At 38.8% G+C, this 120,149-nt stretch overlaps 3 protein-coding genes across 6 annotated transcripts; 2 read left to right on the forward strand and 1 right to left on the reverse strand.

Annotated features, from left to right (window-relative positions):
• Positions 1-4,000: 4,000 nt before the first annotated feature.
• On the reverse strand, positions 4,001-47,490 carry PCMT1 (protein-L-isoaspartate (D-aspartate) O-methyltransferase). 3 transcript variants are annotated; one of them, XM_088023841.1, is made up of 9 exons: positions 47,262-47,490; positions 32,292-32,396; positions 31,027-31,058; positions 22,031-22,135; positions 19,599-19,719; positions 16,906-16,991; positions 11,958-12,127; positions 6,314-6,457; positions 4,001-4,798 (listed from the first exon to the last, which is right to left on the reverse strand). In XM_088023841.1, the coding sequence occupies exons 1-9, from the start codon at positions 47,488-47,490 to the stop codon at positions 4,786-4,788; spliced, it is 1,005 nt and encodes a 334-aa protein (XP_087879967.1). In that variant the 3' UTR covers positions 4,001-4,785. The 3 variants fall into 3 exon arrangements, with proteins under 3 accessions (XP_087879967.1, XP_027959170.1, XP_027959171.1); XM_028103369.2 differs by lacking the exon at positions 6,314-6,457; XM_028103370.2 differs by lacking the exon at positions 6,314-6,457 and having other exon boundaries at positions 11,911-12,127.
• Positions 47,491-50,043: 2,553 nt separating this feature from the next.
• On the forward strand, positions 50,044-62,281 carry NUP43 (nucleoporin 43). Of its 2 annotated transcripts, none has more exons than XM_028103402.2 (8): positions 50,044-50,202; positions 50,519-50,641; positions 51,478-51,555; positions 53,390-53,570; positions 55,444-55,579; positions 56,525-56,676; positions 58,666-58,788; positions 59,322-62,281. In XM_028103402.2, the coding sequence occupies exons 1-8, from the start codon at positions 50,083-50,085 to the stop codon at positions 59,549-59,551; spliced, it is 1,143 nt and encodes a 380-aa protein (XP_027959203.2). In that variant the 5' UTR covers positions 50,044-50,082; the 3' UTR covers positions 59,552-62,281. The 2 variants fall into 2 exon arrangements, with proteins under 2 accessions (XP_027959203.2, XP_027959205.2); XM_028103404.2 differs by having other exon boundaries at positions 56,561-56,676.
• A 4,578-nt stretch (positions 62,282-66,859) lies between these two features.
• LATS1 (large tumor suppressor kinase 1) lies at positions 66,860-116,841 on the forward strand. Its single transcript, XM_028103390.2, has 8 exons — positions 66,860-67,058; positions 87,325-87,813; positions 93,095-93,242; positions 99,845-101,355; positions 103,361-103,943; positions 107,408-107,590; positions 107,794-107,900; positions 113,172-116,841. The coding sequence occupies exons 2-8, from the start codon at positions 87,454-87,456 to the stop codon at positions 113,679-113,681; spliced, it is 3,402 nt and encodes a 1,133-aa protein (XP_027959191.1). The 5' UTR covers positions 66,860-67,058; positions 87,325-87,453; the 3' UTR covers positions 113,682-116,841.
• Positions 116,842-120,149: the final 3,308 nt, after the last annotated feature.

Genomic DNA, 120,149 nt, shown 5'->3' on the forward strand with positions numbered 1-120,149 from the left:
TGCTTTTCTGACTGAGCCAGCTAGGCACCCCTCAAAACACATTTTAAAATTATTTTAACTTGTACCAAAAAGCTAGGGGAAATTGTATTGAGTATATGGACTTAAAAAAAAAGTTTATTATTTTCATTCATTTCATATGACTGAAGACCCAAAATTCCAAATAAATCAAAAAGCTATGTTCTCGTATTTAATAACAAAGCAGTTTCACAGATGAAAAGAGATTTAGAAATATCTGTGTAATCTAGAGATATGTGTGTAGAACGAAGAAATCAGAACAATGAACTGTGCAATCTGAGATCATGCCTTCAATGTTGTTTGCTGTTGAGGGGCGATGGTCTGACACTCCTTGACACCCCCACTTGTAACTTCCAGCCTGCTTGATCCAACGCTGTTCCCTACAAGCTAATCGCATAAAGGAGCCAAGATCCTAAAGGCAGGTATTTTTCCCCAGAAAATATCTTTTATAAATTATTTACAACTGACACAGTCATGTTAACATGGAAATGCTACTTTCATCTTTCATCTACAGGCTCTTTCATCTACAATGTAATTTCTAAGCTAAATCTTGACAGGATTATCACCAAAAACCTAAATAAATAGGGCTGGTAAAAAAAAAAAAAAAAAGACTCCTTGTGATGTGATCCTATGGAGTGGGGCACAGTGATGTGTTTGGGGAGTGGAAATTCAAATATAAATGTCCTCAGCTGCCCCAGGCCCCTGGGTTGCTGCCCTTTCATATTTAAAATGTCTTCAGTGTTGCGATCACCTGCCCTTGGGACAAAAAGTATTCTTCTTGTGATGCCCATCCTATTAGGACACTCCCACTGAGTAAAAATGAGTTCTTCAGCTCCAGCAGCCCTCTGGACATCATGTCAGGAAAGGAAGGGAGGGGAAAGGAAAAGACAGAGGAAGTGAGGGATTCCCCGGCTGTGGGTAGCATCTATGGGAACTAAAAGATATTTTCTCTTCCACCAAGCAAGGGAACGCTCCATAGAGTCCTGGCTCAGACATCACAGTTAGATACAAAGGTGAAGTCTGAGGAGGGGAAGTAACACCTACTATTAGAGCAATAGTAGAAGGATTAAAGATAAGGAAACTGTTGGACTTGTTTCATTTTTATGATATTACAGGACACAGACGCAAATTTCTGCGGGCCACGTGGGCCAGCCAGTTTTCTTCACGCAGGATTTTCTTACCGGCCATCTATTTGAGCCACCGTTTTAAGTACAATGGGGACAAAACACGGTCATCTTCCTGAAAAATGGTAGGAGAAATCAAGGGACATGAAACTGAAATCTGATCAGAACACTTTGGTTTGCTAGTGCTTTAAGTAACTCAGTAAAATTTGTAGGAAGTGATGATTTATACCCTCAAAGACTTTTAGCACTTACTGAAGTTATTGGCCTTTTGAACCCCATTTAGAACATTTAAAAAATTACCGGTTTGATATTTCATTTACAACATTAGTATTCAATTACCATTGTCATATGAGCTCTTTTCGTGCCATACCAAACTACTGGAAAATTTGTTAACATTTAGCTGAAAACTAGAAACACCTTCTCTAATGAGCGAGAAGCTCTATTTCTTGGCTGACAATCTGATGCTAAGAATGGTTTCAAAAAATTCATGAGCGTTACATTATTTATCTTATTTTAAAATACATTGATTTTTGGGCGCCTGGGTGGCTCAGTTGGTTAAGCAACTGCCTTCGGCTCAGGTCATGATCCCGGAGTTCTGGGATCGAGTCCCACATCAGGCTCCCGGCTCAGCGGGGAGCCTGCTTCTCCCTCTGACCTTCTCCCCTCTCATACTGTTTGTCTCTCTCTCTCTCTCAAATAAATAAAATCTTTAAAAAAATAAAAAATAAAATACATTGATTTTTTAAGATGCTTTAGGATAGATACATTATAGTCAACTTAAAAAGTGTAATTGACTTTTTTTTTAGCAATGGCAGTTTTTAAAAATTAGGGCAATGGGATTTTAAATATTTGCACAATGTATTATCTTCCTAAAATGTCATTTTTTCCCCTAATGTTACTGATTGGGAAAGAGTTAAAACCCTCATTAGAAACTTAATTCTTGGGACGCCTGGGTGGCTCAGTCGTTAAGCATCTGCCTGCCTTCGGCTCAGGTCATGATCCTAGGGTCCTGGGATCAAGCCCCACATCGGGCTCCCTGCTCAGTGGGGAGTCTGCTTCTCCCTCTCCCACTCCCCCCCTCTCATGCCCTCTCTCACTCTCTCTGAAATAAAATAAATAAAATCTTAAAAAATATATTATCTGACAAAGAATTAAAAAAATAGAAACTGGAATTCTTAATTTTAATTTTTTTAAAGATTTATTTATTTGAGAGAGAGAGAATGAGAGATAGAGAGCACGAGAGGGAAGAGGGTCAGGGGGAGAAGCAGACTCCCCGTCGAGCAGGGAGCCTGGCGTGGGACTCGATCCCGGGACTCCAGGATCATGACCTGAGCCGAAGGCAGTCGCTCAACCGACTGAGGCACCCAGGCGCCCTTAATTTTAATTCTTAACTAGGAGCTAGATCTGTCCTTTAACAAAGTCAAATCTGTAAAAACACCTGTTTCAATAGGATCTCACAAGACTGGAACTTTTAAAAATATTTTCATTGTCTTCCTTATACTGTATGAAGGAATCACTTCTATTAAGAAAAAATGGAATGCTAAAATATTTTAGAGATTGTGAATCCTAAAGATTAAAGAGACATTTCTTATCTCTGACCAGCACATATGTAAATTTAGCTCTGAAAAGGAAAGCTCTTAGACCTAGTTAAAATCCACTGTTGCTCTATCTCTGCCACTTCACCGATGCTCCCTTAAAATAAACTCCTGTTTATTCAACATTTAAAAATTTTAATTCACAAAAGTGGAAAATCCAAAAGTAATGCGTGACATGGCATTTGTCTATACCAGTGAGGTGGCACTTGGTCCTACTGTATTTATAAACTGTCCCCTCGGCCAGATTGTAAACTCCTTGAGAGTTAAGCGCCTTTTTCTAGCCCCAAGACCTAACATAAGGGATTTACATATAATAAAATGCCGGCCATGGCTATGAAGGATACAGGCTAGTGGATAAGTTTAAGAATCAATTCAGTTTTAAGACCTAAAGAAAACCTTTGAAGCTACCTCAAATGACACTGAGTCCTGCCCCCAAAGGGTCCATGGCCTGGGTCCAGAAGCAGTACCAACAGCAGCAGACTGAAGCCGGCAAGGACCTGAAACACAAGTTTTAGGTGCCAACGGATGCTAGTTTCTCAGGTCTGAGATCTTGCCCAAGAAGACACCAGCGAAAAGATGTGTGCGTAATTTAAAAAAAAAACCAAACCCCGTTTTTAAACAAATAAAACTTAAGACTTTAAGAGGTGGGGAAGAGGAGCCTCACACTCCAAGGATCGACTTGGCAGAATCCTACACATGTGCACACCGGAGGGGGTTGCTCTGCTGGGAGTACGAGTTCTGCTAGATCTAGTTTACATTTTTCTCAAGTTCTAGAACTCCTAGAAAAACTAAGATCCTTTTATAAAAGGCTTAAGACCACAGTATTTAAACAAGATCCCAAAGTGCTACTGCCCTCATAGAAACTCATTTTCCAGTCATTATATTAATAAGCCTATGTATAGATGAGAAGTGTGTTTTGGTACATGTATCCCTGACCCTGTTCTTCCCCGACACGAAGTCAACTCGTTCACTCACTCATTCAGCATTTACTGTTCCTGTACAAGAGGGCAAGCCCCGTGTCAGGCAGAGAAAAATGATGTAGCCCTTGCGTAGTCATATTCTACAAATGTAGTGTAGTCCCCGTGGGCCGGAAACGTCGTCATATTCTCCAAATGCACGGCTGGATTAATGCTATCCATCTATGCTACTCAGATTTCATAAAACAGAGCATCAGAGACACAATTCTACCTCTGTGATCTCAGTCAGCATTCCCTATCTGGTGGACATGTGGTTCTTTCTTTTGTATTCAAACACCACCAATGCCTCTTTTACTTTTAACTTTATTTGGCAAAGCAGCACTGCATAAACTGTTCAGTGACTAGGACCCAGCTTACACAGCACGGTAAATTCATATACATTATCAGCAGCAAATTAGAAACAGAAAAAACAATACTGAGCTACAAGTCTCCTATAATTTTAAAGAGGGAAAGGAAGAACTATATCAGTTATGTCCAATCTGAACAGCTAAGTGTTGTGAAGGACATCACCTGCCATCTTCTTAAGTTTTAATATTTACAAATGCTTAGTTTTAAGGTAACAAAGCAGCTGATTGTACCTACAACATGCTACTCTAGGACACCACATCAAAAGCTTTAAAAAGGAAGCTCATCTCTATTTTCTTAGTGGCATCTAACAGACATCCAAAAACCAAGAATCTTAACTTGTGAATGGCGTTATCTGATGCACAAGAGCAATCTGATAAATTAATATTGAAACAGAATTAAGTGTCTAGGAAAAACCACTCCTCGAAATCAATTCACAAACTAAGTCTTCCATTTTGTGGAACCCCGTCTTTTAATATTTTAAAGTAAAATGTGGGCGTGTTAAAGGAATAATACACAAATTTATACTTTGCATCGTTCTTTCACCAATTCAGCTTCTGTGCCTCTTTGAAGAACTAGAAACCCTACAAAACCACACATTTTCATGCTGAAAATAATAGTGTAACAAAGTCCAAAACAAGCTGTGATGCTGTTGGTTTTCAAAAAGCTTTGAGGACTGAGATGAGCAATCCACTGTAATATTATATACGGGTCAAGCTGATGGTGCTTTTACAGTTCATCCCTGGGGGTAAAAAAGAGAAATACGTAAGTAGGCGTTACATACTACAAAACTTGGCTAATAATTTAGATACAATTAGTAAATAAGTAAAAATACACCCATCCCCAAGCAATAAAAAGGAAAAAGAAAAAAAAAAGCAAACAGCCCCAAGTCAAAGCAAAAATGGAAGTCAGCCATCCAAACATCACTCGTGCTACTGCAGAATGAAATATGAGACCTGAAGGCCCTGGATTCCTTATTTTTCATTCTAAAAGTGCCTTTCTTCCTTCCAGACCAAAAATTCAGAGAAATTTTAACTTTTAGATCTAGGATCTTGCTAACACTATCATAAAATGGCGATGGGTATTTCAAGTTGGAATAATTTTTTACAGTTACATTGACAAAACTAGACAAAAATGTGGCCTTTTGCTTAGACTATCTGCTAGCAAATGCTGAGTGGGTCAGTCTCGACCCAAACTCTGGGAGAAAAAGCATCCTGTGTAGGTGTATCTGTCAGCTGATTTCAGAAGGCAGCTTCGGCAGCTTCTCAGCTCCAAAGGACACTCGCTCAGCCGGGTGCAGCATTGTACCAGCCTCTGCCAGCAGGGAAGGAAGGAAGGAAGGAAGGAAGGAAGGAAGAAGAATGCAGCCTAAAGCAAACTGTGTGGCGTATAAATTATACCTCAAGAAAGCTGTTAAAAGTGAAAAAATAAAGCTACCCAAAAACCTTCATATTTGAGGATAATCTGAGTGATAAAAACATTGTTCAACACTCAAGAATTTTAGGGGTGAAGAAGTATGGTGTTTGCAACTAAATCTCAAATGATTTCAAGAAAAAATATGACCTGTGTATATATAGAGAGAGAAAGAGGGAGCGAGAAAGCGGATGTGGAAAAATGTTAACAATTGGTAACGCTGGATGAAGAGATTCAGGAAGTCTTCATACTATTCTTACAATGTGTAATAAAAGTTAAAAAGTTTTTTAAAAGTTAAAATAAATTTGGAGGGCAAGTAAATAAAGAGCTGAAGTTTCCCAGGTATGTGGTGAATTAAGGGACTATCAGATAATATGCTTCTTTTTAAAACTGAATTTTGTAAATCGTGTGAGAAATTATTTTAAAGATTACTTCTCCCATAAGCTGCCATTGTCATAGAGTACTGGATTATCTGTTAAATGACAAATTATCAGTTCTGGTTCCTCTTAATATATTCTTCTAAATAATTTAAGCACTATAATTCTCATAGAATAGATTTCACTTAAATTCATGTAAGCATTAAAATATTTAATTTACAAAGAGTTCACTTGCAAAGCGCTCTATTCATAAATTCACTTGTGCTTTTTAAAATGTGAATTGAAGATACTGTTTTTGTAAAATAATTTACCATATTTGACTTGCCTGTTGCAAAGCATTAAGGATATTATAAATATCCTTATTGCCCAACAACACAGTACAAACATTTCCAAATATCCTCTTCAATTAAAAAAATTTTTTTAAAAGGATAAAAACTCTCAATAAACTGGGTATAGAGGAAACGTACCTCAACATAATAAAGGCCATATATGACAAGCCCACAGCTAACATCATACTCAGTGGTGAAAAGCTGAAAGCTTTTCCTCTAAGATCAGGAACAAGACAAGGATGCCCACTCTCGCCACTTTTATTCAACATAGCACTGGAAATCCTAGCCAGAGCAATTAGGCAAGAAAAAGAAATAAAAGGCATCAAAATCGGAAAGAAAGAAGTAAAACTGTCTCTTTTTGCAGACAACATATCATATTTAGAAAACCCTAAAAACCACCAAAAAAATGTCAAAACTAATAAACTAATTCAATAAAGTTGCAGGAAACAAAATCAGTATACAGAAATCAGTTGTGTTTCTATACACCAATAATGAACTATCAGAGAAATTAAGAAAACAATCCCATTTATAATTGCATCAAAAAAGAATACAATACCTAAAACAAATTTAAACAAGGTGAAAGATCTGTACACTGAAAAGTATAAGACATTAATGAAAGACATTGAAGAAGACACAATGCTCATGGATTGGAAGAATGAATACTGTTAAAATATCCATACTACCCAAAGCAATCTACTGATTCAATGTAATCCATATCAAAATCCCAACAGCATTTTTCACAGAAACAGAACAACCCTTAAATTTGTATAGAACCATAAAAGGACCCAAATATCCAAAGCAATCTTTAGAAAGAACAAAGCTGGAGGTATCACACTTCCTGATTTCAAACTATATTACAAAGCTATAATAATCAAAATAGTATGGTAGTACCATAAAAAGAGACACATGGGTCAATGACACAGAATAGAGCGCCCAGAAATAAACCCACACATATATGGTCATTTAATTAAGGAGCCAAGAACATACAGTGGGGAAAAGGTAATGTCTTTAGTAAATGGTGCTGGGAAAACTAGACAGCCACATGGAAAAGAATGAAACTGGACCACCATCTTATACCACACACAAATAATCTACTCAAAATGGATTAAAGACTTGAATGTAAGACCTCAAACCATAAAATGAAATTTAATGTGGTAATCATCTTGTTGTATATACATGTATCAGATCACTATGCTGTACACATAAAAGTAATATAATGCTATGTCAATTATATCTCACTAAAACGGGGGGAAAATCGTGTTTTTAAAAAGCTAACAATGTGGGACAATGTTGATGACATTATTAAATGGAAAAAGGAAATTACAAGATAATGCTACTATATGATCTCAGGATTACAAAAAGATGTATACAGAACTATGGATAAGAGTTAAAAAAAAAAAAAATCTACCAAAATGTTAATAGTGGTTATCTCTAGGTTCTGGGACTGTGGATGATTTTTATTTCATCCTTTGTACTTCTAAAAATTTTTACATTACATATGTATTATTTTGGTAGTCAGAAATAGTATTATTAAAAACAAAAGGAAATGTATAGCACTAAAAAAAAGGAAAAGAAATTAAGTCTCTAGATCTGAATTTTAACATTGAGGATGCCAAAGAAAACCAAAAGTTTGCTGTCAGAGCATGTATAAATGTCACATCCTAATACACCAAAATCAATGTAACTTTCAAGTTATTTTTCCACTTAATGTTCCAAATTCTACATAACTATCTTTATCTGACTTACATGTGTAGAAAACATATTCATTATGTTAATAACTATATATATATGTTATTTCATTATATAATGTATAATTACGTATAACTTATTAGGTTAATAACTCTAACCTACTAACATTAGTATTATATATTTTTTATCAAGAACAAATGAAAAGATGTATTACCAAGAAACAACAATCAAAATCCACGAATGGTTTCTACTTAATGGGTTTTCTGAGATAATAAATTATACAAAGCAATATGAGAGACATGAAAATAATTCCAAAAACAACAAAATATATCCCTGCCTTTAAGAATGCAAAAGATGTCATAATGCTGTGATGTATGTAAAGAAATTAAAAAGGGACAATATAGAACCATATGAACACAGGATAACTGGATACCCTAGGACCTATACTATCAATCTTAGGAATGCCCAAGCAATTCATAACATGTTTTTCATGTGTGCATGGCACTTTGAGGTGACATTGGTGAGCAAAGCGCTTACAGAATGAGAATCCTGAAACATTCTTCAGTTTCACAAACCAGAGATGGGCTTATTCCATTGACTCTTGTGATCATTAAAAACAAAAATAAAACTTACCAGATGATTAACAAAATATTGATTTCTACATGTAATACGTCAAATAAAATACAAATTTAAAAAGTATAGAGTTTATGAAGCAACTAACACAACTACTACACATTCACAGTCATGAACATAATACCCCAGGTTCTAGGTCTATGGCTCATACGTCTGGCATTGTCTCCCCTTTTATTACTTCACCAAAATTAGAAGTGGTATTTTTCCAAGTATAAAGGAAACGTAAGTCTACATCCAGGCTCTGGGCTTTATCTGGCATGAGAATTCAGCATGCACACGAGGGCTCTTTCTTCCCATATAGTTTCTACCACACCTCCTCAGCAAAGATTGGATCTCACCCTCACGGAGCACTGCAACTAGCTCTGGACTCCTCAGGAAGAAAAGGATGGAAGGCTGGTGAGAAGCTAGAGAACATCCAGAAGAAAGCATGGAGAGGAGCTGTTAAATTAATCCTGAAGGACATCTGAAAGAACAAAGATCACCTAACCTGGCAACAGAACTGACTAGGAGCTTCTGAGATGATAAATCCCAAATGTGGGCTGGGCACTCAGAAAATGGTAAATGACTCTTTTCAACCACATTCTATCAACTGCCTTAACTCAGGCCACCACCATTTCACCCCTAACTTGCTACAACCACATTCTGTTTCTGTCATTCTGTCCCTTTCCAATCTACTCTCTACACCACAGCCAGAGTCATCTTTCTGAAATGTAATTCTGATTACTTCACTGTCTGGCTTCAACACAACTGCTCCCTACTAAACACACTATACTCTAATTGCCTGTTTGTCTTCTTCAGATTTTTTTGGATCTCCCATGTGACTGTAAGTTCCATGAGAATGGTCAGTTTCAAATTCTCAGCTATGTTTCCATGGCCCTAGTACAGTCCCTGCTCTCAGTGGGTTCCAGTAAAACTGTTTCCTCCCCTTATGGCCTATCATGGTAGGACACTGGTACCTGGGTATGTCAACGTCTTTTCCGGATTTCCATAACCATTCCCATATTTCTTTGAAGAGCCCTTTCACTAAAATCCCTTTAAAATCCTAGCTGAGCATACTTTCTCTTCTGGACCCTGACTGAGAGTTTAAGAATACAAATAGAAATAGCAGATTTAATGGTCTCTTTAGATTTTTAAGTTAACTGTTGTTTTCAAACATCCTATTTTCTAGTAATTTCTTTCAGTACAAAAACAATTTAATATGGCAGTTGTTTTTTCCAATTTTGTTTTCAGATTTTGTTTCACCTTTACATTCTTTAAACCTATATTCTTTAAACTTAAAGATTTACATCTGAGTAACTATCTCTGGGGGCACCTGGCTGGCTCAGCTGGTAGAGCATGCAACTCTTGATCTCAGGGTCATGAGTCCAAGCCCCACACTGGGCATAGAGCTTACTTAAAATAAAACAAAACAAAACAAAAAAGACCCACTACATCTTTGGATGTAGGAAAATGTGTTTGAACAAACAGAAAATTGACAACAGGAAGAATTAGGAAGTCCTCCTGGTACAACTAGAGAAAAGTTTCCAGTGATACGCATGTGTAAAATTGTAAAAAGTTGAAAACCAAAAAGAAAAACAAGTATATATATTTAAATATTTGGTAAATGACTAAATATATTTGGTAAATGACTTGTCCATAAATTTAAAAAGTATTCTAAATTTAATACAAATAATTTTGTTTTACAAGGGGTGAATATAGGTGTTGTGGAAACATAGAGCTTGTATGACCTGGTAAGCGGGGAGAACCTCTTCATGAAGGGAAAAAAAAGAGGACTGAAAACAAGACTGCATATAATATTAGGTGTAAGGCCAGGAAGGCCCCCAAACATGTGAAGGCCGTGAGGCTTAGGTTTCGTTTGCTTCATGCTAAATCCACCTCTGGTTATAAAAACAAAATACCTTTTTGTAATTCCTTCATCATCAAACTACAGTGGAATGTTCAATACTAATATTTATTGTATATAAAAAGAAAAGTTTTAAACTTACTAATGAAAATCTGAACTCTTACTTGATACCAAATTTCGGTAAGTTCAGTGTATGTTTGCCCCTTTTATACAACAGCAACTATACAATTACATAACAACAGAACCATACTAGAAGCAAAGTCAAGGAAGATTGTAATTAGTTGTTAATAACTATATGATTTTAACTGACAGGACTCATAGCTTTTTAATTTTTTTTTTAAGTGGCTGTGCTCCAGGTTAGAATTCAAAGAAAATAGCTATGTCCACATTAAGTGAAGAATAAAGCAATTCCTAATAACATATCTCAGAAATGGACAATCAGAATAAAAAGAAAAACTGAGATTCATTACCATTTTTGCAATTAAACATTCATTCAAATGGTATCTTTCCTCCTTCCAAAAAAACAAAATTAAGGGGTCTATTAAACTTATAATCACCACTTTACTTATTAAAAAAATAATCATCTTAAAATAAGTACCTCTGTCAAATAAAAAAAGATTCTAAAACAAGGAAACTTGTATAGTCTTTCTTATTTTGACATTTAATTTTAAGTCATCTTAGCTAGTGTCATTCTTACTTCTTGATCTCACTCCTTCCCACTGAAGGACATGGGGAGGGAAAGGGAGAAGGAGAGAGGAAGAAGAGAAACCTTGGCTTCAGACAAAATACTCGGATTATGCTGAGACATAAAACACAAGTAGGCATTATAATGAGCCATGCTGTACTGAGGATTATGCTGCATGCTGTTGGCCCTTTGGGCGGGTTTGTGAGACCTGGGCACTGCATTCACTTTGAGCTCACAGAATCCACTCCCCTCCCCAGGAACTTAGGGTGGCTTCAACATGGGCTGGCCAGTTCTACAGACTGGTGAGAAGTTTATTTCTTATAGTGGTTCTGAAACAGTAGCTGAATATAAGTAAAACAGGCCCAGGTTGTTAGAATGTCAGTGAACCTGACTGAAAGACAGAAAGCAAGCTGAGAGGAAAAATGTCCTCTCTGGGATTCTGACACCTTTGAAAACTGGGGCAAGAGTAACTTTTCCCTTCTTTCTCTTTGTAACAATGGTACACACAGGGTGTGAACGGGGCAAAGGATGGCCCCTTCTCTTTGGACCAAAGTCTTTCTTTCCATGACCATAAAGCAGCTACAAAAATGATTTGTGAATACAGAAACAGAATGGCTGATAATAAGTATCCTTAGAAAGTTCTGAACTGTGGCTAAAAGCCTCTTTTAAAAAAAAGGAAGAAAAAACAAAACCACCTTTGTGCCAACCAAGTCTCACCCCCCTTTCCCAAAGATATGAGTTAAACCAAAAGAAGGGCAGACTCATGCAAAATTTTTCTAGATTTTTAATGTAGTGAATTTCTGATGTTAAAATGGAGTAGCATAAAGGTGACAACCAAAAAAAGCAGCTCTTGTGGTCTAATGTCTTAGAATCCACACCCTTCACCTTGCATGTGTGGAAGAAGAAAGAGCAGAAGATAAAATCACTTCCACCTGGACCACTGCTTCTCTTTATCTGTTAAAGGCACGTATATCACTCCCATCAGGGGTTTCATCTTGACACTGCCATCCTGTAGCTTGTCATACTGCTCCAACATCTGGTTTCCACCTGCGGGACCAACTGGCAATATCAATCTCCCACCAGGCTTTAACTGGTCTATCAGCTAAAAAGAAAAAGAAAAAGACATACACACCAAGTTACAGATTTTATATTAAGAGTCATTTTACATCACCACAACTTGCAGTGTCCATGGGCAGAAAGCAGAAATGCACTTTATTTAGTATATACATACTTTGATTGTTAAACTTATTACTCAATCACCACTTAACCATTTACCGATCGACCTCCTCTACTAAACTACAAGTTCTTTGATGAGAGGGACTGTGATCTTATTCATCTTTGTGCGCTGGGCACCTAACATAGTACCCATATGGTACAACTGCAGGGCTCAAAATGAACTGAACCACATAATGTAGAGCTATCCTCTTGGGAAGACCAAAGGCAAAGCAGAACATTTCAATGCCTGTATACTGTTCTAAATCTGTGTGGTTTGGAGCAGAGAAGGGAGCAGGGGAGTGCAGAAAATCAGTAAGGAGTCCCTACCCTGTCACTGTAGAATTTAGGGCATCACTGAGCCAAAAAAATAAGGGAACCTCAGTTTTATGACTGAATTTAGGATTGCTCGCACCATGACAAAGGAAGGTAGGGCTGGAGTCCTGCAGCATTAGAATGTAAGACACCCTTATCAATGAAAAACCAAGACTACTCAGTGAAAGCCCTTCCAGTCAGAAAACTTTTAAGTCACATGTTACCATTTGAATGTGGCCTTACAAATGACTACTAATCAAAAACTGTAAGGGAGAAACTTTACTTTGGATAGATTATCCCAGAAAAGTGGGTCCTCAAAATTGCAGTTGTCAGCAAGCCTATCTTATTTTTCCCACTTTAATCTTTATTCAAGTAATTCTTGCAAGTATTCTTTGAGTTGTTTCTCTAAATGTTAAGGTTTATGATAAAATGAAGCAGACTTGCCCCTACTCCAATCTTGCTCCCTAAATCCAGTCATTTTAAGTATTTTAAGTGCTCTTAGCTGTGTTGTCTAGTATTTACTTTTTTGGTAGTGATTATTTCTAAAGCATGTCTTTTATGCTTTTCGTTAAAATGTAATTGACATATAACATTATATTAGTTTTAGGTGTACAACATAGTAGTTTGATAATATGTATATACTGCAAAACGATTACCACAAGTTTAATTAACTTCCATCACCACACAGTTACAATTTTTTCTTTGTGATGAAGAGCACTTTTAAGACCTACTCACTCAGCAACTGTCAAATATACAATACAGTGTCGTTAACTACAGTGACTATGCTGTAGCGTCTTTACGGTTCTTATTTCAAATTATATGCTAGATGGGGCCTGATCTCTTATTCTCCTCCTTTCCCCTCTTCTTCAATCCAACCAATATAATTTTTTAAAACCATTTTCAGTTATGACTGTAAACATAATTTGCAGCTGAGCCAAGAGGTAGCCAATGCTTGTTTCCTTTCTTATACAACAGTTGTTTATCCTGCACTTAGAAACTGAAGCTCTTTCAGGGCACCTGGCTGGCTCAGTTAGAAGAGCACGACTCTTGATCTTGGAGCTGTGAGTTCGAGCCCCATATTGCATGTAGAGATTCTTAATTAAAAAAAAAATAAATAAAAAATAAAAAAAAAAAGAACCTTAAGCTTTCTTTCTTCATTCACTTAATTTTCTTTGCAACTGTTTTCTAAATATTCGTACCCTCCAACAACCTCTCAATAAGATCTTCAGTCAAACCTATCTAATTAGTGTTCTGTTTTTGTTTGGTAGCCTCCCTTTGAGTGCCTTCCTCCTCCTGCCCCAAATCTGGACTGCTTAATCCCCAGGCCGGCTGCACAGCTCTCGTCAGGGGAGTTCCCTGGGAATATTGGGGACTCTCATCATCTCTCTCCTGAACCAGCTGTTCTACCTGCCTAGATCTCAGGGCTTCCTCTTTCTGGTTCTTCCTACCATCTATCTCCTCCCTCATTTTTTGACATTAAAGCAATTCCTCTAGAAGTATTCTGTGAAACAGTGCATGGAGTATTTTAAAAGAGAGAGACTAAAATTTGCAAGTCTAAAACTATTTTACATACTTGACAATATGTGTGGGTACAGAATTCAAGGTTGGAAATCATTTTCAGTTCAGAACTGTGAGGGTTTGTTACTCTGACTTGTTGATTCTAATGCTGCTATTCTGCAGTCTGATGCCTTTCTGATTACCAATCCTTAACAGATTATGATTTGTTGTTCTGGAAGCTTCTAGAATCTTCTCTTTATCCCTAATATTCTACAATTTTATGGTGATATTATGTTTCCTTTTTTTTTTCCTCTCTTTTTAGAAAAAATTCATCATACTGGGCACTCAATAGATCTTTTCAAACTATAGAATCATGTCCTTTGGTTCTTGGAAATTTTCTTGCCTAAGGCTTAGCACTAATTGTTCCTCATACAGAATTTCAAGCATCAGCCCCTCTTGTCAGACCTATGCTTCATCTCTGACTTCCAAGATCCTCATGCCTCCGATTTCTAAGCCCTTTCCAAGTTGTGCCAAGCAAACTGCTTCTGCAATGATCCCCTCTGCAATGAATGTTCACATATAGACACATGGTTCAACTCTTTGGTTCAACTTCCTACGCCGTCTGAAGTCAGTTATTATTCCATCCACTTTCCATCTGCATATACCACAGGGTTCAGGAGCGCTGGTATAATCTCCAAGATAAAGAAATATGGAGTCTGTGTTTCTGTTTCCTGCTTTTCTAGCTGTTTGGGGGTGATATACAAAAGGAGGCATAAACATCTTTTCTGTTATCTTAAAACTGGAAGGCCCCTCCCTTCAGCATGTCTCTCTTCAATCACATGTAAATTCCTACTGAGCTAGGGATGCCTGGGTAGCCCAGTCAGTTAGGCATCTGACTCTTGATTTCAGCTCAGGTTGTGATCTCAGGGTCGTGAGCTTGAGCCCTGTGTTGGGCTCCATGCTCAGCAGGTCAGTGGGGTCAGTGGGGAGTTTGCTTCTCTCCCTCTGCCCCACCCCCTGTGTGCATGCTCTTTCTCTAAAATAAATAATTTTTAAATTCATACTGAGCTAAAGCCAGAAATTCCCTTCAAGATCATCTCAGAGACTTAGTGGGGGAAGATAAGCCCTGCACCCCAGACCCTTCATTTAAACACAGTTCTATTTCACATTTTAATTGTTCCTACTAGGCTGCATTAAAAAAAAAAAAAAAAGTTAAAAACCTATGGATCATGTGTCTATATGTGAACATTCATTGAGCTATTCATTTATGACTTGTACATCTTTCTACAGCATATGTTTTTAGTTTTTATTTTTTTAAAGATTTTATTTATTTATTTGACAGAGAGACGGCGAGAGAGGGAACACAAGCAGGGGAAGTGGGAGAGGGAGAAGCAGGCTTCCTGCTGAGCAGGAGCCGGATGCGGGGCTTGATCCCAGGACCCCAGGATCATGACCCGAGCCGAAGGCAGACGCTTAATGACTGAGCCACCCAGGTGCCCGCATATATGTTTTTAATTTGAAGTAAACTCTACTCCACACATGGGGTTCAAACTCATGACCCCAAGATCAAGATTTGCATGCTTTACTGAGCCAGTTAGGCATCCCCTCTACAGCATATCAACGCTTCAATTAAAATGTGTTAAAGCCACTGGTTTAGTTTAAAAAAACAAACAACAACAACAAAAACAGGTAACAGCACCAGAGAAAATAAGTAATTTTCTCAAAGTCATTCAGTCAATAAACAGGAAGTCAATGACCAGAACAAGTTCCCTAACTTTCAGCCTCTCATTAACTGATCTAAACATACAAAACAGAACCCTTCCAGACTGGGGAGTGGCTGAGACTGGGCAGAAGTGTCACTCTCAGCCCCTAGTCATCTAGTCCAGACTGTGGAAAACTCAGACACCATAGAAACCTAACATCTCAGTGAACTTAACCGAGGATTATTAAGGGCTGACAGAAGCTCATCAGTCTTACTGAAATAGAAAACCAATATTGGGGGTACCTGGGTGACTTAGTTAAGCATTCGACTCTTGACTTTGGCTCAGGTCATGATCTCAGGATCTTGGGATCAAGCCCAAGTCGGGCTCTGCACTCAGCTCAGAGTCGGCTTGAGTTTCTCCCTCTGCCCCTCCCCCTACTTGTAGCGCTCTCTCTCTAAAATAAAAAAAATTTTTTTTAAAAACAAAAAACCAATTTTGTACTTAAGTATTTCCTTGATTATGTACTATACAATACTGGAATATCCTTCCATCTCGCTATAACTATGCAAACCCTACTGTTGTTTCAGATTCAGTTCCAATTCCATTCCTGTATGTAGTCTCCTTAACTGTTCCACATAAAGTTCTCTCCCTCCCTTGAACTCTTACAGTAGTACATGTTTTCTTTTTCCTTCAATATATATTATATGCTAATGATATGCTATCATAGCATTAATTTCCCTGTTATATGTAGGACACATTTCTTCCAGAATATAAGCTTTGTGAGGGTAAAATGTATGACAAATACCTCCTTGGTCTCACCCATGCACTTAGCAATCTTGCACATTCTGGTATTTAGTAAAACACCAAGTGATTATCAGCTCATGAACTCCAGACAGATTTTCCTAATTCTACTGGCATACTCGTTCTTAGATGGATCAAATGCAGTTTCAAATAAGACAGCCACGAACTATTAGTAATTTTCCAAGTCATTTATATAACTCATTTATATGAAAAAAATGCCTACTAAGTGTAATTAAAATGCATGACACAAAAGTCTAATTATGTTTTGATGATCCAGAAGTCATTTCTCTATAAATCTTTTACAGCTTTAGTTGACTAAAGCACAAAAACACAGGAAAAAAACCCAACTCACTGCCTGGGGCACAACTGGGGCTGCAGCTCCTACGTGAATAGCATCATAAGGGGCTTCTTCGGCATATCCCATTCTTCCATCCCCCACTGAAAGAAAAAAAAATTATGCCTTAAAAATCTGCTCAGATAGAATTACCGAGTGTAAAGAATTATAGGAGGTTTAAAACAAAGCAAAGAGAGACTTTTAATAAATGATGCTGGGACAACTGGATATTCATATGGAAAAAATATACACTTGAATCTATCTCTTACACACACAAGAATCAATGTCAGATCAAAGATCTAAGTGAAAAGCTAAAATAATGCTTCTGAGAAATAACACAGGGATATATCTTCATGATTTTAGAGTAGTCTTTTTTTTTTTTTTAAGATTTTTATTCATTTTTTTGTCAGAAAGAGAGAGAGCACATAAGCAGGGGTAGCGGCAGGCAGGGGGAGAAGCAGGTTTCCTGCTGAGCAGGGAGCCCGATGAGGAACTCAATCCCAGGACCTGGAGATCGTGACCTGAGCCGAAGGCAGACACTTAACCCACTGAGCCACCCAGGCATCCCAATTTTAAAGTAGTCTTAAAGAAGATACAGAAGAAGGGGAGCCTGGGTGGCATAGTCAGTTGAGCATCCGACTCGGTTTCGGGTCAGGTCGTGATCTTAGGGTTGTGATCTTGGGGTCATGAGGTGGGGCCCTGCATTGGGCTCTGCACTCAACAGGAGTCTGCTTCAGATTCTGTTTCCCTCTCCTTCCGCCCCTCCCACTCGTGCTCACTCTCTCTCTAGGAGAAATAAATTAAAAAAAAAAAAAAAGACACAGAAAACACTGGAAAAAGCTACTAAGTCTGACACATTAAAATTAAATATTTCTGGGGCACCTGGGTGGCTCAGTTGGTTAAGTGACTGCCTTCGACTCTGGTCATGATCCCAGAGTCCTGGGATCAAGCCCCGTATCAGGCTCCTTCCTCAGTGGGAGCCTGCTTCTCCCTTTCCCTCTGCCTGCTATTTCCCCTGCTTGTACTCTCTCTCTCTCTATCAAATAAATAAATAAAATCTTTTAAAATAAATAAATAGATAAATAAAATTAAGTATTTCTATTGGGGTGCCTAGGTGGCTCAGCCAATTAAGCATCTGCCTTCAGCTCAAGTCATGATTCCAGAGTCCTGGGATGGAGCCCCACATCGGGCTCCCTGCTCATTGGCGAGTCTGCTTCTCCCTCTGTCCCTCCCCCTGCTCGCGCTCTCTCTCTCATGTAAAAAAATAAATAAAATCTTAAAAAAAATAAAATTAAGTATTTCTATTAATCAAGAAAGCACCAATATGAGTGAAAAAGCATGCCAAAGAGCAGGAGAAAAGATTTCTAATATGTATAAATAGACAGGCTAATCTATAGAGGTCCTACGTATCAAAGAAAAATATAAACAACTACTATCTTAACAAGACATTTCACAAAGGAAGACATCCAAATGGTCAAACATATGAAACAGTGTTCGACCTCATCGGTTAGGAGGAAAATACAAAATTAAAATTACAAAGACTTACTGCTATACACTAAGTGGGTAAAAAGAAAAATCTAACAATACCAAGTGTTGATAAGACATAGAGCACTAAGAACACTGATACATTGCTGATGGGAATGTAAACTGGTTCAATCACTTTTAAAAAGTTTTGGATATCTATGATTACCCTATGAACCTGTAATAATACTCTACATAAATGAATGCTTGTATGATGAGTGTATATATGCATTTGGACCTTTGTACACATATGTTCACGGCAGCATTGTGAACATCCCCAAATTAGAAACAACCCAAAATATCCACCTACAGTAGAATAAACAAATTTTGGCAATGTCCTTACAGTACAATGTTATACAGCAAGCAATAAAAGTTATATATAAAAGATGGGTGACTCTTACAAACATAATATTGAATGAAAGAAATAAATCATCACAGAATATATACTGTATGATTCTGTTTATCTAAAGTTCAAAATTAAATTGAGCATCGTTTATGGAAGTGCAGCTAAGTAGTAAATGCATAAAAGTAATGATGTTGGTCAGGACTAAGGAGAAGGGAAAGAGTTCTGAGGAGGGAAAAGCAAGCAGAAGACATCCAAGCTACCAATGTTGTTCCCTTTCTAGATCAGTGTGATGATGAAGCAGGTTATTTTTGCTAATCCCAGTTATGCTTTATGCATGTTTTAATGTTTGTTACTTCTCATAATAGTACAGTGTGCTCACAAAGAAATATGTTCACTATATACTGCTGAAAAAAGCAAACTAAATGACAGAATATATGAGTCAATTAAAAAAATGTGTGTATATGTATATTTATTCATATATATAAATTTATATGTCTAGAAAACTTAAGACAGAAAAGGAGGGGTTTCTTTTTTATCTTACACATTTCTGCACTTTAAATTTTTCATAATGGACACTTGCTACTTTGCTATTAGTAGTAAAAGTAATGAAGAAAGAATTTACAACATGAGCATTTTCTGAAATAGTTAACAGTCATGTATCACCACCATGGTCAAGGTAGAACCAGCATAACATTTTACAGTAACTGTTTTCCTTACCTAGTATTTAAAAGCGAATGTTTTTTAAAAAAGCAAAAATTAGCTTGAGTATTATTTAGCTTGCATGGGATCTTCTGAAAATAAAAATTCTCCAAAGAGGAAATTTTTAAAGTTTTCTGATACTCACCAACCAGTTGCACTCTTCCTGAAGACAAAAGCACTGGATCGTCCTTTTTGACATTATTTATTGAGTCATCTACTAGCTCTTTAATATGGTCAATTCCTATAACTTTTCCACTAGAGCCAACCTGGAAATAAGGGAATAATTCAATAGCTCACTGCCCTAAATTTGTCTTTCTGAAGTGTCATTAAAGTGTTTCCTCACCTAAAGTCATATATTTTGCAATGTGAAATGAAGACAAACAGCTCAAGCCTCCAATTTGATTGTTATTCAGTTTACTATAAAATATTTACCAAATACAACTTTTTCAGCTATAATCCTCAAAAGGATAATTACGTTTCAGGAATTAAGAAGCTAAAATTACAGAAACTTGCAATACTAAAAAAAAAATCCTTTTTCTTCAATTTCTAATTTTTAAACCCCAAACCCTGAAATAAGACTTAACTGCTTAACTAATATTAAATGCTTAATATTAATATTAAATACTTTATAATAAAAATGTTTAATAAATTAATATTAAATACTTAAACTGCACTTAATATTAAATGGTAGTTGGTGCAATCATTTTTAATTTAAATTCCACCAGAAGTGTGACTTTAAACATTAAAATGTTACATAAAAAATTCTATAGGGATTTCTACACCTGATTCTACTGCCACATGCGGAAAATATAAAATACATAAAAGTATAAAAAGGCCCCAAGTATAAATACTAATTGTAAAATAAATTTAGCAAAATAAAGACTGAAGTCAGACAACCTGGGTTCACATCTAGCCTTCATCACTTACTTACAACTGTACAACCCTGGCAAGTTATTCTATGAATTAGGTTCAACTGTAAAATGATGAGGAAAAGGGTACGTACCTCATAAATGATGTGAGAATTAAATAAAAGAACACACGAAAAGCACTTAGAACACTAACTAGCACATGGTAAATATGTGAAAGACATTAAATTAACACTACTTTTAAAAAGATAATTCAGAAATCTAATAATTTTTTAAAAAATGTATTTTTCTCTAAAACCATAAATACGTCAAATATCAAGAACATGTCATTAAGTAAATACTGTGTCTAAACTTAAAAAAAAAAAAATCCTAGGGTGTGTGGGTGGCTCAGTTGGTTAAATGTCTGCCTTTGGCTCAAGTCATGATCCCTGGGTCCAGGGGTGTCCCTCTCTCTGCCCCTCCCCCTGCTCATACTCTCTCTCTCTCTCTCTCTATCTCGTGTTCTTTCTTTCTAGCACATGCTCTCTCTCAAATAAATAAAATCTTAAAAAAAAAATCCTGACATTCCATTAGGGAGGGCTTAACTTCTACAAAACAAGTAAAACAACTGAAAAGAAATACCTGAGTCCTTATTATTTCACAAGCACTGTTGTGGATGCTTAGGATACATCAAAGGAAAAAAAAATTAAATAAAATTCCCGCCTCTCTGGAGCTTACAAGCTAGTGGTCTGCCACTTACATATTTACAGCAAGTTAGATGGATTCTAGTCCAAGATGCATCATCCATGAATCCTAACCTAACTAGACCAGAACCTTCCTATCTGGCCCTCAGGGACAAGATTTTTCAGAATAATCAAATTGATTTGATTATCTGAGCACAGATAAACCTTTACTCAAAGTGCCTGAGTAGGCCTCCAGCCAGACTCTGGATAGTCACTAACCAAGATAAGCCTCTGGTGATAAAACCTGAAGTATAATAAACAAGGTATTTTTCTAAGAGTTTTTCTTAATATAAAAGATGCTCTACTCTTATTTCTTTTTTTTTTTTAAGATTTTTTTTTTATTTATTTGACAGAGACAGAGACAGCGAGAGCAGGAACACAAGCAGGGTGAGTGGGAGAGGGAGAGGCAGGCTTCCCCCCAAGGAGGGAGCCCGATGCGGGGCTTGATCCCAGGACCCCGGAATCATGAGCCGAGCCAAAGGCAGATGCTTAACGACTAAGCCACCCAGGCGCCCTATTCTCATTTCTAATAACCCTGGAGTAGTGTTTGGAAATCAGATTCTCTATATCATTTTCTACCAGCTGCAAATGTGAAAGAATGCAGTCTGGAAGCTAGTGGTTGCCATCTTGCAATCACAAAGGAAGAGCCTGACTGAAGCCAACATTTGGAGGAAAGCAAAACCAAACCAAGAACCAAAGAGAAACCCATTGTCAATAACAACATCTGATCTTCTTTTGAATCCAGCCACACAAAAAGCCAGATATACTTTAGACTTTTCCATTATATAAGCCAAATAAATTCCCTTTTACTCTGCCAATTTGGACCAAATCTTCTATTATTTGCAACAACAAAAAAAACCTAAGTGATACATATTCCAACTGCTATATTAGAATTAAAAACAAAAACCTCAAAAACTGCTAGTAAAAAAATGTACAGCCAAATATATAATATGCTGCTGCTGGAACAGAATGAAAAAGAAAGCTCTTACCATACGTGCAAAACATGCAGTAAGGATTCCACTTCCAGATCCTACGTCGAGAGCTTTAGCTCCTTCATGCAATTGATCAAATAGAAGTTCTAGTGCGTATGCATGCTGCCAAAAGAAAACAAAGCAAATATTAATTTTTTTCAAGACTATAAAGTATATATACCATGGCATACAAATAAAGTTGCCAACTTCCTACCAATTTTTCTTTTTTTTTAAGATTTTTATTTATTTATTTGACAGAGAAAGACACAGCGAGAGAGGGAACACAAGCAGGGGGAGTGGGGGAGGGAGAAGCAGGCTTCCTGTGGAGCAAGGAGCCCAATGCGGGACTCAACCCCAGGATCATGACCTGAGCCGAAGACAGATGCTTAACGACTAAGCCACCCAGGCATCCCCCAATTTTTCTACAATTGTCATCTACCAACATAATGAAAACACAACATATTATATACTTACATTTACAGAATTATGTAAGAAAATTTCAGACTAAATTCTTATATTTATATAAAATGTTTAGTAATTTTAGATCTCCAGTGTGTGAATTTTTTATTTTTAATTATTTCAAAGTCAAAAGCTACAGAAGGATTTACAGTGAAGTCTCTACCCCACCCGTCTGTAACCTTCCCCATCCCCAACCAATTTCACTCCCTAAAGGCAATCTATGTTGTCAGTTTCTTGTGATTCTTTTCAAACATATCCATTCTATGCATATACAAGCAAATATGTATCTATTTTTTCATTTATTATATCTTGAAGAACCTTTTTTTTTTTAATTTGACAGAGAGAGACACAGCAAGAGGGAACACAAGCAGGGGGAGTGGGAGAAGGAGAAGCAGGCTTCCCACGGAGCACGGTGCCTGATGCTGGGCTCGATCCCAGGACCCTGGGATCAAGACCTGAGCCGAAGGCAGACGCTTAACGACTGAGCCACCCAGGCGCCCCTTGAAGAACCTTTCTTATCAATACTTAAATAGCCTGTTCATTCCTTTTTATCGCTGAGAAGTATATTCTTATATGTATATTATAATAACAAAAATTCCCCCCCAAAAAAATCCCTAATGAGGGATTTTTAAGTTAGCTCCAATCTTCTATAACAGAAGATATGAAATAATCTTAAAAGGTGTATGTGTAGGATAATATAATAATCTTTATAAAAATCTTTTAAAGTGGGGCACCTTGGGTAGCTCAGTCAGTTAAGCATCTGACTTTTGGTTTTGGCTCAGGTCCTGATCTCATGGGTCATGAAATCGAGCCCCACATCCAGCTCCACACTCAGCGGAGTCGGCTTGGATATTCTCTCCCTCTGCCCCTTCCCCCACTAATGCTCTCTCTCTCTAAAATAAAAAAATAAATGAAATCTTGAAAAAAAAATCTTATAAAGTGTACCTATAGGATAAATTCCTAGAAGTAGAATTGGGGGGGGCAAAGGATATATAGTTTTATGTTTACAGTATATATAAATTAATCAAATAAAATTATATTGGATACACTATGGACCAAACCAAGAAATAAAGCCTTTTCTACTCCCTCTTTATAAACTTATGTTTCCATGCTTTTCCAAAATATGTGATTAGAACTAATAAATGTTATCTCAAAAGCTGTCCTTAAATGCCTGCTATGTTCATTATTAAAAATCATCAGAGGGGGGCACCTGGGTGGCTCAGTTAGTTAAGTGACTGCCTTCAGCTCAGTTCATGATCCTGGAGTCCCAGGATTGAGTCCTACATGGGCTCCTTGCTCAGCAGGGAGTCTGCTTCTCCCTCTTCCCCTCCCCCCTCTGATGCTCCCTCTCTATCTCATTCTCTCTCTTTCAAATAAATAAATAAAATCTTAAAAAAAAAATCATCAGAGGGGCGCCTGGATGGCTCAGTCTGTTAAATGTCTGACTCTAGGTTTTGACTCAGGTCATGATCTCAGGGTCATGGGATCGGCCCCACATGGGGCTCCACGCTCAGCATGGAGTCTGTTTGTCCCTCCCCCCCATTCTCTCTCTAGAATAAATAAAATCTTTAAAAAGAAAAAAAAATTTAAGCATCAGAAACAGGTAATGTTCAAAATGGAGGATATATTGGAAACTCCCTATTTAGAAAACTAATTTAGGTGACCAAAGCCAAAATACTGGTTACATAGAGGGTAAAGGCTAAGAAACTGGCATGAGAGAGCCTGCTAGGACATAGGAAACATTCTGATCTTCATCTAGGTGGTGGTTACACGTATACATATGTGAACATTCATTACGCTATACACTTAAGATTTGTGTACCTTACCAAGTGTGTATAATATTATTGAGTTTTATATGGTACAGTTGGTTAAGCGTCCAATTCTTGGATTCAGCTCAAGTCATGATCTCAGGGTCCTGGGATTGAGGCCCACGTCAGGCTCCACACTCAGCGTGGAGTCTGCTTGTCTCTCTCCCTCTGTTCCTCCCCCTGCTCTCACTCTCTCTCTTTCAAATGGATAAATAAAATCTTTAAAAAAAGTTATTGAAAAGACTATGTATTCCAATCACTAAAAGTGCATGATCAGATTTCATGTACCCCTGATGTGACAGAACAGAAAAAATCATTGGGCAGTGTTCTTGAAAAGGAAAAGGGCGGGGGAAAGGTGTGTGTGTGTCGGGGTGGGGGGAATAGGTTAAATACCACTAGGAAACAATTAACCAAATTTAGAATATGGGAAATTCTACAGGACAAATGGATAGGGTTTTTTTTTTTTTTAAGAACTTATTGAGAGAGGGAGAGGGAGAGGGAGGGATAGAGCAGAGGGGAGGGGCAGAGGGAGAGGGAAAGAGAAACTTAAGCAGACTCTGCACTGAATGTGGAGCCCAACGCAGGGCTCAATCTCACAACCCTGAGATCAGGACCTGAGCCAAAACCAAGAGTTGGACACTCGACTGAGCCACCCAAGCGCCCCCAAATGGATGAGTTTTGTCAATAAATAAGTGGTATTTAAAAAAAGAAAGAGGTCTTTTAAAATTAAAAGGTACTAAAAAGACTGAAAAAGACTAAAAAAGATGCAATGTCTGGACCTTGTTTGGATCCTGATTTAAGCAAACAACCATAATACAATTTTTTTGAAACACCTGGTATAGGCTGAGCATGGACTATGTGTAAGGTAATAACATACTAAGGAACATTGTTAGGTATGATACAGTATTGTAGTCATGTTTTTAAAGTCATCAGATTTATACTTAAATATTTAGGGGTGAATAATATTATGTTTGAGATTTGTTTTTAAATAGTTCAGCAAGAGGAAGACAAAGATAAAACAAGATTAACAAACTGGGTAATTATTAAAGGTGATGATGGCTACACGAGGGTTCATTATATTATCCTATTTGTATATGTGGTGTTGGAAACTTTCCATATTAAAAAGTTAAAAAAGAAAAAGCTAAGGCTACTATTCCACAACTAATGTAATAAAGGCCTTTAAGAGATAAAACCACACAATCCAAGGGTTTTCAAACAGTGTTCCAGAAAGTCATTAAGGTTCCACAAAAGCCCATTAGGGATAACACACAAATATACACTGAGGATGGGTGTGTTCTGGGAAAAGAGTAATAGAAAACTAACTTTATCAATTTTTCATATAGATTGCTTTTCAAAAGAGGCTCTTGCCTAAAGAGTGAAAAACATTCATGCCATGAAAAAGAGTTCTGGATTAAACATCAGAAGTAGCTTTCATCAGACTCTTACAACAATCAGTTATGAGGTTTAATGATTTCTACTAATAAGGTAACAAGCATGGGACTAGAAGAATACGGAAGTAATCAAAGAAACAAAGTAACTTCTGCAATATCTGGATCTCCAGACCCAGAAATCAAAGGACAAAAAGGACTTCTTTAAGGTACCAATCCCCAATCTACAGGCAGTTCTGGACCATCTTAATTCCAAAACAAACCCCAGGAATATTTTTTTCAGTACTATGTTTGCATAAGATTTAGTTTTTTAAAAAGGGGAGCATGGTGAGTTATTATTAAAGTCCCATTCAGATTTAAAATGTCAAGGCCTTCAATCACAATCATTAGCTTTTTTTAATGCTTTTATCACCCTAGCTAATATTTTTTTGGATAACCCATGTTTATCTCTAAATCCTCAAACTAAGTTTTTTAAAAGTTCTTTTTCATAATTATAAAAAATTTTAAACCCACAAATATATTGAATACCATTTTTTTCCTTATATACAGTCACCCACTTTATATATTGTGCCAACTGTTTTACCAAACCATCTGAAAATAGGTTGTAGACATCACAATACTTCACCCCCAAATACTTCAGCATGAATCTGCTAAAAAAACTAGGACATCTCCCTTTGCAACCACATCACCATTAACACACTCAAGAAAATAATCAATTTAGTATCATCTAACATATGCATCATACTCAAATTTCAACCGTCCCCAAAATGTCCTTTACAGCTGTTTTTTCTCCAGTCCATTCAAGGTTCATGCACTGCATTTATCAATATAAAATATTCTCCCCTCAATTCTCCTCTACCTACCACTTCCCATTCTTCAGAACACTGACTCCTTTAATGAGTCCTCTCTGGCTGTCCCACATAATTCCCCATATTCTAGATGTGTGAATTTCCTCAAGGTTAGACTCAGATCCAAGACTTAGCAAGAACAGCACACATGGCTTGCTAGGCACCTCCCATTGCATCACATCAGGAAGCACATAATATCGGGTCACCTTACCTCTGGACTTGCCAAGCTCAACCACTCAGTAAATATGGTTAACGACTAGATCACTCTTTTTCAAAGACATAATTTTCTCTTAGTAATTAATAAGTAATATGTGGAGTAAGAATTTGAGACTACATGAACATTTTTGTTCCCCAATAACCTTTCTCTAAATTGTTTTAGATTAATTGATGATCTCTGCCCAATTCAATCATATTGATGATTACAGAACAGTGATTTTTTTTAAAGTTCTATTTTTCCCTCCAAATGTATTAATTGGCATTCTTCTGTTTTTCTTTTTTTTTCCGTCTTGCTTTTTTTTAATCTCTATGAACTCATAGATTTTTGTTTCTTTTCTTTTCTTTTTTTAAAGATTTTACTTATTTACTGACAGAGAGAGAGAGAGCATAAGCAAGGGGAGCGGCAGGCAGAGGGAGAAGGAGAAGCAGGCTCCCCGCAGAGCAGGGAGAGCCCAATGTGGGACTTGATCCCAGGACCCCGGGATCATGACCTGAGCTGAAGGCAGTCGCTTACAACTGAGCCACACAGGCACCCTGGATTTTTGTTTCTTAATTCACAGTGTTACAATCCATTACCTTCATTATCTATCATTTTTCCATTTTCAAATTGTCTATAATTTGGCCTCTGGGAATCTCTTCAAACCTGCTCATATGTCCTTCCAGCATCACCCCATCAACCTTTGAGCACTTCCTCACTTTCTAATATTCAGTCACTTTTCTAAGGAGCTCTAGTCTCATTTAGTGAGAAATGGTATTTAGGATTCAATATCTGCATACTATGTGTACTCACGGCTACCAGGATGCCATTTTAACAGGTTGCTTTTAATCTCTTACCCAATGCATATATCACATTTTCAATTAAGACTTTGGAAAATATTCCAGGATTGTAGATACTTCCAAGCAAGTCTGTGATTTTAAAGTTCATTAAACAGAGATGTCATTTATCTTTGCTCCTCACTTTGTTTCTCTTTTAATACTTCTAAGATCTATGCAATAAATGATACTAAATCACAAATGCTTGTTTGTATAATACAATTAATACTATTTTATTCTACTCACATCCTGGTTCAGCAAGCATCAAAGGACACTGTATTATCACTGTATTATTACTGTTTGTACATACAGGCATACATATAGATGTACTGTGTGACTATATACATACACATAAATACACACATTTTCCTTATTAAGAGACAGAGGTAAGGATATATAAGTGATTAAAAACACATCCGCCTGGATGGCTCAGTCGTTAAGCGTCTGCCTTCAGCTCAGGTCGTGATCCCAGGGTCCTGGGATCGAGCCCCGCGTCAGGCTCCCTGCTCAGCAGGAGGCCTGCTTCTCCCTCTCCCACTCCCCCTGCTTCTGTTTCCTCTCTCACTGTGTCTCTCTCTGTCAAATAAATTACAAAAATCTTAAAAAAAAAAATGCATCCTTTTTGGGTGCCTGGGTGGCTCAGTCAGTTAAGTGTCTGCCTTCGGCTCAAGTCATAAGATCGAGCCCCACATCTGGCTCCCTGCTCAGGGGGGAGTCTGCTTCTCCCTCTCCCTCTGCCTCTCCCCTGGCTTGTGCTAGCTCGTGCACTCTCTCTCAAATAAATAAAATCTCTAAAAATAAATAAATTAAATTAAATAAATAAATATTAAAAAAAACACAAGAAACCATTCCTATTCCATGGTTAAAAAAAACAAAGAAGGGGGCATCTGGCTGGCTCAGTTGGAGAAGCATGCAGCTCTTGATTTTGGGGTTGGGAGTTCAAGCCTCACATTGGGTGTAGAGATTACTTAAATAAATAAACTTTAAAAAAAAAAAGAAGAAGAAAACAGAAAGAAATTGGTAACATGTAAAGGGTACAGAGTGAAAAGCAGATCTCACTTTCATTCCCATCCCTCCAATCATCTACTTCTGACCTCGGAAGAAATCATTTTTAGTTTTCATGCCTAGAGGAAGACGTGTCTATGTATACATGCAGATTTGATTTTTGTATATTGCAGAATACTCTAAATACTCTTCTGTACTCTGCTTTTATACTTAATGCTTCCTGAACATCTTGCTATACTGGTACTTACAGAAATTCCTCATTTAACAGCTTCCCAGTATCTCACTGTATGGATATACTATAATTATTAACCATCCACTATTAGTGGACTATCACTGATCACTTTTTTTTTGCTATTATAAATAATGTGACAATGAACATCTTTAGTCATTTTGTACCTACAAAAATGTACCATAGGATAAATACCTTGAAATAAAACTGAAGACTGTAAGGTATATTTATTTCACATTTTATAAATTTGCCAAATTGCCTTCCAATACTATCAATTTATTCTCAGCAAAAAAGTATGTAACTGTTTCCCCTTTCCAATACAAAGTATTAAACTTTTTCACCTCTGACAATCTGATAGGTGAAAAATGGTACTTTACTACAGTGCTAATGTATAATTTACTAACTATATAAATATAAATGAAAATGACATCTTTTCATTTGTTTAAGTGCTAATGTCATCTCTATTTCTTTTTCTATGAACTATCATTCTGGTACTTTAACTATATTCTTTTGGGTTCACCAGTCTTTTACTTCTTAATTTACAGGATACACACCCACATTTGTATATGGAAATTTGACCTAGATTGTTGTATGTATTCTAAATATTTCCCTCAGTTTTTCTTCTTTTAATTTTGCTTATAACATTTTTTTCTCTGCAGAAATCCAAAATTTTTATGTTGCAAAATATATGTTTTTTAATGGCTCATCTGTTGTCATGTTTTAAAAAGTCATTTCTAGGGGCACCTGGGTGGTTGGTAAGTTGGTAAGGATCTGACTCTTGATTTCAGTTCATGTCATGATCTTAGGGTCATGAGATCGAGCCCCACATCCATCTCCACACTCAGTGGGGAGTCTGCCCCCCGCCCCTCCTCCAGCTTGTGTTCTCTCACCCTAAAATAAATAAATCTTTTGAAAATAAATTTAAAAATTAAAAAATAAAGTATTTTTTTTAAAGATTTTATTTATTTATTTGACAGAGAGAGAGAGAGACAGCAAGAGAGGGAACACAAGCAGGGGGAGTGGGAGAGGGAGAAGCAGGCTTCCTGCTGAGCAGGGAGCCCAATGCAGGGCTCGATCCCAGGACCCTGGGATCATGACCTGAGCCGACTGAGCCACCCAGGCGCCTCAAGTCATTTCTATTTAATGTTTATAAATAATAATTTTCCTATATTTTCATCTAGTATAACAGTTCATCATAAATATATGTAAATTTATTTTAACATACAGAAGGCTTTACATTTAAATAAGAGCTTCTCTAATCCCAAATACTTTCAGAGAATCAGAAAAGCTATTGTTCTTCTCCCCAAAAACCAACAGAGTACTCATTCAAATAACTGACATTTAAAACCCAAGAAAATTCCCAACAGATTAAAAGTGCTAGATAACTTAGAATAGGTCCTTCTCAGTTATACAGCTTCATAGCTGCTATACTTGACCAATCCGTAATGAATTTTCCAAATAAGATATGAAATAAAAGAAATAATATTCAACTTGAGATTTCTACAATATATCCATTATATTATTTAAAATATTCTCTTCCTGGGGCCCCTGGGTGGCTCAGTCGGTTAAGCGGCTACCTTCGGCTCAGGCCATGATCCCAGGGTCCTGGGATCAAGCCCCACATCGGGCTCCTTGCTCGGCGGAGAGTCTGCTTCTCCCTCTGCCTGCCGCTCCCCCTGCTTGTGCTCTCTCTCTGTCTCTCTCTCTGTGTCTAACAAATAAAAATAAATAAAATCTTTAAAAAATAAAATAAAATATTCTCTTCCTTGGGGCGCCTGGGTGGCTCAGTCGTTAAGCGTCTGCCTTCTGCTCAGGTCATGATCCCAGGATCCTGGGATCGAGCCCCGCATCGGGCTCCCTGTTCAGTGGGAAGCCTGCTTCTCTCTCTCTGTCTGCCGCTCCCCCTGCTTGTGCTTTCTCTTACTCTAATAAATAAATAAAATCTTAAAAAAATAAAATATTCTCTTCCTTAATTTGCTCATTACTAAATAACCTTTTATATCCAATTTTTACAGGATTAGATATTAATGACAACCAACAAAAACTTTAATGACAGTTTCTACCAAGAAGACTTCTCTCTATATATCATGTATAAAGAATAAGAGGTTCATTACCAATCTACAAAACTCATACATGATAAAACTGATCTAATTAAAAGCTCAACTTTTGTAAACCTTTTTTACTAAAGAAAATGATCTTAGAGGAAAAATGTGATCCATTTATATCCAAATGACCAAAGTTAACTTACCATGTGTGGAGCACTGATTGTTGCTTGGAAACCTGTAAAAGAAGAAGAGAACTACTGACACATTCAGCTGCAAAAACATACCAGATGCTCCATGTAACTCCTTTCCTAACAGCCACAAATTCTTTTTCATAATAATATTTCTCGTTCTTATGATCTCAAGAAAATAAAACTTTTATTTTGCTTTTTAGAGTACTGTCAAGTAGCAGTTATAATGAGAAAATACAATCATGCCAAAGGCTAATATGCTCATCTAGTACAACGCTCCCACTATTTCTAAAAATTTCTTCTCCCATATAGTTAGCTAAGAAAGAATGTCAAGAAGTTGAGTTCATAAGTTTATGACTTGTTTTCTCTCCAGGTTTATAAAAAGAAAATAAACTTCCATATATAATAGGTATGTAAAATTTCTGAAAATTAAATTGCCTCCTATTTCTGGCAACTTATTGAGCAACTGGCAATCAAAGTAGCTTAAGAAACTAAAAAACTACCTCAGTTTACTCTTTATACTATCGCCTGATGGTAATTCACAATCTTTTCTTAGTTTCTAAGCTTTCAAGTTTTTTCTTCCAGTGTTGTTTTCTCAAAACTTATTTACCTGCTTCTGCATCTGAAGCAATTTTCACTGAGCGGTGGTAGCAGGTGCCTTCGGGGTTCAGAAGCTCCCCAGGATCTTCTCTGCTGACTGTTATAGTGCTTCAAAAGAAGAAAGCATGGCAGCTGGCTGACAGAATCCTGTGGCCCTTCTAAGCCTCAAAGGCGCCCACTGCCAAGGCTCAGCAGTTCAGCAAAACCTGCTTCAGGAGAAGGAATTAAATACCAAACTTTCTAAAACCAAGCACAAACCAAAAAATTCAGGGCAAGTGAAGCAGAGAGGTCAGTAACCACTTAATTACACTTATTTCCTTTAATATTGATTTAAAAAACTAATGTTAATATGAAAAACAACTTCATTCAACATTAAGGTTTTAAAGAAAGCCAAGCACTCAGTTTAAACTTAAATTTTCATTAAAAGTATGTTTTGTAAGAAAAATGTTTAAAGTATTTTTCATATGTATTATACACAGTTTGAAAAAATAGAAAAGATACTTAATACATAACATCATTTTATTGAAATGGCTCTGTTTGGAATTATGACACTTAACTGAGGCATAAAAGTCAAACTAGCAAGGTAATAATAAATATCTCTGTCCCAGTCCATTTTTACTTAACAAAAATTATACAGTAAATGAGTAAAAATGTGACATTTTCAGAAATCCAGACCTTACCTATTGATTGTGGAGAATCCATATAAGGATTACATTTTGCATAGTGGGAACGGTCTGTGGCCAGCATTACTTCAAATACTTTATCTGTTTTGATGATTCCATTTTCTGAAATGAATGAGGCAAACATTTTAAGCTGGAGTGAGATGACTAGATGTACTTTAGAGGTTACATTGGAGAGACTGGACTGGAAGAGAGCAAGATTGGAAGTTGTTGTAATGGCCCAGGTAAACACAACCTGGTCTTCAGCGATGACACTAAGGATGAAGAAAAGTAGAAGGATTTGAGTTACATTTAATTTAAGTAATATATACCTAACTAGCTCTGGAGGAAGGATGATGGGTAACGGTTGAGATGCTGATATCATACACTGATTTGCGAAATCCTGGAGAAGGAGCAGAGTAAGGAGGAAATGATAACTTACTTATTCAGTTAGTGGCTATAAACCATACAAGTGGAGATAGGCAGCAGTCCACTGAACATGTGGATCTGGGGCTCAGGAAAGAGATCTAGGACAGTGATACAGACTTCTAGTAATATAGATGGTAACTGAAACAATGGAAGTGAACTCAAGTAGCCAGGGAAGAATACACAAAAAAGAAAAACAAAAGCGAACATTGAAGAGATGTCCAAAGGAAGTGGAACCTTCAAAGATTATGACAAAAAGCAGCCACAAGGGTAGATGAAAATCAAGTAGATAAACTGTTACAAAGCCCAACTGAAAATAAATTGTTCAAGAAGCAAAGCAAGGTCAGTGATTATAAACTATAAATTCTTTGAGATTGAGTAAATATGTTAAACTTAAATAACCCTCATGGTACCATGCACAGTTACTATTCAGTAAAGCCCTTATAAACTCACTCAATATGCTTACTGACTGTCTAATACATACCAGACACAATGGTACACACTTAGGATATTATTATATAGGATTAGAAATAAACAAGACAATATAATTACAATTTTACAATTTAAATGGGTGAATTAGGGGAGCCTGGGTGGCTCAGTTGTTAAGCGTCTGCCTTTGGCTCAGGTCATGATCCCAGGGTCCTGGGATGGAGCCCCGCATCAGGATCCCTGCTCAGCGGGAAGCTTGCTCCTCCCTCTCCCACTCCCTCTGCTTGTGTTCCCTCTCTCACTGTGTCTCTCTCTGTCAAATAAATAAATAAAATCTTTTAAAAATAAATAAAATAAATAGGTGAATTATATAATAAAAGTACACTTTAGTAAAGCTGTTTAAAAAAAAGATTCAATGGGGGTGCCTGGGTGGCTCAGTCAATTAAGTAACTCTTGATCTCAGCTCAGGTGTTGATCTCGGGGTCGTGAGTTCAAGCCCCACACTGGGCTCCACGCTGGGTGGGAAGCCTACTTTTAAAAAATTAGAAAATAAATTAAAAATATATTTTAAAGAAAAGATTCAATGGGGGTGCTTGGGTGGCTTAGTTAGTTAAGCGTCTGATTCTTGGTTTTAGGATAGGTCGTGATCTTTGGGTCCTGAGATCGAGCCCTGCATTGGGCTCCGCACTTTGTGAGGAGTCTGCTTGTCCCTCTCCCACTGCTCCTCCACTTGCTTGCTCAATCTCTCTCTTTCTCTCATAAATAAATAAAAAATCTTTACAAAAAATTCAATGGGACTAGAAGTGGCAATCGAGAAGCTCTGATTCTGGGGGAGAATCAAAAGAAAACAGGGAAAGAATGGTGCCTTTTGATGCAGCAATAAAGGAAAAGAAAATTAAGGATCCTGAAGAAACAAAAGAGCAACAAGATGTGCCGACTCCTCCCCTTTTCCAACAGCACTACTCCTAAACACATCACCAACCTTTAAAGAAACTACAAGTCACTATACTGAAAAAGGTGCTCTGGAACTGTGTCCACAAAATGTCCAAAAATAGGAAAAAGAAAAAAAACTCAACTCCATTCGAAGATACTGTAAAAAGAAAACAAAATGCAAATCAAAACATTTCAGCTGAGGGGCATTTGGGTGGTTCAGCAGGTTGAGCGTCCAACTCTTGGTTTGGGCTCAGGTTATGGTCTCTGGGTCATGAGTGAGATCAAGCGCTGCCTTGAGCTCCAAGCTCAGCAAGCAGTCTGCTTGAGACTCTTCCCCCTCCCTCTCCCTCCCGTCCCTTCTTGTGCTCTCTAAAATAAATAAAATCTTTAAAAAAACAAAAACAAAAAAGGGGTGTCTGGGTGGCTCAGTCGGCTAAGCATCTGACTTTGGCTCAAGTCACGATTTCAGGGTCCTGGGACTGAGCCCTATGTCGACTCTGTACTCAGTGAGGAGTCTGTTCCTCCCTCTCCCTCTGCCCCTCCCCCTGCTCATGCTCTCTCTCAAATAAAAAAGAATCTTTAAAAAATTAAAAATTAAAAAAAACTTCAGCTGATTAAACAGAAACTATAATTTTAAAACTATATTCTAAAAAAACAGCAGAAAGTAAGTAAAAGTATTACCAGGAACAATCAACCTCATGACATATACTAATAAAACTATCAGACTTGGGCGCCTGGGTGGCTCAGTTGGTTAAGCGACTGCCTTCGGCTCAGGTCATGATCCTGGGGTCCTGGGATCGAGTCCCACAGGGAGCCTGCTTCTCCCTCTCCCACTCCCCCTGCTTGTGTTCCATCTCTCACTCTCTCTCTCTCTCTCTCTCTGTCAAATAAATAAATAAAATCTTAAAAAAAAAAAAAAAACTATCAGACTTTAGGGGCACCTGGTAGCTCAGTTGGTTAAGCATACAGCTCCTGATTTCAACTCAGGTCATGATCTCAGGGTAGTGACATGGAACCCCACAGTTCTAGGTGTGGAGTCTCTCTCCTCCTTCTGCCCCTCCTCCACTGCCCCTGCACCCAGCCCTGTAAAACAAAAACAAACAACAACAAAAACTCAGACTTTAAAGGCATGGAAAAAAATCCTCAGAGCCTCAAGGCAAAAAAATCGTATTACCTAATAAGGGTAAAAAAAAAAAAAAGGCAACCATCAGATTTCCTAAAAGCAAAATTCAAAGCAAAGCAAGAATGAATCAACATTTTCAAGAAATTCAATAAAAGAAAATGCCTGGATGGCTCAGTCGGTTAAGCATCTGACTTGGTTTCGGCTCAGGTCATGGTCTCAGGGTCCTGGGATCAAGCTCCAGGTCAGGCTCAGTGCTCAATGGGGAGTCAGCTTGAGATTCCCTCTCTCCCTCTGCCCGGCCCCCACCCCACGCACTCTCTCTCTGAAATTAATAAATCTTTTTTTTTTTAATATTTTATTTGACACAGAGAAAGAGAGTGAGAGAGAGAGAGCACAAGCAGGGGGAGTGGCAGGCAGGCAGAGGGAGAGGGAGAAGCAGGCTCTCCGCCGAGCAGGGAGCCCGACGCGGGGCTCGATCCCAGGGTACTGGGATCGTGACCTGAGCCGAAGGCAGCTGCTTAACCGACTGAGCCACCCAGGCGCCCTCAAATTAATAAATCTTTTAAAAAAAAGAAAAGAGGGGCGCTTGGGTGGCTCAGTTGTTGGGCATCTGCCTTCGGCTCAGGTCATGGTCCCAGGGTCCTGGGATCAAGCCCTGCATCGGGCTCCCTGCTCCGCAGGAAGCCTGCTTCTCCCTCTTCCACTCCCTCTGCTTGTGTTCCCTCTCTCGCTGTGTCTCTCTCTGTCGAATAAATAAAATCTTTAAAAAAAAAAAGGTTCATTTATTAAAAAAAAGAAAAGAAAATGCAAATCAACAACTGAAAAGAAGCAAACTATTGAGGCACCTTGCTGGCTTAGTCCATACAGCATGTGACTCTTGATCTTGGGATCATGAGTTCAAGGCCACATTGGGCATAGAGCTTACTCAAAAAAGAAAAAAAATTAAAACCCCACAATGACAAAAAAAAAACAACAAAAAAAGCAAACTACTAATACATTCAACAACTTGGATAAATCTCAAAAGTACTAATCTCAGTGAAAGAAGTCAGACAAGACTATACACTATATGATTCCATTTATATCAAATTCTAGAAAAGTCAAAACTATAGTGGCAGATGGCTGATCTGTGATTGCTAAAGAGTGAGGGTAAAAGGAGTAGATTAACTGCAAAGGGGCATCAGGAAACTTTGTGGGTAAAAGAAATGTTCTATATCATAGATCAGCAAATTTACATGAAAGTCCAAATAGTAAATATTTCAGGCTTTGCAGTCCAAAGTCTCTGTTGCAAGAACTCAACTGTCAATGTAGTATGGGAACAACCACAAACAATACCAAATAAAGGCTATATTAAGATAAACTTTTATAACTAAAAATAGACAGTAGGGGTGCCTGGGTGCATCAGTCAGTTAGGCTGTGACTCTTGATTTCAGCTGAGGTCACGATCTCAGTGTCCTGGGATTGGGCCCCACTTTGGGCTCCACACTCAGCCAGGAGTCTGCTTCAGAATTCTCTCTCTCCCTCTGCCCCTCCCTCAGCCTGCTCAGGCACACATTCTCTCTATATATAATAAATACATCTAAATAAATAAATAAATAAATAGATACAGACAAACAGTAGACCAGATTGGCTTATGGGGTGTAGTTTGCTGACCCCTATTCTATATCATTAGGGTGCTGGGTTACACAACTAAATTTGCCAAATTTTTCAAATTGTAATTTTTTTTTTAAGCAAAAGAGAGAGAGAGAGAAAGAACATGTGTGTGTATGTACATGTGTACATGAGCACAAGGGGGAGAATTTTAAGCAGGCTCCAGGCCCAGCATTGTTGGGCTCCATCTCACAACCCTGAGATCATGACCTGAGTCAAAATCAAGAGTCACTTAACTGACTGAGTCACCCAAGCACCCCCTCAATGTTTTGTTTTTTTTTAAGATTTTATTTATTTGAGGGAGCGAGCAAGAGAGTGAGAGAGAGCACGATGGGGGAAAGGGGTAGAGGGAGAGGGAGAATCAAGCTCTCCCCTGAGCAGGGAGCCCCACACAGGGCTCCATCCCAGGACCCCGGGATCATGACCTGAGCAGAAGGTAGATGCTTAACCAACTGAGCCACCCAGGCACCCCACACCAAATGGTTTTTAAAAGCATGTCATTATTTACTAAAAAGCTGAACACATCAAGGCTCAGAATCAAGGTTTATTAGACCATTATTGGTTGGTTTCCAAAATTTTCACCACAAGATTCTTTTTATTTTTGCCTTGAATTTTGTATTTTGAAAGATGCCTAAACTAAGCTACATTTACTAAGTTATTAAGTCATTTTGCCATTTTTGGTAATTTGACATATACAACTGCCAGTGCCTTGAACATTTTTATCAAACAGCAAAATAATTTAATGTTTCACTTTTTGTGGATAGCCTAATTACGAGTAAATGTGTAATTACCATTAGGCTTTCTGAAATAGTGAACAGCTTTAGAACCACCCATACCCAATCCTCCTGTGCCTTAGAGACCAAGGACCTTAATTAAGTAATTATAATAATGGCGGGGGCCTGGGTGGCTCAGTTGGTTAAGTGACTGCCTTCAGCTCAGGTCATGATCCTGGAGTCCCAGGATTGAGTCCTGCATCAGGCTCCCTGCTCAGCAGGGAGTCTGCTTCTCCCTCTGACCCTCCTCCCTCTCATGCTCTCTATCATTCTCTCTCTTTCAAATAAATATCTTTAAAAATAATAATTATTATTATTTATTTAAAGATTTTATTTATTTGAGAGAGAGAGAGAGAGTGGAAGAGAGAGAGAGCCCAAGAGGGGGTAGAGTCAGAGGGAGAATAATAATTATAATAATGGCTAATGTTGGTCCAAATATGCAATTGATCCAAAAGAGAAGTCAGTAGGATTCAAAAAGAAGAATGCAATAGATTCCAAGCCATAAGTCAAGTAATAAAAAATTTGAAAAGATTAGAGCCATGTTAAGGTGTCTGTTTCTCTTTTCAACTTGACAGATGGTGGAAGGGTGCAGAGGTGGAAGGGTACAGATAAATTCCAGAAAAAAAAAAAAATGCTGTAAGAGTCATGATTTAGATATGAAGAAAATTAAAATGTGACATGATTTCAAGCAACTGATCAAATGTGAAAACAAGGAAAAATATCCTACTATTCCTCTACAATAGTGGAGGGGTCTGTGATATTGGAAACAGAAAGTAGGGAATAAACTCACAGCAGACTACATAACTCAGCCAAATGTTGACATAGTCATACAATTGATGACTATTGATTTTCAACACTTAAAAATTAACAAAATGCAGAAAATTTATTTACTGCTCAGAACACAAATTATCAACTTTGACAAAGTAAAAGAGCCACTAATAAGTTGGGCAATGAGAGGGAGAACTCCCTAGTATCCTTTCTTACAAAGTAGAAGGGTTACCAGAGGTAGTGTTAGTTTATAAATTATGAAACAAGAAACTGAGGTTAAAGTATATTACTTAATGTTAGAAAGGTAACCACAAAAAAGGAAGCAAAAAATTATTATATAACTATATGAGGGAGAGCTGGGTTTGTAGAGTTAAATACTTATCCATCTTGTCAGGAGGTCAACAGATAATGTCTGAAGTTGATAAAACAAGAAATGACAATTTAACCACATGATTTAAAGACATGAAGATAATCACCAGAAAAAACAAAAAAATGTAGTTAAAAGTGGTTCTCTCTAGGGGCGCCTGGGTGGCTCAGTCGTTAAGCGCCTGCCTTAGGCTCAGGTCATGATCCCAGGTCCTGGGATCGAGCCCCACATCGGGCTCCCTGCTCAGCGGGAAGCCTGCTTCTCTCTCTCCTGCTCCCCTGGCTTGTGTTCCCTCTCTCACTGTGTCTCTGTCAAATAAATAAATAAAACCTTTAAAAAAAAAAAAAGTGGTTCCCTCTAGGCAATGAGTCTAGGGGTGGGAAGGAATGGAGCCAAGCAATTGTTATTTTTCAATAAATGCCCTTGTGTAGGATTTTATCTTTTAAAAGATAAAATCCTACATGTACATGTACATGTATTACTTGACTAAAAATTAATCTTGGGGTACCTGGGTGGCTCAGTTGGTTAAAGCATCTGACTCTTGATCTCCATTCAGGTCTTGATCTCAGGGTTGTGAGTTCAAGCCCCACGATGGGCTCCATGCTGGGTGTGGAGCCTAGTTAGAAAATAAATAAGTAGAGGGCACCTGGGTGGCTCAGTTGGTTAAGCGACTGCCTTTGGCTCAGGTCATGATCCTGGAGTCCCGGGATCGAGTCCCACATCGGGTTCCCTGCTCGGCAGGGAGTCTGCTTCTCCCTCTGACCCTCCCCCCTCTCATGCTCTCTTTCTCTCATTCTCTCTCTCAAATCAATCAATAAATAAAATCTTTAAAAAAAAAGAAAATAAATTTTAAAATCTTTTAAAAAAATAAAAATTAATCTTAATTCTAACCTTGTTATCGTAGATAGTATATATTTATATAAATATATAAACAATACACACACACACACCCCCCTCCAATTAGGAAGATGTAAGATATGGCAGGGGACTCCTTTTCCTTCACAGTGGTAGAATTTTAACTGGGTGCATTATCTAGCCTCTCTGTAGTTATGTGTAGTCTTACAATTAAGTTCTTGTCAATAGAACATACACAGAAATTATGTATGCAACTTCCAGATCATCCCCTTAAAAAGGAATGGATTTTTTTCTCTTTCCCCATTCTTCTCCCCACTGGCCGGAATATGGAAATGATGGAGGTAAACTATCCTCAACCTTTCAGATAAGGGAAGACTTTAGGAAGCCCAAGAGAGATGAACGCAGGTCCTCAACACTTTAGAACCACCATATTAGCTCTAAATTGTTTATGCTTGGGTTGTTACAGGAGACAGAACTTTGATTTTGTTTCAGCCATTGTTATCGTGGTCTTTGTTAGAGCAGCTGAACAGGAACCCTAATGCACAGTGTATGAGGAGGAAAACAAGATCAGTCTGAAGAACGGGAATGGAGTTGGAGCGTGGAAATAGGTTGCAGAAGACCCTAAAGAGGCCTGAAAGCTGAGCAAGAGGTGTTTACACTTGATACAGTAAGCAATGGGAAGCCTGGGCAGGCAAGTGACTTAACAGAAAGCATTATCTTAGGAAAACTAGCATAATGTGTAGAACGGAGCTGAGGGGAGGGAAACTGAGAATGTGACAACCCATCAGACACTTGGAGGTCTATCACTCCAAGTATAGACTAAGGACCCAGGCTGGGAGAATACAGTTAACAGTGGAAGCGATGACTAGGAAAGGTATCCATAAGAACTGCTGAGTTAATGTGGTAACAGTCTGAAAGAATCAATGACTACTCCAAGATTTTTGATCCAGGAAAACAGAAGAATGGAAGCAATCCTGGCAGAAATGGAAAGGAAGAAAGCCTGTGTTGATATGAAGCACTGAACATCAGGGGGAAAAAGTAAGCTTCCATGGACTTCAAACAAGTTTCTCTAATCTTGCTACAAAGTTGCATCTCAGGGCCCGCCTGGATGGCTCAGTGGGTTAAGCGTCTGCCTTTGGCGCAGGTCATGATCCTGGGGTCCTGGGATTGAGTCTCCCATCAGGCTCCTTGCTCGGCAGGGAGCCTGCTTCTCCCTCTCCCTTTGCCTTTCACCCAGTTCTCGTGCTCTCTCTCTCTCTCTCAAATAAATAAAATCTTAAAAAAAAGTTACATCTCAATAAAAGAAGTATTATATTACATATTACTTTATTTGACTTGAACAGTTGCTAACCATCTACTCTATATTCCTTCTCAACTATCAACATGCCAGGAAAAACAATAAGAAATGAACAAACTGGTCACCTTTACTTCCTATCTAGAATGATTAGGCATAAGAAGTAAGCAGAACTTGAGACACTTTCAGTATAGAAAGTCTGAGAGAAATTAGTTTTAAATCCATACTATAATCAAAGAAGAATTTCACATGATGGCAAATTATGATAAAGCACATCATCTAAGTACCAGAGATCATTTAAAAATACATTTTTCTTCCTAGAGTTGTTGTACTATGTTGTACACTTGAAACTAATGTAGCACTCTGTGTCAGATAATTAAGAAAGAAAAAACACATCTCACCCTGAACTGCTCTCACTCCTAATAGATACATAAAGTTAACTATTTGTTTTGACACTATTTCTTCTCTTTTTTTTTTTTTTAAGATTTTATTTATTTGACAGAGAGACAGTGAAAGAGGGAAGACAAGCAGGGAGTGGGAGTGGAGAGGGAGAAGCAGGCTTCCCACTCAGCGGGGAGCCCAATGCAGGGCAATCCCAGAACCCTGGGATCATGACCAGAGCAGAAGCAGACACTTAACGAATGAGCCACCCAGGCACCCCTCTTTTTTTTTTTGACACTTTCTTAAAGGAGGATATTCCCTGGACTCCTCACCTCACGTTTAACAAACTAAAATGTTACACAGAATTCTAAAATATAGGTAACCAAATGTTAACTTCTGTGGCTCTCTCTCCTACACACACACACACACACACACACACACACACACACACACACACACACACACACACACTGCAGCTGATTTTACAGAATCCACAATGTAACTGAAATCAAGAATCTTGGATTTGGAAGAGTCCTTAGGAGTTTATATACAGTTAAAGCTGATGACAGATCTCTTCTATGATATCCCTTACAGAAAAATGGTCAACCGTTCTTTGCTTCCAATATTCAGTGACAGAAAATATTATTTTTCAAAGCCAACTCTTTGATTGTTAGGATAGCTTTGTGAATACTTCCTTATAATGAGCCAAGATCTGCCTTCCATTTGTCCTGGTTTGACCCTCTACTACATGACATTTCCTAAAATATTTCACCACTATTGCTCTCTTAAGCTTTCTCATTGCTAATAAAACCACCTCAATCCCATCAAATCACCATATAAAATGCTGACTCTCTCTGGTCATCTTGATCACCCTTGTCTGATAATCTGTGTTTTCACTGCTACTCATGTTGGCTAAAACTAAATGTAATACTAATAAAAATATGTGGAACAGCACAATGGACTTAAGACCACATGAAATAGAATGTAATACAATCCATCTAGATCTAGTGCTGTCCAATAGACCTAAGGATGATGGAAATGTTCTATGTCTGCACTAAAAGGTCTAGCCTCATGTGGCTATTGAGCTCTTAAAATATGGTTAGTGTGACTGAGAAACTGAATTTTAAATTTCATTTAACTTTAATCGATTTAAATTTAAGTAGACATACTGATATTGAAGCCCCCCCATCATATAAATTAGATCTTACTCAATGTATTGTAAGTTTACCTATTAGTATGTACCCATAAGACTGACTTGAAACTAGTCAAAATGAGGAGGACTGGACTCTAAATGAGGTCCCAATTTCTGAAAACAATCTCTTAGGATTTTCTTAGCTGGTTATATTTGGTCCATGAACACACATAATAAAACTAATGGAATATTCTCTTTTCCACTAGTCATGCTACTAGTAGCTAAGAACTGACACTCTAAATAGCATAAGAAAATCATTCCAATTTATTTGCAGAAATAAGAATACAAAAACTACAAATTATTCTAATCCTTATTCAAATGCCTACTCAAGGTCTCCACCAAAATGTCTCCTAAGCATCTCAAATACAACATCCCCCAAAATAAACTCGTGCTCTCCACACCTCCTTGCACACCTCCTCCCCACCACCCAAAAGTCCCTGCTGCTCACTCACTTATTGTTTCCAACTCAGAAAATGGCAAATCATTTTAAATGCCCAGGCCCAAAACCTTGCATTCATATCCTTGACTCCAATCTTTCTCCCACACCCCAAATCCAAATCTAGCAACATACAATTTTTTCTGCTTGGAATGCCTTTCCCCCAGCTCTATCTGCATAGTTAGAATTTCTTCTCATCCACCAACTCTTTGCTCAAGTGACACCTTAGTGAGGCCTTCCCTCCCACAACTGCAAACCTAGTACCCCACACTCCCAAACCTCCTTCCCTACTTTGTGACTTATCATGTGACATACTAGGTATTGTACTTGTCTGCTCCCGTTAGAAGTAATCTATAAAAGAGAATATTCGTTTTGTTCAGTTTGGCATACAGAAGATAGTTAAATATCAGTTACCTGACAAATCCTATAAACATTATAATATATGCAAAATGACACAATCAAGGATGCAAAGTGAAAATAACTGATATTATCAGAGCACTGGATTGAATTTTTTCTAACAAATAAAAATAGGTAAAAAAAAAAAAATGTTTTAAGTGGCCAGTATAGCATTTGAAGTCTCTCAGTTAAGAGTTAACCTTCCACAAATGCTCAGGTTTAGACACCCCTGCTCTAGGAGACCACCTTTCTCAACCTCATCTACTCCTGCCCCTATCTTTTCCTATTTTTACCATGGCTTGATATTATTCCAATAAAAGTAGAAAATAAATTCTAATATAAACATTACTTAAATTGTCACATTTCCTGGATTAAGCAGGCTCATAGTTGTTTTAAGTTAATTTGTTTTAAGAGCGCATTATCAGCCTGTAATTATAAAATAACTATATTCTTCATTTCTATAGACCTGCATTGTCCAATATGGTAGCCATTAGCCACATGTGGCTATTTAAGTTAAATAAATAAAAATCCAGTTCCTCAGTTGTGTTAACCACATTTCAAATGCTGAATGCCACATGTAGCTAGTGGCTACCAAATTGAACAGGACAGACACACAGATTACAGAGAGCTCTATTGGGCAGGACTGTTACATTTTTTTCTTAAAACTTTATTCTAAAGCATAAAACTGATTCAGCTGAAACACTGGTAGAGTTTAACCTCATAATTTTCAATTCTCTGTATCAGTGATTCTCCCATCCAAGTACTAACCAGGCCCGACCCTGCTTAGCTTCCGAGATCAGACGAGATCGGGCATGTTCAGGGTGGTATGGCCGTAGACTCTGTATCAGTGATTCTCAAAGTGGTGGCCAGACCACTAGCTGCACTACTTAGGAACTTGTTAAAAATACAAATTCCTGGGGGTAACTGGCTGGCTCAGTCTGTGGAGCATGTGACTCTTGATCTCAGGGTAAGTTCAAACCCCACATTGGGCGTAGAGCCTACTTAAAAAGAATAAATAAATGTATTTATTAAAAAAAATACAGGGGCGCCTGGGTGGCTCGGTTGGTTAAGCGACTGCCTTCGGCTCAGGTCGTGAGCCTGGGGTCCTGGGATTGAGTCCCGCATCAGGCTCCCCCTGCTCTGTGGGGAGCCTGCTTCTCCCTCTGCCTCTGCCTGCCACTCCCCCTGCTTGTGCCCTCTCTCTCTCTGTCAAATAAATAAATAAAATCTTTAAAAAAAAATACAAATTCTTGAGCCACAGCAATCTGTTTTAACTAGCTCTCCAGGGGATCCAGGAGATTCTGAATCATGCTCAAGTTTTAGACCACTGTTCTAAGTTACTTAAGAGTGGCTGTTGGGGCACCTGGGTGGCTTAGTCTGTTAAGCATCTGCCTTCAGCTCAGGTCATGATCCCAGGGTCCTAGGATTGAGTCCCATGTCAGGTTCCCTGCTCAGTGGGGAGTCTGCTCCTCCTTCTCCCTCTTCTCCTCCTCTCTCTCTCTCTCTCTTGCTCACACCAGTGTTCTCTCTCTCTCAAATAAATCAATAAAATCTTAAAAAAAAAAGTGGTTGTCATCATAAGCTATGAAATACTGAGACATACCATTACATTCTACAATATTCCATAAATGATATATCAACTATGAAATCATATACAACCATATTTCTATTATGACATCTTATAAAAGGAAAACTCAGTAGATATTTTCAATAAAATTATAATAATATTACAACTAAAGCAATCGTGAACTTCATTTCTTTTAAAAAATATACAACTGTAATTTGCTTCCTCTTCCAATTTGCAGATCCTTTTTCACTTCAACATCAACATAGCACATTTTTTTAAGTTCTTTATTTTAATTTCAGTATAGTTAACAGTATAGTGTTATATTAGTTTGAGGTATACAATAGAGTGATTCAACAACATAATCAAACTTTAATCTTTTTCTAAAGATTCAACTAGAAGCCTTTAAGAACACACAACAATGGAATAACTAGGAAAAGGGAGAAATTTTCAAATTTTGTGCCAACTGAAATTCTCACAAGAAAATACTGCTTTTATAATAAACTAATAAGTAAAAATGAAATCTATTAGCTAGAATTTGGCAAGAAGTTGAAACTAACATTGCACAAGTGTTACAACAGGCTAAACAATTTGAGTACTCTAATTTCCTACTACACATCACAGATACAGTATAAGATTAAATATGTGCAATACTGACATCCATGTATGTTAAATATTTGTTATTAAATTTTCTGATAGAAAAACATCCTTAGACCTTTCAGCTAGGAAAAATAACACTGCAATAAAATGGTTATAAAACCACTGGGGAAAGAGCTAGTCTTGACTTACTACCAGTTTGACCCAAAAAGGAGAGTCATTAAGAGCCTGATTACAAATTTCTGCCATCGGCTAGTGCCTTCTGTGATAACTTACCAGCGGAAAATTACTTAGTCACAATTTGTGCATAGAATGTTTTGGATATGTACACTAAAATAGCAGGCACTAGATCATTTTAAGAAATGTTATTAAAATATTTACCACATATTGAGCTTATCTGTAATCCATGGGAACCTAAATCAGACTAAAAAATACTGTCTCAGCATATAAATGTCCACTTCCACTCAAATATCCTCCCATAAAGTGAACATTGGCAATGCTTGACAGAATCTTGAAATCTAAACATTCTTCATTACTAAATGCAAAGGATACAATTACAAAATTTTTAAATACTGTAATAAAAAAAAAGTCAAATGACTAATACTACGTACTAACCATGTGCCATTTCTCTCACTCATCTTGCTATTTCTAGCACAGATCCAAGCATATAATGTATATTTAATTGCATTCACGAAAAAAGGAATGAGAATTAAGTTTGAGAGAATTCAAAGACAAAAAAAAAAAGTCCTAGCCCTCAAGGAAGTTACAAATCGAATTAGGAAACCTGATAAATACAAGAAAAGCTAAATAACATATGACAATTAAAAACACCACGTGGCAGGATACGATTATTTGCAAAGCTGGTGGCAAACAATGCTATAAATTCCGACTAGAATGAAGGTATTACGGACTGCGATCCTTCTGGTCTCCCGACCGGACAGCAACACTATATTTCCATTTAACAAAAGAAAGTAACAGCACTCACCCCACCCTAAAATTATCATAAAAGGAAGGAATACAAGAACTAAAGAAAATGATATAAAGAAATCGCCTTGAAAAAAAGTTAGAACATTCCACATACACAATCATTTGTTGGATCCCAGGACCTCTAAAAGCTCCTGAAACACAAGTCTCTCAGAAACAGCATCCTCTGATTATTTCTTCCTCCGCCCCCCACGAAGATTTCCACTGGACAGCCGCCCCAGAAATTTCTCCCAGCATCCGCAATGACAATACTCTCATCTTTCCCTCCCTCCCCTCGCCTGTATCAGACGGTGGCATCTCTCTCCAGAGGAAAAAACGGAGGGCGGGGGAGGCTGTATAGGACGGAGAGAATGCTTGCAGTGAGGCCGATTATTAAGGAGAAGGAAGGCGAGACGACGCGGAGGTCAAGGGTGGGGTCCCCTCAGATCCAGCCCAGCCTCTAGGCCAGGTCAACATCTCCCCACCCTTAGGGCACGCCCCTCGCCCGCCAGACCCAAACGAGCAGGCAGCGGACTCGAGTGACATCCCCACCACCTGTGCCGCAACCCCTCCCCCAGGCCCGTGGGGAGACGCCTGCCCCTGCCTCATCAAGAGCAGCCCATGGCTCTTTCTCTACCCTTCCAGTCCACGTCGCCGATGAGTGACAGGTCCCCGGGGGAGGCGATAGCAAGCGCACGCCGCTCGACACTGCTGGTGCAACACTGCACCGTACCCTCCAGCCAGCACGGGGCCGGGGCGTAGACAGAGCGTTCCGGACGGCCCAGGGAGACCCAGTCCAGGCCTAGCCTGGCCCAGTTGCCCCACATTGGGCGGGGGTGGCACTTACTGCGGAGATTGTGGATTAGCTCCGAGTGGCTGGCGCCGCCGGATTTCCAGGCCATCGCTAAGCACACCCGGAGCAGGTACAGAACCACCTTCAGCGCGGCGACGGTGCCCAGCAGCTTCCCCAAGAGTGAGACCACCTCCCACACGGTCACCGCCCCGCTCGCGTCCCCGCTGTAGTCTCCGCTGTGACTGCTGTCGCCGCCGGTGCCGCCACTGCGCGCTCCCGGCATCCCCCGCGGCACGCATGCGCTCTGTGACGCTGCGCGGCCTCGGGTGCGGCGGGGTGGGGCCGCGGGCAGGGGTGGCCGCGTGCCCCACTGCCTGCGCCTGTGGCTGCTGCGGCTGCTGCGGACGGGCTGGGAGCCCGGGCTGAGTCAGCGCTGCTGCCGCCGCCGCGTGCCCCCTCTCTGAGAATTCGGGCTGCGCACCGCCAACTTGCTGAGTTCGCCCTGCGGCCAGGCGGGGTGGGCCCCGGCGTGGTCGGTCGCGTGCCTGGCTGCGGCCTTGGTCACCGAGCGCGGTGGCACGACGGCGGGACCCATTCGTGCCGTCGCGTCTGCCCGATCCGGTTACGCCGCTGCCGGTAGCTCGGTAGTCGCAGCTGAGTCAGCTGTTGCGAGCCGCGGGTCTGCTCCTATAGCTTTCCAGATTGTTAGACGGTGGGCTTCCTCCGTATTCCTCACCCAACCCAGTTGTCTAATATTTAGGTCTGTTCGAGTCGGAGCTCCTTATGGTGGAGCCTGAATAATCTTAATAGAACCGGAGGGCAAAGGCCCTCTCTCACCCGAGTACTCGAGCCTGTAGCTTTGTGACAAGTACATCGGTGTTTGGTTAGCAGAGACCTTAGGACCCTGGTTTGTTCTCAACTCTAAAGCACATACTCAAGAGAGTGGAAGAACACCATACCGGGGGGGCGGGGGCGGTGGAGCGTGGGAATGCTTTGCTCCTGCAAACAATGCAATCGGCTAAAATTACCACAGTATCTAATGAAGAATGTGTTATTTTCCCAACAAAAGTATGCATTTTCAGCTAATTAATCCCCACAAATTCCATCGTTAGACTGGACACCAGCTTTATCGCTACCAGCCCTGCAAGACAATGAGTTCCGGAAGCTGACAGGGAACATTGCCCGGCACATCCAACTTGCTGCCTCCTAATCAGAACTGAGACTGACAGAATCCAGTCATCATTTAGTCCAATAAACTTTTAAGAAAGGAAACAAAGCAATGTCAAGACCTCTACGCTACTGCATGAGCAGTGATTTTCAAATTCCAATTCTCTTCAGATTTTGTCAAATGTAACAGCCTCTACTACCACTCCGAAATATACTTCTACATTACCTGTTTTCTGGGATTCTGTGACATAAATGAAACCACACTCAAGAAGGTGTTCTTTATGTGACTGACGAACTGCCTACTGCCCTAAGGAAGCACCTCAGTGTTCTTTAATATTAGAAATAAAATTGTCAGTTTGGGACTCTACTAGTTTTCTATCTTATCTCTGAAGTCTCCTAATATTCTAGTTAAAAGAACAAAACCAGTCTATTCTCAACAAGAGCCTGGTAAGTCTCTATATAGCTGACCTAGATGAATTGCATCTACATGTGGTGCTTCCATAAGCTGTGGCTGTGAAATAGGACTACTAATATCCGTTAAAAAGATATCACGGTTCCTTTTAAAGAAACAACCAACACACAGTTATGAATGTATTATAAAGGAGTTTTAAAAAAATGATACCTTTTGTATGCAATAGGATTTAAATTCTAATTGGGGAGATCTGCATTAAAAGAAAACAGGCAGCAGAGGGCAAAATATAAGTACTATTCTGGTCTAAATGTCAAGTGCTATACTTATTTAGATCATCATGGGCTGGAGTAATCAGGAAAAGATAGGGGAAGGAACTGGTCCTTGAAGGATGACCAGGATTCTAAGAAGTAGAAAGGAATAAGGATATTGTAGGTAATTCAAAGCACAGAAGCAGGAACCTAGAGCACTAATTCCTAGGCTGTCGACATTACATATCAAACTCATTAATTACATACATAAATGAATTGAGAAAGTTTACATAGCTAGACAGTGGAGTCAAAACTAGAATTGGAGTTTTTAGAATTCCAACTCCAGGGGCGCCTGGGTGGCTCAGTTGGTTAAGCGACTGCCTTCGGCTCAGGTCATGATCCTGGAGTCCTGGGATCAAGTCCCGCATCGGGCTCCCTGCTTGGCAGGGAGTCTGCTTCTCCCTCTGACCCTCTTCTCTCTCTCTCTCATTCTCTCTCTCAAATAAATAAATAAAATCTTTAAAAAAAAAAAAAAAAGAATTCCAACTCCAAGCTCTGACAGTGTGTATTAACAACTTCGAAACAAAGTATTTGTTTGACAGACAAAGAGGGAGACCTTTAGAATAAGTTTGTGCAGTAATGAAGGTACTTCTATAAGAATTGAAGGATTTTCAGTATTTTCAATGGGTGTTGAGATACAAAACTGAATGCTTGGGTGTAGCTACTAAGTGGTTTCTCTTGCATTGATTTTGTTTTGGTTTTGCTCTTAAATTTTTCTTACATTGCACAATTATTGCACAAATGCACCGTTTCAGTGTTCCTATACTGACTTTGAGGACTCTGTTCAAAGCCACCTCGGTGAGGAAGGGCGCTCCAACTTCCTCCTGCTTGGGGGTTGTTGGCACCCGCATTGCCGAAGGACGAGAATTGGCTCTCCGCAGCCACCGTCCGCCTTGTAACGTCCAGCCCAATCAGACTCCGCGGGAAGGGGCGGGACTCGGAGGCGCGCGCAGTGCTTCCTGCTGTAACTGTAGGGGTCGCTTTTGCCATGGAGGATATTTATGCTAAGTTTGTGTCTCAGAAAATCAGCAAAACCCGCTGGCGACCGGTACCTCCGGGGAGCCTGCAGACCGCGGATACCTTCGCTGCGGGCTCTTGGGACAATGAGGTACCTCCGCTCCCGGGCGGGAACCTCCTGCTTCCTCTCTTTCTCCCGGAACCGCGCCGCTGGGGGTCAGCGCGCGAACTCTCGCCTTCTAGCTCCTCTCGCCATCTCCGTCCCCCAAGTTCCCATCTCAGGTTCCGTTGTCCGGTACCTCAGAGCCATCGATGATGTGCCTGAGCCTCGAATCTCGTATTTTAAACTATCACCTTCCATTTATCTGAGATGCTTTTAAAGCAAGGTTGTTTGAAGGCAATACAGATTTTAATGTTCAAGAGTTTGATGTATATTTCATCTCAAGAGAAAACTTTCTGCTTTACAGGAAAATTATGTTTCACTGTGGTCTATTGGAGATTTTGGGAACTTGGACTCTGATGGAGGGTTTGAAGGAGACCATCAGTTACTGTGTGATATCAGACACCATGGCGATGTAATGGATTTACAGGTGAGTCTGTGTAACTTCCAAAAGCTAATTTTTAAAAAACTGAGATATATTTAGAGATGCAAAGGACCTTAGATTTTGTCTAGTCTTATTCCAGGTTTACAGGAAACTGAGTTCCCTATAGGTTATGATTTGCTAATATTAATTATATAGCCACTCAATGGCAGAATCAGAACTGGGGAAGGGGATGTGAATTTAATCACAGTTTTTTAAATCCTGATTTGTTTGTTTAATTAGTTGGCCATCTGTGTGCCAAACACCATTTGGGGGGCTTTACAAAAGTCTGATATTTTTATCACGTGCTTGTGAATCAGGTGTTTTATGTCACCATGGGACAAATACTATGCAAGGCACTTTACATGGTTTTGCTTTATAAATTCTTATAACAGCCCCCTAAGTGGGGATTAGTTCTTCCATTTTAAAAAATTTACCAAGGCTTAGAGAACTTAACTTGGTTAATGTCTCAAAGCCAGTAAAATTGGGGGAAATGGAATTAAGTTTTCAAATCCTGGTCTGTAGGACTTCAAAGCCCCTGCATTTTCTTCTATAGAAAGCTGCCTAACCCTGGGAATGATTATTTTCTAAACCTCTATGGTGCTAGTCCAAAATTAAACCAGTTCTAGGTGAAGGAGTTGAGGGGGGAAAATTTATTGTTCATAAAAATCCTTTCATTTGTGTAGTGGTTTTGACTTTTCAGATCCATCATCACATTTTATTTGCTTAGCGTTTATAGGCTTTTTGCATTTTAAAAATTGTTACACTACTAATTGAGTTAAACAAATGGGTTTCCTTCCTATTGGTATTTCTGAATCCATAACAGGCAAGAATTTTCTCTTTAGTTTTTTGACCAGGAAAGAATTGTAGCTGCTTCATCAACAGGATGTGTAACAGTTTTCCTTCACCATCCAAATAACCAGGTAAAGAATTTTTGCTTGAAAATTGAATTTATATTTTAATTATTTTTAAGGAGGCCAAAACTAGACTATATATAATAATGACACAAATAAGTTTCATATTCTCAAAATATGGAGGGGAAAATATATTACCTATCTTTTAGTAGATTAATTCTCAAACCAGGTTTGGGTGAGCGTTTATTGAAATTAGAAATCTCTTAAAGTCTGTTGGTCCAGAGCTATCAATATGGTTTTCTGGCAAGTAATTTTCCTGTAATTTTCTCTTTTAAGTTACTATTCTGATCTTTCAAAGGAAGAGTACCTTCTAGCTTGGGTATTATGAGAGAGAACAGGGACAGCTACTTTGCTTCTGTGGATAGAACCTAGGTTTTAATTATAAGAGAGGATGTACTATATGAAGACTTGACATTTTTTCTTTTCTTTAAAGATTTTATTTATTTATTTGACAGAGAGAGAGAGAGAGAGCAGGAACACAAGCAGGGGGAGTGGGAGTGGGAGGAGCAGGCTTCCCGTGGAGCAGAGAGCCCGATGCGAGACTCGATCCCAGGACCCTGGGATCATGACCTGAGCCGAAGGCAGGCGCTTAATGACTGAGCCACCCAGGCGCCCCAAGACTTGACATTTTTTCAATGCCTTTCTTGTGTATTAAAAGCCTGAGTGCTGACCTTCATAATGGTAGGGCAGTCCTTTAAAATAGCCCCATTTGTAGTAACAGTTTTAAGTTGCTGGAAGAGAGTGCTTATTTAGATTTTCAGGCTAATAAAGGTCATCTTCCTAATAGACATGCTAGTAAATATAAGACCCAGATCTTCCTACGTATTTCTTTTAATGGTTTCAGTTAGAAAACAGTAGAGATTTATTTCTTAGATGTAGGCTAATTCCCTTAAGAATTTAGAGTTGTGAGGCATGTGGGTGGCTCAGTCATTAAGCGTCTTCCTTCAGCTTGGGTCATGATGATCCCAAGGTCCTGGGATCGAGCCCCACATTGGGCTCCCTGCTCCACAGGAGGCCTGCTTCTCCCTCTCCCACTCCCCCCACCCCCGCTTGTGTTCCCTCTCTCGCTGTGTCTCTCTCTGTCAAATAAATAAAATCTTTAAAAAAAGCAATTTAGAGTTGCTTTTAGGGACTGCTGGGTAGCTCAGTCAGTTAAGTATCTTTGGCTCAGGTCTTGTTCCCAGGGTCCTGGGATCTAGTTCCACATTAGGCTCCTTGCTCAGCGGGGAGCCTGCTTCTCCCTCTGCTTGTGCTCGCTCGCATGCATGCTCATGCTCTCTCTCTGACAAATAAATAACATCTTTAAAAAAAAAAAAAAAAGAGGGGCGCCTAGGTGGCTCAGTTGGTTAAACGACTGCCCTTGGCTCAGGTCATGATCCTGGAGTCCTGGGATTGAGTCCCACATCAGGCTCCCTGCTCAGCAGGGAGTCTGCTTCTCCCTCTGACACTCCCACTCCCCCCTCTCATGTGCTCTCTCTCTCTCTCTCTCTCTCTCATTCTCTCTCTTTCAAATAAATAAAATCTTTAAAAATAAAAAACAAAATAAAAATAAAGAATTTAGAGTTGCTTTTGAACACACAACTATCTGTTACCTAACCCATTTCTTTGAGATAAGTTTGAGATATTATTGAAAAGCATTTTTTTAGTCTAATCCAGTGTATACAGAACTTTGATGGAAGTAGTTTCTAAGCTTTAGTGCCCAGAAATACGAAGGCAAAAGGAGAGAGTTATTCTTTTTCTAGGAGGGTATGAGACAGAATTTTAAAATACTCTTTATTCAGGGAAAAGTGCTAGTTTTTAGGGCTTTGCTTTGATTCATCATACTCTCATTTCTGACTCCTAGACTCTGTCGGTCAGCCAGCAGTGGACAACCGCTCACTACCACACGGGTCCGGGCAGTCCTTCCTGCAGCAGTGCACCGTGCACAGGTGTCGTGTGCAGTAACCCAGAAATTGTCACCGTCGGAGAAGATGGTCGGATCAATCTCTTCAGAGTCGATCACAAGGAGGCGGTGAGAACCATAGGTAAGAAAAATCATACTTCTTTTCTTATCACATAATAATTGAGCACCTACCATGTGCTAAGCAGACCCAATGCTAAGTGTTTGAGGGATGTAAAAATATACAGAGTAGGATCCCTTTATAAGACAGTAGGTCGATAAGGCATGTATGAATTACTACGCAGGAGAAACCGTTTTGGGTTTTTTTTTTGAGGGAGTGTTTTGTTTGTTTGTTTTGGTTTTGGTTTTTTTTTTTTGGCTGGTGAGGATTATCAAAGAATTGAGGAGCAAGTGGCAATTGATTTAATCTAGGTTCTAGACCATAAATAATACTAAATGATGGCATACCAAACAAGGGGAATAACATGGCAGGATAAGTCCATTTAGAGAATGATAAAAAGTGTAGTTTTCCATACTTATGTAGGAGAGGTGACAGATAAAGCAAGAGAAGTAAATTGGGGCCAGGTTGTGAAGAGTCTAATGCATAGCTACAGAGGTTACATTTTGTTAGTTGGGCCACTAAGAAGCCATTGAATCTTTTCGAGCAAGGGGATGATACACTCCCTGTCATGCTTTAGAAGGATTATTCTAGTCTAGTAGTTCGCAACTATGCTTTCCAGCCTGACAATAGTTTTAACGACCTACTACCCTAGACCTGAATCAGAACCTCTGTGCATTCAGCCCATGAATCAGTTTTTTGTATTGTTACTTTTTTTTAATTCTGAAGAATGCTTGTTTAACCGTTAAGGACCATTGCCTGGAGTTTGGAGGACTGTCACAAAACAAAAGTTTAGAAGTATATGTTAAATTATGTGGTCTAGGGGCGCCTGGTGGTTCAGTCAGTTAAGCGTCTGTCTTTGGCTCAGGTCATGATCCCCGGGTCCTGGGATCAAGCCCCACATCGCGCTTCCTGCTCAGCTGGGAGCCTGATTCTCCCTCTCCCACTCCCCCTCTCTCTATCTTTCTCTGTGTGTCAAATAAATAAATAAAATCTTAAAAAAAATTATGTGGTATAACTTAAATACTTTAGGAAAAGGTAAAGGACTGGTATATACCAGTCCGGAAGGACTTCATGGAGAAGAGAGTTAATGAGGCTGAAGATGAAGGGATTTTTTTTTTTTAAGGTTTTTTTATTTTATTTATTTTTTAAGATTCCACTTATTTATCTGAGAGAGAGAGGGAGAGGAGCATGAGAGAGAGAGAGAGAGCGAGAAGAGAGAGAGAGAGTGAGCACCAGCCAGAGGGGAGAGGGAGAGGGAGAAGCAGGCTCCCCACTGACCCCGGAGCCTGACGTGGGGCTTGATCCCAGGACCCCGGGATCATGACCTGAGCCAAAAGCAGATGCTTAACTGACTGAGCCACCCAGGCACCCCTTAAGATTTTATTTTTAAGTAATCTCTAGACCCAACATGGGGCTTGAACTTACAGCCCTGAGATGAAGAGTTGCACGCTCTACCAACTGAGCCAACCAGGCGACCCTAAAGATGAATAGATTTGAGATGAGTCAGCCAAATGATACAAGTTCGGAATGAGCTCTGTAGGAAGCACTGGGGTTTGGAGGTTCTGGGTTAAGCACTAGTGGGAGATATAAAATTGGATATGGAGCATTTGAATAGCTATATCAGCATTGGAGGGTAACAATCTTAGGTGGAAATAGAGAAATACATGAAAACTCTGCCCTCGGTTTGGAAAACAGTCAGATGTTCTGTAAGTAATATATTTCTATCAAAGGAGAGTCCGTTTTAACATATATTACTGTGCATTTTTCTATAGAAATTAGACTGTGACTTATTTAAAAGTTCACTTGTAATATTTCAATCAATAGAAGGAATGCGATTTAAGAATTTTGTGGAGAAGCAGGACTTATTAACGCGCACGACTGTTTTCTTAATTTGTAGACAATGCAGATAGCAGTACACTCCATGCTGTAACCTTCCTTCGAACTCCTGAGATTCTTACAGTAAATTCAATTGGGCAATTAAAAATATGGGATTTCAGAAAACAAGGAAATGAGCCCTCTCAGATATTATCACTGTAAGTTTTCGTTTGTAATTTCAGTAGCATAATGCAAAATTAATTTGTTCGATTGTTTATAGCAATTGACTTTAAACCATACTGTATTTTAATTGCATTTGAAGAGAATGATCCCTGATTAAATTTGGTAAAGCAAGTGTAATTTGATGGTTTTGGTACTGCTGTGCTGCATTTAGTAAATATTTGTCATATTGATTCAGAGCCGTTATCTCTTTGAAGTTTATATTATTTAATGGGGAATTTATTTTTGCTTGGCAAAGGATTCTACTGATAGGTACAATGCATTCCAGATGTGATTGAGTTAAAAATACAGTCTGAGGAGCACCTGGGTGGCTTAGTCGTTAGCCTTCGGCTCAGGTCATGATCCCAGGGTCCTCGGATTGAGTCTCGCATCGGGCTCCCTGCTCAGCAGGAAGCCTGCTTCTCCCTCTGCCACTCCCCCTGCTTGTGTTCCCTCTGTCAAAAAATAAATAAAATCTTAAAAAAAAAAATACAATCCAAGATATTTTTTCTGAGCAAAAATTCCCATTCTATGTGTGCAATTTTCTTTTCCCTAATAAGAATATAGAATGTGTCAAACTGAAAAAGTAATTATATAAACAAAATATTAAATAAGGTAAAAGTAAAGAATATGCTGCTTAGCTGTACATAATGTTTTTAAAATACCAAGAAATGGAAATATATGTTTGCATATCTTACCATCAGATTATCATGCTCCTTATGTCTCCAAATTGAAGAAGGAATAACTTTGGCTTTAATTTCATTGAAAAATTCTAATATTTAGAAATATATTTAATGCACTCAATTTTTTGACATGATTTAAGTTCAGCTAGTAGCTCCAGCCACAAAGTCATCATTTAGTTTCTAGAGTAAAACATGTTTCATGGATTATGCAAAAATAAATCCTACTTCACAACATGTTTGATGTCGTATCTCCCATAAAAGGACTGGTGACCGAGTGCCCCTCCACTGTGTTGACAGACATCCCAACCAGCAGCATGTTGTAGCTACTGGTGGCCAGGATGGAATGCTGAGTATTTGGGATGTTAGACAAGGCACTATGCCTGTGTCTCTGCTGAAGGCTCATGAAGCTGAAAGTAAGTGCTGTGGAGATACTTAAGTTTTTGTTGGGTAGTAGTATATGTTGTAAGCAGCTTTCCGTAATCATAAATACGGATCATTTTACAGTAGCTTTTGGCTGAATTATATAAATGTATAATAATTAATCCCTTTTTATTTGACACTTAAGTTCTTCAGCATGTTTTGTTATTTTATTCAAAACCACAGTGATGGGCGCCTGGGTGGCTCAGTTGGTTGAGCGACTGCCTTTGGCTCAGGTCATGATCCTGGAGTCCCGGGATCGAGTCCCGCATCGGGCTCCCTGCTCGGCGAGGAGCCTGCTTCTCCCTCTGACCCTCTCCCCTCTCATGTACTCTCTCTCTCATTCTCGCTCTCTCAAATAAATAAATCTTTAAAAAAAAAAAAACACAGTGATTATCCTTATATGTTCATCTTTATGGGCGCTTAACCAGCTGAGCCGCTCAGGTGCACCTAACCTTTCTTCATATGTTAATGACACAGGAATTGAAAATAAGAGAACTTACCAATTAAAAAAAAAAATTTTAGGGACACCTGGGTGGCTTAGTTGGTTAAGCATCTGCCTTCAGCGCAGGTCATGGTCCCAGCGTCCTGGAATCGAGTCCGCGTCAGGCTCCTTGCTCAGCGGGGAGCCTGCTTCTCCCTCTGCCTGCCGCTCCCCCTGCTTGTGTGCTCTCTCTGATAAATAAATAAATAAAATCTTAAAAGTATATATTTTAGGAATTATCCCATTGTCATATTCTTCCATAAAAAAATGTAATAGGTCAAATGACTAGCATTTATTTTCTTTTTTTTTAATTAACATAAAATGTATTATTTGTTTCAGGGGTACAGGTCTGTGATTCATCAGTCTTACACAATTGACAGTGCTCACCATAGCACATACCCTCCCCAGTGTCCATCACCCAGCCACCCCATCCTTCCCACCCCCCTCCACTCCAGCAACCCTCAGTTTGTTTCCTAAGATTAAGAGTCTCTTACGTTTATCTCCCTCTCTGGTTTTGTCTTGTTTCATTTTTTCCCTCCCTTTCCCTATGATCCTCTGTCTTGTTTCTCAAATTCCTCACATCAGTGAGATCATATGATAATTGTCTTTCTCTGATTGACTTATTTTGCTTAGCAGAATACCCTCTAGTTCCATCCACATCACTGCAGATGGCAAGATTTCCCTTTTTTGATGGCTGTATAATATTCCATTGTGTATATATACCACATCTTCTTTATCCATTCATCTGTTGATGGACATCTAGGCTCTTTCCATAGTTTGGCTATTGTGGACATTGCTGCTATAAACGCTGGGATGCGTGTGCCCCTTCGGATCACTCCATTTGTATCTTTGGGGTAAATCCCCAGTAGTGCAATTGCTGGGTCATAGGGTAGCTCTATTTTTAACTTTTTGAGGAACCTCCATACTGTTTTCCAGAGTGGTTGCACCAGCTTGCATTCCCACCAACAGTGTAAGAGGGTTCCCCTTTCTCCTCATCCCCACCAACATCTGTCATTTCCTGACTTGTTAATTTTAGCCATTCTGACTAGTGTGAGGTGGTATCTCATTGAGGTTTTGATTTGGATTTCCCTGATGCCGAGTGATGTTGAACACTTTTTCATGTGTTTGTTAGCCATTTGGATGTCTTTGCAGAAATGTCTGTTCATGTCTTCTGCTCATTTCTTGATTGGATTATTTGTTCTTTGGGTGTTGAGTTTGATAAGTTCTTTATAGATTCTGGTAGCATTTATTTTCATTCACTTGCTAGCACAATACACAAGTAGATTTATTTGGCTTCTTTATCCTATCTATGTGTTATAGCCATTTGGAGAATGGCTTTTCTATATCTTTTCTTTAATTCTGAAGCCTTTGATTTTTATCACAGACTTGGGGTTTGAAGGTGTGTGATGGAGGTTAATGGAATATGATGCCTAGAGATAGGGTCTTAAAGTGTGTTCAACTTTTCTGCACAGGAATTAGCTTCTTCGTTCTTATCTTTTAGTGTGGGAAGTGCACTTTCACCCGTCCAACCCAGATCATCTATTTACTTGTTCTGAGGATGGATCCCTCTGGCATTGGGATGCCTCCACAAACGTACCTGAAAAATCATCACTGTTTAACCAAGGTAAAAGGATTTAATGAAGAGATTTAATGAAGATTCTTGTGTGTAATTTTGTTATAGTTTTAAATACCACATTAGAAATTCTCGTATTTTTCACATTAAAGAATGGTAGAATGTTTCCATTCTCCTGCCTCAGGGTAAATTCTAGTATCATAGGGCTTGAAATCTGTCAGCTGCTTACTACTGTGGTGCTGACGACTACAAATGCCATAAGCTGGCTAACTTCGCACAGCCAGGGTTCTTCATGCTACATTTCCGAGACTTTCCATTCAAGAATCACCGGAAGGACGGTTAAAATCTCCTGCTTTGCTTGAAGAATTCAAGTTTGATATCCATAATATCCTATGGGAATTTGAGGATTTAATATCACTGAATAAGCCTTTGGTCAAAAATGGTGATGTGTGATAATGGAGTCATCACCCTGTTTTCTGAGAATTAAGTTTCAATTCTAGCCTTTTTAAAATATCAACAGAATTTCAGATGTTTACTAACATAATATTAGTCTTGAAAGATGTGTTCCCCTTTTTTTCTTGCAGGAGGAAGAAATAGTACTTTTTTGTCTCACAGCATTAGTAACCAGGCTAATGTTCACCAGTCTCTTATAAGCTCCTGGCTCAGCACTGATCCTGCAAAAGACCGTATTGAAATCACAAGCTTGCTTCCCAGCAGGACTTTGTCTGTGAACAGTTTGGATGTTTTAGGTCCTTGTCTTGTTTGTGGAACTGATTCAGAAGCCATTTATGTTACTAGACAGCTTTTCTCATGAAAATACTGTAATTACAAGATTTCAGGTAAAGCATATCGTTAGCGTTTCAAAGTACAACTTCTATGCAGATTTTTATTATTGGAAAATGTGAAATTTGCAGAGGAAGCTTCTGTAAACTATTGGTAATATCGATGCCCTGTTTTGACTTGTGTCAGTTGATGGTGTCATAGTTGCAGAGTCAGAGAGATGACTGATGGCAAGAGAATTGGAATCTGTGGAAGACTATCAGAGGGATCCTTTTGCTCATGTATACACTGCCTTCAAACAGGCTATTCTGTAGAACCTGCTGTAGCTCATGGAACCTGCTCCTCATTTTTGATGTTATGGAACTTAATATTCTCAAACCACCAACAGGTTCCTATTCTTTTTATAGACACTGTGGGAGATAATTACCCCTCCCTGGTGGCCCTGGCCAGTGTTAATGTTTATCCTTTTTATTGTAGATATTTTCTTCAATCTTTCCACATTTTATTTCCTTAATAAGTTTAATAAACTTCATAAAGAATTGAGTAGAGCAAAGATGACAGGTTTTTGTAGTGTTTCCATTTTTTTTAAAGGTTTTGTTAAAGGAAAGTATTTTGACAGATTCCTCTGTTAGAGTAGGTTTGAACAGAACTCTGTCAGCTGCTGAGACCCAACTTCATTTTTCTTGAAAAAGGAAAAGTACATTTTTCCTAAGGATTTTTGCTTTTATTTAGTTTTACAACATAGTTCAAAATTGCTGAACTGGACATTGTGCAATAAAATAGAATTTGATATTGATAACTGAGCTGACTCCCAAACTAAAATGTGATAGATAACATATATGAGACTAGTATGATGATGTGGTAAGAGTGAAGAATATTTTGTCCTTGTCTACAATGTTTTTTTTATGTTATGTTAATCACCATACATTCCATCATTAGTTTTTGATGTAGTGTTCCATGATTCATTGTTTGCGTATAACACCCAGTGCTCCATGCAGAACGTGCCCTCTTTAATACCAATCGCCAGGGTAACCCATCCTCCCCCCCTCCTCCCTTGTCTAGATTGTTAATGATAATCTAACATGTAGGTGTTTTCTTTTGTTTGTTTTTGAGTGTAGTTGACATAATGTTACATTAGTTTCAGGTTAATGTGTAGTGCTTAAAAACAATTTTGTGACATTGTCTTTCCAAAGTTTGTTAAGTATGTTATTGAACGTGAAGACCTTAATGACAAATCACTGTTATATGAATGCTCCTAAAGCATGTATTCATTTACTTTATAATTCCAATGATAGTAATTATGGTAAAGTTTTGTTTTTCTGTCCTAATAAATACTTTCAATTCTTTTATGCCACCTTACCTCGGGGGGTTTTTTGTTTGGGGTTTTTTGTCAACATTTTTAAATGGAATACATATATGCAATCTGCTTTTTTATATAAATTTGACCCAGAAATATTTGATAAAATTAGTAACTTGAATTATAAAGAATCAGAGGAGGAAAGAAAATGTTGCCAATGGAATTTTTAATCTGTTTATAGTTTTATTGCTGAGACTAATTTTTAAGACTTTGTTATTACAAAAGTAATGTTACAGAAAAAAAGTCAAAAGAAATTTTTAAGTACTTATATCAGACAATTAATAGTCTTTTCATTCCCTTTTTTATCCATCAATGTGTGTATAATTTATTAAAATGAAATATATCATGTTATATTTATGAATATACATTCCCAGGAGTAATCACATGGTTTCCATAGTAAAAACATAGCTATTAATTTTCGTTTGACTTATTTCCCTTTATATGAATCTCTTGCTGCAGCCTAAGCTTCAGTGTCCCTTTCTTTACTTCCCAGGCATACTCCCATTCCATTCAGCAGACTAACATCCTTGCTCTGAGTGGGCCCTGAGTTGATCTGACTCCTAGAAGAGTAGCTCCTGGGGGGCACATTTTTCATGCACAGTGAGTGGCAAACTTGTGCCTCTGCTTTCATCTACATTATATGCTGCTGTAAAAAGTCTGAAGGATTCATATATGTTCTTAGCTCCCTTCTCAGGTTCCAGCAGCAATACATACAATTTCCCTGGGTTGTTATAGTAAATAATTGGTAGACGGAGGGAGCCATATGTGTAGGCTTAGAATACTAACTTGGGCTGCAAAAAGTTTCAAGTTTGAAGCTTTGCTTTGCTTTAAGAGTATTTGTAACCATGAGTAAAAGAAGGTACATTTGGATAGTGTTACATTTCTTATCAGTTGGTGAATTCTGCCAGATTTAATAAGAAACATAAGCTTTCTGGAGTATAAATAAAAAACCCTGGTTTATAAATTTGTTCATTATCACTGCCTTTATTCATGAAACTATCATATAGTTTCTTTGAGGGCTGCAGGATCACAGAGGTAGAAGGTACCTTGGAGAGCATCTCTAACCCAAATTTAACCATCACTTCCACAGCATTCCCAACAAATTATCATCCAACCTGTACTTGAAAATATACTGTTATCAAGTTTCCCATTTCCCAGTGCAGCTTCCCCTCACTTGGACAGCTCTTACTGATACAGCATTATGGCAGGGTTTTAGTGTATGAATGGAATCTGAAACAGTCCTGTAAAACAAAAAGTAAAATCATATTTTTGTGGGTTAATGAAATGATCATGTGAACCTACTGCGAGACAGCCAGTCACTAATCAGTTTACTGAATTTACATTATGTTGGGGTGCTTTACTATAAGGTTTTACTAAATAAATTAATTTTCATATACTGAACTGAAATTTGCTTTCATTTGTCTTCCTTGGGAGCCACAAAAAAATCCTTCATCACATATCCAAATATTCAAAACTATGTATCATAGCTTTTTGGAGTAAACTTTTTAAAATCCCTTCAATGGTTTCTAATGGGCAAAGTTCTCTCTGCATTGTTTCTTGCCCTTCTTGGCTAAATTCCAAAACTTCCAAACTCCTTTTAGTTGTCATTTTCTCCAGGAAGCCTTTCCTGGCCTCTGCCAATTTGCCTAAATTGTACTCTGCTTCAAAAGCCCATTGTGCTGTGCTTACAGCTGTATTAAGCAGCCTGTCTCTACTGGACCACACAAACAAGGCCCATACCTTAGTGTGGTATTAATAATGTTTAATATAGTATCTGATCCATGGTAAACACTGAATCAGTGCAAACTGAGCTGAACTAACCTCACAATCTTGTTTTCCCTTAAAAAAATACTCCCTTTTGCCACCAAAGACCATCATTAAAGTGTGACCTCCAAAATGAACACTAGGTGGCCTCCCTCAGAGTTGACTTAAGTCTCACTATCCTGGTTCTTGGTACAGTATTCCTTTGTAATGCTGTCTCAGCTTATTTTAACTATTCTGGCATCTGTTCAGTTAGACTGCTGACTAGTTAGTTGAACTTAAACCCTTTACCTTTTTCACACATGTAGTATACTATACTGTACTGCCCCTAGTGTTGTTAATGCAGATGATTTTGATCCTTACTATAGGTCAATCCCTGTCTAAAAGACAAATCTTATTTCCATACAGGAAAGAACTAACAATCTCCTGTGAATGTTTTCAGCAGAAGCTGATCATTTTCAGAATTTCCCAGCATGATCTACACTCTCACCCCATTGGTTAGGCGACAGGATAAATGTACTGAAGTGCTTAGGCCCACTCCTCTAGTCCTCCCAATTATCAGTGACATGTAAATCATTGTATTTGACTATAGTTATTGAAATCTTTATAAACCTAATTTATTGACATTCTGCCCCATTTATCTTGTTCACAAAGCTGCTGTGGGGGAGATAACTGTGCTATGGCTATCCCATCAAAAATTTTGTATAATTGAAAAATTCCTTGTCCTTTGTAACGCTTCCATTTCAGAGTATTGTGGAAACATCCTTTTAATAATCCATTCTAGAATCTTGTCTAGGAAGATACTAAGTTCACCAGTATAGTTTGTATCAAGCCTTCATTCAAGCTTATGGTATCAATATGGTACCCAGCTCAGACTAGTTACATGGTATGAAGCAGTAGCAGTGCTCTAGTCTTATAGATTAGAAACCTGGAGACATTTGAACTATGACAAGCAAGTATTCAAACTCTTAGCAGTATCTTCTGAACCACAACATTAAGTGGCAATGTACAGAACTAACAGACTACCATCATCTTAGCTTCAAAACAATTTGAACATTTTGCTGTATTAGGTGAACAAGGAGGGAGAAAACCATGGGGAGGAGGTAGGTAAGAAGTGAGAAGTAGAATGACTAGAGTATAGCTGATCAGATTAAAAAAAAATTTAATTAAAAATAAACTAATGTTCAGTTCCAAACTGTCATAACTAGACTTTGGGGGACAGTAGCTGGCAGACTAGCCTAACAGAGTCATCAGAAACACATCAGCTGTCAATAATTTTTGTGCAGGCCATGGACATAAGAAGCTAAACTGTAATAGTAGACTGTAAAATAATAGCTGCAACTCATCAAAACAGATTTTACCCCTTCATAGTATGGAATGAAGTTAAATTTTAATATTTCTTAGCAAGAGATGTTCTACAAACAATGATACTCCAGTAGTAACAAGCATACCTAGAAACTAGATTTGCTTTTTTTTTTAAGATTTTATTTATTTATTTGAGACAGAGAGAGAGCACAAGCAGGGTAAAGGGCAGAGGGCAGAGGGAGAAGCAGACTCCCTGCTGAGCAGGTAGCCCAATGCAGGGCTCTATCCCGGGACTCCTGGATCATGACCTGAGCGGAAGGCAGATGCTTAACTGACTGAGCCACCCAGGTGCCCCCAGATTTGGTTTCTAATACCATTCTCCAATAAAAGGAACAAGGACTTCTTGGAGAGACAGGGAACATATAAGATAGCTTGAAGCATCTTGTACTGTCAGAAAGTAAGGAAGTTCTTTTTTTTTTTTTTTTAAGTAGGCTCCACACTCCATGGAGCCCAATGTGGTGGTTGAACTCATGACCTGAGATGAGTCAGATGCTTAACCACCTCAGCCACGCTGGTGCCCCGTAAGGGAGTTCTTTTAAAAAACAATTTTAAGGGGCGCCTGGGTGGCTTAGTCGTTAGGCATCTGCCTTTGGCTCAGGTCGTGATCCCAGGGTCCTGGGATCGAGCCCCACATCGGGCTCTCTGCTCAGCGGAAAGCTTGCTTCTCTCTCCCACTCCCCCTGCTTGTGTTCCTGCTCTTGCTATCTCTGTGAAATAAATAAAATCTTTAAAAACAAAAATTTTTTTAAATGTCTTAATAATGGGGGAGAGGAGGGGTATGTCAAAGGGACACAGAAGCCAATTCAACTGGAAGAGCTCCCAATAGTCAAAGCTGGAACAATTTGATCAGCAAAATAAAATAAACTATAAAATAAATATCCATGAGTCCATATTGATATGTTTAAAAAAAAATAATGGAGAAGAGACGAATCTGCTCAGAATTCCAACTGATTTATGTAAATTCTCTGCCCAAAAAGAGACAGAATGCAATTCTTCACCCCTTAAGCGTGGGCTGCTCATAGTCTATAGCCTTCCCCTAAGACTGAGCTACTGGGAGGACTTAAGTTTCGAGGGCCACATTGCTCTTCAGACTTCTTCCATGTTTGCTGTCCCTATTCCTACAGTCACCCAAGCATGAAATTTGGCCCCTACATCTGTTGATAAAAATAAAATGAAACCCCAAGTCCCCATTTGCATGAAGTATTGAAAAGTTGAGTAGGTTGAGCCTGGACCAAGTGTTTTCCATCACAGCAATACAAAGCCCTTCAAATGCAGTGGTAGGTATTGCCATCCAGACATCCAGCAGCCTTAGTAAGCATTTCCCTGCTCTTTCACCTCCCCCCATTCCCCAGCCTCAGCCGCTTTTCATCTTAGGGATTGCTACATCTTTCCTGATCATTCCTTCTCTTCTTTCCTGCTCTTCTCTCCCCCTGCTTCATTGGAGTTAAACCTCCCGTCTCAGATAGAGCAATTCACTAATCTCCTTGAATAATCTAGGAAATTTCCCCAGAACAGTAGTTTATGGAGATACTCGACTTTAGGCTTAGAATTGAAGAGCTTAAGAAGTTCCCTGGATGATGACAGAGGTGACAAGATTTGGGGGGCAGTATGTCTCTTCAGATACATAATCCTGAGAAGGGCAAGCAGGCCTGTGAACATATTAGATTCATATAATTTTGAGGCTGAAAGGGTCTCCAAAGGTTACTTAGTCCTGCAGTTGAAGAAAGTAAGACCTAAGGCTATTATGTGACCCACCTTGGGTCATACACTGTATCTTCTACAATCTCTGTGCTTGTGCTTACAGAGCTTCAACCAAGTGCTCTTGGAATGGAATATTTTCTTTTAACAGAGGTTTTCACATTTGAACTTCAGGATACAATGGCCAGTACCTAATTTAACATCATGAAAAGAAGTCTTTTAATTCGAAGAAAATCTTTATAGTTAGTCTCTAGTAGAAGAATGAAAAGATGTTTGAGGGGCTCCTGCCTGGCTCAGTCGGTAGAGCCTGTGACTTGGATCTTCCGGTTGTGAGTTCCAGCCCCATGTTGGGTGTAGAGATTACTTAAAAAATAAAATCTTAAAGAAAAGAAAGATGTTTGAAAATACTGTATTTTCTAGAGGCAGATTTGGCAAAGACACTCTTTACAAAGGGTAGATGGTACTTGCAAACACCATAAGCCTAATGATCCCATCCCAAACTTCTAATTCAACTTAGCAAGAAATAAAACCTCTTCTGACAGTCACCGTTATTCCAATTATGGCAATAATGACTTCCCCGTCTACCGATTCGGTTGACAGGTTAAAAATCTCCAAACTCTGTTAACCCTGTCTTGGCTCAAGAATATATTAATCTGGCTGATTCCGCAAATACTTAACTACAGACTTACTCGAGGAGAGTGCTAAGCAAAACTCAATTCATTTCAAAGCCTCTAGAAATCTCGATCCTGGTTCCCACAGCGAGGTTTCAGGGCAACTCATTGCTGTTTCCTTCTGAGAATTAAACTCCTTGAGATGCGCGTCTTATTCTCTATCCGTGCACAGACAGAGCTCAATAAAAAAAAGACACTGAAATGAGTGGACTTGGGAGGGGGAGAGCCTGATCCCACGAGCCAGGGCGAGTCACCTGGGCAGCGCCAGGCGGGGGCGACGCGGGGCGACGCTCGCCAACACGCTGAGAAGAGGGCGACCGGGGGAGGGTGGCAGGCCGCAGGCCGCGCGCCGGCTGCTGGCGGCCGGGCGGACAGAAGCCCCCAGTCCTCGGCCCCCGCGCAAGCGACGCCGGGAAATGCCTACATCCGGGAAACCTGCGGCGGAGTGCGGCGGCGGCGACACCGAGTGGAAGGCAAAATGGCGGCGGCGGCGGTGGACTGGTGCTGAGGGGAGAGCCAGGTCCCCGCGACCCTCGCGACGGGCCGCGCTGGCCTGGAGCAGCTCCCCGGCGTCTCTCCCCGCCCTGCCCCACCAGGGATACTTGGAGTCCCCGGGACGGGCTCCAGCCGCCTGGGCGACCGCCCTCGGGCCCGTGGCCGCTGTCCAGGAGCCCCGCTCTCCCCTGCAGGTAGGTCTGGGGCGGGCGTAGCGGGTGGGGCTCACTCTCTCCTCCCGAGACCGAGTTGGCGGGGCGGTGGCCGCCGGGGCCCACGCCCAGCCCCGCTGGCGGGGGTCCAGGGGCTGCTGCGGACGGGCGGGCCGGGCCGAGGCGGCCCGGTGCGGGCCTGATTTGGCTGGTTGCATGGACCTGAGCTGAGCCCTGCCCTGGGGAAGCGAGGGTTGGCCGCGCCCGGGGCTGAAGGAAGAGCCGCAGCCACCGCGGCCTTGGAAGTGCCGGTTAGGTTGGGGAGAGTCTGACTTGCTGGAGGCTTTGCGCGGAGTGTCTCCCACTTCCACCCCTATCCCGAGCACGGACGGGTCAGTGTTTGGGAAGGAAGGAAAGTGAAAGGTGGTTCTGAAAGAAAATTGCAGTGAAAGAGGCGCAGTTCTTTGCATCCCAGAGAGACTCGATCCTGGATTTACCTTGAGGAAAGCCTGGGAATTTCTGTTTCCAGTCCACTGTAATGTTATCTTACTGTTCATAGTCGGAAGGGGTAGGAGGGATGGAAGGGTTTTTATGGAGTAGGAATGTGTACCTAAATAAAATGAAGGAAACAAAAGGAAAGGAATATTATTTGTTATAACTTCAAAAAGAACTTGGATCTCAAAGAGTGCCTCTCCGGTGATTTGATTTAACCCCATTCTCTCACTTCTCCAATTGAAAGTTATTTTCTAAGAGAACAAAGTTTAATGTTTGTCGCCCCATATGTTACTGTGACTTAAAAAATATATATCGTTGTGTAGACGTTATTCATAAATCTAGTGAGGAATAAGTAAATAAATACAGTCTCACACACAAATATTGTGTCACTTCACCCAGGATCATGAAGCTTGTCAGGCCTTTATGGATTATTTATTGAAGATTAAAATTCTTTATCAGATTTCCTTCATGAGGAAGAAAAGGTAGGACATTATAATTGGAATGAATGTTCTCTGCTAAGGTAGCTACATTTGTGATTTAAGTAAGGTTATTTCTTTCCATAAAATGTTCATAGGCAGGTAAAATGAGCTAGTTGATTCCCTCAGGCAGTGGAGGAATTTGACTGATTTAACAGTAAAAGTAGCGGCATTGTATTCTCCTGATCAGATGCTGCTGCAAGAAACTGGATCGTGGCACATGCTGGGGAAGGCGCATTCTTTCTGTGCTTGAATATCTATTGAATATGCCTTGCCACTCTCCAAAAGCAAATAAAAAAAGTACTTCTACATTTTTTTTTTGGTATGAAAAAATTTAGAAGTTTTTTTTTGTATGATACCTGTTTTCTATAGGTTGTTTTGTTTTTAATAATAGTCCTTGTTATTCTCTATAAATATAGCCTTGGAATAGATCCAACTCTGGGTATTTAGTTTTCATTCTAGATGTTATATTTAGATTAGTGGCTTTTTTGTAGACCACAAAGTTATTTAGTCATTGAACAATATTTTTATCAAGTGGACATGGCATTTTTCAGCATAAAATAAAATATAGTGGTAGTTTTCACTTTTGATCAGCTTTGTAGAAAGCAAGTTGAAGAAAATATCATCAGTAAGCAAGAGAGTCTTGAATATTGCTGTCTAAGCAACTGAGACTGTATGCTACTAAGAAAGAAACAGTACATATTACTACTGTTGCTATTCTCATAACTGACTTAGTCAAAGCTCTGAGACAGGCCATCTTTTTTTATACCCGAGGTAACACTTTGAAATCTTATTATGTAATGGTACCTGGTTTTCCCCCAAGTTGAATGAGATATCTACAAAAACTGTTTGGGTTTGCTGACATATTTGATGAAGGTCTGAAGTTTCAAAGAAATGGTGGTTTTGTCTGTTCAGTCTAACCAATTTAAATGTTCCTTAAAAGAATGAGTGAGTCATGATCCCTGCCTTTAGGAAACTCAAGATGCAGGTTCTGATGAGAAGAGCACTGGGCCAGTTCAGGATGTGTGGATTCTATTTCTAGTGTGACCTCCAGCTGGCTGGGTGAACTTAGGCCGGTTTATCTCTCTGGATCCATTTCCTCATCTGGAGTGTGTATGGGGGGGTGGGATATATATATTTAAGATACCCTATTCTCTATGAATTTGTGATCTAGTAGGAAAAATGAGACAACTACAAGAGTAGGGCAAAAACATAGGTTTTATTTGACCATGCAAAGTGCATTTACAGTTCAGAGAAGGCTAACAAACAGGCAGTTCAATGAAATCTGTGAAGACGGCATGTGAATCCTTAAAAGTTGGGTATAATTTCTGTAAAAAAAAAAATATGGCAGGATCTCTCCCAAGAAGAAACAGGATGATTAAGGACATGAAGGTAGAAAAGCAGAGGTACAACAGCTGAGAGCAGGTAGTTTGGCCTGGTTAGAGTATAAGGTACCCTGGGGAGAGTCCGGGTGAGGGAGTGAAAAGAGGTAAGAAGATAACTGACTGACATTATTGAGTTGGGCATTTATTCTGTTTTTTTCTTTTAAAGATTTTATTTACTTATTTGACAGAGACACACAGCGAGAGAGGGAACACAAGCCGGGGGAGTGGGAGAGGGAGAAGCAGGCTTCCCGTGGAGTAGGGAGCCCAATGCGGGGCTCGATCCCAGGACCCTGGGATCATGACCTGAGCCAAAGGCAGATGCTTAACCGACTGAGCCACCCAGGCGTCCCCAGTGGGCATTTATTCTAAACATTTGACATACACCATTGACCCTTGAACAACACAGATATGAAGTGTGCGGGTCCACCTGTACTCAGATTTTTTTCATTAAATATATTGAAAATTTTTTGGAGATTTGCAACAATTTGAAAAAACATGAATTGTATAACCTAGAAATACTGAAAAAAAACTAAGAAAAAGTTAAAAGTTTTGTAAGAATACGGTATAATACTTATACAAAGTATATGTTAACTGTGTTTATGTTATCAGTAAGGCTTCTGGCCAACAGTAGGCTATTAATGGTTAAGTTCTGGGTGACTCAAAAGTTATACTCAGATTTTCAACTGCATAGGGGGTTGGCATCCCTAAGCCCTGTGTTGTTCAAGGATCAACTGTATTAAACTGTATTTTGAGCATAATGCTCAAAATAACCCAATTAGATAGGACCATTATTGCCCACATTTGAAGATGAAGAAACTGAGGCACAGCTTGCCAAGATTACACAGCCAGTTAGTGGTAGAACTGGGATTTGTACCCTGCAGTTTGACTCCAGAGCTCTCTAACCACTAATGTAAAGGAGTCATTGAGGGTGACATGATCAGAACTATTTATTTGGGGGGGCGCCTGGGTGGCTCAGTCGTTAAACGTCTGCCTTCGGCTCAGGTCATGATCCCAGGGTCCTGGGATCAAGCCCCACATCGGGCTCTCTGCTTAGCAGGAAGCCTGCCTCTCCCTCTCCCACTCCCCCTGCTTGTGTTCCCTCTCTCTCTGTGTCTCTCTCTGTCAAATAAATAAATAAAATCTTCAAAAAAAAAAAAACTATTTATTTGGAAGATTAATCTGGCACCAGTGTAACATGAGTTAGCGTGTTTCAAAGCAAAATAGCTTTTGAAGAATTCTTTTAAAAATTCTCTTTACTTATTATTAATTTGAATTTTCACGTTTACAATTAGCAAAGATTACTGAGATTTGTGTGTATGTGTGTGTGTGTTTTAAGATTTTATTTATTTATTTGACAGAGAGAGAGCACAAGTAGGCAGAGAGGCAGGCAGAGGGAGAGGGAGAAGCAGGCTCTCTGCTGAGCAGGGAGCCCGACGTGGGGCTTGATCCCAGGACCCTAGGATCATGACCTGAGCTGAAGGCAGACGCTTAACGACTGAGCCACCCAGGCACCCCAAACTAAGATTTGTTAATGCCAGTGTTGACCATATCTTGTTGGTTGGTTGGAATTATAAATTAGTACACCTTTCTGGAAGGCAGTCTGACATTAAGTGTCAGAATTTTATTTCATTTTATTTTTTTGGCATATCTTTTATTTTTTTCCTCTTTTTCAAAAATTGTATTTTATTTTAAACTCCAGTGTAGTTAACATACAGTGTTATATTTCAGGTGTATAATACAGTAATTCAACAATTCCATACATCATCCAGTGCTCATTACCACAAGTGCACTCCTTAATCCCTATCACCTATTTTACCGATCCCCCCACTCACCTCCCCTCTGGTAACCATCAGTTCTCTATAATTAAGGGTCTGTTTCTCCATCCATGTCCTTGCAAGTGGCAAGATTTCCTTCTTTTTTATGGCTGAATAATACCCCAATGTGTATGTGCGCCCTGTGTCTTCTTTATCCATTCATCTATTGATGGATGCTTCGGCTGCTCCCAATTTGGCAATTATAAATAATGCTGCTATAAACATAGGGGTGCACAGATCCCTTTGAATTAGTGTTCTTGTATTTTTGGGGTAAATACCCAGTAGTGCAATTACTGGATCTAATGGTAGTTCTATTTTTAACTTTTTGAGGGATTTCCATACTGTTTCTACAGTGGCTGTGCCAGTTTGCATTCCCACCAACAGTGCAGGAGGGTTCCTTTCTCTCCACATCCTCACCAACATTTGTTGTTTCTTGTGTTTTTGATTTTAGCAATTCAGATGTCAGGATTTTAAATACAGGCATATCTTGGAGATATTGCAGGTTTAGTTCCAGACCACTGCAATAAAACAAATATTGTAATAAAGCGAGTCAAATGAATTTTTTGGTTTCCCAGTGCATATGAGTCATGTTTACACTATACTGTAGTCTACTTGATAGTGCAATAGCATTACATCTAAAAAGATAATATATATACCTTAATTAAAAAATAAGTTACTGCTAAAAAATGCTAACCATCGTCTGAGCTTTTAGCAAGTCATAATCTTTTTTGCTGGTGGAAGGTCTTGCCTCCATGTTGATGGCTGCTGACTGATCAGGTTGGTGGTTGCTGAAGGTTAGGGTAGCTGTGGCAGTTTCTTAAAATAAGACAACAGTGAAGTTTGCTGTATCGATCGACTCTTCCTTTCATGAACGATTTCTCTCTAGCACACCAAGCTGTTTGATAACATTTTAACCACAGTAGAACTTCTTTCAGTATTGGAGCCAGTCCACTCAAAGCTTGCCACTGCTTTCTCAACTAAGTTAAGAAACTCAGTTAAGTTTATGTAATATTCTAAATCCTTTGTTGTCATTTCTTCAACAGTCTTCACAGCATCTTCATCAGCAGTAGATTCCATCTTGAGAAACTACTTTCTTTGCTCATCCATAAGGAAGCAATCCCTCATCTATTAGAGTTTTATCATGAGGTTGTACCACATATGTAGTTACTTCCTCCACTGAAGTCTTGAACCCCTCAAAATCAGCCATGAGGGTTGGAATCAGCTTCTTCCACACTCCTGTTAATGTTGCTATTTTGACCTCTAATTTATGAATTATAAATGTTCCTAATGGCATCTAGAATGGTGAATCATTGCAGGAAGGTTTTCTGGAAATGGAAAACCTGTCTGGAAAATGTTTGCCCAGATCTATCAGAGGAATCACTTTGTATGGCAACTATAGCCTTATGAAATGTATTTCTTAAATAATGAGACTTGAAAGTTGATATGACTCCTTGATCCATGGACTGCAGAATAGATGTTTGTTAGCAGGCATGAAAACAACATAAATTCCATTGTACATCTCCATCAGAGCTCTTGGGTGACCAGATACATTGTCAATGAACAGTTTTAATTTTGAAAGGAATCTTTTTTTCTGAGCAGTAGGTCTCAACAATGGGCTTAAAATATTCAGTAAACCATGTTGTATACAGATGTTCTGTCATCCAGGCATTGTTGTTACATTGATAAAGCACAGGCAGAGTAGGTTTAGCATAACTGTTAAGGGCCTTAGGATTTTTGGAATGGTAAAGTCACCAGCTGCATTAGTCTCTAACAAGAGAATCAGCTTGTCCTTTGAAGCTTTGAAGGCAGGCATTGACTTCTCTCTGGCTATGAAAGGCCTAGATGGCATTTTCTTCCAATAGAGGCTGTTTTACCTACAATGGAAATCTGTTGTTTAGTGGAACCACTTTTATTAATTATCTTAGATAGATTTTCTAGATAACTTGATGCACCTTCTAAATCAGTACTTGGCTGCTTCACCTTGCACTTTATGTTATGGAAATGGCTTTTTTCTTTAAATCTCAAGAACCTACCTCTGCTAGCTTCTTCTGCACCGTCTTTACCTCTCTGTCTTCACAGAATTGAAGAGAGGGAGGGCCTTGCTCTGGATTAGTCTGGCTTAAGGTAATGTTGTGGCTGGTTGATCTGTTAATACAAACCACCAAAACTTTCTCCATATTAGCAATAAGGGCATTTCGCTTTCTTATCATTCATGCATTCACTGGAGTGCACTTTTATTTGATTTATTATTTTTTTATTTTAAAGATTTTTATTTTCACGTACTCTCTACACCCAATGTAGGGCTCAAACTTACAACCCTGAGATCAAGTCATATGCTGTACCAACTGAGCCAGCCAGGCACGCCTGGAGTAGCACTTTTAATTTCCTTTAAGAACTTTTCCAGTGGGAGGAGGGCACCTGGGTGGCTCAGATGGTTAAGCGTCTGCCTTCGGCTCAGGTCATGATCCCAGGGTCCTGGGATCAAGCCTTACATGGACTCCCTGCTCATGCTCTCTCTCTGTCTCAAATGAATAAATAAAAAAATCTTAAAAAAAAAAACAAAACTTTTCCTGGGGTGTCTGGATGGCTCAGTCAGTTGGGTGTCTGACTCTTGGTTTTGGCTCAGGTCATGATCTCATGAGATGTGGGATCCAGCCCTGCCTCAGGCTCCTTGTCAGTGGAGAGTCCGCTTGAAAGATTCTCTCCCTCTGCCCCTACCCCTGCTCGCACTCTCATTCTTTCTCTCTAAAATAAATACATAAATCTTGGGGCGCCTGGGTGGCTCAGTCGTTAAGCATCTACCTTCAGCTCAGGTCATGATCCCAGGGTCCTGGGATCAAGCCCCACATCAGGCTCCCTCCTCAGCAGGAAGCCTGCTTCTCCCTCTCCCACTCTCCCTGCTTGTATTCCCTCTCTCGCTGTGTCTCTCTCTGTCAAATAAATAAATAAAATCTTTAAAAAAATAAAATCAATAAATACATAAATCTTAAAAAAAAAACACCAAAAACACTTTTCCTTTGCATTCACAACTTAGCTAACTGGCACAAGAAAAAAGAAAATCTTTAAAAATAAATAAATATTGACTTTTGTATATACTCAATTTCAGAGATCTCCCCTTCAGGTCCAAATATGGTTCCTCTTGGTCTGTCAGCTTTTGACATGCCTTCCTCACTAAGCTTATTCGTTTTTAGCTTTTTATTTATTTATTTATTTATTTTTAAAGATTTTATTTATTTGAGAGAGAGAGAGAATGATAGATAGAGAGCACGAGAGGGAAGAGGGTCAGAGGGAGAAGCAGACTCCCTGCTGAGCAGGGAGCCCGATGTGGGACTCGATCCCGGGACTCCAGGATCATGACCTGAGCTGAAGGCAGTCACTTAACCAACTGAGCCACCCAGGCGCCCTAGCTTCTTATTTAAAGCCAAGAGACCTGCAACTCTTCCTTTCACTTGAACACTTAGAGGCCATTATAGGGTTATTAATTGGTCTAATTTCAATATTGTTGTGTGTCAGGGAATCAGGATGCCTGAGGAGATGGGGGAATGGCTGGTGGGTGGAGCAGTCAGAACAACATCATCAAGTTTGCTGTCTTGTATGGGTGCAGTTCATGGTATACCAAATCAATTACAGTAATAGTGTCAGAGATCACTGATCACAGATTCCCATAACAAATATAATAATAATGAAAAGTTTTGGGAAATACTTAAAGAATTACCAAAATATGGCACAGAGACACAAAGTGAGTAAATACTGTTGGAAAATGGTGTCGATAGACTTGTTCAAGGCAAGGTTGCCACAGACCTTCAATTTGTTTTTTAAAAAAAAATGCAGTATCTGAAATGTAATAAAGAGAAGCCAAATAAAACTAGATATGCCTGTATGCATTCTCTTTGATGCAATAATTCCAGTTCTGGGAATTTTTTTTATTATAAAATATATATAAATAATATATAATAAATATATATAAATATTTATTTTTTTAAGTAGGCTCTATGCCCAGCATAGAGCCCAACATGGGGCTTGAACTCACAACCCTGAGATCGAGACCTGAGCTGAGATCCAGAGTCATACACTTAGCCAGCTAAGCCACCCAGTGCCTGGGAATTTGTCCTAAGGGAAATGCTCAACAATGTTTGCACAACAGTTTATTGTTTTATTTTTTAATGAACTAGTTTCGATATTTACAAGTAATATGTTATATACATGTAAGCTATGATCATAATAAAAAAAATTCATGAACTTTCCACCCGTCCTCAGAACTAGAATATTACCAATACAATTGAAGTTATCAATGTTTGAAACATTATAATAGCAAAAATTGGAAACAACCTAAATGCCCATGAGTAGGGGATAGGTAAATTATGGTACATATACATGATGTATTCAGTATTTAGTTATTTAGAAAAATAAGGCTGAATTGTCATATTTTCTCAGTTTCAAGAAATTCTAAACAGTAAGTCTAAAACCATCTGTTTAGTAACAGTATTTCAGGGAAAGAAATAGAAACATAGTTTTTTTATGGTCAATTTTTTCTTTTTTTTTTTAATTTATTTATTTGAGAGAGAGAGAACACAAGCAGGGGAAGGGGCAGAAGGAGAGGGAGAAGCAGATTCCCCACTGAGCGTGGAGCCTGCTGTGGGGCTCGATCCCAGGATGCTGGGATCAGGACCTGAGACGAAGACAGACGCTTAACTGGCTGAGCCACCTATAATTAATTTTTTCAGGTGCCCCTATAGTTAATTTTTTCAGTAATATTTCTTAAGAAAATTTTTTTAATTACGTAGTCTCTGTACCCATCATGGAGCTCAAACTTACATCCCAAGATCAAGAGTCATGTGCTCCACTGACTGAGCTAGTCAGGCGCCCCTAAACATAGTTTTTTATTAACCTTCAGTAGCATACATTTATCCAGTCAATTGTAGACCCCCCCCTTTTTTTTTGAATGGCAGTAAAGTTTGAGTTAGCCTTATTCACATTCAGAAAAAATTCTGGAGAAATTCTGAATGTGAATGAGGCTGAATTTCTTTGGGCTTTGCGGTAGTTAATATATAACATGGGGACATGCTACTTTTATTTTTTTTTATGATTGAGTGTATAATTTTGAGGCATATTGAAGAATACCGGGGTTTTGTCTTTTCTTTTTGCTTAAACTATTTTTTTCTTAGCTAAATGAATTACTGCTGGAAATTGAACATTTGATGATGATAACTCAGACAACTTTGACAGTTGTTTCATGTCTGAGTACATGTACTTTATGAATCTCTCCTACCTTTGAAAATTCTGTGATCTCACCTAAATTTGGCAATTCTTTATACCTTTAATTGCATTGCTTGAGTACAAAATGCTACATCATAGAATCTTTTTGAAAAAAAGACATTTGACTATTAATCAAGGGTCTAGATTCAACCATATGTGGTGCTGCCAATTGAAAATAACACAGTTGGGGGCACATAAGTGGCTCAGTCGGTTAAGCATCAGATTTTGATCTCAGCTCAGGTGTCCATCTCAGGGTTGTGAGTTCAAGCCCCACATTGGCTCCATGCTAGGCATGGCGCCTACTTAAAAACACACACACAGAGTTGAGATGACAAGGAAATTTCACCTCTTATTTATGGTCAAATTAGCTCTGTGCACTGTCTGCTGTTGCAGAACTTCTCTGCTTTGGAGCTGGCAAAATTTCTTTAAATATTGACTTTAAGGGGCACTTCACAGGCTCAGTCAGTAGAGCATGCAACTCTTGATCTCGGGGTTGTAAGTTTGAGCCCCACATTGGGTGTAGAAATTAGTTAAAATCTTGGAAGCCTGGGTGGCTCAGTTGGTTAAGCGACTGCCTTCAGCTCAGGTCATGATCCTGGAGTCCCGGGATCGAGTCCCATGTCGGGCTCCCTGCTCAGCAGGGAGTCTGCTTCTCCCTCTGACCCTCTTCCCTCTCGTGCTCTCTATCTCTCATTCTCTCTCTCTCAAATAAATAAATAAAATCTTTAAAAAAATAAAAAATAAAAATAAAATCTTTGATAAAAAATAATATTTAAAAGTAAAATAAAAAGGGGCTCCTGGGTGGCTCAGTCTGTTAAGCATCTGACTCTTGATCTCAGCTCAGGTCTTGAGTTCAAGTTCTTGAGGGGTAGTGAGTTCAAGCTCTGCTTTGGGCTCCATGCTGGCCATGGAGCCTACTTAAAATAGAAGAAAGAAAATCTTTAAAAATAAATAAATATTGACTTTTGTATATACTCAGTTTCAGAAATACTGGAATATGGAAAAGCATGTCTCTTAGAATCAAGAAAACACTGTACTTACTGTCGAAAGATGTTCATAGTATTACATTATTCTTTTGATAGAATATTGGGCCCTAAGCAGCAGTAGCTAGATTCACAGGCCCTGTGGCCCGTATGTCCAGTAATCTGCCCTTCAGGTACAAATATGGTTCCTCTTGGTCCAGAGACTTAAGTTATTTTTGCTCTCACTCTTTGTCCTCCTCTCCATCTCTTCTCACTCATTCACTCCCACTAAGTACACAGTGGTATAACAAGAATGGCAGGGCCTTAGTAAGCACTACTGTTAGAAAAGGAGAAGAATAGGAAATAGCAGCAATCGCTGATCTGTAATAATTTTGATAACTCCATAGGCAGGTCTTGAAAGCAGCCAGCCTTGGAGGTAGGGATTTTCCTTAATTGGGCCTTAATCCAATTATATGGAAAGAACTCCCTCATTCATTGTTCTCTGTGACCCTTGGCCATAGTTCCCTCCAAGAACCTCCTTGGGGTTCTTTTTCTGATTATCATCCTTGGCCACATAGGGAAGTGTGAACTTTGGGAGACTAGTCCTCTTTGGAAGGTGCAATTCTTCTCATCTAGAATATGGTTCATGGAAGTTGGGAGCCCCAGGGGTTTAAATTGTGGATAGTCAAAGGCTTTTTTAGTCTCAGCTTGAGTGGGTTTTTTTTTTACAAAAAATTTTAACTGGGGCGCCTGGGTGGCTCAGTCCTTAAGTGTCTGCCTTCAGCTAAGGTCATGATCCCAGGGTCCTGGGATCGAGCCCCGCGTTGGGCTCCCTGCTCTGAGGGAAGCCTGCTTCTCCCTCTCCCCCTGCTTGTGTTCCCTCTCTGGCTGTCTCTCTCTCTCTGTCAAATAAATAAAATCTTTAAAAATAAATAAGTAAATAAAATTTTAACAAAGTCATTTCCTCAAAGTTAGTAAGCCTCTGATGTGTTCTAGTACTAGTTCTAGAACTACTCTGATGTAGTTCTAGTCAATTCCATGTGTCCATAACCATAAGTTCACATGTGTTAGTAACCTCTTCCAAAGATTTGAGGGCTCCCATTTCTCTACTCAGTTGGTTATTTGAGAGATGGCTATCCCTTACCACTGAGGTACTTTAGTCAGCTGAGAGATGCCAGTGGGCATCTGAGCTCAGCCTTTTAATTCCATCTCTTCCTGTTTGGGGTCTAGAAGCAAGCTGCATTCCAACAAGACTTTAAATTTCTGAATTCTGTCTGTTCCTTCCTATTTCTGTTTGCAAATCAGCTGCTTCTTTTCTGACCTTGTTATTTACTTATAATACTTCGCCAAATAGCCAATAGCAGCCAACATACACTTCTAAGATTCTCTTTTTCAAACTCTTTTTTATAGAACTACAAATTCAGTAGACTCTTTGTCACCTTGTAAGTTATAACAGACAACAGCTTTATCAAATATTTAGCCACTGTAAAACATGGTTCTTCATTTTTCCAGCCCCCAGTATCACTTTCCTTGAAGCACTTTGCCTCACTACTATCTCTATACTATATTAGGGTATTTGTTATAGTAGCATGTCACTTCTGGGTACCAATTCCTGTATTAGGAGAATGAGAGACTAAATAGGCAGATAGACAATGGCCAGATCATACATGAAAATAGAACTGTGACCCACAGCCTCAGTAGCAATAGGCCCAAACAGCCAGTTCTTGGTCAGTAACTGCCAACCTCTAACTCAGTACTAACCAGGGAAAGACAAATATACCCCCCAACCAATCACATAGGTTGCCCTGCTTCAAGTTACCTGGTCGCCAGCTTTCTTGTGGCAGAGCATACCTGATGTCTTCCCTTTTATTCAATTTAAAGCTTTTCCGTTCCCCTGCCTGCCTTTGAATCTCTGCCAAAGAGATGGTGGCTGGCTGACTCCCTTGCTATGGCAAGCTCTTAATAAATAGACTCTGCTTATTTTCAGTGGTATTTATTTATCTATTTAAAAAAAATTTTTTTTTAAGTAGGCTCCATTGCAAGGGCTCAAATTCATGACCCTGAGATAAGACCTGAGCTGCAAGCTAGAGTCAGGCATTTAACTGACTGAGCCACCCATGCGTTCCTTGGATGGCCTTTATTTCCACAATAATATTAGGCTGTTTTGTGGTAATATCGTAAAATATCAGTGGTATAACACAACAGAGATTCCTGCCTTCCTTACACAGAGTTCAGTGGGGTTCAGTAGTAAGCCATCCAGTGGCTTAGGAACCCATATTCCCTCCATATTGTGAAGCTACCATCTCAAAATGTGACCAGCATTATTATTGAAGCAGGAAGAGAGAGATGGAGAAGCACTGGCTTTTAACTGCCTCAACCTAGAATTGACACATTACATCAGTTCACAGAGTTTTGGCCAGAACTAATTTAGGAAATAGAGGGCAGTATGTGAAGATAGTCTCTGGCACAAGGATTTATCAAGAGCAGTTAGATAAAGATATGCCACATTGCCTCCATTCCATCATTATTGAAATTAGATGGTATGGATTATCTTTTGAAACAAACATTTAAACGTAATGTTTCAGGGTGCCTGGATGGCACAGTCGGATGAGCGTCTGACTCTTGGTTTCAGCTCAGGTCATGATCTCAGGGTAGTGAGATCGAGCCCCACATTGGGCTCTGTGCTTAGCATGGAGTCGGCTTGAGATTCTCTCTCTCCGTCTGTCCCTCCTGCTTGTGCTTTCTCTCCCTCTCTAAAATAAATAAATAAAATCCTAAAAAAAAAAAGTAAAAAATAAATGTAATGTCTCTGTTATTTCCCCTGAAAAGCTAATGTTGAAATGATGTTGTTGCATGAAATTAATGGTTCCTTTAAATTAAAGAAATCCTGTGTGTTCTTTGTGTGTTTTGTATTTGTATAAGAATAATTTGCAGCAGAAGCATTTCAAGATCCAGAGCACTATAGTCATTTCCTTTCTTTTTTAGTTAACTTTCTGTTTTGGAAAATTTCAAGCACATACAGAAGTAAGGGGGATAGTATGACGAACTTTCATGTGCCCATCACCCAGCTACAGCAGTCATCAGCTACTTTTGTCTCATCTATGTCTCCACTTCACCGCAAAACCAAATTATAAATAAGTAAATAAAATTCCAGACGTCATATTTTAAAATAAATTCCAGACATCATATTTTATTCATAAGTATTTCAACATGTAGACGAAAGAGATAAGCATAAACTAATTTTTCATTTATTTTAACTTAAAACACATTATTACACATATACCAGAACTCAGTCATTTCTGGACCATTGTATACTCAGGTGTTAACACTGTTAGAAATTACATCATTCAAGTACAGAGTTACAGAATACAGGATTAGAATGACTGGCCCAGCATTTTCCTCTTCTTTCCTTTCCTTTCCTTTCCTTGATTTTATTTATTTGAGAGAGTGAGCAAGTGAGAGAGAATGAGCAGGGGGAGGAGCAGAGGGAGAGGTGGACTCCCTGCTGAGCAGGGAGCCCGATGTGGGGCTCAATGTGGGGCTTGTTCCGGGGACTCCTGGATCAAGACCTGAGCCGAAGGCAGACACTTAACCAATTGAGCCACTCAGGTGCCCCTGGCCCAGCATTTTCTAAAATATATTCCATAGAAATGAATCTCATGAAATGCTTGGAAGGAAGAAAGTTCTTTGGTCAGGTCAGTTTGGGCAACACAGCATTCTCTTCTTATAAATTCATGTATTATATAAAATGATGTCATATTTTGTGATCCCAATTTTTTTGGTTTTTTTTTTAAGATTTTATTTATTAATTAGAGAGAGCACAAGCGGGAGAGAGGGGCAGAAGGAGAGGGAGAAGCAGATTCCCAGCTGAGCAGGGAGCCCAACATGGGGCTTGATCCCAGGACCCTGGAATCATGCCCTGAGCCAGAGGCAGATGCTTACCCCACTGAGCCACCCAGGCTGCCCTGATCTCATTCTTTTTTATGGCTGAGTAATATTACGTTGTATATATATATATATATACACACACACACACATATACACCACGTCATCCTTATCCATTCATCTGTCATTGGACACCTAGGTTGCTTCCATATCTTGGCTATGATAAATAATGCTGCAATAAACATTGGGATGCATATATCTTTTTTTTTAAAGATTTTATTTATTTATATGACAGAGACACAGTGAGAGAGGGAACAAAAGCAGGGTGAGTGGGAGAGGGAGAAGCAGGCTTCCCGCAGAGCAGGGAGCCCAATGTGGGGTTCAATCCCAGTACCCTGGGATCATGATCTGAGCCGAAGGCAGACACTTAACGACAGAGCCACCCAGGCCCCCCTGCATGTATCTTTTTTAATTAGGGTTCTCATTTTCTTTGGGTAAATACTCAGTAATAGAACTACTGGATTGTATGGTATTTCTATTTTTTATTTTCTAAGGAGCATCCATACTGTTTTCCACCGTGGTTGCACCAATGTATGTTTCCACCAGCAGTGTACAAGGGTTCCTTTTTCCCACATCCTCATTAACGTTATTTCTTTTTTGATTCTAGCCATTCTAACAGGTATAAGGTGATAACTTCTTGCGGTTTTGGTTTGCATTTCCCTGATGATTAGTGATGTTGAGCATCTTTTCATGTATCTGTTGTCCGTTTGTATGTCTTCTTTGGAAAAATGTCTAGAATATGCAGTATTAATAGTGATTGTATTAGTTTCCTGTGGCTTACATGACAAATCACTACACATGAGGACTTAAAAAGCATACATTTATTCTCTTACAGTTCTGGAGGCTAGAAATCCAAAATCAGTATCACTGGCCCAAAATCAAGGTGTCGACAAGGCCACTCTCCTCCAAGAGGCTCTAGGAGAAAATCCGTTCCTTGCCATTTTGTCTGCCGGCATTCCTTGGCTTCTGACCACATTACTCCAGTCTCTGTCCCCTCGGACACATTGCCTCTTCCCCTTCTGTGTGTATCCGATCTCCCCCTTCTCAGAAGAACACTTGTAATTGTGTGTACTGCTTACCTGAATAATCCATGATAATTTCTCCATCTCAAAATCCTTAATGACATCTGCAAAGTCCCTTTTTCCAAATAAGATAACATTTACAGATTCTAGGGATTAGGAGGTAGATATCTTTTAGGATGCCATTATTCAGGCTACTGAAGTGATTCTTACTGTTGAGGGAGGTGAACTATGAGGGACTTCTACTTTATATTATATAATATTTAAGTTTTTCAGTAAGGATGCATTTTTGTATAATTAGAAAAAAACTAAGATAGTTTTTTAAGAGTAAAAAGAAGGGATAAATCACTTGCATTTATTAGTTCAGCAGATATTTTTGCACTGCTTACTGTTTACCAGGCTCTGTGTTAGGAATGGAAGCAAATGTTGTGTATTGACAGAGAAAAGCAAGTTATGCTTATTTTGTTTTTTTTTTCTTCTCTGTCAAGGAGAATGATACTGGAAATGTTAAAATACTAATAGTAAAATGGTACTAAACTTGGAGTTGAAACCCAGAATAAATGACGTCATAATGGAATGCTTAGATGCTATGAATGAAATATAACTCAGATATTGAGAGAACTGACACATGACATTGCATAACCACTGTTGTTAATCCTTGATTGCAGAGAAATGATAGGTTGCAGAACAGGAAATGGAAAATATTTTCACTTTCAGGAAGGGCAAGAGGGGAATTCTGTAAATTTTAGACTGGTGAGCTAAATGTGAAACCTAAAAAATTCCATTAGTAGGCTATTAATATTTTGGGAAGGCTTAGGGAAAAACTGCTTATCATTAGGGACCAGCTTTCTTCATAAAAGCGTAAGATGTGTCCCTCTTTATTTCATTTATGAAGTAGTTATCAGTAGGTTGGGTTATGTTGTAGACAGAATATGTGTAATTTTCAGCAATACAATGACAGAGTTCATCATTTTTGTTTTTAAAAAATGAAGAAATATGTGCTGCTTGTTAAGTAGAATTGGATTGATCATAATTAACTAAGAACTGCACCACAGAAGTACTGATAATTGAGGCAAAGTCATCAGGAAACTGCCTCTGATAGTCTGCTTCAGGACTTCATCGTTTTTCAGGCCTGCTGGAAACAGTTGTTTATGTGTATGTATAATTAACATCCATAAGTGTAATTTTTAAAAATGAAAGAGTGGTTTTTTTGTTTGTGGGTTTTTTTGTTTGTGAGAAGGAAGAGTGGTGGAGGGGGGAGCAAAGGGGGAGAGAGAGAGAATCTCAAGCAGGTTCCATGCCCAGCACAGAGCCTGACGTGGGGCTCAGTCTTATGACCCTGAGATTGTGACCTGAGCCGAAATCAAGAGTCGGACGCTTGACTGACTGAGCCATCCAGGAGCCCCCAAAAATGTTTATTTTTAAGAGCTATAAGATACAATTTATATACCATAAAATTTACTCATTTAAAGTATACAATTCAGTGTTGTTTAGGGTTCATTTCCAGAGCTATGCAACCATAATAATAATCTAATTTAAAAATAGAAAATGGCTTTATTTTATCTGTAGTGTTTTGAAACTTGCCCTTTTTGCTTAAGAATGTGTTATGAGGGGGTACCTGGGTGACTCGGTTGAGCATCTGCCTCCGACTCAGGTCATGATCCCGGGGTCCTGTAATTGAGCCCCCCATCGAACTCCCTGCTCAGCGCAGAGCCTGCTTCTCCCTCTCCCTCTGCTGCTCCCCGTGCTTGTTATGTTCTCTCTCCCTCTGTCAAGTAAATTAATAAAATCTATAAAAAAGGAAGAAAAAGAATGTGTTATGGGTATCTATTATTGTCAGTACATTTAGATAGAATTACATCATTCTTTTTAACATCTGTTCATCACATATAGGTGTACTGTCAATTGCTCAATTACTGATGAGCATCTAGACTGATAATCATGTTTTGCCGTTATAAATGGTGTTGCAAGGAGCATCCTTCATCTTCAAACCCTTGTGTTCCTTTAGTTGTATTACATTGTTCCTCATAATCCTTATTCAAGCCTTAAGGTAAACCTTGTTATTCCAACCATTTTATGCCTCAGGAGACAGTTTTTGAGAGAAATAAATACCTAAGTTCACATTGCTAAAATTAACAGGTACTTGAATAATTTTTTTGTTTTTCCATTACTTTCTGGCACCTCTAGGATTTTGACAAACTAGAGCATTATCCAGAAGAGCATGGCTAGAATTAGGAACATTTAGGGGTGCTTGGGTGGCTCAGTCAGTTAAGCATCTGACTCTTGTGTTTGGCTCAGGTCATGGTCTCAGGGTTATGAGATCAAGCACCCCACCCCCAATAGGGCTCCATTCTCACTGGGGAGACTGCTTCAGATTCTCTTCCTATCTCCCTCCCTCTGCCCCTCCCCAGGTCATGCTTGCTCTCACTCTCTCTCAAATAAATCTTTAAAGGAACTGGGGTTGTTTAGGAGACACGTGTATTTCATTTGTCAACATACACATTTATTGAGGGCTCACTATGTGTCAGTCTCTGAAAGCATTGAACAGACAGTGGATATGAGACAAATAATGTCTTCTGTTCTCATGGAGCTTTTATGTCAGTGAGGGAAGATTGACAACAACTAAACAATTACGATAATTTTAGATAGTAATAAGTACTATTAAGAAAGTAAAACAGGGTAATTAGGTGACCAGTCATTGAGAGCTCTTGAGGAGGTAACATAAGGCTGAGACCTAAATGACTAGAAGGATGTATTTATATTTGCCTGTGGACCTTTTTATGTAACATGAATGGTGATTACGTTTGTAAGAATAGAAATGGGGCACCTGGCTGGCTCAGTCGGTAGAGTCCGTGACTCTTTTTTTTTATTTTTATTTTTTTTTAGCGAGGAAGAGAGAGAGCATGTGCGTGCTGGGAGAGGGACAGAGGGAGAGAGAGAGAGAATCCCAAGCAGGCTCCATGCCCCGTGCAGAGCTGAACAAAGGACTCAGTCTCACGACCCTGAGAGATAATGACCTGAGCCGAAATCAAGAGTCAGACAAATGACTGAGCCACCCAGGCGCCCTGACCATGTGACTCATGATCTAGGGGTTGTGAGTTCGAGCCCCACATTGGTGTAGAGATTACTTAAAGAAAAAAAAAATAGAAATAGGTTCCTAGTAGATGATAATTAGCAATGTTTCACATCCCATTGGTATTACTTACAAACTGTTTTACCCAAACTCTGAACCTGTTTCCTCATGTACAAAGCAGAGATAGTAAACCTTATTCGTAGGGCTGTTAGGATAGTTAAATAAGGATGTAGGCAAAGTTGTTTATTACTGGCCCATAAAAGCCTCTCAACATGTACTAAGTAGGATTTCACGATGCTCCATGAAAAGAAAACATCTTTAACACTTGCTGCAGGTCACAAGTAGAATGGCTTTCTTGCATTAGTGATTTCCCTATCAGTGAGGATATTTAAGTAGACTTTAGGTGACTGTTCTAGTATGTTTTTTTTTCCCAGTTTATTTTTTTTAATTTAAATTCAATTAAATAACATGATGTATTATTGATTTCAGAAGTACAGGTCTGTGATTCATCAGTCTTATACCCAGTGCTCATTACATCACATGCCCTCCTTAATGCCCAGCACCCAGTTACCCCATCCCACTGCCTCCATCCCCTCCAGCAGCCCTCAGTTTGTTTCCTATGATTAAGAGTCTCTTATGGTTTGTCTCCCTCTCTGGTTTCATCTTGTTTTATTTTTTCTTCTCTTCCCCTGTGATCCTCTGTTTTGTTTCTTAAATTCTGCATATCAGTGAGATCATATAATTGTCTTTCTCTGATTGACCTATTTCGCTTAGCATAATACCCTCTAGTTCCATCCACGTCATTGCAAATTCTAGTGTGTTTTGAAAGAGATTCATGCATTAAGTGAGGAATAAGACAAGTTGTCCACAGACATCCTTTCCCCGTCCTGTCCTTAATAAACTTAGAGTCCCAGTCCACCGTTGGTGAAATAAGCTCAAGCATCTGTTTTTTGAAGCATAAAGGTATCTTCTGGACTAGTGGATTAAAAACCTTTCTAAAGCAACAGTACTGTTTCTTCTAAAGAAATCTTATACTTGAAGTCTAATTTTATTTTATTTTATTTAGAGAGAGCATGAGTGGGAGGGGCAGAGAGGGAGAGAGAGAGAGAGAGAATCTCAAGCAGAACCCTGTGCTGAGCATGGATCCCAGCACAGGGCTCGATCTCACAGCCCTGAGATCATGACCTGAGCCTGAAACCAAGAGTCAAACACTTAACCTACTGTGCCACCCAGGTGCCCCAGGGTCCAGTTTTAAAATCTAGAATTGGAACTGCAAGGTGAAGTTGATGAGAGGCTGTCCATTATATCATTCACTTAGTAATCCCTTGTATCTGTATATACTTTATATGTTTACTAAGCACTCTTTTTTTTCTTTAAGTTTTTAATTTATTTAAGTAATCTCTACACCCAACATGGGGCTTGAACTCATGACCCTGAGATGAAGAGTTGTTTTAGTCTTTGAGCCAGCGAGGCACCCCAGTTTACTAAGCACTCTTAAAATTATACTTTATCATCATAACCAGTACTTGATGTAATTTTATAAATTAGGAAATAGGCACAGAGAGGTTAACTAACTTTTCCTGGCTGTACAGTAATCCTTTTTTTTTTTTTTAAGATTTTATTTATTTGTTTGACAGAGACACAGCGAGAGAGGGAACACAAGCAGGGGGAGTGGGAGAGGGAGGAGGTTTCCCGCAGAACTGGACCCCAGGATCATGACCTGAACCAAAGGCAGATGCTTAACGACTGAGCCACCCAGGCGCCCCTGTACGGTAATCCATGATGGAGCCAGAACTATAACCCAGGTCTCTACTCTGTTTTTCCCCAAACACATGGTACTACTTTATCAGTTAATCACTTTATGGCTTTTTTTTCTTTTATAGGGTTAATTATTTAGATTGTAAAGAATTTCATCATTCCTGGGGACTTCTGCAAAGGATCTTTTTCGGTTTTGCTCAAGAGAAAGTTCTGGATCTATCAAGTAGCTCTTAAAGAAATCCTTTGTGTGGGTTATGAATATAGATGTTTTCATGAAGAGGAGTGAAAAGCCAGAAGGATATAGACAAATGAGGCCTAAGACCTTTCCTGCCAGTAACTACACTGGCAGTAGCCGGCAGATGTTGCAAGAAATTCGGGAATCCCTTAGAAATTTATCCAAACCATCGGATGCTGCTAAGGCTGAGCATAACATGAATAAGATGTCAGCTGAAGATCCTCGACAAGTCAGAAATCCACCCAAATTTGGGACACATCATAAAGCCTTGCTGGAAATTCGAAACTCTCTACAACCATTTGCAAATGAAACAAGTCGGAGTACTTCAGAAGTTAATCCACAAATGCTTCAAGACTTGCAAGCTGCTGGATTTGATGAGGTAGGAATTTTGAAAGGCAAAAGAAGGGATTTTTCTCACTTACAGTACATAAGACTGTTTTGATAATCTCCTACCCAAATGTTTCCATTGAGAGTATTTAACTGTGTATACAAATTTGTATATTCTAATCAGCAAAGAATGATGTTTACAATTCCATTAATTAGTAAAACAAAATAATTATTTCTTTAGTTTTCTCTGTGGTTTCTGGGATTTAAAAGCTCAAGTCATGAAGTCAGATGGAAGTGCAGTTGAAGAAAGCTACAGGGGAGGACAGAGTAGGTAGGGAGGGAGGTCTCTGCTATAGGAGCTCTGGGGAGCCAAGTGGCTATGTGGAAATGACAGTTTATGAAGTTAAAGTTCATACTACAGAGAAAGAAGTAGAATCAGGATTTCATTTTTTTTTTTTTTAAATCAGGATTTCATTAAGCACCTGTGTTCACATCATTCTCAGGCCCAAATCTCAAATTCACAAAAACTAAAAATTTACATGTTGCTCAGTCTGCTAGAATTTTGAAGTTTTATTGTAATGAAATTTCAGTTCATGTTACTTATGCCAAATCTTTAATATTTACCCTTAAAGTTCACATTGAATGTTTTTCATAGCACATACATATATTTATAATCATATATGTTTAGATCTATAATCTAATGCTTAGATTATAAAATTTATTTTCCATGATAACATACTTTCTGTGACTATTTTAGGTGGCAGAGATCATTTTGGATACAAATTGCCATGGAAAATGTAACTAAATGTGAATGAGCAAGTGTTAATTAAGTTTTCCTTCGAAATTACAGTAACTTTTTGTGCTTATAAAAATACCTATTTCCTGTTAAAAATTAAAAGGTGTAAAGAAAACACTGGAAATTACCTTTAGCTCTACTACATAAAGATAATTACCTTTAAAATCCTTTCATTATTGTTAATAATTTGGTGACCACATTTTCAGAGATCTCTATGGTTAAAATTCAGAACTTAAGTATGCATTATAGTAAAGGATTTGAAAAGGAAGATTTCAACCAAACTATAGAGAAAAAAGATGAGTCTTTTCTGGCATATCCTGTTCATCCATTTGACTAACATTATTTCCTATCATTTTTATGTTAAGTGTTCTAAAAATAATTGGATTTGCACCTGAAAATATCAAGAGAGAAAAGAGGAGAGGACTTGTGATGTTTTCCTGGTTAGTAGTTGGAGGATTAAGGAAATGGCTTAACATGGAGTTTTCTCCAGAGTACTTTCTTCCTAATCTCTTAGCCAGAAGGCAAAGAAAAATGAAAGGAATGAATCATGGTATCTGGATGGCTCAGTCTGTTAAGCGTTTGCCTTCAGCTCAGGTCATGATCCCAGGGTTCTGGGATCCAACCCTGCATCGAGCCCTGCAGGCCCCTTCTCCCCTCCCCTCCGCTCCTACTCTGCTGTCTCTCAAATAAATAAATGAAATCTTAAAAAAAAAAAAAAAGGAATGAGTCATTGACCTTATTCGTTCCCATTATATATTGCCAGGGAAAGAGAGTTTAAAAAAATCACATGGCTATAAAGGCCCTTAAGTGGTATTATGTTATGTCAGGTAAGTCACCTCAGTAGATACGTATTTCTGGAGCTCTTACTATGTGTGAACCCTTTGATCAGTGTAGTGAGTCATATACCAAACATGGTCTATTCCTTTAAGGAACTTAAAAATTCTTTGTAATGTAGACAGTTTTAAGAAATCTAAGCATTAGTCAATGCTCTGTTCTTTTTATTTTAAGCATAATTGGCATATGATGTTACATTAGTTTCAGGTATATAACATGTTGATTCCACGGTTCTATAGACAGCTCTGTACATTACGCAGTGCTCACCACAAGTGTAGTCACCATCTGTCACCATACAATGTTATCACAATATTACTGAGTATATTCTGTGTGCTATACTTTCCATCTTCATGACTTACTTATAACTGGAACTTTGTACCTCTTAATACTCTTCATCTGTTTTGCTCATCCCCCAACCCACCTCCCCACTAGCAACCAACAGTTTTTTCTCTGTTTTTTGTTTGTATGTTCATTTGTTTCTTAGATTCCACATGTAAGTGAAATCATATGGTATTAGTCTTTCTCTGACTTATTTCACTTAGGTCAATGCCCTATTTTTTATCTCTTGGAAATAATAATTGCTTCTCATTACAAAGATACGTTAGTTTTATTACAATCACACATTTCTCAGTTGTCACCTTATGACATTAATAACCCCTTAAGCAAGGTTGCTTTCCTAAAAGCATTTAGACATTTATCAATTCTCATTTGTCCAAATAAAGTTAGGGTATTATTTATCCCCACGGTGATATAAAGAATATGGCAATATTTACTTCTGTCTCCTTGAATCACTCATTCTGATAGCTTCTCATTATATTGCAGAATTTGTTTAAAATCCTAACTTGGTACTTTAAAGTTTTTATCCAGGAGCACCTGGGTGGTGCATTCGGTTAAGTGTCCAACTCTTGGCTTCAGCTCAGGTCACGATGTCAGGATGGTGAGATCAAGCCCTCCTTGGGTTCTGCACTCTGTTGAACCTGCTTGGGTTTCTCTCCCCTCTCCCTCTGCTCCCCCCCCCCCATGTTTGCTTGCTCGCTCACTCTCAAATAAATAGATCTTTAAAAAAAATTTTTTTAAATAAAATTTTTATCTAGTCTTATTTTATCATTTCATAAACCCTATCTATTCCTTTAGCTATGTCAGGTTCAAGGCAGTTGCAGTTTTTTGAGAATGATTCTAGTAGTCTGTAAAAATTAAAACCTCAAGTATGTCAAGATTACTTTCTTTGTAGGAATAAATGTTAAGCAGAATTGATGGGTTCTTGGGGCACATAAATCTACAATCAACAAGTGTATTTTTGCTGCTAAGCATGGAAAAAACCATAGTAATGTGGACACGATGTTTTCTTATCACATAAGACTTCGATTCCAAAGTTACTGATTTAAGGGTGCTCTTTTTCACACTGGCACCAACACCCCCACCTACAGAACTTTGGTCGATATTAACAGATGCCAAAAACATTTCAACATACAGCAATAATATTCAAAAATAAAAGCCAGCATATTAGTCACCAGCTGAAATTCTAGTGCATTTAACAAAAATAGTTCCCACAATATTGAAAAAGGATGGTGGGTGCCAATTTTCTTACCAAGTGAGATGACACTGCTGTGTGATAGTAGCATCAATACAGTTCGTTTGGCTTAACCAGTTTTAAAGTTAAGCCCTCCCTGTTGAATTTTAATTTGGAGTTATTTGAATTATTTTATTTCATTCATTCATTTATTTTTTAAGATTTTATTTATTTTTGACAGACAGCAAGAGTAGGAACACAAACGGGGAGTGGGAGAGGGAGAAGCAGGCTTCCCGCTGAACAGGGAGCCCGATGCGGGACTCTATCCCAGGACTCTGGGATCATGACTTGAGCTGAAGGCATACGCTTAACAACACTGAGCTACCCAGGTGCCCCTGAATTATTTTAAATTTGCACACAAAGTGAGACTTACTAATTCCTTTGTATCTCACTACAAACTTGCAGAAATCTGATTGGCATAAAATGTGATCACACTGTACTTTTTTATCAGTTAAGGATTGAGTTTGGTTGCTTTTAACAAAAATCCAAATAATAATGCTCTAAACAAAATAGTGACTCAGTTTATATAGCTAGTATTGGTCCACTCTCTTAAAGATGTCAGAACCTAGGACTCTTATGAATTTCTTGAATATTCCTTCTTTGTGGCATCATGCTGTAGCACAGATGTGAGATCTGTCGTCTAGGAAACAGGATACAGGAAGTACTTGTACCTAAAGCAGGGATAGCAACATTTTTCCAGAAACCCTTGCTTTTCTTTCATTGCCAGATTTGTCATGTGGCCACTGTAGCTATAAGGAAGGATTCTTCCAACAAAATCAGTAACTTTTTCTAGGAAAGGGAGAATGGATCTTGAATAGGCAGCAAGTCTCTGCCACAACCTTTTTTTTTTTCTTAAGATTCTATTTATTTGAGAGAGCAAGAGAGAGCATGAGCAGAGGGGAGGGGTAGAGGGAGAAAGACTCCTCGCTGAGCAGGGAACCTGCCAACGCGGGGCTTGATCGCAGGACCCTGGGATCATAACCTGAGCCGGAGGCAGATGCTCAACCAACTGAGCCACCCAGGTGCCCCTGCCACAACCTTTTTTTTTTTTTGGTTGGTCTCACCCTAGTCATTTCTTTAGGAGGATCATCTGTCAGTAGCCTGTTCACCCACTGGTCTTACTATTCCATTCCCATTTTAAAATAGAAATACTAGCTCCTCTAGGGCAAGTAAATAGCTGCTTCTCTCTTGAAAAAAGCCTATCCGTGTGCGTTCTGTATGTTAGTGTATGATTTATGTTTACATTTAAAGGGCAAGGAGTAGAGCAGGAGGACAACCCACATCTAATCTCCAGGCACTGTACTTAATGTGCTTTTACATGTTTTCTTATTTAGGCCTCACATCAATTCTGTAAGTGTATTGCAGATGAAGAAATTAAGCTCTAAAATGTTAAATAATCTGCCAGAGTTCACACAGTTCTAAAGGGGGGCATGTAAATAAATCTGCAATCACTGGAGTATATTTTTGCTTCTAAGCATAAAAAACAAAAGCATAGTAATGGAACTCAAACTCACTTCTGTTTGATTCCAGACTGCTTTTTCATCATACCATGTAGCCTCCTACCTAAAGTCATCATCACATAATCATATACCTTCTAAGTGTTTTTCTTATACCATTTGTCCTAGATTTATGTCCTTGTAAATAAGGTTCTCTGAAAATGTAAGCTCTAAGAGGATAGAAATCAGAACTACATAGCTCTTTTACTAGTAAACCCAGTGACAAAGGTACTTTACTAAAATGTTTTAATGATATAGAAGAGTGGTTTCCAGTATTTTGACTGATACCTTTTTAACAATCTGATAGTCTCTTTGTTTGTATAAGGATGAAATAAAGAATGAGAAATAATCAGAGTTCTGTTGTTAACAATTGTCCCCAGAAGCTAATCCTATAAGAGAAAAGTGATGTTACATAAAAGTGAAAATATTAAAGAAACATTTGAAGAATTTGAGCGTTTGTTTTCTTTTTTACTTTGAGATTATATGGATGTTTATAGTAGTTTTACAAACAGGACGTTAATATTATGGTTTGGGACCCTGTGCTTCATAATTATGAATTTCTCTAGTGAAGCTCGTAGTGTTCTTTCTCTCTTAATTATAAGGTTTAAACTTTTCTTTTTTTTAAACTTCATATCAGGATATGGTTATACAAGCTCTTCAGAAAACTAATAACAGAAGTATAGAGGCAGCAATTGAATTCATTAGTAAAATGAGTTACCAAGATCCTCGCCGGGAACAGATGGCCGCAGCAGCTGCCAGACCTGTCAATGCCAGCTTGAAACCAGGTGATCAATCAGACATTTTTTTTTCTCGTTTCTTATAGTATTGTTTTAAAATATTCATCTACGTCAACTCTTTAGTCTTAGAAATTAAGAGCATCACAGTAAGTGAAAGTCTCGTCAGGGTAAGAGCATGATAGTGTTATACCAAAATGAGTTTGGGGAGGCCCTTAAGGTTTCATAAGTAATTCTGATAAGCGGCCGCCGAGGTTGAAAACTACTTGATTGGTTATACTGAAGCTGAAATATTTCTTTTTTTTACCACAGATACCATATTCAAACTATTCTTTTTTTTCTTTTTATAATCTTGTTTTATTATAAGAGTGAAAGGTATTCATCACAGAATATTTAGAAAGTAAGTAAGGAAAAAGAAGACACCACTATTAATACCTACAAGATTTTGGTGTGTTTTGTTTCTCAGTCTTTTTTCCTGTGGAAAACCTGAGTGGGTTTACATGTGTATTTTGATTCTTACTGTTTAAGCAAAAAATGGGGTCACACTAAAACCTACTCGATTCACTTAATATACTGTGCATAACTTTCCTTGTTATTAAATGGTCTACAGAATAATTTTAGTAACTGCATTTTGTTAGATTTATCACATACCTTATGTAACCAGTCTCTCATTTTTGACATTTGCCTTGTTTCTCTTTTTTGCCATTATAGACAGCATTGCAGTAAATCCTTTTGTACCTAAATCTTTGTACATTCCTGATGATTTTGTGAAGAAAATTTTCGAAGTCTTGCAAAAATTTAAGGTTTTTCTTAGATACTGCTGTCTAGAAAGGTATTCCCAACTTATATTCTCCTGATCAGTTTAATATAAGAATGCCTATATTTGTAAATCCTAGGTACTATGATTTTTACATATTTAATGGCTGTGGAAATACTGTCTCGTTTTATATTCATATTTCTTTGATCACTGGTATTAAACATTTGGTTATCAATTTTTATTTACTTATTGTTTATTTTTAAATTGGCATTTTTTTCTTTGTTAATTTTGTGTTCATCCTTTTTTATTGATTTATAAGAGGCCTTATTTATTCATTCTTTTCATTCAGCAAAATTTTATTGTTCACCACTGTTTCAGGCCCTTTGCTCAGCATTGGGTATAAAGTTCTTGCCAGTTTGTAGAGCTGACATTCTGGTAAGGGAGAGCAAACCCTCTCACAAATAAATACACATAGGATTACAGCTACCTACATGTGAATGAAGTGGGGTGAGTTATACGGTACTGTAGACTCATATCATCAAGGGTTCTTTGACTTAATCAAGGAGATCAGAGAAAACCTTCCTGTGAAACTGATAGTAGAGCTAATAGCTGAAGAAAGACTAAGGTTAATGGAAGGGTTTAGTGAGGAACGGTGTCCCTGTGCATGGCCTGTTTGTCAGGTTTTGTTGCTACACTGGAAGAACTGAAAACAAGAGTGTGCAATAGGACTGGAGAAATACATAGGGCCTGACTATGCAGGACTGTCTGTTGATCTTATCCTAAGAGCAGCAGGAAGTTAGGGAAACTTCAAGCAGGGTAATGATATGATTAGATTTGTGTTTGAAAAAGATGGCTGCAGTGGCTAAGAATGGATTGGGGGTTGGGTATTGGGATAGACTGGATAAGAGATATGGTAGTTCCCAGGAAACAAAGGTTATTTAGACTGGAAGAGGGCAGTGGAGAAAAGTGAATGGATTAAGAGAGATGAGAGGGGTAAAGTTGACAAGGACCCGGTGATAAATTACATACAAGGGGTGATAATGGAGAGGAATAACTCTTATGCTTCTGGTGCAGAAATATAGATGCAGTATGGCGATACCCCACATTATAAAAGTGAATGCCAAGAGAGAACAGGATTTGGTGGAAAAAGATCATAAGTCTAGTTTTTTACCTCAGGTTGAGTTAGGTTCATTGAGTTACCCAAGTGAAGATGTTAGCTAGGGAGCTGGATATATGTACAATTAGCCCTGTGTATGAAATAGGTCATTAAGGGAGATTATGTAGACAAAAATGACAAGATGGCCTAGAACCAAGCCTATTACTTAGTAGCTGGCAGGAGAGGATAAGCCTGCAAAGACAGAAGAATTAGCTGAAGAGGAAAAGAAAAAAACAAAAGTGTCTTGAAAGCCAAGGGTGTATTTTATAAAATTATTAATCTGTAATAAATTGGAAATTTAAAAAATAAAAAGATCTTCACTGTGTAAGAAGCATACTCTTGCTAATGTCCTCACTGTACCCTCATAGAAAAACTTCTCAAAGTATTGTTTATACGTGAATTCTTTTTTTTTAATACATGGATTCTTTACCTCACATCGATGTATTCCTCAACCCATTCCATTCTGAATTATGCTCCCATGACTGAATAGAAACAAATTACCCCATGTGTCATGGGCTGAACTGTGTCCTCCCTCCACCAAATTCAGGAAGTCCTAACTCCTAGTACCTCAGAATCTGACTGTATTTGTAGACAGGGTCTTTTAGGAAGGCAGCTAAGGTTAAATAAGGTCATTTGGGGTGGGCTCTAATTTTATAAAATAGAATAATGATTAATTATTCCAAAATTTAAATTTAAGATGACATATATAAGTACAAATAGTTTATTATTATATTTAGCAGACATAAAATTTCACTGTTAGATTTCTGTAAAGGTTTCTAAGTTTTTGTTCTCCACTTCCATACTTACAGTGGACTAGTAGCAACGTTTTGAGGTAGTGCTCCATATGAAAATGGAGGGAGAGCCTTGTTTGTTTGTTTTAATAGTAAAGACTTAGGCATGTTTAAAAGATAATTGCAAAACTCCAGTTAAGATAAATAAATTAAATACTCAAGAGAAAAGGATCAAGTAAGGTTCCTGAGAAGCCAGGAAAAGAAAGGATCCAAAGCATAGCATGACAGATTATTAGCCTTAAAGAGGAAGAAGAATCAACCGTTTTGCTCTAACAGGAACTAACAGGCCCAGGTTATGTGGGGACGATAAGGGAGTTCCTTTCTGATGCCTTCGGTTTTCTCCAAAGTGGAAAATCAGGTCATCTGCTGAGAGTGGTGTGTGAGGAATGGGACAGGCAATTTGAGGAGACCCAGGACTAGAGAGAGTTGTAGTGGAGACCAAAAGAAACAGTAGGATTTCCGGGCAGTGCTAAAGCCATTTGATGATGCTGATCGTTGAATTTATGGTGGAATCAATCTGCACTTTACATCACCTTTTCTAGCAGGCATGAAAAAAAGTTAGATAGCTTGAATCATCTGTGACTAGAGTTCTACTAAACAAGTACAAAATAAGATAGATAAAGAGAGGACAGAATATTGCTGAAAGGGTGATTTAAATCCTTAATCAAGGCATATTCCTGCTCTGCTGTTAGGGGCTTTCCATTCCTTCCAGACTCCTCTTGATGGCTTTGCTGCTGTCAGACTTCCTCCAGTACCCCACTTTCCCTCATTTATTGCTCTCCAGCCATGCTGAATTTCTTTTTGTTCTTGGAAAATACCAAGCTCCCCCCTCAGGACCTTTCCCTAGTCTTAGATCATATGTCATCTCCTTGGTGGAGCCTTTTCTGACTACTGAATCTCATCCCTTTCTATCTCCCTGTTTCTCTCTACCATTTTGATGCCATTTATGGTTCCTTCATAGGATTTATCATACCCAGATGTTACCTTATTTATTTACTTGTTTATTGTCAGTCTTCTCCCCCAAGAATGGAGGTTCCATGGGGCCGTGGATATTTGTTCACCACTGTACTTGGATGGTGTAGATGCTCAATAAAAATTTAATGAATGAATAGAAATGAGGGGAGGAGAAAAGGAATACAGAGGGGAGAAAGAACTACTGGACCATGGAATTAAATTAGCCACAGTGTCACATAAAGAAAGTGGAGGACTAGTGAAGTAGGGATATGAAGGTCTTGGTGAAGTTGAAAAATGCTTGTAGCAGTAGTTAAACATGAAAGGAGAGTTGTAGTCCAAGTGTATAAACCTTAAAGAAATGATTTTGAAAAAAGCAGATATGGTTAATATCAAAATTAGAAATAAGATCTTAGGAGTGATATTGGAGATCGAGGGGAGGAGGTCAAGAAACTGAGGTGAGGGTGATGGATGGTTTGTCCACATGGATGTTGAAGTTATAGAATGTTGGCAGGGCCTAGGGTAGACTGAATGTCAAAACTATGGGTGAATGAGGACAAGCAAGTAAGAGTTCATTAATTGAGAGGAATGAATGTGCATCCAGAGAGCTGGCTTTTTTAAGAGTATGAAAGAATAATGAGAGGTAGAATCCCACCTTTAGCCCAGTTTATTTATTTTTTAATTAATTACTTATTCTGGGGGAGAAAGAGAGGGAGGGGTGAGGGGCAGAGGGAGAGAGAGAGAGAATCTCAAGCAGGCTCCATGCCAGGCACAGAGCCCGACATGGTGCTCGATCTCACAACCCTGAGATCATGACCTGAGCTGAAATCAAGAGTCGGACGTTTAACCGACTGAGCCACCCAGGTGCCTCTAGCCCAGTTTATTTTTAAAGAAAACCTTAATTGCAAAGGGCTGAAAAGGAAGTAATGTCAGCAGAAGATAATCAGCTTTAAGGAGTTGGTGGGAAAGCTTGGAGCAGACGTTAGTGATATAGGAGCATTTGTTAGTTATAGAACAGAGCAAGCACGTCTGGGGGGCAATAGTGGGAGGGTTTGGGAAGTGGGAGAACATGGAGAGCTTTATGAGAGGTGCAGAACAGAGGTGGCAGTATACTCTAGGCTGGCGGAGACTTATATTTATTTTTAAATACTTTTTTTTTAAGATTTTATTTATTTATTCATGAGAGACAGAGAGAGAGAGAGAGGCAGAGGGAGCCTGATGCGGGACTCGATCCCAGGACCCCGGGATCGTGACCTGAGCCAAAGGCAGACGCTTAACCATCTGAGGTACCCAGGCCCCCGAGACTTACATTTTAACTGGTAAAAGCTGAGTGAGTGAAGACATGTTGTATTTAGCCTCAGCTGACTATCTGAGGAAGGTGAAACTGAGGTTGGTGGCCAGAAGACTTGCCTGGGTTGCCTGGAGTGATGACTTTTCCTGAAGTCATAGGCCCAGCATGCTGCCCAGCCTCGATGAAACAGAGTGTTAAGCTGTACATTCTGAACATTTACCAATTTTTCCTCATATGTGTTTTGTTTTGAATGTTGCTAAGTGTTTTATGTTCTTTGTATTTAGATCTGTAAATTATCTTTACTGTATATTCTCTATCTGGAATGTATTATTTATATGTATTGCATTTTATATAAATGCATTTTATGTATTTTTAAATGTGTTAAAGATCTTTTTCCAAGTAGTCAGACTATTTTAAATACTTCAGTGGTTTTTTTTTTGTATCATTTATTTTCTTGCCTGTTTCATAGTTGGAAATTCCAGTAAAGAGAAACTATAAAATCTATATCTTATTTCAGCTAATTGTCTCCTTGTATCTTTGAAATATATTTAAAAGTAAATGTTGTATCTATTAAAATTACAAATGAACACACCCTTTGGCTTAATAATGCCACTTCTGATAATTTATCTACTTATATATGAAATGATATCTGGGGGCGCCTGGGTGGCTTAGTCGGTTAAAGCATCTGCCTTCGGCTCAGCTCATAATCTCAGGGTCCTGGGATTGAGCCCCATGTCAGGCTCCCTCCTCAGTGGGGAGTCTACTTCTCCCTCTCCCTCTACCCCTTCCCCCTGCTCATGCTCTCTCTCTCTCAAATAAAATCTTTATTAAAAAAAAATTTTAAAAAATGGTATCTACAAAATTTTTCACTGCCTTTTTTTTTTAGATTTTTTTAAAGAATTTATTAGAGAGAGTGAGAGAGAGAGCACATGAGAGGGGGGAGGGGCAGAGGGAGAAGAAGACTCCCTGCTGAGCAGGGAGCCTGATGCGGGACTCGATCCTGGGACTCCAGGATCATGACCTGAGCTGAAGGCAGTCACTTAACCAACTGAGCCACCCAGGTGTCCCTTTTTTTTTTTTTTTTGTATAGCAAAAGACTAGAAACAACCTTACTATTCTTCAGTAAGGAAACTGATTAAATTTGGGTACATCCAGGCACCTGAGTGGCTCAGCTGACCTTTGATCTCAACTCAGGTCTTGATCTCAGGGTCATGAGTTCAGGCCCCACGTTGGGCTCCATGCTGGGTGTGAAGCCTACTTTAAAAAAAATTAAATTTGGGTACATCCATACAGTGAAAAACTGTGGTAAACTTTTTAAAAGTAAGCAAACATTTTATATACTGATACAGAATCTTCAATATTTTAGTGAGAAGAGCCAGGCACAGTAGTATACATAGGAGATAGTCTATTTACTTGCATATCCCCAATATATCTTACTGATGACATTGATTACCTTCAAGGAAGGAAGTTCGTTGGCTAAAGGACAGAGGTGGGTATACTTTTGTACTTCTTGAATTCTGAGCTGAGAGAATGTATTACCTAGTCAAGTAAAAATTTGAAAGGTAACATAAAACCACTTAACTGAAATTTGATTTTTATAATTCTCAAAAGAGAATTACCATTTAGCTATGTCAGAATTCCAAGCTAAATTTTTCAAAAATAAGAGGTTAAAAACGTGTTTTTTTTTTCTCTGTTTTATGACCATAGGGAGTGTGCAACAATCAGTTAACCGCAAACAAAGCTGGAAAGGTTCCAAAGAATCCTTAGTTCCTCAGAGACATGGCCCACCACTGGGAGAAAGTGTAGCCTATCGTTCTGAAAGTCCTAACTCGCAGACAGATGTAGGAAGACCTTTGTCAGGCTCTGGTATAACGGCTTTTGCTCAAGCTCACCCTAGCAATGGACAGAGAGTGAACCCCCCACCACCTCCTCAAGTAAGGAGTGTCACTCCTCCACCACCTCCCAGAGGCCAGACTCCTCCTCCAAGAGGTACAACTCCACCTCCCCCCTCATGGGAACCAAACTCTCAAACAAAGCGCTATTCTGGGAACATGGAATATGTAATCTCCAGAATCTCTCCTGTTCCACCTGGAGCCTGGCAGGAGGGCTATCCTCCACCACCTCTGAACACGTCCGCAATGAATCCTCCTAATCAGGGTCAGAGAGGCATTAGTTCTGTTCCTCTTGGCAGACAACCAATCATCATGCAGAGTTCCAACAAATTTAACTTTCCACCAGGAAGACCTGGAATTCAGAATGGTAGTGGACAGACTGATTTTATGATACACCAAAATGTCCCTGCTGGCACTGTGAATCGGCAGCCACCGCCTCCGTATCCTCTGACCCCAGCTAATGGACAGAGCTCTTCCGCTCTACAAACGGGGGGATCTGCTGCTCCTTCATCATATACAAATGGAAATCTTCCCCAATCTATGATGGTGCCAAACAGAAACAGCCATAACCTGGAACTTTATAACATGAATGCACCTGGACTGCAGACAACTTGGCCTCAGTCATCTTCTGCTCCAGCCCAGTCCTCCCCAAGCAGTGGGCATGAAATCCCCACATGGCAACCTAACATACCAGTGAGGTCCAATTCCTTTAATAATCCATTAGGAAATAGAACAAGTCATCCTGCTAATTCTCAGCCTTCAGCTACAACAGTCACTGCTATTACACCAGCTCCTATTCAACAGCCTGTGAAAAGTATACGTGTATTAAAACCGGAGCTACAGACTGCATTAGCCCCTACACACCCTTCTTGGATACCACAGCCAATTCAAACGGTTCAACCTAGTCCTTTTTCTGAGGGCACTACTTCAAATATGACTGTTATGCCTCCTGTTGCTGAAGCTCCAACCTATCAAGGTCCACCTCCACCTTATCCCAAACATCTGCTACACCAAAACCCATCTGTTCCTCCATACGAATCAATCAGTAAATCTAGCAAAGAGGATCAGGCGAGCGTGCCCAAGGAAGATGAGAGTGAAAAAAGTTATGAAAATGTTGATAGTGGGGATAAAGAAAAGAAACAGATTACAACCTCACCTATCACCGTTAGGAAAAACAAGAAAGATGAAGAGCGAAGGGAATCTCGTATTCAGAGTTACTCTCCTCAGGCATTTAAATTCTTTATGGAGCAACATGTAGAAAATGTACTCAAATCTCATCAGCAGCGTCTACATCGTAAAAAACAATTAGAGAATGAAATGATGCGGGTAAAACCTTTTAAAATGCCCATTTCATGCTTGATCATCTGTTTGCTTATTGTTTATTTTAAAATATTGGTGCAGTATTTTTCTTTCTTTTTATACCTAAATATATTATCAGTTATTTAAAAGTCAGTAAATTAAAGTACTTTTGATTATGCCATTTTGTTTTAGTATTTCAGGATTTACTCAGAATTTCCTGGAATAAAGTTCTAATAAATTAAGAAAAATATAATTTATAGTGTGCTGTTTAGTTTACATAATCCCTTTATATGGAAGTAGGAGCAAAGGTTATTTTCTAGGTTTTACACATTATCTTACAACATTTTAAAATAAGCTAGAAATATCTGGGTCCCATCTCTTTATATACTTTTGAAACCTTTGTTTTTACTTATAGTAGTTTTTGGGCTTTATTTATCAGGCTTATTCATTTGATTGGTCTCATTAGAAAGTGCCAAAACCTGTTCCTTCTGTTATTTCATCTTCTAATTTCATTTTTATAATGTACCGGAAAATGTGCTGAAATTTTTAAATTACTAAAAAGGAGACCAGAATTAGTGCTCACTCATTTTAGATGAATCTCTGTTGTGATTCCATATATATATCTTCACTAGATGTTATGGTGGTACTATCATTGTTAATATTTTTGTCACATGTTTACAGTTCAGAGGTTAATTCCCAATCTTATTATCTATCACTCAGAATCCAGGAGGCTTAAATTTGTGGTAAAACTTTCTCACATAACTTGAGAGCCAGTCTTTTAAGATAATTTTTCTAAATCTGATTTCACAGTTATGTTATTCCTGCTATAAATTGAACTTTCTTAGATGAGAAATACCATGATAATCTGTAGGACTTATCCATATTTTAGTTCTTAGGATTTCTTACTAAAGTCTGTCTGTATGTATTTTCTTAGTTTATTTTTCCTTTTTCCTCTTCACTTTCACTAATAGCTGATTTAAACTTTTATGGTGTTGGAAGCTTTGCTGACTTCTGTAGCCTCCATTACTGTGTAGGCAAGTAAGATTTTAAGAGAAACAGTTCTAAGTCTGGCATGCCACCCCTCTTTAAAGATTTTGCATGGAAATGCACATCCTAACAGAAGCATGAGGTTGCTATATTCTAATTAGGCTTGCATTTCTAGAATTAGACTCTACTTCTTTAATTCCTTTTCTCTTTAAACCCTTAAATTAGTTCTTTATTGAACTAGCCAAAAATAAACTTCCTTCTAAATCCAGGTAGTCCAAGTCTACTAAGAAGTTGGCTTTTGTTTTTAATCTGTGTTTTGGTATCTTCGTAAGTCACTATGACTATCCTTTGAAATGTTCCAAAATGTCTAAAAGATACCTTATAATCAAACAAGTTGTCTCTTTTAAATAAGGTAGGAGAAAGCCTTTGCATTTTGCATTAGTGGTGGCTGTGAGTCCTACCCTTACTCTAATGCCTGAGAAAAATAAAAGAAAGATGAAAGGAAAGATGGACTATTAATGAGTGGTTTGGTTAGAGAAGGCATTCTTTTGTTCTTAATACATTAATTTTTTAGAGTAAATGACTGGATGGGAAGAGATTTTTTTCATGAAAGGTAAATAGAATATTTTAATCCTAGGCATTCCACAAGAGAAGCATATAATGACGGCAATCTAATCACATAATTTGGGATGAATATGCATGGAGAGATAGATGAGGATGCATGTTAACAGATGTTTGGTTATTGCACATTGGGAACTTTTTTGGGGGTGCATTAGAAAGCAGTTGAAGGCTGACCATTGGTATCATCTTCTTGCTCTCCACAGCAGAATCTGCATATATACTCACCTTTGTAAATCCTGTTAACTGTCCCTTAAGCTGCACTTTTGATAATTAATTTTCTCTGAAGTATTTTCTAGATTTCTAACATGCTTTATTAAAAATTATTATGCATTTAACCTTTATATGCCTGAATTTTTTCCAAACTATTTTTTAATATTTGGTATAGAAGATAATTCCTCATTTAACCTTTAGTTTATTTGCCTAGGTTGGATTATCTCAAGATGCGCAGGATCAAATGAGAAGGATGCTTTGCCAAAAAGAGTCTAATTACATCCGTCTTAAGAGGGCTAAAATGGACAAGTCTATGTTTGTGAAGATAAAGACACTAGGAATAGGAGCATTTGGTGAAGTCTGTCTAGCAAGAAAAGTAGATACTAAGGCTTTGTATGCAACAAAAACTCTTCGAAAGAAAGATGTTCTTCTTCGAAATCAAGTCGCTCATGTTAAAGCTGAGAGGGATATCCTGGCCGAAGCTGACAATGAATGGGTAGTTCGTCTATATTATTCGTTCCAAGATAAGGACAATTTATACTTTGTAATGGACTATATTCCTGGGGGTGATATGATGAGCTTATTAATTAGGATGGGCATCTTTCCAGAAAACCTGGCACGATTCTACATAGCAGAACTTACCTGTGCAGTTGAAAGTGTTCATAAAATGGGTTTTATTCATAGAGATATTAAACCTGATAATATTTTGATTGATCGTGATGGTCATATTAAACTGACTGACTTCGGCCTCTGCACTGGCTTCAGATGGACACATGATTCTAAGTACTATCAGAGTGGTGAGTAAAATCATAAAATTTGTACATTTTAATATGATTTATTAAGGCAATAAGATATAAGATGGTATTATCACTGGGTGAATGCCAGAAGTCCTGGTTTCAGGTCTTGACCATTGGATAAATATGAGTGAATCCTTTAGACACCTAGACTTATAAAATGAAAGAATATATTAGATTCAGTTATTTCTAATTATCATTAACATTTTTGAGTTAATCTCTTTACATTTTGTTAATTTGAAATATGTCAGACAAATAACATTTTAAAAATAATCTTGAAATGAAGCCCCATACCTGCCATTCAACTTAAGAACCAGTTATCAGTACTTTTGAAGCCCCTAAATGATTGCTTCCCCTTTTCTCCTTCATGGAGGTAACCATTATTTCAGAACTCTGTAATTGGTTCTTTACTTCTCTCTATACTTTTTCCACATAATGTCTGTAACCCTGAACAATGTTTTTTCATTTTGTCTACTCTTGCACCTTTATTTACGTGTAACTATTCTGTATGTATTCTTCTGTGTTCACTTCTTTTACGTGTTTGAGGTTGATCTGTGTTACTGCATATGACATCTATTTTCACTACTATTTAGGATTCCATTGTATGACTACAACTTATTTAAATGTAAGCACTTTATGTACACAATATCACTGTGAGACAGGATAAAGAAACTGAGGCTTATTTAGATGAAATAACTTGCCCAAGTCAGACAGAAAAGAAGTATAAGGGCTAGGCTTTGAGCCCAGGTTTGTCTGATTACAGGGCCCATGTTATTTCTACTACACCACACTGCCTCACCAAGATCCCTTCAAAGCGCTAATGGAAGTGTAAGTCGATCTAATAATTCTTGAATACTTATTATGACTAGGTTCTTTGCATATATTCTAACTTAAGCGTCAAAGCAATCTTCTGAGGTAAGTCTTATTAGCCTTCTGTGCTTAAGTGAACACAGTAAATTGAACATTAAATGGATAGAACTGAGACACCTGAACCTGTCTCCCCAGATTCACCTGAATTACTTGGGGTTTTTCTTAAAAATGTGATTCTTAGGTTCTATTCCAGTCTTCTGATTGGAAATATTCACTGGAGGGGAGAAATTTTTTTTTTTTAACTTTGCTTTTTATTTTTTTAAGTAGGTTCCACACCTCACATGGGGCTTGAACTCATAACTCTGATTTTAAGTGTTGTATACTCTACCAACTGAGCCAGCCAAGCGCCCCAAGAAATTGTATTTTAGGCAAACATCCCAATGATTATTACAGTCAGGTTAATTTCAGATGTATTTTTCTAGGTGATTTCATCCAGTCATGGCTTTTTTTTTTTTTTTAATTTTTTTTTTAAAGATTTTATTTATTTATTTGACAGAGAGAGACAGCGAGAGAGGGAACACAAGCAGGGGGAGTGGGAGAGGGAGAAGCAGGCTTCCCCGTGGAGCAGGTAGCCCAATGCGGGGCTCGATCCCAGGACCCTGGGATCATGACCTGAGCCAAAGGCAGCCCCTTAACGACTGAGCCACCCAGGCGCCCCTAATTTTTTTTTTTTAAAGATACTTTTTATTTATTTATTTGACAGAGAGAGAGCACAAGTAGGCAGAGCGGCAGTCAGAGGGAAAGGGAGAAGCAGGGAGCCTGATGCGGGGCTCGATCCCAGGACCCTGGGATCATGACCTGAGCCGAAGGCAGCCACTCAACTGACTGAGCCACCCAGACACCCCTTTTTTAAAAGATTTTGTTGATTTATTTGACAGAGAGAGAGCACAAGAAGAGAGAGCAGCAGACAGAGGGAGAGGGAGAAGCAGGTTCCCTGTTGAACAGAGAACCTGATGTGGGTCTCGATCCCAGGACCCTGGGACCATGACCCGAGCTGAAGGCAGACTCCTAACCAACTGAGCCCCCAGGTGCCCCCAGTCATGGGTTTAAATGCCATCTCATATCAGCGACTTCCAAATTTCTCTTTAGAAATGGCCTCTCCCTTTCATACGTGCGCGTGTGTGTGTGTGTGTGGTGTGTTTTGTTTTTAAGATTTATTTATTTCTTTTAGAGAGTGCACAAGCAGGGGGAGGGGCACAGGGAGAGAAACTCCAGCAGACCCCATGCTAAACATGGAGCCCAATGCGGGGCTCGATCCCAGGACCCTGAGATCATGATGTAAGCCAAAACCAAGAGTCAGATGCTCAACTGACTGAGCCACCCAGGCGCCCCATGTGTGTTTCTAATGGGCCTTTCAAACTTGTTACCAATAAACAACTCTTAATTTCTCCCCCTCCAGTCTTCCCCCATTTTAATAAATTACACTACTACCACCCACTTAGTTATCCTTGATTCTTTTTCTTCCACACCCTCTACATCCAGTCCATCAATAAATCCTGCCTATTCCACCTCTAAAAATACCCTGGATCTGTTCACTTTTCTCTATCTCCACTATTAACATCATAGTCCAAGTTTTTTTTTTTTTTAAGATTTTATTTATTTATTTATTTGACAGAGAAACAGCAAGAGAGGGAAGTAGGCTTCCCGCCAAGCAGGGAGCCCGATGTGGGGCTCCATCCCAGGACCCTGGGATCATGACCCGAGCTGAAGGCAGATGCTTAACAACTGAGCCACCCAGGCGCCCCCATCATAGTCCAAGTTTAACTGCAATAGCGTCTGAACTGGTCTCTTCACGCTTGTCCTCCCTATAATCTAGTCTTTACACAGCAGTTAGTGTTTTCTTTTTTAAACATAAATCACATCTTGCCATTCTCTTCCATCAAACTCCACTATCTTCCCACTGTATTTGGAGTAAAAGGCAAATCATTTCTTTTGCTTATAAAACCCATGTACACTGGCTCCCACTCCATTGTCTACCATTTTTTCCTTTACTAATTGCACTGGTCTTCGCTCTTACTGTTTCCATGTAGAATGCCTTGCCCTGGTTTTCAAATGGTTGAGTCTTTCTTGTTTTTTACGAATTTCACCTCAGTCTTCCTGAGCCACCCTGGTATATTTGTCATATCACCCCACGTTGATTCTCCGAATGGGATGCATCATTCTCTTTCTTATATATGTATCGGTTGTGTTTGTCCCATACAGAGAAGCTACCTGAGAGAAGAACCTTGTCTTTCTTATTTATCCTTATCATTTGTGGAGTGAATGAAACACTTATGAAATTTGTTTGAAACTTTGTTCAGATTAGTAATGGGGAGCAATCTGAATAACAGATTCCTGATCCTGCCTACTCATGACTTTGATTATCATCATTTAACATTGAGTAAATTACTGAATCTTACACTAAAACCTGTCCTATTGATATCTCAGAGCACAGGCTCTAGTCAGTAATAAATACCATCAGTGATAGGCATACATCGTGTCTTAGTTTGTCAGAAGAAAAGTTTGTTAACTCTAAACCATGGTGCTAAAAGATTAAACAGGCTTTAGGTACACTCTTGTTCTTGATGCTTTTATTTACTAACCCATTTACTACACAGGTGACCATCCACGGCAAGATAGTATGGACTTCAGTAATGAGTGGGGTGACCCCTCTAACTGTCGATGTGGAGATAGATTAAAGCCACTAGAGCGGAGAGCTGCACGCCAGCACCAGCGATGTCTTGCGCATTCATTGGTCGGGACTCCCAATTACATTGCACCTGAAGTGTTGTTACGAACAGGTAAAACATTAGTTTCATAATATCTCAATAGTCCTGTAGACCAGCTGAAACTTTAATTAATTAGCATGTGGCTTATTTTTCAGATTTATAGTAAAAATACTAATTTCTACAGCATAAGCTGGTGATGTAATATTTTTATTTTATTAATTCTGAGCACTTTTAAAAGGTTTATGAATAACTATAACTTTGGTATCTTATTTTAGGCTACACACAGTTATGTGATTGGTGGAGTGTTGGTGTAATTCTTTTTGAAATGCTGGTGGGACAGCCGCCTTTCTTGGCACAAACACCATTAGAAACGCAAATGAAGGTAAGATAGAATCTATACCAAAGAATTGTTACAAAGTCCTTATATCACAGACTTTTAGCAGTCCTTTACTTAGAGCATCTTAATTTGGAATTTAAGAATGAACTTGCAAGGGGGTTGCTGGCTGGCTCAGTTGATAGAACATGTGACTCTTGATCTTGGGGTCATGAGTTCGTGAGTTCGAGCCCCCATTGGGGATAGAGTTCATATTAAAAAAAAAAAAATGAACTTGTAAGGTTATAGGAAGCCACTAAAATTCCACAGGTGAATTTTACTCTGCATCATCCTGTTGTCATACTATTATATTCCCCCTCACTCATTCTCATGGAAGTCTTTAGTACTGTTTGCAGATTTATCCTAATTTATTTTTTGTCACCTCTGGCTCCTGGCTTTGTTACCTTCCATGCACATTCTACCCCCAAACTACAAACAAAGTATGTATCTCCACTTGAAATTACCTCTGGCACTTAAATGAGAAGTTGCCTTTGATTTGGACCATAAATAGTCCCATTAAAACCCCTTCAGTGGTTCCCATGTGCATGGATTAAAATCCAAATTTACCCTTTTTTCCTTTGTCCATATCATTCCCTCTGTCTGAAATGTCCTCCTTTCTTTCCCATCTTCCACGACCCTCCCCACTTTCTTAAACATGGTTAACTCCTAAACTAACTCATTCTTAGTCATCCTTTAAGTATCTTGAAGTTATCTCTTCTATGATGCTTCCCCCTAAGTTGTAACTACTTCTTTATTGCATTTAATATACTATATTTAAAACTTTTGGGCCGCCTGATTGGCTCAGTTGGTTAAGTGTCCAACTCTTGATATCAGCTCAGGTCTCGATTTCAAGCTTGTGGGTTTGAGCCCATGTTGGTCTTGCGCTGGGTGTGGAGCCTACTTAAAAATAAATAAGATAAAAATAACTTGCTTTATATTTTTTTTCTTTTCTTTTTTTTTTTTTTAAGATTTTATTTCAGGGGCACCTGGGTGGCTCAGTTGTTAAGCGTCTGCCTTCGGCTCAGGTCGTGATCCCAGGGTCCTGGGATTGAGCCCCACATGGGGCTCTCTGCTAGGCGGGAAGCCTACTTCTCTCTCGCCTACTCCCTCTGCTTGTGTTCCCTCTCTTGCTGTCTCTTTCTGTCAAATAAATAAATAAAATCTTAAAAAACAAAAAAGATTTTCTTTATTTCAGAGAGAGAGTGAGCATGAGCTGGGGAAGGGGAAGAGGGAGAGGGAGAAGCAGACTCCCCACTGAGCCAGGAATCCCGATGTGGGGCTCGATCCCAGGACACTGGGATCATGACCTGAGCCGAAGGCAGATGCCTAACCAAGACACCCAGGCACCCCTATTTATTTATTTTTGAGAGAGAGAGCGAGCGTGTGCACGCAAGTGGGGGTAGGAGCAATGGGAGAGGGGGAGAGAGAATCCCAAGCAGACTCCGCACTGAGCCTGGAGCACAACACAGGGCTCAGTCCCAGGACCCCGAGATCATGACGTGAGCAGAAATCAAGAGTCGGTTGCCTAACCGGTTGAGCCACCAGGCACCCCTAGATTTCTTTTAGTATAGGTCTATTGGTAATGCATTCCCTCAGGTTTAGTTCAGATTATTTTGTCTGAAAGTGTCTTTATTTCACCTTCGTTTTAATATATGCATATATGAAAGCATATATATATATGTATATAAAAATGTGTGTGTGTTTGTGTGTCTGTGTGAAAAATTGAATGCTTTTTCCTTAAAATCAAGAACAAGGATGGAGGGTCGCCTGGGTGGCTCAGTTGGTTGGGTGACTGCCTTCAGCTCGGGTCATGATCCTGGAGTCCCGGGATCGAGTCCCGCATCGCGCTCCCTGCTCGGCGGGGAGTCAGGTTCTCCCTCTGACCCTCTTCCCTCTCGTGCTCTCTGTCTCTCATTCTCTCTGTCTCTCAAATAAATAAATGGGGTCTTTAAAAAAAAAAAGGAACAAGGATGGAGCACCTGGGTGGCACAGCTGGTTAAGCATCTGACTCTTGGTTTCAGCTCAGGTCATGATCTCGGGATCCTGGCATCAAGCCCCGTGTCAGGCTCCACGCTCAGCATGGAGTCTGCTTGAGATTCTGTCTCTCCCTCCCCTCTTCCCCTCCCACTCCTGCTCTCTCTCTTTCTTTCTCTAAAATAAATAAATAAAATCTATAAAAAAATAAAAGAACAAGGCAAGGATATTTGGGGGTTTTTTTGTTTTTTGTTTTTTTTAAGATTTTACCCATTTATTAGAGAGCAAGCACAAGCAGGGGGAGCAGCAGGGAGAGGGAGAAGCAGGCCCCTTGCAGAGCAGGGAGTCCTATGCAGAACTCAATCCCAGGACCCTGGGATCATGACCTGAGCCTAAGGTAGACACTTAACTGACTGAGCCACCAGGCTCCCCTTCCCGGGGATTTTCTATATAGAAAATTATGTCATGATCTCTGAATAGGGGAAGTTTTTCTTTCTTTATAATCTGTATGCCTTTTATTTCTTTTGTTGCTATATTATACTGGCTAAGACTTCCAGAACTATGCTTAATAAGACTGGTAAGAACAGATATCCTTGGGGCTTGTGCTCTCTCTGTCAAATAAATAAATAAAATCTTTAAAAAAAAAATCCCAGGAAATTTATGGAAAAACCCATAGAAGTGAGTTTAGCAAGGTTCTAGGATATAAGGGTAATACATACAAATCTATTGTATTTCTATATTCAAGCAATAAATGACCAGAAACTGAAATTTAAAAGCAGTACCATTTATAGAAGCTTCCCCAAATTGAAATATGTAGGTATAAATTTAATAAAACATGAACAAGATCTGTATGCTGAAAGCTACAAACTCTAATGAAAGAAATCAAGAAAGATCTTAATAAATACAGACACATGCCATGTTGATAGATTGAAAGACTCAACATAGTAAAGCTATCACTTATCTCCAAAAACATCTATAGATTTAATTTTGTTCTAATTTTTGTAGACATAGATGAGCCAATTCTAAAATATATATGGATGGATAAAGGAATTGGAATAATGAAAACAATTTTTTTAAAAGAAGAGCAGAGCGCCTGGATGGCTCAGTTGGTTAGACGACTGCCTTCAGCTCAGGTCATGGTCCCGGGGTCCTGGGATCGAGCCCCACGTTGGGCTCCTTGCTCAGCAGGGAGCCTGCTTCTCCCTCTCCCTCTGCCTGCTACTCCGCCTGTTTGTGCTCTCTCTCTCTGTCAAATAAATAAAAAATCTTAAAAAAAAAAAACAAAAACAAAGGGGCTGCCAGAGTGACTCAGTTAAGCATCTGATTCTTGATCTCAGCTCAGGTCTTGATCTCAGGGTTGTGAGTTCAGGCCCCACATTGGGCTCCACGCTGGGCATGGAGCCTACTTAAAAATAAATATTTATTTAATATTACTTAATATTTATTTAATATTTTTATTTAATATTTATTTATTTAAATATAAAATAGAAAGAGGAATCAACTTGATTTTAAGACTTACTGTTACAGTAATCCAGACAGGGTGATATTGGCAAAAGGACAAAACGTAAATCAAGTGTCAGGAACAGGATAGAGAATGGAGAAATAGAACCACCCAAATCTGACCATTTGATCTTTGACAAAGGTGCAAATGGAGAAGGAATAGTATTTCAACAAATGATATAGGAAAAATTGGTCAGCCATATACAGAAGTACTGAAACTCAATGTAAACTTCATCCTTACACAAAGATTAACTCAAAATGGATCATCGATCTAGAGATAAAACATAAAGCGATAATACTTTTAGAAGAAAACACAGGCGAAAATCTTTATGGCCTAGGGTTAGATGAAGAATACTTAGAAATGACACCAAAGTCATGAGCCATAAAAGAAAAAGTTGAGAGATTGGAATTCATCAAAACTTAAAACTTTCAGTATACAGAAGACACAGTCAAGGGGCACCTGGGTGGCTTAGTCAGTTGAGCGTGTGACTCTTGGTTTCAGCTCAGGTCATGATACTCAGGATCATGAGATCGAGCTTTGTGTTGGGCTCCACGCTCAGCTAGGAGTCTGATGGAAATTCTTTCCCCCGCCCTCTCCCTCTGCTCTTCCCCTCCCCCCCCCGCCCCCCTTGGCATGCACCTGCAGGGTCATGCACACCCTTTCTCAAATAAATAAAGGGCACCTGGGTGGCTCAGTCGTTAAACATCTGCCTTCGGCTCAGGTCATGATCCCGGGGTCCTGGGATCGAGCCCCGCATCAGGCTCCCTGCTCTGCAGGAAGCCTGCTTCTCCCTCTCCCTCTGCCCCTGCTTGTGTTCCCTCTCTCACTGTGTCTCTCTCTGTCAAATAAATAAAATCTTTAAAAATAAATAAATAAAGTCTTTAAAAACTAAACAAAACACAGTCAAAACAATGAAGACATGCTACAGCTTGGGAGAAGATATTTGCAGATTACATTTCCCACAAAGGACTGTATCTAGACTATAAAAAGAACTTTCAAAACTCAGTAGTAACAAATATTTCTTCATTACCTACTACCTTCCTTCCCTTCCTCCCTCCCTCTTTCTTTCCTTCCTTCTTTCCTTCCTCCTTCCCTCTCTCCCTCATTCTGTTTTATTCAAAGCCAGAATAAATATTTATTTTTTTTTTAAGATTTTATTTATTCATTTGAGAGAGAGGCAGAGAGAGCACAAGCAGGGAGACAGGGAGAGGGAGAAGCAGGCCCCACGCTGAGCAGGGAGCCTGATGTGGGGCCCGATCCCGGGATCATGACCTGGGAGCCAAAGGCAGATGCTTAACCATCTGAGCCACTCAGGCGCCCCCAGAATAAATATTTATTGAACATCTATTAATTATGTGCCAGGCAACTTGCCAGGCACTGAGAAATACAAAGACAAAACACAGTCTTTAGCCTTATGGAAGTTTTTCTGTGGTAGAAGGACACAGACATAAATAGGTGCCACAAAGTATTAAAGATACTATGGTAATAGTAAATACATAGAATGGGAGGCACAGTAGAAATAGTCATTTTTGCCATAGGTGGAAGAACTTAACAGGGGAGCTAAAACTTAAAATGATGAGTCTTGTAATGTGAGTATAAGTTGCCTGGAGTGGAGGGAATGGGAGGAAAGGTTATTTCCCACCACTGATTCATTTATTATTAAAGGTAAGGAAGGCAAAATACCATGAGATTTCTTTTTAAAGATGCAAATAGTCTGGTAAAACTTTTTGGTATAAAACCTGGAGGAAATTTTTGTTTTTCTTATTTATCTCTTCCCTCCTAATTTCTAAAAATCCTCTTTGAAGGTTATCAACTGGCAGACATCTCTTCACATTCCACCTCAAGCTAAGCTGAGTCCTGAAGCATCTGATCTTATTATTAAACTTTGCCGAGGACCAGAAGATCGCTTAGGCAAGAATGGGGCTGATGAAATAAAAGCTCATCCATTTTTTAAAACAATTGATTTCTCCAGCGACCTGAGACAGCAATCTGCTTCATATATTCCTAAAATCACACACCCAACAGATACATCAAATTTTGATCCTGTTGATCCTGATAAGTTATGGAGTGATGATAATGAGGAGGAAAATGTAAATGACACTCTCAACGGATGGTATAAAAATGGAAAGCACCCTGAACATGCTTTCTATGAATTTACCTTTCGGAGGTTTTTTGATGACAATGGCTACCCATATAATTATCCAAAGCCTATTGAATATGAATATATTAATTCACAAGGCTCAGAGCAACAGTCAGATGAAGATGATGATCACACAGGCTCAGAGATCAAAAATCGTGATCTAGTATATGTTTAACACACTAGGAAATTATTATAATGAGGATTTGCAAAAAGACCTGAAACGCAGAGTTTTTTGAGGCTCCAAGAGTAAAATTATGCAAATGTGACAGAGCTGTGTATGAGTGCTCTGTGTACAATATTTTATGCTTCTAAATTATGGAAAATTTTTTTAAAATGTTAATTTATTCCAGCCTTTTTAATCAGTAATTTAGAAAAAATTGTTATAAAGTAAATTATGAACTGAATATTATAGTCAGTTCTTGGTACTTAAAGTACTTAAAAAAATAGTGCTTTGTTTAAAAGGAGAAGCCTGGTATCTATTTGTACATACACTAAATAATTTTAAAAGACAAGAGTGTTTGAAATTTTTTTGAAAGACAGGTTTAGTTTTATCTTGCTTTAACCAAATATGAAATGTACCCCACATTCAAAGAGCTCTTTTTTTTTAAACCCCATAACCTTGTTTTTGGTGCAAATAAGCTATAGAAATTAAGCCATGATGGTGATGAGTGTTCCTAGGCTAATGATAATCTGATAATTTACATTTTGGAACTGAGAAATACAGGGTTGAAATAGTATGTTCATCAGAAGAAAAAATAATGCAGATTATCTGGGATTCCCCCCCCCGTGGAATATTTAATCTTCTAGCATTTATTTCTCATGAATTACTGGCTTTAAAAGAAGCAAAGCACTACTATTTTTCTTTCTATACCGGTATTTTTTATTTTTTTTTTAATTTTAATTTTAATTTTTTTTTAAAGATTTTATTTATTTGACAGAGAGAGACACAGTGAGAGAGGGAACACAAGCAGGGGGAGTGGGAGAGGAAGAAGCAGGCTTCCCGCCGAGCAGGGAGCCCAATGCGGGGCTCAAACCCAGGACCCTGGGATCATGACCTGAGCCGAAGGCAGACACTTAACGACTGAGCCACCTAGGCGCCCCTCTATACCGGTATTTTTTAATGCTGCTTCTAGTTTTTAAAAGGGAACAAAGTTGCCATAAGTCAAAATTCACAGTACTGAATGCTTAACCTTCTTTCATATTTTTACTTATAAATTTTTTTTAAAGTTTCTACCATCCTAAGCAGAGAGATTATTTTCAGTTTCATATGAAACTTTAATTAGAAAAATTATTTGTGGGTACTCACTAGAAAATTACTTTTTCTTTGTAGTGACAGTTTTGGTTATGTCATCAGTAATGTTACACGTTTCCTCTTTCAGAACAGTGCTGTATACATGGATTGTTATGGCAAAGGAAATCTGGCTATTTGGCTGTATTTTACCTATAGGCAGGTTAACTGGTGAAAAAATTATTTAATTCTTAATTAAGGTGGCCGTTAGTAATTAGAAAAAGTTACATAGTGGTCTTAGTAGAAAATTCAAATCCTCCTAACTTAATTTAAGGTTAAATAATATGTTTTTCAGCATGCCTTTTATATATAATGTTTAGGTTTTAAGAACACTTGTGGTTTCATACCAAAATACATTTAGCTTCTCTTTTAGGAAGGGGAAAAGGGCTGTATTCTGACATAAGTAAAATTTGTGTTTTACTTCCTTTTCTTTAAGCTCCACTGGTGGGGAATTGTTTTATCAAAATTTTATATGTCTGGATAAGAAGAGGCATAATTTTAGTGATTATCAAACTAATAGAAAAAAGCTAGTGGAAGTCACATGTGTAAGTAAAATTAAACGCAAAGCTGTTCCAGTTGAACTGGGACAGGCAACAAAGACTTATTAGCTTACACTTCCCACCTTTCTCTAGGTGTCCCTCTCAGAGCTCAGCTTGTAAACCACGGGTCTTTGGGGTTCATTGGGTTTTTTTGAGAATCTGATGAAAGGTGGGGACTCTTTTCCCAGAAAAATACACATCAACACACACATATATAATGCCGCACGCAGCCTTAGGAATTCTGGACATGTTGAAAACTCACAAACTTGGTTAAGGACCTCTGTCCTGTAAGAACACTGATCTATTAAACTAAGAACTTTGCTTTAAATTTACTGATTAGTACTCAGATTCGCACATCTTGTATAAACACTGATAATTTGTGATGGGAAAAGTCTGTACCATGTATTAAGATATCCCTAGGAATGCCTCTTTCTTGCTGGTACAGCACTAAGACATCTTAAACATACTCTTGAGGGCATTGAAATAGATGTTTGGCATGTTACAGGCTTGATACAGAAATATTTGTGAAGGACTTCTAATCAGAGAGTTGTAAGAAAAGGCACCATAATGAGTTGGCAGTCTTCACTTCATGGAACATTTGATTAGTGCTATAAAATCCTTTGCCAAAGTAGTTCAAGAATTTTTAGCTCAGTACTCAAATTTTAAGATATCCCTCTGGCTCTTTGGGTTTTCTAAGTCAGATTTATTGAAATTTCCATTTGGTTGTTTTACTTCAGGATTGTGGTGCAATGCAGTACAAAACCAACTTTGTTACATTTATGTTGTAGGAAAACTAAGGTGCTTTCTCCTCCCCCACCCTCCCCACAAAATCTGTTGACACTACAAATTTTGTGTTCTTTTAAAATTTCCTCTGACAACATAAGCTTTTGCTGTTTGTGTAAAGCAGTATAGAAGCCTTTGATATCTGCAGTTTGTTACAGTTTGGATATACTTATTAGCTGTCTTATTCCCAAACCATATCCAGTTCTTAGAGCACAGATTCTGGTGTTTCCTGACCAAAAAGATGAGAACAACATGAAAAAACCTCTATGCTTTCAATTGAAATAGAGTGAAAACATTGGTTATGTGTGTTTTCTTTTTCAAATAATTTTCCCACTTATTAAAAAACTTGCTGTCTTTCTTATACTTACCCCTTTTTATGTATATCAATAGTATTTATAAAATGTGTTCTATAATTATGTAATTGTAGATACTATTATGTATTGTCAGTGACATTCTAAGGCAGGCCCTATTGCTGTATCTTTTCTACCTTATTTGTAATAGGAACTATAGAATGTATGACTAAGAAGTCACTTTGAGATTGACTTTTTTAAAAAGTTATTACCTTCTGCTGTTGCAAAGTGCAAAACTGTGAGTGAAAATGTTTTATTCTGACTTAATAATATGTTAGAAATTAGAGAATACAGTGGGAGGAGTTTTAGATATTGCTGCTGCTGTTACCTAAGGTACTTTAGAAATTTTTCTTTAATAAACAAAAATAAACAAAATCCCTTTGGTATTTAAAGTGAAACATTTATTTAGCCTGTTTGTTTTAATCTAAAGCAAAAAATAATTTGGGTCAATATATTAGTATATTTGTAAAGCGCCTTAATATATCCCTTTGTGGAAGGCACTGTCCCACAGTTTACTTTTATATTGTATTGTATATATAAGTATTTTGTATTAAGATTGAATCAATACAACACTACAGTTTTATAAAATAATGCTTTGTTAGGAAAAGGAATTACAGCTTTGCAATATAACTAAATTGTTTTGCATACTTCTGAATGTAGTAGATATGAATAATCAGCCTGTGTTTTTAATGACTCTATTTGTATTTTCCCAATCATTTTCTCTAGTGTAACATTTGCTGGGATAATAATAAAAAAGAAATTCAGATCTTTCAATTATGTGTGGAAAGCTGACTATCAAGGCACTTACGTATATTGATTTTCATTTTCAAAAATTATTTTAATCTTTATTCTCAGAGATAATTTATGATTAAAAATTCGATGTTTTAGAATTAAAATGTATATAACTAATGATAATAGGGTTAAGGCAAACTGAGTAGTGTAACCCACTAAAATGTTTTCATTTTGCCCAACATAAGTACAATAAATATTTCATGTTAAAGGCTTCCTTTAGATTAGCACAGAATTAAACCTTTCTAATTATCAGACTCATTTAGTATCATTTGAGCCTGCTTTCTTTCTTTCTTTCTTTCTTTCTTTATAAAAGATTTTATTTGACACAGAGACAGTGAGAGAGGGAACACAAGCAGGGAGAGTGGGAGAGGGAGAAGCATGCTCCCCACTGAGCAGGGAGCCCGATGCGGGGCTCGATCCCAGGACCCTGGGACCATGACCTGAGCTGAAGGCAGACGCTTAATGACTGAGCCACTCAGGCGCCCCTTGAGTCTGCTTTAAAATTTTAAAATACGTAGTTGCTGGCTAATCTGTTTTCGTTTATTTACAATTATCACATGACAGAAAATACATATATTGATGCTATATCTTAAATCAACTTTACACGGATGAACACATTTTTAGTTTTGTATTGCTTTTCCTTTTTCAAGCATTACCATCATTCTTAGTTTCCTTTTTCCTCTTGTTTGCACTTCCTTATAAAATTATATTTGGTCTACATGAGGTCATTGTATAGCTGATGCAAGTTGCATTATTCCTATGATTCATTATACTACACTGTAGACCCACATTTGGCATGCTTGTGACTCTATTTTGTTAGGCCAAAATGAAACACACAAAAAATGTATCTGCTTATGTGTGTGAAAGATAGAGGAAAGATGTCAAATTTATGTCTGAAACATAGGCAGTTATTGTCGTCCCTAATACCTCGTCTCCCCTGCTTCCTACTTAAGATCCAGAGATCCTAGACATACTACCGGATTCAGAATCTGGGTGGAACTTCGAGTTCTTTGCCCTGGAGAAGGGTTAAATTTGTTCTGTGATGAAAAAGGGGTTCTCATGAGTACTTAGTTCCCAGAGTGGTTGACTAATGACATAAGCTGCTCTTGTTCCCCAGCGTCCATTCTCTCATTCTTTTGTGAATAGAGCCCCCATCCCTGTCCAAATTTTGACTGCCCTGCTAGAGCCCATGTTTCTCATATTCGCTTGTAATTAGGTGTGGCCACATGACTAAGTCTTGGCCCTTAGGATATGAGCAAATGTGATATACACTTAAGGTTGATACTGCTTGCCCTCCACTTGCTCTTTCCCTCTTCCCCACAGGATGGAACATGGACAGAGTGGTGACTTTATATTGACTATAAAAACAAGGGAAACACCTTAGTGGTGGTGGATCAACAAAATGAGTAGAACATAGTTACCTGAGGGCGCCTGTGTGGCTTAGTCAGTTAAGTGTCTGACTATAGCTTAGGTCATGATCTCAGGGTCCTGTGATTGAGCCCTGCCTCAGGCTCCCCCCCACTCAGCAGGGAGTCTGCTTGTCCCTCTCTACCCCCTCCCACTCATGTTCTCTCTCTCATAAATAAAATCTTAAAAAAAAAAAAAAAAGAACCTGGTTACCTGAAAGATTGTGTGGTGTGGGGCTGTCTGTCCAGGCTGGACTGATAAACTGCAGAAATGTTAGAGAAAAGGAAAACAAACAAAACTGTGTGTGTGTGTGTGCGCGCACGCACCCGCCTGCATATAAAATCTGCATTTGTTACTGTTGCTGAACTTACCCTAATTAGTATAGAATTTATATTTGTGTATAATCTGATTTGCAGAACAATTTAAGGAGGTCATTTTGTACTTTGATCATCTCCCATGCAATCAATCATGAAACTCAGTTACTTTACCTTATGCATTTTTCTCTAACTCATCATCTTCGGCCCCATTGTTAACTACTCTGGTTGAGGCCCTCATCAGCTCTTGCCTGAATTACTGCAATAACTTTCTAACTGTACTCTTTGATTTCATTCTGGTCCTTCAAGTTTATTAGCTAAACTAGCATCCAAATGATCTACCTGAAAGATAACTGGATCCTGCTTCTACTGTGATCAAATAAGCTCCTAATGGATTGACTTTACCGCATAGAACTATTATAAACTCTGGGGAAAATACAAAAACAGCCACCTAAAGATACTGAGTGGAACCAAGAGCAGGCAGATTCTGGATGGAAGTCAACCCTTGAAAGAGAGGAATGGCACTGGATGAGTATCTAATTTTCTTTCTTTCTTTTTTTTTTTTAAGATTTTTATTTTTATTTTTCGACAGAACGCAAGCAGGGGGAGCGGGAGAAGCAGGCTTCCCGCCGAGCAGGGAGCCCGATGTGGGACTCCATCCCAGGACCCTGGGATCATGACCTGAGCTGAAGGCAGACGCTTAACAACTGAGCCACCCAGCCGCCCTGAGTGTCTAATTTTCATGATATCTTGCCTGAGAAAGCCCCAAATCTCTAGCTGAATCATTGCCACACATCTGTGGGGAAGAATCAAAGCATCCTAAGAACAAAAGAATTAAACTGGCATTTGAGGTGCTGCCCAACAGAAAGCAAATCAAATCAAGTTAATTGCCTGCTTAACAACAAAACAAAACAAGCAAACTAAAAAACACCTCCAGAGATATATCACAGATTTAAACCAGAGTATCTGTAACATAACATATCCAATATCAAGGATACACTTCAAAATCACCTGTCATACAAAGAAATACAAAAATATGACCTATTCTCAAAAGAAAAAACAGTGGAGATCAACCCCAAGAGCCTATTCCAACATCTGGAATTGGCAAAATAGTACAATGGCTCTTAAAACTATGCACAATGATGGTCAAGTCCCACATCAGGCTCTCTG

This window comes from Eumetopias jubatus, unplaced genomic scaffold, assembly GCF_037043125.1.
Source record: "Eumetopias jubatus isolate StellerSeaLion01/CBP00866 unplaced genomic scaffold, mEumJub1_p1.0 scaffold_6, whole genome shotgun sequence".
In the NCBI taxonomy this organism is placed as follows: domain Eukaryota; kingdom Metazoa; phylum Chordata; class Mammalia; order Carnivora; family Otariidae; genus Eumetopias; species Eumetopias jubatus.

Coding starts and splice junctions, on each gene's coding strand:
- PCMT1 (XM_088023841.1), bottom strand. CDS start 47,490: ATGCCGGGAGCGCGCAGTGGCGGCACCGGCGGCGACAGCAGTCACAGC. Junction 31,059..32,291: donor GGATTCTCCACAATCAATAG/GTAAGGTCTGGA, acceptor CTTCTTTTACAG/GTTTCCAAGCAACAATCAGT. Junction 16,992..19,598: donor AGGAAGAGTGCAACTGGTTG/GTGAGTATCAGA, acceptor TTTTTCTTTCAG/TGGGGGATGGAAGAATGGGA.
- NUP43 (XM_028103402.2), top strand. CDS start 50,083: ATGGAGGATATTTATGCTAAGTTTGTGTCTCAGAAAATCAGCAAAACC. Junction 56,677..58,665: donor GAAGGCTCATGAAGCTGAAA/GTAAGTGCTGTG, acceptor CTTATCTTTTAG/TGTGGGAAGTGCACTTTCAC. Junction 58,789..59,321: donor ATCATCACTGTTTAACCAAG/GTAAAAGGATTT, acceptor TTTTTCTTGCAG/GAGGAAGAAATAGTACTTTT.
- LATS1 (XM_028103390.2), top strand. CDS start 87,454: ATGAATATAGATGTTTTCATGAAGAGGAGTGAAAAGCCAGAAGGATAT. Junction 93,243..99,844: donor CAATGCCAGCTTGAAACCAG/GTGATCAATCAG, acceptor TTATGACCATAG/GGAGTGTGCAACAATCAGTT. Junction 103,944..107,407: donor TTCTAAGTACTATCAGAGTG/GTGAGTAAAATC, acceptor TTTACTACACAG/GTGACCATCCACGGCAAGAT.